We start from the raw sequence: 125,958 nt of genomic DNA, 5'->3' as shown, positions 1-125,958 counted from the left end.
CCTTCATGCAAGCAAGGAGCTCTTGGGCTCTGTTCCTTACCCTTCAGCTTCATGTGTGACAACAGGGCTCTGCACAGTGAAGGTGGGTGAGGACAAGAGGGGTTGCTGACAAGTGTTGGCTTAGCTTCCCTGGTGCTAAACATGGCAGACATCCAGAATGTGAGAAGAGAGGAGTGTAAGGAGGGAGCCTTAGGTATACTGCTAACTGGCTATGTTGGTATTTAGGCATTCTTCTCATCTTGGGTGTTTCTTTAGTCACGGGTATTTATATGTACACACATAGGTGTGTTCCTATAGATGTATACATTTTTTGTTGTAATAAATAAATATCTCCATCTCTGGTGTCTTCCTTCTACACTGAAAAGTTATTGCTCATTTTTCCTTCTTACCTTTAAGACTTCAGGCTGGGTGTGGTAACGATGCCTGAAGGTGGAGGAATACCAGCATGTGGGAAACTGAAGCAGGAAGATCATGAGTTAGAAACCAACTTTTGCTACATATTGTGAAAAAAAATCAAGAGGGAACTTATAGGCCCATAGCTCAGTGGCAGGGTGCTTGCACGGTATGCTTGTAGCTCTGGTTCAAGAAACTTAGAATCCAGAAACCAATGCCTGCCTGGCCTCCTACAGCCTTTTGTGCTGGGCTGTGCTGGGCTCCTCACTTCGTTAACAGTCCTTTCCCTGGGCCTGAAAGATGTCTCAGCAGGTAAAGACTCTTGTTTTTCAGGCCTGACAACCTGAGTTCAATCCCAGAGCCCACTCCACAGTTGTCCTCTGACCATGTGCTCGCACACGCACACACTATGGCATACAAGTTTCCTGCACACAAAATATTTTCCTCATCGCAGGGTCTTTGCCCCTAGTGGATTTAAAAGTGAATCTCACTTGGGGTGGCTTACTCTGCTGTCTGAAATGGCCTTCTGGGTAAGTACCAAAGTCTGAGGTAAGGCTCCAAGTGAGTCCCTGCCAGAGTCCAGTGCAGCCCGCTCCTCTCCCCACCCCTCCCCACCCCTCCACCTTCCTTTCCATTTACTGGATCACATAGCAGTTCAACGTGGTTATCTCTGTTCTCTGCATGAAGACATGGTTGGCTGAGTAAATTAATAGTGTAAACAAAGTTACAGGAGCTTGTGTTGAACTTGTTCCTGAAAATAAACATTTTAAGGGTATCTAGCACATGTGAATAGTGTGTAAATAATAAGGGTATCTAGCACATGTGAATAGTGTGTAAATAATGCTGTCAGCCTCAAAGGAGTTCTTGCTGTTTTGGGGAGCAGTCATCCTCTGCCTGCCTGGGTCCTCTCCTGCTCAGTTGTGTCCTTTATTGGGACAGTGAGGAACAGCAGGTGGATAAGTATCTCTTTGCTGCCACTGCAAGCCTGTATCCCAGAGCTTATTACCCAGTGAGATGGATAAGAGAGAATGGACCACCTCCGCCCAACCTGTCTGTATTGGACGGCAAGTGTTTGGGATCCAGCACACATTCTGGTTTTTATACAACACAGGACTGCTTCCTTCTTGAAGTGAACAGACATTTCTCTTTTGCAGGCATGGGGTTCCCGCCTCTCCAATTAGTCTTAATGAGTTTGCTCCCCTGTGTACCACGGCTCCCTCGAAGCCATCGCAAATGCACATCTGTATCCCCTGGGAGCTTGGCACAGTGCCTTCCCCTTCAGGAGGCCTTGCTGAGTGACGGCTAGATTCAGATGGAATAACTTCTCCATTTCCTGGGGTCTTCACATACATTACCTCTTCTGATCCTCACTACTGCCCTTTGAGTGCAGAGACAGTCAGCATGGGGCAAGGCAACCAGTAACCAGGGCCAGGAGGGCATGCTCTGTACAACAAGCTCCTTGCATGGGGCAGCCTGACAGTGGGAGAGGTCACTCCTGACAAGGATGTTCGGCAGCTAGCCATTCACTCGGCAAACATTTGTGGCTCTGTGGTACAAAGTGTGCCCTCGGGTGACCCATAAAATGTACAAAGACTTTGGGCTGATGGAACTAAACACGTGCAGTTCTGTCCTCAATCACAGGAGGTCAGGCTGAGAGCTTGCTGTGTGCTGTCCTGCATGCCATAGGCAGTTGGGACTGCAGGAGGGCAGCAAGCTGACATCCAGCTTCCATCTGACTTGCATGACTTATGAGACTCTGAAATTGGATTGTTCTTTCATAGACTCATCCACAAGACATGGTAATCAATGTCTCCCCGTCCACCATAGACCTGCCTCTCCCTGCATCATTCCCGCCCTGCTCCTGTGAATTTAGAAATTCTGTCACCCCATACCCCCGATAGCTAACCCCTTGCTCACACTGAAGCTCAGATCTGGACCTGCTGTGAGAGTGTACATTTCTTCCCAGTTTATAAAATCAGGATTGCGGCCAAGAGCTGAAAACCTTTGTGGTGGAAGAAGGGCTGGCTCCTATCCCTGTGAAGGAATAAACAGCAAAATCTACCTTCTGTGTTTCCCCTGCATGCAGCCTTCAGCTTGCTTCCTTCCCAGATTTCCAACCTGGGGAATCTTGGCAGCAAGTTTATGAGTTTTGTCTAGAGTTCCACCCACCTGTCTCCAGAGTCTCCCTGCTTTGGCCTCATGGCTCTGGGCTCCTGGGGGATCCTGGTTCCAGATAGACTCTTTAAGTTATGAGGACTGGTCTTCCATAGTTCTATTGTATTTGCTTGTGTGCTTGCTTGCTTGCTTGTCTGTCTGTGACAGGGTCTCTCTATGTAGTGCTGTCTGTCCTGAAACTCACTATGTAGACCGGGTGAGTCCGGAACTCATAGTGATCATCTGACCAAAGACATGTACTGCCATGCTGGTTTGCCATAGTTCTGTGAAGAGGGATCCAGAACAGCTGGGGATGAATGTTGTTGAGGGAGGAAGGGACCAGATTCACTCCCAGGATTCTGAGAACTGTGTTTTCTGATTATTTGTTTTTATCTCATGTGCTTTGGTGTTTTGAATGCATGTATATCTGTGTGAGGATGTCAAATCCCCTAGAACAGGAGTTACAGAAAGTGGTGAGCTGCCATGAAGGTGCTGGGAATTGAACTCAGGTCCTCTGGTAGAGCAGTATGTTTTCAACTAAGCCTCAGAGCTCTCCTCTGCTCAGTACAGCCCCATCCATTGGTCCATCCCATCTACTTGGAGGGCTGCTAGGCTGGAAATGGTGGTTATCAGCCCTTTTCTCCCATCAGGGCTACATCTGGTTCCTGCCTCTCACCTTCCCTGAGGTACGGGGGAGGGGGTGTGTGCAGGGAATGTAGGGAGAAGGCGAAAAGCAGATTGGGAAGGCAATTAAAAAGCAGATCTCCGGGTAAGAGACTAGGAGGTAAAGGACAAGCTGGAGTGGGTCTGGCTGTGGTCAGGAAAGGTGAGGGAGAAAGGACCTGAGCTTATTAACCCTGCCACAGCTGCCTGGCCCCCAGGACCCATGGAAGTAAACGTGCTGATAACTACAACAAGAGGAAGAGGCGGGGCCCAAGGAGGGAGAAAAGGATCCTGGAGTCCAGTCTAAGATCATTCTGTAGCTGATTGCTAGTCAGCAGAACCTGTCTGGGGCACAGGTGGGAGGATGAATGGTCCCTGGCCTGAGGCAGGTTCTCTCCAAGTGAAGACAGGGACAGCCCTTACCTGCAGAAGCTTCTATTGGTAAGAAGCTAGCCCTGTCCTGTGGCGTCTTGATCTGGATAGAACAGACCCTGAAGGGGATGACAGATTCTAGCATCAGGAAATCAGCTGAGGGGAAGACTCAGCTCATCTTCCCAGGACTCAGGCAGAGCTGCCCACAGCACCCAGACATGAAAGCTGTCAACACACCAAAAGTTTCTGGAATCAGATGAAGTTAAGAGCCTCAAGTCTAGGGGAGGCAAATGAGAACAGAGCCCACTGGGGTATTATGGAGTCAAGAAAGTGGGTTTGGGGGGCAACATCTACTTCAGTCTCCACACAATTTGAAAAAACCACGGGCCTGGGCTGTGGTTATAGACAATGCTTCTAACATGCATGATGCTTAGGTTTGAGCCCCAGCATCAAATAAATCAGGCATGGTGGTACAAACAAGGAATCCCGACACTCGAGGTGGAGGCAGGGGGATCAGAAGTTCAAGGTCATTCTTAATTACAAACATAGAAAGTCTAAGGACAACCTGACATATTTAAGACTCTGTCTTACAAAACAAAAGTAACAACAAAGAAATAACAAGAACTCAACTATGTCCCCTGTAGGACCTGAAGCCACCAACAGCTAGAGGTCTAGGAGAAAATGGCATTGACTCCCACTCTCTACTCAGCGTTGTATCTTCTTCCTAGTTACACTCCCATGTGCTCTTGGAAGGGTCACACATACTCCCAGTAGAGGCAGTAGGACTTGGCAGCCCTTACTCAACCAAGTTCCTGCCCCGCCTGGCCAGCCCATCCTAGAAACGCTGACATGAAAGTCACCTCCTACTCGGTAAGTAGGAGAAGTTACTGAAATGGACGCTGTCGTTTTTCAATGGCGCCTGCTGTGGCTGTCTCTCACTAACAATCCTCACAGTGTTCTTGGAAGATGAGCCTTCATTTCGCAGATATGGACATGGAGAATCAGAGATGGTGTCATCTAAAACCTCACAGCCCCCGAGGAACCAAAGTGTTGCTTTCTCCTCAAGAGGGCACTGCCACAGCTGAGGGAAGTCTAGAAGGAAAACAAAAATAAAAATAAAGCAGAATGTCCAGCAGAGGGATACAAAGATGGACCTTAGAAAAAACCACCAACCACTAGGAAAACCTGTTCTTTCCACCACGTTTCCATGGCCAGACCTGGGTAGTTGAGCACTGCCATCTAGTGGCCCTGAGCTTCAATTTCCCTCCTTCAGGCAACACCATGGGACGGGGTCAGCCAGTCCTGATCCCACCACCATACTGCACTTGCACTGGGCGGGGCAAGTGTGCAAGCAGAGCCAGCAGGTGACACTCAAATGGCGTAGTCACTTATGAGATTGTTGTCTGTGGAAACACCAGGAACTGTGTCTGTGAGCGGAGACCGGAAGTGGGATTGTCCCAGGAGGTGTTGACGCTCTGCCTGGTAGATTTTAATACAGGGAGGAGGCCATCTTATCCCCACTCTGGCTTGAAGCAGAGCTCAGCTTGGCTGCAGAGCTCTGTAGTGAGGTATCCAAGCATCTGTCTCCATGGTTGACAGCACCCTGCCGTGGAGTCTAAAAGTCTGCTGGAGTTCAGCCTGAGGCTTTGGTGTTGGAGAGTTCTGCTTGGAAAAGTTGAAAAGTAGGAAGCCAGAGCAAGAAGCATGAGCCAGGCTAGGAGGATGGAAATGGCAGGGGCAACTGGGAGGGCAGAGAGCCTGCCTGTTTTCCTACCAAGTGCCTGTCTGGGGCAGATACACATGGGTATGGTGAGGAATGGTCTGGGAACTTGGCTGGAGGCTTACAGTTGTTAGCTGTGTAACAATAAGGCTTAGTTAAATGAAATCAGAGAGTGGAAAGAGATACAGCTGTTAGAACAACGATGGAAGGGGTAAATGTTTATCGATTTAGAAAGATTTCACAGCATATTGTTGAAAGAAAAGCAAATTACAAAATAATTGGGGCAGTATGAGCTTGTTTTGAAAAAGAATGTATACATGTGTGTAGAAAAATCTGGCAGTGTTTATCTCCATGTGGCAAAGTTATGGCTAATTAAATATTTATATTGCTTATATGCATTTTCTGATTTCTCTACAGTGAGTGTTGTAATACAAACACTAATATTGAAAGTTTGCACATTCACTGCAACCAGAACTGTCTTCCTTTTGTCTCTACGCACAAAGACCCTTTGAGAGAGCATAGCAAGGATCTGAAAGCCCACTGAGGTTAGAATGGGACTTGGGCCTGCATCAGGACCCCAGGGAGGGGCCTGTAGGACAGAGACTGGAGAACTCCTGAGCTGGTACTGAAACAAACTCACATACACAGGAGGTGTGCTGGCTGTCCCTGGTTGTCAACTTGACTATATCTGGAATGAGCCACAATCCAGAATTGGAGTGCATACCTGTGAACCAGATCTTGAGACTGGAAGACACAGATTTCTCACCTGGATCTTGATGAATAGTGACCATGAAAAATTCTTAAGCCCAGGCAAGGTAATACATGCTTTTACTCCCAGGCAAGGTCGACCTCTGAGTTCAAGGTCAGCCTGGGACAAAGCAAGTCCTAGATCCAGGTGTGGTGGTACACACCTAAATCTGGAGGACACCTCCTGGAGGCCTGCATAGGCCATGGAAGAAGAAAGATTCGCTCTTCTCCACCAGCTTGCACTCACTCCCCTCATGTCTGTTAGAACCTACTTTCACAGAAGACCAGCTGAAACTAGTCTCGTGGGACTGAGCAACTACTGGATTCTTGGACTTCCCATTCACAGCTGCCCATTGCTGGGTTAGTTGGATTACAGTCTGTAAGTCATCACAATAAAGTCCCTCAATATAGAGAGACATTCCATGTGTTCTGTAACTCTAGAGAACCCTGACTCATACAGAAGGAGTTCTCCAGCTTTGTGAAAAGCCTCTCCTGCCTTCATCATAATCTTTTCCCTCAGACCCCACTCTGCTATGCCTGGAAAGATAGGGCGCTCCTACACTACGAGATGTGTCCTGAGTTAAAGGCTAATCTCTAGCAAGGCTCTTCCTTTAAAGTGCCCCGCTCTTTACCTTCCCAACTTATAGGAGTATCAAAAGTCACTGGGGGCAGAAAATGGTCACACAAGCCTTTAATCCCGAAGGGGCAGTTGGGTTTCTGTGACTTTCATACCTGCTTGATCCAGATAGTGAATTCTGGGGGGGACATGATGAAGATGTGCTGGAGCCTAAGGGGCTCTTCCCTTCCCTATGGTGGGACTCATGAGAGGAACCTCAGCAAGCAGCCCGTTGTAAGCTCAAACGGATACCATGTCTCTGGTATAGAGTATGGGATGTTGCTATGACAGGAACTCGGGGTCTTAATTGGCCTGCTGGGAGAGCAAGCAGCCAGGCCTTGTCTGTAGGCTGGAGACCTGGCAGTGCTGAGCTGGCCACCCCCCAGAACCTCCTCCTTGTGCCCACTGAATGACTCACCTTGGCATAGACTTAATGGTCAGGGGCAGGCACTCAGCCGCCTGCTTCCCGCTGTACTCCAGGCCCCCTTCAATGCTTTCCGAGAAGTCCATTGAGCTGGGAGCTTGTACTGCACCCCGGGCTGACAGTCTGGCATCCTGGGATAAAAGCAGCCCATGGGGCTACCTCACTGGCGGCAGAGAACAAGGCTCTATTCAGCAACTGCCCTGGAGTACACATCAGAAGCCCAAGCATGAGCAGAGGAGGGCAGGGGTGGGAGAAGAAGAGCTGTCTGTTTTCCAGAAGTCCAAGGGCACAGATGGCTAAGGCGACTGGAAGGAACCTGAGTGGAGGGACAGATGGGCCTGAAGTTGAAAACATCATCAGCCTCCTTCCCACCATTGGTAAGGGTGGAGTTTGGTTTTTCTGGACCTACATATCCCTCAGAGACCTAATGTATGGGAATTTAAAGGAGGTAAATCTCCCGAGAGAATGAGGGGCAGCCAGAAAGATAGGGTGTTATAGAAAAAAAGACTCCAGCATGCACAGTTAACTCATTCATAACCACTGCCAGGGGCTATCGGGGGCCAGGCTCTGGGAGGGGCGAAGAAAAACTGGACCAGAAAGAAATGGCCCACTGGGCTAGATAACAGACCAAAGAGAGGCTCAGGAATGAAGCCTGAAGTCTTACCCTATTAGGATCTGCATGCATTCCTTCTTATGTGTCCCCTAAACACACAGCCAGAGGCTCAAGTTGACTCTAGAGTCATAGAGAGGGCTCCAACCCCAGCCCTCCACTCCTGAATTCTAGGAATGAGAAGATAATGTTGGAAGGGTTCAGAGGACAGGGCCCTGTTGAGAATAGGGGTCATGGAAAACTGAAATTTAGGCTGACCCTGGGGGAAGGGAATGGGTTCTTAAGTTCCTAGCATCTCACAGGCCTACAGAGAAGTGCAGACTTGCGGCAGCCCTGGCTTACAGGCTCTAAGAACTGGAGGCAGCTTACCCAACCCAGCTGTGCATGCTGTCTCTTTCTTTGTCTCTCTGTCTCTGTGTGTGCGTGCATGTGTGTACACACACGTGTGTATTTATCACACAAATGCGGATGTGTGTGCATGTACATGTGTTGAGGCCAGAGGTCAACTTCAGGCACTGTTGCCTTGGCCTTCTGAGATGGCATTTCTGCCTGGGACCTGGAACTTGCTAATTAGTGAGACCCAGGAAACCAACTGATTTTCATTCCCCAGCCCTGCAGTCACCAGTATGCACTGTCAAACCAGGCCTTTTGTGCTCATTCTGTGGCTAGAACTTGGGTCTTCATGCTTGACAGGCAAGCAATTTATGGGCTAGGCTGTTTCCTCGGCCCTCTCTTGACCCATTTACCAGAAAAGGGGGTTTTCTTGATTAATGGTGAAGCCAGGCTGGCGTTCCCAGGAAAGCCTTGACTCTGGGTGCAGTGACCTCAGTGGGGTGAGAGGAGTTCTCCCCATAGCTGGGCTGGGTCCCAGCTCCACCCCCTCAGGCTATTCAATGGGGTACTGCCAGGAAGTCAGGGGCAGACCCAGCCAGCCTGTTCCTCCATAAAGGCCTGACATCCCAGGAGCCAGCAGAGGCAGGGCAGGATGGAGCGGAGACGCATCACCTCTGCACGCCGCTCCTATGCCTCCTCCGAGACAGTGGTCAGGGGCCTTGGTCCTACTAGACACCTGGGTACCGTCCCGCGCTTCTCCCTGTCCCGAATGACTCCTCCACTCCCTGCCAGGGTGGACTTCTCCCTGGCCGGGGCGCTCAATGCTGGCTTCAAGGAGACTCGGGCCAGCGAGCGCGCGGAGATGATGGAGCTCAATGACCGCTTTGCTAGCTACATCGAGAAAGTCCGCTTCCTGGAACAGCAAAACAAGGCGCTGGCGGCTGAGCTGAACCAGCTTCGAGCCAAGGAGCCCACCAAACTGGCTGACGTTTACCAGGCAGAGCTTCGGGAGCTGCGGCTGCGGCTGGACCAGCTTACTACCAACAGTGCCCGGCTGGAGGTGGAGAGGGACAATCTCACACAGGACCTCGGCACCCTGAGGCAGAAGTGAGAGGGGGGAATAGGAAAAAAAAATGGCTAGTGAGCAGAGAGACTGAACTGAGAGGGGTGTCTGGAAGGAAGGGTACTGCCATCCCCCAAGGGGAACTTCTTTGCTGCTGCATTTCATGTCTGAGGAAGGGAGAGCTGTCTTTGTTCCCTAATATGATCAGAATAGCCAGGAAGAGACTAAAAACTTCAGGGATTTGATTCCCAAAGGGAGCTGTGCACACTGGGTATCTGCATACTGAGGGAGGCTGTGGGGGGGGGGGTAACCAGAGCATGAGGCTGCAGGTGCTTTTTTTTTTCATTCACTTTGCACTGTGAATGGCCAGAGAGGTTTGTGTCCACAAAGAGGCTCTGGTCTCTGAAATATAGGAAATGCAAGAAAGAGAGGGCAGACCTGAGTGCCAGGCCCAGATGACTGTCTATGACCTGTTTTTGACCCTGCTTAAGCCATTTTGATCGGTGTCCTTGTAAAGTAGAGGTCATGATACAATCTGTCTAACAGGTTGTAACCAGGGATCAAACACTGGGGTGTGGTGCTTTGCTGGATGGTGGGCGTACACGTGTCCCTCTGGTGCAGAAGGGGCACTGGTGACAGTGAGCACATGGTGGTAGACCGCCTGTGGGAGCAAGAGCGGGTGCACCGACCCCATGAGGCATCTCAGTTAAGGTGGAAGCTCTTATCCATTCACTCTCTCAGACAAGCCCTCCATTGCTTACTCCTCCTGCGCCTCTACCAGTCCTGAGATTGGTTTGTGACAGTCCCTTCCCTCTGGAGGTTTTAGGACAGGGACCCAAGAGTCCTCAGGAAAACCTAAAGCCCATACTGTGTCCTCTATCCCAGGCTCCAAGATGAAACCAACCTGAGGCTGGAGGCAGAGAACAACCTGGCTGCGTATAGACAGGTAGAGAGATGAGCCGGACTGGGGGAGGGAGGCTGACGGCAGCCCACCAAACACAGCCCCCGAACTTAGTCCTCTGCAGCAGTTGGCTGCTTCCAAGATCCCCACAAGGAGGGGGGGGAGACAAAGCTGATAATTTTAGTGGGGAGGACTCTGGGGTCAAAGACACCCTCTCTCCACTCCAGGAGGCAGATGAAGCCACCCTGGCTCGTATGGATCTGGAGAGGAAGGTTGAGTCGCTGGAGGAGGAGATCCAGTTCTTGAGGAAGATCCATGAGGAAGTAAGACCAGGGAGGGGAAGGGAGGCCTTACAAGAAACTGCAAGGGATAGACAGACGGAGACGGAGATGCTCAGACAGGGAACCAAAAAAAAAAAAAAAAAAAAAAAAAAACCAATTGTCAGAAAGGAAAATAAATGTGAGAAAGAGTGAAGACAGAAAGACTTAGGGGGGTGTGTCCAGTATTTACTACCCCTGAAAAAATGTATTCAGACCTTCCGCCACCACGTTCTAAAAAGAACCAGGTCTTTAGTTTCTCCTTCACATCAGCTCTGTGAGCCTTGTCACTACCTCCTTCACAATGGTGAGGACATTGAAGCCCAGGGAAGTCGAAACGCACCCCAAAGTCATACAACTGAAAACCCCTCTGAGGGCCTGTCACAGTGGCACGAATTTCAGCCCGTGAGAGGTAGATGTGGACTGTTCAAAGTGTTTAAGATCAATTTCAGCAACACAGAAAAACTGAGACCAGCCTGGTCTACAGGAAAGCCTCATGTAGACTTGTGCGTGTGTCTCACACACACACACACACATACACATGCACGCACGCGCACACACACAGGCACATATATCTGTTCTCTGACCTCAGAGCCTGGCTGAAAGACATATTCATGCCTGGTTCCTGACTAGCCAGTCCTGGCAGGAAGATACCCTCAAGCTCTTATTACATGCTCATTAGACGTTTTAGTTTTACTTCTTGACAGGGCTTCACTGTGTAGCTTTGGCTGGCGTGGAACATGCGCTGTAGACCAGGCTGGCCTCAAAACCATAGAGGTCTGCCTGTTCTCACCCACTTGTTGGGATTAAAGTCATCTGCCACTAAGCCTGGCATATGCCCATGAGCCATTGCCATATCGGGTAGACAAGAGTATGAGTCTGGGAGAGCCTGAACTGTATGTAGCCTGAGCCTGAGACTTGGGCCTCTATACCCCTTCTTTTATCCTATTAGGAAGTTCGAGAGCTACAGGAGCAGCTGGCCCAACAGCAGGTCCACGTGGAGATGGATGTGGCCAAGCCAGACCTCACAGCGGCCCTGAGAGAGATTCGCACTCAATACGAGGCAGTGACCACCAGTAACATGCAAGAGACAGAGGAGTGGTATCGGTCCAAGGTACCTGTGGGTCAGCTGCCTCTTCCAGGAAGCCTTCCTGCGCCATACTGGAGAACAAGGGAAGGAAGCTAGGGAAGGATAACCTATCTAGGTGACCAGTCCTGTCCAGAGAGAGAAGACTCGCCTAGGACCACGCAGGCATTACAACTTCCCAAACTACTCTTTGTTACTGCTATTATTTTAATAGCAATAGTAGTTAATAGCCAAAAGGCTCACAACTTGCCCAGTGTCACGCAGCTCCTAAGTGATAAAGGGATAACGTTTCCTATCCTAGCCCATCTCATTAGAGAGCCTGCCTTTTTGATGCTGCTGCCAGTCTATGTCCTGCGTTACTGAACATCTACTGTGGGCCAAGTGCTTTGGTCCAGACAAAGCCAGAGTTTATACAGTATATATAGACTGTAGGAGGCAGGGAAGATGAGGGGATGGGACTTGCGCTAGACAGGCAGCCTAGATACTCAGGAGAAGAGGGAAGGGCATCTCGGGTGGAGAACAGGTTCTGTGAGGAGGTCTGAGACAGAAAAGCACAGAGACCAGAGATGTTGCTGGCCCAGGGCACCAAGCCCAGTGTGAGTTGCTGAACCTCACATGTAGGGACAGTCTGGACAAGATAAAGGCCTGAGAAGTCCTTGGGCTACAGTTGCTCCTCCGGAGGGAGCCCTGAGATCGACCGTTTTCCTGGTTTTCCAGAGATCGTGTATATTTCCCAGCCCAGGCAGCTTCCTGGTCTGTGCCTTCCGCCCTTGGGAGGCTCCAGGCCACCTTCCCTCAACCGAGGTCCTCTCTCGGTTTAGTTTGCAGACCTCACAGACGCTGCTTCCCGCAACGCAGAGCTGCTCCGCCAGGCCAAGCACGAGGCTAATGACTATCGCCGCCAACTGCAGGCCTTGACCTGCGACCTGGAGTCCTTACGCGGCACGGTGAGCACACACAGGGAGCACTGGTTGGGTGGGGCAGCTGCCACCTAAGAAGTTTCTGGAAGAGGACTTCTTAGAGGTGATGGAGCCTGGTGACATAGGCGAAGACAAAAAGGATCTGAAAAGTTGGTGGTAGAATGGGGGATCAGGGGTCGGCGCCTCGAAGCTTCTCTGAATCTCCCGGCCAAGCAATCAGTCCGTTTCATCCCGCAGAATGAGTCCCTGGAGAGGCAGATGCGCGAACAGGAGGAGCGCCATGCGCGGGAGTCGGCGAGCTACCAGGAGGCACTCACTCGGTTGGAGGAGGAGGGTCAAAGCCTCAAGGAGGAGATGGCCCGCCACCTGCAGGAGTACCAGGATCTACTCAACGTTAAACTAGCCTTGGACATTGAGATCGCCACCTACAGGAAATTGCTGGAAGGCGAAGAAAACCGGTGAGCTCACCCCAGCCCCAGAACTCCTCTTGTTCCTTTCAGTACTCCTGAGTTAGCCTTTGTATCCCTTCCCACCAGAGTGTTCAGCCTACGCACAAGAGGTTTTCAAGAAATGGCTGAAGAATAGATGGGTCCAACCACTGTTAATTCTCAGGACTGAGGACTTGAGTTATTCCTCAGACTAAGCAGCTCACCACAAGCTGGGGGCTGGAGAGAGATAGTTAGGGGTCTGAGTTTCAACATGCATCTTATGGTTTGCAATGGCTTGTAGTAGTACTCCAGTTCCAGGGGATTCAACACCCACATCTGCCATTGTGTGTGTGTGTGTGTGTGTGTGTGTGTGTGTGTGTGTGTGTGTGTATCAGTCATTATGGTGCATGCTGTAGTCCCAGTACTTGAGAGGAAGAGGCAGGCAAATGTCTATGAGTTGGAGGCTAACCTGGTGTATATATTGAATTTTAGGCCAGCCAATGCCTCATAGAAAGACTCTGTCTGAAAGAGCTGGCGGAAGAGGGGGGAGGGGGAGGAACAAGAGAGGAGAGAGGGAGAGAGAGGGAGAGAGAGAGACTATCTGACCTGGAAAAGGGCCTTGAGATTTTCATGACCAGTCCCAGTCCAGGGAAGTCCTAGGTCAGCCTTATCATCTTTATCCCTCTTCTTTCAGCATCACTATCCCTGTACAGACTTTCTCCAACCTCCAGATCCGAGGTCAGTATAGTGGGGGCCTTGTGGGAAAGGGTAATGAATCCCCTCCTCCTCCCCCAGGCCTGTGGACTGCTCTTGTGAACTGGGGTGGGGGGCAAAGAGATCCACGTTCTCCTTGAGAACCTTCATGACCCTCCACCAAGATCCTAGACAGAGCACAGAATTCTGGGGCTTGTAGCTGGTCCCTGTCTCTCTCTGCCCTGTGTCCCCACCCCCTAACTGTATCCCTGCAAAACCCAGCAAGGTCTCAAACAATGCCAGGTCTGCAAGCCCTGAACAAGCTCTGCCTTTCTGAGTGTTTTGTGTTCTTGTTCTTTTTTCCCCCCCTAACACTACAGGGGGCAAAAGTACCAAAGAAGGGGAAGGCCACAAAGTCACGAGACATCTCAAAAGGCTCACAATACAAGTTATACCAATACAGGCTGGCCAGATTGTAAATGGAGTCCTGCCAGCTCTCCGTTAGAGAGAGACGCGTGCATTTCAGTCATGCATGTTTTCCAGCTTGCCTTCTTCCTCTCAGACCTCCTCTAAGGAACTGTATCATGTCCTTTGTCCAGAAACTTCAGTGCCCACCCTAGGTCCTGGCTCTGTGTAACTAGGTTATACTGCTAGAGCTAGCCTGTGCTAAAGGTTAGGTTATTCTAACAGAGCTAGCCTGTGCTAAAGGTTAAGTTATACTAACAGAGCTAGCCTGTGCTAAAGGTTAAATTATACTAACAGAGCTAGCCTGTGCTAAAGGTTAAGTTATACTAACAGAGCTAGCCTGTGCTAAAGGTTAAGTTATACTAACAGAGCTAGCCTGTGCTAAAGGTTAAGTTATACTAACAGAGCTAGCCCATGTTAAAGACAGCATGTCCTTGGGAGCTCAAAGGAGATGCTCTGAACCTTTTGAGCAAATGCATCTGCCTCACTATATTTCTGTCACTAGGTGGTCCCCTTGGGTCTTGCAGTGCCTGTGGGCAGGCTCTGTGTTTGATTCATGTGTCCCCAGAGTTCTGTTGCTTCACTCAGTGCTGATTCAGCCCAGAGGGTTAGTTCCCTCTGGACAGCTGCTCTTGTAGTGAATAAAGCTTTGTGTTCCCTTGCTCTTCATTTTAAATATTAGCAAGTGCGACACGTTGTATTTTTCTCTCTAAGGGGGTTGGATCAAATTACATTTTACCGGTATGTGGCCCTTAAATGATTCTTAGATACAGGAGAAAATTCCATTTAGGAATATTGGCCATGCATATTGCAGAGTGTAATTGAGCATTAGAGAGCTAATCATGCTGACCAGGGAAAGGTAAGAGTGCCAAATGCTAGGCAGTCAAGGGTCACAAGAGTCCAGATAAGTGACAGAGGGAAATAGGAATGTGGAACAGTCCCATGTGTATTAATCACTAATCTGCACCACGTGGTATACCACACATTAGTGAGTTGACACCTCAACATGTCCCAGGGAAGTAGGAGAGGAAACCGAGGCTCCTGCCTTGGTACAGCCCTTGGTGGTCGGTCAGCCAGGTGCCAGAACTGAAGACAATGGCTACAGGACGGCAGCAGGATGTGCCCAGCACTGGGGGGCAGATGGGAGTCTCCAGCCTCTTCGGAAAAGCCATGCTTTTCGCTGCCCAGCCCTGTATTCATGATCCTGGGTGCATTATGGGGAAGTTGGGTGCAAGGCAGGATGTCTAGTATCCCAAGAGCCCACGGAGGCCTCCTCTCCTCGTACCTGCAGAAACCAGCCTGGACACCAAATCCCTGTCAGAAGGCCACGTCAAGAGGAACATTGTGGTAAAGACGGTGGAGATGCGGGATGGTGAGGTGAGGAAAGGTTCCAGTCGCCCTGGGGACTTTTTGAGGCTGTACTGGAGAAAGCCTAGTACTAGCTCACTGAAGGTCCTTATTAACAGCCAGGAGAGTTCTGGCAGAAGGGACGGACCTTGAATATAATTCTCCTTTCCCAACTCTTTCACGGGTGGTATGCTGAGGGTAACCTGTGTACCAGTTCTAAGTGGGACCCTTGTGGGAAGGGGAGAGGCTTTCATATTTTACTCAAAAGAACTTTACATAGAGCAAGTGGAAGAGGGGACAGACATAGAATGGTCATCTTTATTTGTTGGCATGCTAGCAGCAATGGTTACTCTTATGCCATAGTGCTCTACAAGTGGCCTTTTTTTTTCTTTCTTAATTTAATGTGTTTTGCTGCATATACATCTGCAGGCCAAAAGAGGGCATCAGATCCTCTCATAAATGGTTACAAGCCACCATGTGGTTGCTGGGAATTGAACTCAGGACCTCTGGAAGAGCAGCAGGTGCTCTAATCACTGAGCCATCTCACTACCCTTACAACTGGCATTTCATGCCCCAATTTGACCACAGCACGATGCAATCACAGTGATAATCCAGGGAAGACAGATCCAGGGCAGTCGGGGGCTTGGCTCAGGAGGCACAGCCTAGCAAACTGGATCTGGGATTACATGAGCCCCTAACTGCGCTGTGCACCTTCCCTGTCCCTGCAGGTCATTAAGGAGTCGAAGCAGGAGCACAAGGATGTGATGTGAGGTGTGCCCACCTGGCGGCCCTTGCCATACAGTGTGAGGGTCCAAAGCTCCTCCTCAGATAGTCCTGTTTGCCAGGCCCAAATCCCCACACCAGCGCCCCCCTTCCTTCTGTTTTTCTGCCTGTCTGCTGCCCAAGGCTCAGTCAGTGCTGAGCCTCATGGATGGCACATACCCTGCACCTCCAACTAACAGGATACTCACCCCAAAGGGCAGTCAGGAGGGGAAGGCCCCAGCAGGGTTGGAATTGGAAGGAAGAGGAAAGATGGGCAGGGAAACTTAACAAATCACTTTCTTCATCCCTGTTGTTATGGAAACTGTTGCCAGAGCTAGAGGTCTCTGGGAACTGGACTTTTGAGTTTCCACAGGCTGCTGGAGCAAGACAAAAATTCAGACAGAAAGGGAGTCCCTGAGGCACAGTATCTCTAGCCAGAGGCCTGTGTATCTGGAATAATCCTGATGATCTAGGAGTGGGTAGAGCAGACCTGCTACCTGGAATGGCCACTAAGACAGTCCTGAAGTGCCCTGAAGAGAGATGACCCAAGTGTGTCAACCCCACAGAGCAGTTCTGCAGGTTGACAGCCCACGGGCAAGTGGAAACTTGGATCTCAGCACTTGGCAGGCTCTATGGCATAAGTGGAGAGGGGAGGTGTATTGGAGGGTGTAGAGGAGGGCTCTCGGTCCCCCAAGTATGGATGCAGAGAGGTGGAGCCCAGGAAGCCTCCCTGCTCAGGCTGCAGGGGTACCAGTCTCGGAGGCACCAGTGGAGATCATTTGGATGTTGGAATTGGAAGTTGTAGGCAACCAACCAGTTACACTTGGCTCTGAGTCCTGGGAATCAAGGAAATGACCCGTTCTTTCCAAGACACTGAAATGGGAGAGGGACTTCTGTCCACTGGGCAGCAGCCGACCGAGTCTCTGTCATGACGGTCTATTCCTGGCTGCTCAGACCTCAGTCATTACCCTACGACTGCTGCGTCCCAACCCGGGAGAATCCACAACCATCTTTCCAAGGCTCTCCATTCCCACAATTACTGTTGTTCTCCAAGCCAAGGGCCTGGTCCCTTTCTTATGCATATACAGAATATCACCTAGATCATAGGCATCAGCCTTTGTGAGAGTTTGGGAAACTGACGTGTGTTGTGTTCAAGCAGCCTGGTGGCAAGTGCCTCCATATTAGAGCACCCTCTCTGAAGCTGATTGGTGGGCAGGTGGGAAAAATCGAGCTGAAAGTATCCGCTCAGTTGTCTTTTCCTCTCCTCTAAGGTTCCTCCCCCTTCCCAGGACATTGTCCCCCCCCCCCACTCCTTGCCACCTCTGCTCTGCTAACCTTCAGAGTAGTACTGTCACCTTTACTCACTGGGCAGAAATAAAGGCATGCGCCGTAGGCTTCCACAGAGTGGGTCTGATTTGTTCAGAAGGTGGGGTGAAGACAGACGAGGCCCAACTTGCTCATTGTCACAGAATGTCGCGAGAGCCTAAACCTCCATAGCAGCAGCTGCCTGTTAAACCCACCTCCCGAGGAGGCCAGGTGCCCGGGCCTTTGCTCCAATTCTTCTCATCCCCGGTCCCCCATCCCGGGTGTCATCATTCAACTGTGCCATACTTTCTTCATCTCTATCTCTGCCACTCTGCTAGTCTCAGAACAATTGGAAGCAGGGGACAACACAGGCTGGCTCCCTCCACTTTCCGTTCTTCTCCACCCCACCCTCATCCTGTTCAACCAGGACCCCGTGGTAGTCTTCAGAGTCAAAGCACCCCTAGTGTCAACAGCACTTACAGGTGATCAGTTCACTTCCTCCTGTGACCCGAGTGAGCTGAGAAGACTCCTGTACCTGGTCACTTCCCTCCTGACTCCATCCAATCTCTGGCCTGCCCCAGGCTCTTTCCACTTCCCAGGTTAGACCCAAGCTAACTGAAACTGGGAGGCAGGCTGTAATAGACTCGTTCATCACCCTGTCACTTGTTCCAGCCCCAAGGTGCCCACTAGAAGCCTCTGGTATCATTTAACAAACATATTGTAACATGACTGGTCATCACAGGTCAAGAAGGGTTTGGGGGGAGAAATTGGGACAACAGCGAGATTGGCAACAGCACCGACAGAGGTGAATGGCAACGAAGATAGCAGTGATGAACAGATAGCCCAACAGGGTGAATTCCACGGCTGTGCGTGTCTCGGGGTCCGAGAGTGAGGCAGGGTAGCGCCCTCGAGCTGTTACGCCCAACCGGAAGCCAGCGATCTTCAACCCTTGCAGCCAGCAGTAATAGATGCCGCGGTCACTCAGCTGGGCGAAGCGGATGTGGAGATGGTTGCCGTGGTCGATAAAAACTCTCATGGATCTGTTCACACCTTTTAGGTACTGGGTGCGGTAGAGGGGCTTACTGTCCTTATCCCAGGCCACCGCATGCTCTGGTCGGGCTCCGGGACAGGAGATGATGAGGCCGTGACCTAGTTTCTGCTCATGGAACTGAATGGGAACCTGAGGCACCCAGGGCCGGCCACCCAGTTTGGACACATAGCTGTAGATTGCCACCACACCCTCCCTGAACTTCTTCTTCTTGCAGGGTCGTTGGCAGCTCTGAATCTGCAACTCGGGCGTGTGATATTTAGCTTTTTTATACTGTTTCCATTGTACAGCTTGAGAGCCACAGGACACTACATTGGGCATAGTCTTAATGTATCGAGGTGAAAGGTCAGGGTTCTCCAGGTAGCAGAGTCCAAAGCGCCACTGTTCCCCACGCACCCCGCAGCGGTCACAGGGGGTCCACTCCCAGAAGGTAGTAAAGACGTGGAGGTTCCCATAGTACACATCTGGCAATGGCTCCTGGCCCATGTCCTTGAAACTGGCCACCATTCCTTTACTGCTCTGGATGTCCACATCATAGGCATAAAAATAGTCCCCAAGGCGACTGCCACAAAAATATAGGCCTGAGTCCTCTGGCTGGGCCCGGAAAACCACCAGGCTGAACATACGGATGCTGAAGCGTGCCAGCATACTGCTACCTTCCCTAATATGAGCAGCCTCTGTGAGCAACCGCCCATCGAAGTCTGTAAGCACTGTGGTGTGACTGCTCCCCAGGTACTTTTGGTAATACCAGACCACAGCAGAAATTTCCTCAGGTTTGCAGTGACAGGGAAGCTCAAAGCTCATGTCAGCCAGATAGGCAGCATTATCAAACATCAGAATAGCAGGGCAAGGGGTCCTTTGAAAAATGTTCTCCTTCTCCACAATTTCAAAGGCCTGGAGACTGCCCCAGGCCCACAGGAGCACTGTGGTGTGGGCCAACCTCATGCTTGTAGGAAGGAGAGTCTTGAGGGAGCCAGGGGAAAAATCGAGGCACCAAAGACCTATGGTGTTATAAAAATCATTGCTGAGAGGCCACTAGATAGAAAAAGAAAAAGAAAAAGAAAAAGAAAAAGAAAAAAAAAACAGGCAGGAAAAGAATAAACTGCAGAGAGAGCCAACGGTGAGGTAATTTATTCCCAGATGAAGTACAAGATGCTATGCTAATGCTCCAGGACCGATCTTGACAGAAAATCATTCTAGAACTTAACACTCTCAACGTTCTAGAACACTGGCACATACCCAAAAATGGGCCAAGGGAATCTAGAATGAGCTGAAAGCGTCCTCTGCCCTGCCTGCCTAAGAGAACATCCTTTCATCAATCGGAGAGATAATAGAAACCCACTCTTGTACACCTGGTCATCTGGGATGCTAGCCAGACCTGAGTCAAAGGCTTAGGGATTTCCCAGGCTCAATCTGTGGAAGAATTAGGTCCCTGAGGGGAAATTCTGCATCTCAAATGAAGGAGCATTTGCTCTTTGTTGATTAGCTGTTCATTCACTGGCTCTGGGTTATAAATATTCTGCTTAGGGGCTATGATCAGTGCTTATCTGTCACTAGGGGCTTGGCAGGCTTGAGGGGTAGGTAGCAAAACACTCAACTCTCAGCCAGTTGAGCCTTTGGCTGTCCTAGGGAGCCACACAGATCAAATTATGGGTTGGGGAAGTGGGAAAGCCCACTACTTGAAAAGGGAAGTGCTGTGGGTTTCTCACAACCGCTCTTTCAACAACTCTGCAGAAAATGCAAGGTAAACACCACAGAATTCCTTCCAAGGGGGCTGGAGAGATGGCTTAGCAGTTAAGAGCACTGGCTCCTCTTCCAGGGGACCTGGGTTTGATTTCAGTACCCACATGACAGCTCACAACCATTTGTAATTACACTTCCAAAGGCTCTAACACCCAGTTCTGACCTCCTCACATGGTGGACTTACATGAAGAAAAAAAAAAACACTCATACACATAAAATGCCTTCTGAGACCGCTGGGGAATGCTGAGGGCAGCCAGTCCTATCAATGGACCCCATACAGTCCTAGCAGCTCCTGTAGGAGCCCTTCTTCTCCCTGTAGCCCAGTAGAAGGCCCCTCCATGCTGAGGCCCTCCTGTGTTGGCCTGCTGGTGCCCATGGCCTGCAATTTCTGAAACAAGCGCTGGCAGCTCTCTTGCTCTGCGTGGCTCAGCAGGCTCAGGTTCAAGGCGAATCGCCCAGTGTTCGCTAGGCTATGCAGAATCCCTAGCACGGCCGCCCGGTCACTCAGCTTCACATGCTCAGCCAATGCCACCAGCAGCTCCCCGAGAAGTCCGAAGCCCACGTCCGTCTGGAAGAGGTGGCCCAGCTTGGGCCCCCCAAGCTGAAGCAGGGCTTGGTAGCGCTCTAGCCCGCTTCTTAAGTGTCGTCGCCAATCACGGTGAAATTCTGCAGAGTTGGTAGGCCAGAAGGGTGATTCCTCCTGCATTTCAAAGGGAAACAGGTTCAGAGCTCTTCCTGCCATTCTACAACTGTGATGGGGCAGGTAGGGGTGGGTTATGAGTTTTCATGTTAGCTTTGCAACTGTTCTCTGAGCTCAGGGAGGGCTGGTCTCTACGGCCTCATTGTCAGATGAGGGAGCTGGGGAAGGAGGGGGAAAGAGGGAGGGTGGGCCAAAGGAATCCAGGCTAGGATCTGAAGGTCTCCTTTGTACTGGGGTTTTCTCCTGAGAAAGGAAACATAGCTCTTGGCCTTCTAGAGTGAGTCAGAACTTGCTCTGAGAAAAGTAAAACAGTGTACCATAAATCTCTGGAAGAGAAAAAGAAACCAAGTAAGTGTCAAAGGTCTGACAGGCTGGGTCCCTCTCCAGTACTGCCCCATGGTCACTATACTGTCTACCACCTGACCTGGCAAGGAGCATAAAAGGACTATTGAGCATGTCTCAACTTAGTCCGACCATCTGATTGCTGTTCTGGGATTGGGGGTGTGTGTGTCTGTGTGTCTGTTTCTGTTGGCTTTCATGAGACATAAGGAAGAGGTATGTGCTGTAAGAATACAGGGTCATAGTTTTAACAGAGAAATCCTGCTGGGCTAAAGAGGCTGGTCCACACCTACCTGGGGCATTTCAGGGACCACATCTTGAGAAGTTTTATCCCGAGTAGTGTGACAGTTCCAGGGCACAAATCTCTTTCTTTCCATTTTGTCCTTTCGTTCCAGAGGTTTCAGGTGTGATGCAAGAACAATACCTCTGGGTCAAAGATAAGAGATTGAGGAATGAGCTTAGTGATTTTCTGTGCGTGGGGCAGCTATTTGACTGGACTTGTTGACAGGAAATAGGGCAACTACCACAACAGCAGCAGCCTAGTTAGCTCAGAGCCCTCCCGAACTTTAAGTGGGTTAGCTACTGTACTCAGCATTTTGTGTGCAGTAACTACTCATGTAATGATAGCAACTGTTCCTCTCTTTTGCAGACAGAATTGAGTCTCAGACAGGTAAAGGAGCTTGGGTAAGATCATCAGGTAGCAGAGGGTGGGGGCATGACAGAAGCCCAGAATGATCTGAATCTAGACGGCTTGCATTTAAAGTCTGTAGCCCACCATGACAGGAGGGCCTGAGAAAACTAGCTGCAAGCCAACCTGAACTCCTCATAGGAAGGCACTCTTTGCTCAACAGCCCGAAACTTGGCTGCGTTCTCCCTTTTGTACTTTTCGTCAGCAGCGAGGGCAGCCTGCAGCTCTTTCTCCAGAGCCTTGAAGTTGATGACATCGTTCTTCTCCATGGCTAAGACCTCGGAAGGCAAGAAGAATGCATGTCAGTGGAGGTTCAGTAATCAGGATAAAGATGATGCTCTGGAATTCTTTGCCAGAATGTGAAATGACCCAAGGCAGTCTGATACTTATCCTGGAGTGTTACAAATCTACGTTCCTTCTTTACAGGTGAAATGGAACTGTGTGGTGAAAATGTATTCAGTGCTTCTCATTAAAAACAGAACAGAAAGGTTTCCAGTTTGAAGTCTTGACTTTGTTCTCTGTTTCTAACAGTATTTTAGATACTAAGGGCTAGCTTAGCTGTAGGACTTTGCCTTGTGAATGCCTTAGATTTGATCGCCAACAAAACACAAAACCACAACACACACACCTCTATTAATTTGGGGAGGAGGCAATTTGGAGTTCAGATTTCTGATCATTCTCTCACATAGGATTTCTCTATATCAGGTTATTACCATAAAGGAACAGGGAGAGAGGGAGAGGGGGAGAGAGAGAGGGGGGAAGGGAGGGGAGGGGTGGGAGGAGAGAGAGAGGGATGCTTCTTTTATTATCTACTGTAGCTCAGGGACAAAATTTCACACTTCACTAAATGTTTTTAATAGAGAAAAAAATATCACCTAAACCAAAAGCAATGACGAAGCAGGAAGCTGAGAAGTGTCAGAAGGAGAAAAGCTCAGTGGCCTCCATCCCCAAATCCCTGACCAGGGGAGGGCTGCAGGCAAATGTGTGGTGTGTAGGTGTTATCTCCAGTCCTAGGACTCAGGCCCTGCCTATTGGTATGTGTCCGATGGGGCTGTTTTCACAGGAATCTGTGTGTGCCTGTCTGGGTTCTGACATTTACTTATCTCTTTCCGCGTCAGAATCCTGGTGAGCCGGAGCTAGGTACCATAATTCACTCATGATAATAAGCCCAAGGGCAGGAAATGAGCTGGTCCACAAGCAAATTCACAGCCACCCCCCCCCCCCATCCCAACGATGAGAAGTGGAAAGCCAAGAAGTGGTCTTGTGTTAGCCAGCCAATAATTGTACTCAAGTGTCTCAGATCCTATGCAGTATTTTGGGATGGAGAGATCTCGCTATGTAGCCTAGTTTGTTCTCTCCAAAACTTCTGGGCTCATGATCTTTCCTCTAGGCTCAGCCTAGGGAGCAATAGAGACTACAGACTCTCCCAACCCGGCCCACTTCCCTGGCAAGTTCTAAGCCTTCCCCAATTATAGAATGACTAGAGCAATCCCCTTTACTGTCCCTAAACTCTCACCCAGCAGCCCCAATCTTGTACCCCTTGTTTTCTTTTGAGAAAGCCCCTCGATCTGTTAGAACTCAGCGCAACGCCCAGCCATCAGCTACTGTTGCCTAGCAACGGCTCCACTAGCCCGCTCACGTGACCGGCCCGAAGGCCCTCCCTTTAGGCTGTCCCGGGGCGCCTGATCAGATCTGAGAATCCTCCGACCTTGTGTTTTTCTGGAGCAGTTCACGCTTCATTTTGAGTACCTAAAAGTTGGCTTTCACCGTTTCTGTCTCCGAGGTCAGAATTCCTCGAAGCTGTTCCTCAGGCAGAAGGCTGTCCTCCGAGGCGAGGCGGTCGGGCGACGTGCTCGGGGTCCTTCCTGGCGACCGGCGCCAGCGTTGTCGCGGCGTGCGGCGGAAGCGCGGGCTCAGGCGGCGGACTCGGGGCCCTCGGCTGGGTGCTCGGCGGGTGAGCTGGCCGGGAAGGGTACTCTCGGGGGTTGGGGAATGAAAGAAACATGAGCTTGGGCAGAGGCTATTTATCCCTTTCGCTTAACTAACGGGTAAATTAAATTCTGGCGAGGGAAAGGGAATGCAAGACACCAACCCCCTAACACACGCACACAGACGTTCCAGTCGGTACCCAGCGTGGTTAAGATTCTTTTCCTTAAAGGTGGCGCTGTAAAGACCCAGACCCCTGCCACTCCCCCATCCATAGGTCCCTGCTGCACCGCCAAACTGTTTCCATCTTCAAACTATTCTGCATCCAAGCTGGCTGTGATGGCTAGTGCTTAATTCTTCCGCGCTGGAGATACGGGTAGGAATATTGGTGAAGGTTCAAGGCTAAGCAGTGGGTCTGGTTCAAAAAAAAAAGTCAAACCAGAAAAGATTTCAGCATTCCTTTGAGAATCAGCGTTGTAGCGGGAAGATGCAGTTTTAGTATTTAGAGACTAGCTTTACTTAGCTAAGCATGTCGTTAGTTCACCCCATCCCACCCTCGGAAAACAGAATTAACAAAACATATTGAGGGCCTGTTTTGTCCCAGGCACTGTTGTCGTTTTGTTCCGATTTTATTATTAACGTTTGTCAGTAGCAGATGCTACTGACAAAACACATGCTCCCTAAGTACTACTCAGGCATAACCTTCATTTACTTAGGCTGAGGGTATAACTCTGTGGAGAAGTGTTTAGTAGAGTGTGAGGACCAGGATTTGATCTTAAGTACCCGACCACACACTAAGAGATTAGAGGGAGTTTTAGAGTGACAAATAGGTGACATTAAAGGAGAGGGGTGAGTTAAGTGAATTATGAAGTTAAAAATAGCCAGAGGACAATGGGACTGACAATAGTATTGAGGCAGAGATGAGCTTGGCTTGTTGGGTAAACATCTTTCTTTAAAAGTTTGTGCCATCACCTGATGGGGTTCTCAGGAGAATGCATTGCGCATAATTGTGGTAGCCTCTGAGAAATAAAAACCATAGGTCTATCAGAGTCTCCATAATGAGTTATGTTTAATTACTAGTGATTAGCACTCTGATTCTGCGTTTTATTTACAGCCATTCCTCAGCAGAACTAAACATTCCACTTGGTTACCGTTACTAATTGTCTGGGGTATTGGCCTGTGAACACATGCTCAAGGTCAGGTTTTATGTTGACCAACATTTGTTATTTGTTGTTTTTTGAGACAGGGTCTCTCATGCTCAGGATATACGTAGGATCATGGGTATAAGATCTCAGGCTAATCATACTTTGTGCATTTCTGTGTGTATGTTTGCGTTTCTGTGTAGTGAGTGAGGGTCAGGCATGCTGTGGCTTGCAAGTGGAGGTCAGAGGACAACCTTCAGGGTTTGGTCTTCATCTCTTGACCTGTTTTGAGCTCTAGGATCTCCTTTTTACTGCCAATACCAGGCTAATTGGCTCTTGAGTTTCAGAGAATCTCTGCCTCCCATTTCCTGTGGGCAGTCTAGGATCACAGACACACTACCATGTGTGGCTTTTTTGTGGGTTTCCAAGACTGAAGCCAGGTCATCAGGCCACACAGCTGGGTACTTAGTCAAGGTTTTAGGTCATGGTAATTCATTCTAGGGAGATAAACTAACTGCTTTGAGTTACATCTTCACTAGAGATGAGGCTAAGATATGATGAATCAAAGCCTTTAACCCCAGGGGCCTGTTGCTTCTCCCCGCTCTGGTTTTTGTTGCTCACAATCCATAGAGTTGTTGGTGAGAATAACAGTAGTTACCTAGCATTTGGACAGGTCCTGAAGAGAGAAGTGAGAGGCTGAAGGGCTAGGAAAACTTGAAGGGTGGGATCTAAACTGTTCCTTTGAACAGAATTTCAGTAATTGAATTGGGGGAAAATTCATTGGGATTGCAGACAATTATAAGCTAGTGTGTGGATCCTTTCAAAGAGCAGCCAGAACAATGAAATGAGTTCTTATCACAAAGGGAAAATGAGTAATTTTATAATGACAAGCATGTTTGCTGTCACCATGTTAGGGGTCAAAGTTAGAATCATCAGTGAGAATAAGTTGGCATGGTGTACCTCTTAGAGCAGGTGCAAATTCAATGCTTTGTAATCTAAAAAAGTGTCAAATTTCGAAAGTCAAGACTAGAAAACCATTCTTGATTAAAAGAATAAAGATGGGCTGGAGAGAAGCCTCAACAGTTAAGAGCACTGACTGCTCTTGTAGAGGTCCTGAGTTCAATTCCCAGCAACCACATGGTGGCTCACAACCATCTGTAATGGGATCCGTTGCCCTCTTCTGATATGTCTGAAGACAGTGACAGTGACAGTGTACCCACATACATGAAAGAAATAAATCTTTTTTAAAAACCCAGAAGAATAAAGATATTTCAGGGCAAGTGTAAGATCCTGGTTTGTGTCCTTGTTTGTGTAGTTTGACTGGAAGAGTTTTTCAGACTTTGTGAAGTCTATGTATTAGGTAGAATTACTGCTGGTACTGTTTTTATTTTGATGATTGTGTTGTGATATTTTGAGAATGTTAATTTTTTTTAAGTGAGATGCTGTAAAAATGCTTTAGCATTTAAGAGTATTTTCTAGGCAGCCCTGAAGACTTGGAGTCGGATCCTACCTAGCACTCCGTGACAATTCTCATGTTCCCAAAGAATGTCTTCCAGTGCTGTCTTTTGATACATGTACATAAGATTACACATAGACAGACGCATAAATAAATAAATTTAATTGATTAAATAAATGTAGAAAGGGGAGGTGGACCAGGCATTAGTTGTATACCCATTATGTCAGCTCTTGGTGGGGGACAGAGACACAGGAAGGCCAGGTTGGGTAATAGTGAGAACCTGTCTTTAAAAATAAAGCCAGGTGCAACTGGAAAGATGGTTCAGTGGTTATGACGACTGGCTGCTCCTTCAAAGGACTATCATCATCCACATGTTAACTTATAACTGTGAAGTTTCAGTTCTAGGGGTCTGGCTTCAGTGGGCAACATGTGCCTATGAGCATGGCACACAATTGCCTGGTACTTCTTCAATATTCTGGAGTTATAAAATATGTTATTTTTCAAATTGAAAATTTATATATTACAAACACATAAATGAGTAGGAAATTATAAGTATGATTGTGTTAAAATAACACTAGTGATAGCCTATGCTTCTTTTTGCCACTTAATTTTCTTAATAAAGGCTGGACAAAGGAAGGAAACCAATGTTTTAGAAAAAAAAGAAAAGTATTTTGAATTATTGTTAAAAGAATTAAGAGATAAATCAATGTCAATATTAAGATTTTAATGCCAGATATGCTTTTAAGTTCAATGCAAAAGTAGATTCACAATTACAAAACAAAATAAAATGGGTACATTCAAAGATCAAAAAAAAAAAAAGACACATGCAGGGAAAACATTCATACACAGAAAATAAAAATAAATCAGAAAATTAAAAAAAAAAAAAAAAAAAAAAAGCCAGGCATGGGCCTATGTTTGTAATCCCAGCACTTAGGAGGCTAAGGCAGGAGGATCAGGAGTTTAAGACCAACATAAACTACATAGAGTTTGAGGCCAGCTTGGGCAACAAAGAGGCCCTCCGACCCTAAAAAAAGGGTGTGAGCTGTAAGTAGATAGAATGACCAGGGCGGAGAAGTGGAGAAAGGTTGCACTCTGGGGAAACTATTCAGTAGATTGGTCAGACACTCAATCACCGGGTAACACCTGCCCACATGGTAGGAGAGGTAAGGGTAGGATTGTTACTTGCCAGACCCTAACTTCTCTCCTTGAATTTTAGCATCATGGATACTGACTTGTATGATGAATTTGGGAATTATATTGGACCAGAGCTTGATTCTGATGAAGATGATGATGAACTGGGAAGAGAGACGAAAGATCTCGATGAGGTAAAACAAACACTGTTTTCTTTATCCCTTGCTTTACAGTATTCTCACAATGACCTGCACTAATCTCTCATGTTCCCTGGGTGGTGAGGAGTGGATTTCAAGACAGGCACACAGACTGCCCTGGCTATCCTGGAACTCCGCAGAGACCAGCCTACCTCTGCCTCCCAAGTGCTGGGACAAATGGCATGTGCCACCACTGCCCAGCTACTGTTGAGTAGTTTAGATGACTTGTATTGGGATTTTATATTGGCTCCTAAAGTTTAAAAGTGGGTCTAAGGGGGTTTTGTTCATGAGTTGGGTTTAACCTGAGCTCCAGTAATAGTTCTGTAGTAGCTCTTTTAGTTCCCAGCCGTATCTTTTGACAAAAAGAAATGATCCCGTGTCATCACTGGGAGACAACTGTGTTGGTATGTCTGCACTCAGAACTCCTTCCTAAGCCCTGATTTTAAAAGAGGCATATGGGGGGGGTAAGGGGGAGGGCAGCGGGGGTTCCTGTCACTCTGGTTTAGGAATGGGAGATAATGTTCAGAATGGTTTGAGATGGTTTTTTCTTTTTTCTTTTTTTTCAGAGCTGAGGCCCGAACCCAGGGCCTTGAGCTTTCTAGTCAAACACTACCACTGAGCTAAATCTCCAACCCCGAACTGGTTTTTAGAAGGCACTCCATTATAAAATCAGAAGTGTATGTAATCCCAGCACTTAGAAACAGACTCCAGAAATAAGGAGTTCAAAGTCAGCCTTGGTTCCATAATGAGTTTGAGAAAAGTCTGAGCTAAATGAGATCCTGTCTCAAAAGAATAGCACCAAAAAATTAGTACAGATACTATTTTTTAAAAGGGAGGGGGTACTGTTATGTTTCTTGTCATTGCAAATACCTTGCAGGAGGAAGGATTTATAGCTGTTAATATGACGGATTACTGTTGCTCATAGTGGAGAAGACATAACCGCAGTTGGCTCTATGGCAGCTACTTAGTCTTATCTCAGGGTACCAGGAAGCACAGAGAGGACAGAAACCGGAGCCAGACTGTAAACTTCACGACTCCATCTTCCAGTGTTCCACAACAGCCCAGAATAGCATGACCAACTGGGGCCAGAAGCTCAAACATGAGCTAGTGAGAGACAGTTGCATTCAAATAGCAACAGGTATCCAGAGTGGCGTATCTTTTAGCATTATTCAGAACTTGATGAGTAAAACATACATTTAATGAAAGTGGGTCTTACTGAATGATTATAGTGAGATGAGAAGAGGAAGGGTGAAAACAGATACTTATATAAATGCATAAAACTGTCAAACAGTGAAAAATAGGCTCATCCCATTTCTTAGTGATGGATTAGTCTGGATTTGCAAGGGGTTTAAATTCGTGGGAATGGGAACAGAGTCTGGCTGCCATCAGTCTCCATAAAGGAAAATGTTGCTTAAGCTAGAAACAATAAGCACTAGGAAAAAGAAGGTAGGAGCTTCTTGTAGATGTGGTGAGAGGAAACTAGCTGGAATCTTCAGTGTGTGTGTGTGTGTGTGTGTTCAGGTCCAGATGGACTGCACCCTGCTGGGGTGTTGGGGGAATGTCGGTGAGCTGAGAGCCTCTGTGGTGATACAGCTTTAGTGCCAGGGTACTTCCCTGGTGTGCACAAGGTACACTGGATTTAGTCTTTAACACTACCAAGATGGAGGGTGGAAAGGAGAGGCTGTGGGACAAAAAACAATAATTTCTCTTAAAATGGAATTAGAGCTGGGCTGTGGTGGTAGCTCAAGCCTTTAATCCCAACACTTGGAGGCAGAGACAGGCAGATCTGAGTTCGAAGACAGCCAGGACTACACAGAAAACTGTCTTGAATTAATTAAAAAAATGTTTTTATGTACATTGATGTTTTCCTAAACAGAGGAAAATCATGTCTTGAAGGGGGAAAATGCTATTTGGAGCTCAAATGCATAGGAGTTTGTAAGAAGGGTTTTCATTCTGGAGGGAAGGAGTACAGGGAGAAGGGTCCACAGGTAACTAACAGGTAAACCATCTTTTCTCCAGATCACCAAAGTCTAGTACTTAGAGGACAGCTGTGGGTGCGAAGCAGAGGAGGTGGGGGTCAGAGTTGAAGGCCTTGAATAGAAAATGGCATAAGAGCCAGATGAGGTGATGCATGCCTTAAATTTCAGCGGAGACCAAGACTGGCAGTTTATGGCTAGCCTGGTCCACACAGTGAGGTCTAGGACAGCCAATGCTACACAGTCAAAACAAAATGCTGGAGTTCTTCTTTCAGTGAAAGGGGGTCAGAGGCCTGACAACCAACCAGGGCTTTGCAGTACTGCCAGTGTCCTTGTGAAGATGAGGACATGGACCACTGCTTGAATATGAAGGGAGAAGGGGAATGAGGATGCTGAGGAGCTAGAACAATGCTGTTAGCAGACAAAGGGAACGCTGAAGGATACTTGTTAGCTTTATTTCAGGCTCATTTGAACTATTGCATGGTGCTCAAGTGGAGATGGTTAGAGGCAGGAGTTATTACATAAAGCCCACGGTTACGTTCCTAATGCATTCAACTGTATGGGACAGGCGACTGGCTTGGTAGCTATTTTGGAGCTATTACCAGTAGGATATGTTTGGCTGCTGAAAGCGCTGATGTCATCTCGGGCTGCTTTAATAAAAGCAGAACATACAGATGGCAGGAGGTGGCCAGGCAGCCCACCACTGCAGGTATTTGCATTCTTTTCTGAAAAACAGGTTGACATTTTGGAATTTGTGTGAAAGAAAACAAACACCCACCACTGTAGTTACCCACCTTACTGCACACAATGCCTTCCGCTCTGTTCTTGTGGACAAATGGTTTTCTCTGTGAGTGCACGTCTAGCCTGGTCTACAGAGTGAGTTCTTAGAGAGCAAGGGCTACATGGAGAAACCCTGTCTCAGAAAAAAACAAACAGAAAAACCCCAAAAATTCTTTGCTCATAATGCTAGCTAGGTAGGTAGTTCAGTGCTACCCTGGGTGAGACCCAGTTCCAACAGAAGAAAGTGCACTTGTCTAGTGGGTAGGAGGGCCTGGGTTCCATTTCTGGTACCACCCCAGCCCTCTTCTGACCCCATCCCCCCTTCAGTTACCTCCCTATTTTCTTCCCTAAATGCATGTTTCAGAAAAGTTGTTGAAGCTGTTTATTTAAATCTCCGATTTGCTCTCTAGCCCACTCAAATCCTACTCCTTGGACACTGCTCTTGTCAAAGTCACTATGGCTCTGGCCTGTCAATCTCAGTCTCACTTGACCTGTCTGTAGCATCTGGAACTTATTCCCTCCTTTCCTCTCTTCCCTTGTTTTCCAGGGAGGCCCCTACCTTTACCCTTGTGACCCTAGCTTCTTCTCCCAGGCCTTCAAATGCCAGCAGACATAAAGTTCCATTTTACACACATACACACACTCACCACCACCCCCCCTACTCCCCCACACTGGTCATCATATTCAGTCTGTCAGGTGACTTCTTTGTCCAGAGCACTCTTGGGTTTTTGTCTTCAAAGACTGTTTTCTTGAGCTTCAGTTGTATGTGTCCTACATCTAGCTTGTCATTTCTCCTTAGTACCTCATGTAGGGTCTCAAATGTAGTGAATATGCTAGATTCTAAGTCTCTCCCCATATGGCTCTCACATCCTTCCTCATCCCTGTAAGTACAGTGCCTTGCTTTAGTTGCTTAGGCCAGAGGCCTCCTTTCTCTTTTTATGTATATTTTCGTTTATTAGAAAACACTTGATTCTACAAATATTTCTAGGTCAACCTCCTCACACCACCTTCACAGATGCATGGTGCAGTCACCATCTCTTTCCCAAATTACTACAGTAGGTGCCTAACCAACCTTCCTCTCAGTATGTTCTCAAGATAACATCAAAACCATTTGTCAACCTAAGTGAAAATTTAAAGATACGAGTTTGTTCCTAATTTCTACCTCTGGCTTCTGGTTTTTGTCCTTGGAGAAAGTGGGTTTTGTTTGTTTCTTTCTTAATTGGAAGTGCTGTGATGAGCTATTTGTTTTCTTTCATCTCATTTCACTGTGGCCAGTCTTAATGGGATAAAGAGTGGGGCAAGTTTGATGCAACAGAGCTGGCCATAGCCAAGGCTCCCAGAGTCCCTACAGGGGTGGGGACCCCCTCACTAGCACAGGATTTGAAGGAAGATGCAGCTCTCACACAGAAGAGGACAGCTGGTCATCAAGCAGGAAAAGGTACCCCTCTGTCCTCTCCTCTCTCTTGTCTTTAGATGGATGAGGATGAGGACGAGGATGATGTGGGAGAGCACGATGAGGACCACCCCGGGATGGAGGTGGTGCTGCATGAGGACAAGAAGTACTATCCCACAGCCGAGGAGGTGTATGGTCCAGAGGTGGAGACCATAGTCCAGGAGGAGGACACGCAGCCCCTCACAGGTACGGCTGAAGGAAACCTTGGCTAGCTGTCAGCGAGTCTTCAAAGTTCAGTGAATGAATTAGGCAGTTTTTAAAATTTTTTCAGTATTTCTGGATTAAGAGTCAATTATCTTTGTTTCAATATTCAGCAAAACCCTTAACTTGTGAGTGAGCAAAAGTTTGTATTTTGGGGCTATCACAGTGGTTCAGCAGCTAAGAGCTCTGGCTGCACTTGCAGAGGACCCTGGCTCAATTCTAAGCACACTCACACCAGCTCCAGAGGACCCAGTGCTCTTTTCTGACCTCTGAAGGTTCCAGGCATGCATGTGATATACAAACATAAACATGAAATAAGATAACTAAATAGTTGCATATATTTTAAAAAGAATTTGCTTTATCCACTTCTTGATGATTAAAGACTGCCATACTCTCTTTGATGTGTCTGATGTTTCCCATGTAAATTCCAGTCTGTCTGAGCAGTCCTTGTGGAGCCTGTTGTCCACCTCTTAATAGTGATTCAGAAAAGCAATAACCATTGTAAGATGTACAGAGAGTTAGGTTTTTGTGTCCGTTTGTTCCCCACATCCCACCAAGTAAGCTGAAGTCCCTTCACTGTCTCAGGCTGAAATAGCATTCCGGACTTTCTCAACTTGAGTTACGGATGCTGAGAATAAACTAAATTGCTGTTAGATATCATGCACTCTGAAGCCCAAGCCAGCGGAGCAGAGCTCTCTACCTTTTTATGCCTACCTTTTCTTCTCTCCTTCCAGAGCCCATTATAAAGCCGGTGAAAACCAAGAAATTCACTCTGATGGAGCAGACATTACCTGTCACGGTGTATGAGATGGAGTAAGTTATAAGATCCCTCAGTTCTTCTCTTAGAGGCAGGAAAATGTGGTTTGTGGTTGAAAGAGACAGAATTATGACAGCAATTCTTTATGATCTGTCAGTTTGGCTGCTGGGATGTTTAGGTTCAGTCTCTCCCAGCTCATCTGGATGTCAGTTGTCTCCCCTTCCTTCATCCTAGCACTACCTCTAACCCAGAGTAGTCCCTGAAGCCAGTCTCGAGACAGAGTGAGGTGTTCTAATTACCAGCGTGGGAACTCTGTGTTCTGTTGAGATCAGTCTTTAGAGCTGTGGTCAGCAGCTCAGAAACAGCTCCGGGAAGCATCTGCTGATAATCTTTTTATTCTTCCTATCTGTCTGATCCTGTTGCTCCCACCACCTAAGCACTAGGATTACTATGTGACCCACCATGCCAGAATTTATATAATTATGGGCATGACAAGTCTGACAAACTAAGTTTAATTCCTGAAACCCAGATGACAGAACCAACTCCCAAAAGTTGTCTTCCAGCCTCCCCATTCACTCTATGGCGCATCCCTGTACACTTTCATCCAGAGGGCACTGGTCTCGTGGCCTTGGTTTTTCAGGCTGTGTTGGCTCATGAGAACCCTGAGCCAGGGCTATGAGTATTCTGCAGTTGATCTGAAAGTTGTTACCGCATGGAAATAGCTGAGCCGCCTCTGTGCCACCCTCCTGGGAGGGCTTCTGTCATAGTTTCTTTTCTCTTTGCCTTTTTCCTTCCAGTTTCTTAGCAGATCTGATGGACAACTCTGAGCTCATCCGAAACGTGACTTTGTGTGGCCATCTCCACCACGGCAAGGTGAGAGGCTATTCTGCTTCTTGGGATGGGATTTCTCTCTGTACCTGCTTGTCTTCTGAGGCCTTATGAAATTCTAAGGCTGGGTAGGGGTGGGGGGCATGATGACAACGCTCCCTCTCCCTGCATGCTCTTATGGAACTGTTGTGACATTCCAGCCACTTACATGCTTGAGCTGTGTGTTTATATCTAGACAAAAAAAAAAAAAAAAAGGAAAAATTGAACCTTACTCTGGTTTTTATAACCTTTTATTTCCTGAGGGAAGACTTTCCAAGAAAGATTTCATCTTTCATTGAAAACTAATCTTGTGGCTTCTGTGTTAATCCTTTGCTGTCCCATAATTCTCTTGGTTTTTCTCTATCTTCCTTCATGCTGAATTACATGGTGCATTGGGAGCTTGGGGAGAAAGGCACAGATTTTCTGACACGATTGCAGGTCTTATCCATCTCTTCTTTTTCAGACGTGTTTCGTAGATTGTTTAATAGAACAGACGCATCCAGAAATCAGAAAGCGCTATGACCAAGATGTAAGTAGAAGTTGGGCCAAACTGTTGGGAATGAAGGGGATGCCTTGCTCCCTCCAGTCCCTCACCTGCACTCATCAACAGAGGTGTCTTCAGACTGTTTCTGTATGATTGGAATCTATTAATAGGTGTAAGCAGATCATTCCAGCTTTCTCAAGAGCATGGAGAATGTTAACCTGCAGTATTTTTAGGTGATCTGTTCTGCATTTGGGATCCCTCCTCAGGATATATCCTGACTTTCATAGTCTCCTCTTTTCTATTATTTTATTAACAGTCTGCTCTATAAATATCCACGGTCAGGCCTTGTTATTTTCATGGTAAATTTAACTGCCTGTGAACAAGGCCAACTGTGGCAGCAACTCTCAGTGCAATAAATGTTCAGACTCTGCCAGATTGACTGTTTGACGTGTGAGACTTGGAGGCTGGCACGTGTCTCCTTTTACCACTCCTGAGATCCAGTGCAGTGTGCACAGCCTAGCTCTCCAGACACGAGTGACTGTAGTGTCATGCAGGAACCCTTTCCATCTGGGAGGGCACTGCTCCCATTGACTGGAATTGCTGTAGGACACTCTGCTGTCTTCAGTCTAGTTTTCCTCCTGAGGGAAGTGCCTGGAGTTGGGAGGAGGTGAGTGAGGTGATTGATGGTCTGCATTTGGGAGAGAAGTCTGAATTCAGGTGCTAACATCACTAAATGTTTTTCAGCTGTGCTATACTGACATCCTCTTCACAGAACAAGAGGTAAGTGAGTATATCTTGGGAAATCAGACTGTGCCTACACAGACCCATCAACCATAGTGTTGTAGAGGCTAGGGAGGCCTTTACCAGAGCACTGCCATTTAACCTTGCCCTACTCTTCTTCTCTCCAGCTGCTCTCAGTCATCCCATAATGAGAACTGGGAAGGCAAGCTGAGCATGGGTTCTAAGCCTCCCAGTCCTTGAATAGATTTAACAAATACCAAGAGGTGATGTTCATATTTGTAAAATTCCACATGATCTTTATGGTATCCCACAAACCCTAGGATGTGTCTGTGGGACCATCTGCTTCCAGGGGGGCTTCTGCTAAGGGCCATGGTCCAGTGTGCCGCTTGCTTGCCTCTTTTAGCCTAGATCTGTCCCCTCCTTTACAATCTGTCCCTTTTCCCCCCAAAGAACTATGTGGATACACAGAGTTAACTAAAGGAATTTAGGGCAGTGTTCCACAGGATAAGCCACCCTAATAGTGTTGTTAGTATTTTTGACAGAGTGTGGCAGAATTTTGTTTGGGTTTTGCTTTTTTTTTCTGATTGTTCTGTACTGCCTCAGACTCGGCATCGTTTGCTGCAGCCTCGCCAGTGCCGCTGTTAGAGGCCTCACTGTGGAGTTTCGGAGGGATTTTCCCTTTTCCTTTTTCTTTCTTTCTTTTGTCTTTTTTAGGGGGTGGATAAGATAGGGTCTCTCTGTGTAGACCTGTCTTGGAATTGCTATATAAATCAGGCTGGCCTTGAACTCACAGAGATCCTTCTGCCTCTGCTTCCTGAGTGTTGGGATTAAAGGTGTGCACGCAGTGTGAGTGCCCAACGTTTCCCCCTTTTTAAAATAATATTTCTTTCCTTTATAAACAGAACCAAAAGCCCTAAACCCAGATTATTATTTTTTTATTTTTATGATGCTTACCTGCTTTGTTTCTAATGAAGGATGTGAGAACCTGAGGCCTGTGAGCTTACGTCATTTTTCTGCTCTTCTCGTTTTCCTTTTTTTAAACTGATGGCCCTGCAGTACTGTTTAAGGCTTATCATCTTGCTGATGTACCAGGTAGAACAGACCTGTAATCTCAGCTACTCAGAAGGCCCCATCAGACGTTCAAAGCCAGCTTTGTGTAGTGGCTGTTATACCTTTAATCCCAAGACTGGGAGGCAGGGGCAGGTGGATGGATCTTTTGAGTTTGAGGCCAGCCAGAAAGGAAGGAGGTTGTTCAACGTCTACCAGAGTTACAGAATGAGAATGAGGTCAGCCTGAACAACGTAGTGAGACTTTGTCTCAAAATAAAACCTTAGAAATGAGGGTATTGATCACCTAGCATGTATAAGACCCATTTTCAATCCCTAATATTCTTTTCCCCATCCTCCAAAAAATTAGTTTTGGGGCCAGAGATGTAATTCTGTGGTAGAATGCTTGCTTAGTATGTACAGGCTCTGAGTTTATTCTCTAGCACTGTTTTTTTTTTTTTTTTTTTTTAAAAAGGTATGTGTGCTCACAGGTCTCTAATCCCAACACACTCAAAGACAGGTGGATCTCTGTGACTTTGAGAGCAGCCTGGTCTACAAAGTCAGTGCCAGGACTACACAGAGAAATCCTGTCTTAACAGAAAACAAGCCAAACAAACAAAAATGTATGTGTGTGTGTGGGTGGGGTTGGGATTGTGGGTGTATGCATGTGTGTATGTTTTTTAATCTACAAAATAATGTCAGAGGTCTAGATAAAAACAGTTCTACCCACTACAAGGAGAGTCATTGGCATAATCAGCTAGCAACTGATAAACCCCAAGAGCTAAGTGATTCTTTTGGCTCAGGGATAAGTCTTGAACATCTGTCTATGGATTTCAGAGAGGTGTCGGCATCAAGAGCACTCCTGTGACTGTGGTGCTGCCGGACACCAAAGGGAAGTCCTACCTCTTCAACATCATGGACACACCAGGTGGGCCCCTCGACCTTTACTGTCACAGCCTCTTCCAGTTTCTGTTTGTGCTTGGTTACCCAGAGCAATACAGCGTGTTCTTGGTCAAGGATTTCCTTTTCTTTGACACAACAGCACAGTCTCCTGGCCTTTGATTTCACTTCCATCTTTACTTTGCCATTGGAGTTTACATTTTAGGGACTTTTCTGTATTTCCTAATTTCAGTTTAAGTCAGGCCCCGTGCCTAGCCATGACCCCAGGAGAGGTGGACAGAGCTTGCCAGGGTGGGTGCCTTGGGCTCTGCTGCCAGGTGTTTCTTGTGGGGAAAGGGCTGACTTGACAAGTAATTGTTTGATTTAATGTCTGGGCAATTTGGGATCTGGCAGACTTGCCTTCAGTACACCATCAGGTACCCCCTGCCTAATGCTCAGAAGCCCCCCACCACCCCTTCCTCCAGTTGTGCCTTGCCTGGGACCTGTTTTCTTGGAGCAGCTCGCATGCTTCCTATGCCTTCCTTTGCCATTTCTTCTGCCTCCAGATTGTTGTAGCTCCTGGACTATTGGTTGCCCATCAGACTAAGTTGTTGTGTCAGCTGTTTTACCTTCTCTATGTAGAGACTTTCTGTATAATACCTTAATCCCAGGATGGGACTCAAATGGGAGAATTTATATACTCTGAGGTGCTGTGGTCAAGAAGAGGGATGTTGGGGTTCCTCGGGTCACCCTAGAAGCTAACTGCCTCATTCCACCAAGTGATGGCTGGATATTTGCTTTTCAGGTCATGTGAATTTTTCTGATGAGGTCACAGCTGGCTTGCGCATCTCAGATGGAGTGGTTCTTTTCATTGATGCTGCTGAGGGGGTAAGTTAGTCTGTGCTCTTAGAAGCCAGTCCCCTGTTAACATGCCCCTACTAATTCCTCTGAGAGGTTAGAGATTGTACTTGAAAGTCTTTATATTTCTAAACTGAAAGATTGGATATGCCAATAACCTCATTCATACTGTTACTAATGAGGCACCAGCAGAGGGAGCCAGAGGCGCCTTATTAAAAGTCTAACATTGTACAAGGAACTCGCTCTTGTCTATTTACAATTTATCTTTGTACTAGAAAAATGCTCTCTATTCTCTTTTGTCTGTTCCTGTGAGTTGTAGAAAAGTATTTACAAATTGTTTTCTTTGTTTATTTTATTTATTTATTTAATGAGATGAGCTCTGGGAACATGGGTCAGCTCTTCAGACACTTGCTGCCAAACCTGGTTACTTGGGTTCAGTCTCCAGAACTTACATATGGTAGAAGCAGAGAACCAGCTTCCATAAGTCCTCTGACCTCTGTACCACTCCATTACATGAGCATAAGTACATACGTAAAGATAAATAAATGTAATTTTAAAAGAAAAGAAGAACAAGGCAGTGGTGGTGCATGCCTTTAACCCCAGCACTTGGGAGGCAGAGGCAGATGGATCTCTGCATTTGAGGTCATCCTGATGTATAAATCGAGTTCCAGGAACCCTGTCTAAAGAAACCAAAAAGGGGGGGGAGGGTAAAAGGAAATCTCACTGTGTAGCTCAGGTTGGCCTAGAACTTACTGTCTATCCCAGACTGGCCTTCAACTCAGAGATCTACATGTCTCTGCCTCCTGCGTGCTGGGGTTAAAGATGTGTGCCTCTCTGTCCAGCATGTCCTCCTCGTGTCTTGATGATCTGATTGACCCATCTTTGGCTCTCAGAGGTTCTTTGTAGGTAGCTCTTTCATCCTTTTGATCTACCTCTGGTTTTAGTACTTGCTTATTTTTTTCCACACCTTTCCTGCTCTGGTCTTAACAACAGCCATTTCTTCAATGAGTTTTGGCTTCCAGAATAGGGAAGACCACTATTAAGAAACAGATCTGGGGGTGCTCATTGCTTCTGTGATACTTCACCTCCAGTCCCATTCACTGAGCACAGCCAGCTAATACACATTACACACTTGTCACTTTTCTGTGCACGGGTGTAGAAAGCATCAAGCGTTCAAACTAAATGTAGTTTTGTGTGCCTGTAATCACTGCACTTGGGAAGAAAGAAGATTATTACAAATCTGAGGCAAGCTGAGGCTACAAACCAAGGTCTTATCTAAGTAAATAAATAAATAAGAAGAATGACAACAAGCAATAAATGGCTTGTTCAGCCAGGCATGGGGCGGATACCTGTCATCTTAACTGCTCTGGAGGCCAAGGCAGGAAGACAGCAGATTTGAGACTAGCTTGTGCAACTTAGTAATACCCTGTTTCAGAATAGAATAAAAAAGGCCTGGGGATGTAGCTCAGAGGTAGCATGCCTCAAATGTACAAGGCTCTGGGTTTAATCCTTATGATCACAGCAAAAAGAAAAAAAAAGATTGTACATCATTCATCCTAATCCTTCTAAATCCAATAAGTTTTTCCTAGCCTTCTGAGTCCCCAGTCATCCTTATATTGCTTCTCTGTCCTGCTGGGTAGGTACCCTCTTAACAGTTCTGTATCTGCTGTGGGGATGATCCTCCAGCTGACACTTCATCCCCAGACCCTTTCTCCTGTACTGCAAGTGTTAAGGGTGTTCTCTCTGGCTCTGCTATCTGTACCATCTCTAGACCCTTATGTTTCTCAGGTGATGCTGAACACAGAGCGGCTGATCAAGCATGCCGTGCAGGAAAGGTTAGCAGTCACCGTTTGCATCAACAAAATCGACCGGCTGATCTTGGAGCTGAAGCTGCCTCCAACAGATGCTTATTACAAGCTGCGACACATTGTGGATGAGGTCAATGGGTTAATAAGGTATAAGACCCTCAGAGACCCTGAGGATTCCCTGTCTTTAGGAGAGTCTGGCTTTTATAAATCTTAATTTTACCCTTGAAGACTTCTGAGAGTAACTCTTTGGTGTATGTTGATTAGTTTGTCAGACAGTTCAGACAGTACATATCAGGTCTACAGGATTGACTCCAAGCCTTGCCTTATAGGCTCAGTGTTTTAACCAGTCCTGCAGTTTAGCATATCTCTGATTTTGTTGTCAATAGGATCTAACCAAGTCTCACCTTTACCACACACCAGCCATGCTGGTCAGGTTATTTAAAGCTCTTTATTTGTTTGTTGATTTTGTGTCTGAATGGATTGTATTTATGTGTACCATGTACATGCCTGATGCCTACAGAAGGCATAAGGACTCTAAAGGTACAGAGAGTTGAGAGCGTCCATTTAAGTGCTGGGAACTGAACCTAGTTTAGTGCAAGAGAAATAATGCTGCTCTGCATTCTGAGACACCTCTTCAGCCCCAAAAGCTCATTAGTTGTTTATTGTATGTGTTTTGCGGGTGCACTGATGCCTACAAAACCTCAGAGATTAAAGTGGAAAGTAATAGAAGATGGCACTAAATTCCAGCCTCATCTCCGTGACTGTGTGCACCCACACACAAAATACACACAAAACAGTAGTTTAATTTAAATGCATAAGCTGGTTATAATAGTCCACACCTACAATCCTGCCACTCAGGAGGCTGTACCAAAATTGCTATGAGTTTGAGGTTAACGTGAGCTGCAGAATGAGACACTGTCTGTCAGAAAACACAAAGGCTGACAGACTGGTTCAACAGATTAAGGGATCCTCAGAACCTAGGTAAAGATGCAGAGAGGGAACACACTGCAAGAGTTGTTTCCTGACCATTCTCATGGTGGTATGTGTGCACACACTATACATCCACACAGTCAATAAATTAAATGAGTCAGTGAATTTTTTAAAAACAAAGTAAATGAAGAAGAATTGCCTATTAGGATGTTAAAAGAAACTAAGTAGCTACTTAGTATCGCTCACTTGGCCATACACCTGACTTCTGGGTGATGTTGGCTGCAGCTGTCTTTACTGTTAACACTGGCTGGGTAAATGAAAAAACTTTATTGTGTTTTCTACATGTATCTGCTTCATAAGAAGATGAAAGATTGAGGCTCATATTGACAAGTGTAGGCCGTGTTAGTGGTCTTGCTGTGGAATGCTGGCACTTGATGGTACCTAGAAAGTCTGGCACAGGCATCCTGTTCTTTGAGCTCCTGAGCACCTGCCTCAGCCTCCCAAATGCTGTGATTACAGGACTACACCTCTTCCACTCCTGGCTTTCTAAATGGCTTTCAAATTTAAGGCCTGGGGTGTGTATCTTGGTCATACAGCACTTGCTTACTGTGTGCAGGACCTGGTTCTGCATTCTACAAAATAGGGAGGTGAAAGTTTCAGCATGAGGCCACATTGTGGTCTTTAATCTCAGCACTCAGAGGCAGAGGCAGGTGGATCTCTTCAAAGCCAGCCTGGTCTACAGAGTAAGTTCCAAGATAGCTGGGGCTACACAGAGAAACCCTGTTTCAAAAAGCTGAAAGAAAGAAAAGGGGGGTAGGGAGTGTCAGCACAAATCGTGAAATGAGGCCGAACAGAATCCAGAGAGTGACAGCGGAGAGAGCAGCGCTGCTCTGTTCTTTTCTTTGGGGTTGCTTTTATGTCCTACCCACACACTCAACTCTAGACAGAGCCTCTTATAGCCCAGGCTAACCTGGAACTTCCTACATAGCCAATGATGAGCTTGAACTGATTTTCCTGTCTCTCTGAGTGCTGGGATAACAGGCTAAGCTGACACGTACTTGGTGCTGGGGATCAGACCCAAGGCTGGTTTCTAGTAGGTCTGGTACATGCTAGACAGACAAGCCTTGCCCATCTCTTTATATCCCTTTGTCTTGGAATTCACACATCTCCCTAATGTATCCCTCTGATCACATTAGATTAATTTGTGTTCCAAGGTTTCTATCCTCCAGGTTTCCCCTTGACTGTCCTGTGTGGTTAGCTTTTTCAAAACTGCAGAACATCCCAGCTCTGGGAAATGAGCTTGCTACTGGGGGTGAGGGAACAATTCTATCATGTCACTTTCTTGACCAGACTTTTGGCAAATCTAAGAATCTTATGCCAGTACCTCCTGAGGCTGAAGGATGAAGACTGTGACAGGGAGTTGCTGCCCTTCCTCTTGGCAGCATGTCAGTGATGGGCTACTGCGCAGCCTGGCACTGGCTCACAGCAGTCTCTGTTTCAGCATGTATTCCACTGATGAGAACCTGATCCTTTCCCCGCTCCTGGGCAACGTCTGCTTCTCCAGTTCTCAGTACAGCATCTGCTTCACACTGGGCTCCTTTGCCAAGATCTATGCTGACACCTTTGGTAAGCTCTGCCTACTGCCGTCTCGCCTGCTTCCCTAGTCATGTGTCTCCCCCCCCCCAAGCCTGCCCCCCCCCCCCCCCCCCGTCACCTCTTATTGTTGTATTTGAGGCTTCTTTTGAAAAGCCTCAGAATCTTTATTCAGGCCAAATTGTTCTGGACAGTTTTGTTTTGTTTTTAAAGATTTATTTATGTGTGCACACTGCAGCTGTTTACAGACAGACCAGAAGAGGGCATCAGATCCCATTACAGATGGTTGTGAGCCACCATGTGGTTGCTGGGAATTGAACTCAGGACCTCTAGAAGAGGAGTCAGTGCTCTTAGCCATCTCTGAACCATCTCTCCAGCCCCAGTTTTTTTGTTTCTTTGTTTTTTGTTTGTGTGTGTGTGTGTGTGTGTGTGTGTATAAAGATGAAAAAGTTTTATGTTTGGTGTGCATGCTTGTGTGTGTTCATGCTTGTGTACACTAGCCATAAGTATGTAGGTGACCTCATTGGCTAGAACAAGACATGAGATTCCTTGGAATTGGAAACAAGTGGGTGTGAGTCATCTTATGTGGGTGCTGGCAACTCAATCCAGGTCCTTTTCAAGAACAGTGATTTTTGTGTACCTGAGCCATCTTTATAACCCTTCCAAATAAAAATGGAAAGTTTGAGTGGTTAGGAAGAAGCCTGGTCTTAAGGTGCAAGCTTTTGATTCCAGCCCTCAGAAGGAGAGGCAGGCAGATACCTGTGAGTGAGTTTGAGGCCATCTGGGGCTTCGTACACCTCCTAGAGAAACCATCTATAGACGAGGAGTTACATGTGTCCACAAAGCCTTTTCAGTTCATTTCCTGGATGGATGGAGCTTTGACAGGATGGAATGTCTTGTCGTCTTCCCAAACGTCTCTAGGCACTTATAACTGTGATGGGCCTCATTGAGGACTCCTTGGATTGTAGTACAAGCCTTGCTGGCAGGCACTGGTGAATGAGTTCATGGATTCCTAGAGCCTTGACACGGTATCCCTGGGAGCAGTTTCCTGCTCAGCGTGCTCTCTGGCTTCCATCTCTGACTCACTGATTAGCTCTCATTCCCAAAGGAGCTGTGCAGAGTCTCCTGTGTGTCAGTGAGATTCTATAGAGGAGTCTTGTTACCCTGATTTTGGAGCTGAGGAGACGCCCCCAATAGACAGTAGCGCGCAACCTCAGCCCTGTCACCTGCCTGTTGTGGGTGCTGGTTGGTCTTGGTGCTTTCTTATCTTGTACTGTTCAGGTTAGTTTGTTTGCTTCTTAATTTTTTTTTCCTTTTCTTTCTTTTTTTAAAGATGTATTTATTTATTATATATAAGTACACTATAGTTGTTTTCTGACACACCAAGAGGGCATCAAGTGATTGTTAGGTTCTTAATTTTTTAAAAGATGGCTTCAGTATTTTCTCTTGGGTGACTCTTGGAGGTTGGGGCTCTACTCTGGCACCTCAGTGATGGCCTGTATGGGTTGCAGAAGGGATGGGCATCACTACAGTGGGTACAGATGAACAGGTACTGCTCCATCAGTAGCACAAGCCATGGCCATGCTCCTGTTCAGAGCTAGGCCCCAGGCTCCAGGATCCTTGCATTTGAGATATGCCTGAGTTCTCCTTCTGCCTCTGCTTAAGGCCAGTCATGTCCTCCCTTGTGCCTAATCAAAAGGAAATGTCTAGACCCTGGGAAGGTGCTAGAATTCTTCAGCTTTAAATCACTTGCAGCACCTAAGACAGAATTTTGAACTACACTTTCCCAGGCAGATTGTAATTGTGGTTTCTTGTATAGGTGACATTAATTACCAGGAATTTGCTAAAAGACTCTGGGGTGACATCTACTTCAATCCTAAGACGTAAGTAGCATGTGGGGCATTATTCTTGTGGACTGGTGATGTTTTGCCAGTAATGATACTTGAATTTCTGAGGCTAAAACCTACTTTTGTCTTAGGTGTGAACCACCATACCTCTGTAACTCTGAATTCTTGGCATCTTGGGTTGTAGTGGAGGGAGAGGCTGTTTTCCCAGGTCTTCCAGGTCAGGTCAGGCATGTGGGACAGCCACACAAGAGTGCTCTCGGGAATCCTTTTAGAAACTGTGATCACTTGGAGCTCTCCCTTCTTTGCTGTACTTAGACTCAGAATCTAAGCAATGCACCCTTGGGATAAGCCACATTCTCCCTCCTTGGTCACTCATACTTCTTTTTCCTTTTAGGAGAAAGTTTACAAAAAAGGCTCCAAGCAGCAGCTCCCAGAGGAGCTTCGTGGAGTTCATCTTGGAGCCCCTCTATAAGATCCTGGCTCAGGTGAGTGTGGACCACCTGCTTCAAACTTGCTCAGTCATTGTTTCTTTGTTTTTATTTAGTGTTTGTTGTGGATGGCTGTTTGTGTGGGTGTGTGTATGTGTGCTCGTGCACACATGTGTAGGCCAGAGGGTGATGTCTGGTGTCTTCCTCTCTAGCGCTCCACCTAGGTTTTTTTTGAGACAGGGTCATTCACTAAGTCTGGAGCTCACCACTTGATCGTAGAGGCCAGTGAGCCTCTATGGTCCCTCTCTTCACCACTTAGTGCTGGGATAGGACATGTCTACAAGCATGCCCCAGCTCAGGGCCTCATGCCTGCACAAGATGCAACAAGCCACCTTCCCACCCCCATCATCAATTGTTTATTAAAAACCTTGTGACCCAGGTGTCACATACCTTTAATCCCAGTACCAGGGAGGCAGAGGCAAGCAGATCTGAGTTCAAGGGCAGCTCAATCTATATAGGAAGTTCTAAGACAGCCAGGGCTAATGTTAGATAGACTATTTTAATCAACTTGGATTTTTGTTTCTTTTTATTTTTATATATTTGTTTTGTTTTGTTGCTTTTGTTTCATAATATTGGGGATTTTTTTCAGGGATTTGTACACTTTAGGCTAATGTTTACCAATGCAATATATCAACTGCTCTTTTAAAAACAAAAAACCCTAAATATGTCTAAATACAATTTTTAATGTCATGAGTAGAAAGAACATTGCAGAAATGAAATAAATGGTAAGTGTATCCTTATGAACTAGTTAAGAATGAAAATCACTTTTTCCCTGGAAAGTTTCTGCTGTTGGTACTTTTGTGTGGAATAATGAATGAGTTTGAATTCTTTGAATGCTGGCCATAAGAGTGGATATAGATATACTCTATGAAATAGAAAAAAATGAAATCTTAAATTGTGGATCCTCCAAAAACTGCAAAGCTAATAGTCAGGCTGGAGAGGTGGCTCAGCAGTTAAGAGCACTGACTGCTCTTCCAGAGGTCCTGAGTTCAATTCTCAACAACCACATGGTGACACACAACCATCTGTAATGCGATCTGATGCCCTCTCCTGGTGTGTCTGAAGACAGCTACAGTGTATTCACATAAATAAAATAAATAAAAATTTAAAAAAGAAAAAAGACAGCCAGGGCTTCACAGAGAAACCCTGTCTCAAAAATTGCAAAAACTTTTTTTGTAGGGCTACTTAACATAGTGGTTAAGTGCACTTGTTGATCTTGTAGGGAACCTACATTATAATCTGTCTGGGACAGTGTAGTTCAAAATTCTGTGAACACCTTTTGGGCAGCTCTCAAGCACCTTTAATTCCAGTTGCTGGGTATATGGTGCCCTCTGCTCGTCTCCTTGGGCATCTGCACGCATATGGTACACATACCAAACATACTCAATGCATTTGTACGTACACATAAAATTAAGTTAAAATTTTAAAAAAGTTTTGGAGGCTGAATATATAGCTCAGTGCGATAAAGTACTTGTCTGTCATACACAAAGCCCTGGGTTCAATTCTTAGTACTGTAACCCCAGTACTTAGGGATTAGAGACCTGAGGATCAGACTTTCATTGAATATCCTTTACTACCTAGTAAGTTAGAGGCTAGCCATGACTACTTGAGACCTTGCCCCTAAACAACAAAGGAGCTGGAACATTGGTTCAGCAGTTAAGATACTTCCTGCTCTTACAGAGGACCTGAGTTCAGTCAAGTGCCACATCATGAGGTTCACAGCTGCTCATCCTTTAGTTCCAGAGGGTCTGATGCTCTCTTCTGGTCTCTGTAGGCACCTTCGTGCATGTGGTGTGCACATAAATTCTCAAAGTCACACACAATTATGCATGAATAGATTCCTGTAATGTTTAACCAAGTGTGATAGCGCATTCCTGTAATTCTAGCACTTAGGAAAAAACGGTGGCAGACAGATGAAGAGATCAAGGCCAGCATTGGCACATGAAACTCTCCAAAATCAATAAAGTAAGGTTGTTTGTTTGTTTTAGAGACAGGATAGATAAACACACACACACATATATACATACATATCTGCATGGCTGGCTTGAAACTCACAAAAATTCATCTGTCTCTGCTTCCTGAGTGCTAGAATTAAAGGTGTGTGTCATTATATCCAGATAAAAAAGATGTTTATTATACTATTATCTATAACTACATAGAAAGAAAAGTCTAGAAATAAGTTAAATGTTTATATCATTGAAAACCTGATTAAGGTATTTACAATGTATCTCATAAAATGAAGGTTTTTTTTTTAAAGATTTATTTATTTTATGCATATGAATATATGAGTACACTGTAGCTGTCTTCAGACACATCAGAAGAGGGCATCAGATCCCATTACAGATGGTTGTGAGCCACCATGTGGTTGCTGGGAATTGAACTCAGGACCTCTGGAAGAGCAGTTAGTGCTCTAACCACTGAGCCATCTCTCCAGCCCCCAAAATGAAGTATTTTGCAGTCACTAAAAGACTGCCTATTGCTGGGTGCTGTGGTGCTCACCTGTAGTCAGCCCTAAACCACTAGGGAGGCTATAACCAAAGGAAGATCCAACTTATACAACAGTGAGAAGACCCCATCTCAAACAACAATAGTTGGTTTTGTTGTGTCTGTTGGTTTGTTAGAAGGGCTGTAACAGCTCCCCAGTGAACATTTCAGTTTTGCACATGTGATGTGTGTGAGGTTGAAAGGGTAGTAAGGATGGAGTTGCTTGATTGTGAAGCCTATAGTCTCTGGTGTCAGGATGCTGGATCGAGAAGAGCAGAAGGTAAAGGCTAGCCTGGGCTACAGAGTTAGTTCAGAGATAGCCTGAGCAACTTAGTTGTTCAACCTGTCTCAAAACAAACAAAAAACAAGACTAGAAGTAAGTTAAATGTTTATATCATGGTTGAGTGAATCATGGTGTAACTCTCTGAAGCATTTGCCTCATGTGTGGGAATCCCTAGAGTCGGTCCTCAGTGCCAAATAAGAAAGAAGGTGGAGGAGGGGGTTAGTGAGGATGTGGTTAAGCTTTTGTGATGCTCCAAGTAGAGTGTAACATTGTGTTTAAATGAATTTGTGCTAAAGTGTAGAACTGTGAAGGGGAAAGTATCCTACTGGAATCTTCATGCAGCTCTTTTATAGAATTTGCAGGCTGATCAGTTGGTGCTGTGTCCAGTGGATACACACATAGAGATAATCACATGCACGCGATGTGTGTGGCCATTCCATCCCACAAAAGAAGAGAACGTAGCAGTAGAACAAAATAATAACTAGAATTTATCAGTGATAGAGAACACTTAGTATCTCACGTCATACTGGAATGGACTAATAAAAGAAATTTACAGAACATGCCACTGTAGAGAGAGACCTTAAGTCTGCAGATGGTGATTTAGCTTAGCCCTGTACTGACAGGTGGCCTTTTTTGGTTTCTTCCAGTATAATGAATGAGCCTCTAAATCTGGGCAGTCTTCAAGTAGCATGGCTCAGACGCCAGGGGGCAGCACTGTGCCACACCTGTTTGATTTACGCCTCCAAATCAGACTGTTGTTGCCCAGAGTCCTCCCTGTAGAAGACTCCTTGTAAGATTTGTCTTTGGCCCCCTGGCTCTGTGTGAAATACTTCTCTAAGGCTGTATTACATAACTGAGCCAGTGACTTGTATGTGCACAGGTGGTGGGTGATGTGGACACCAGTCTACCCAGGACCCTGGACGAACTTGGCATCCACCTCACCAAAGAAGAGCTAAAGCTGAACATCCGTCCCCTGCTTAGACTGGTGTGCAAGAAGTTCTTTGGCGAGTTCACAGGTAATAACATAGCTCAAGACCCTTGATCTTGCTCTCCTCTGCTGGCAGAGGGGTTCATGGCTGCAGTACTGCGACTTGCAGGTAGACCAGGAGTTCATAAGACGCTCTGGGGCATGTGATGCCTCATCTTAAAAAAACAACAACTATGTTCTCTTGTGTGTCCTCCCACGGGGTTGTCTTGGAAGCTCTCTTCCCTGCAGGGTCAGCAGAGTCATGATAGTATTTAAACCAACAACAGGGTTTTCCCAACTCTTTTCTTGCGTTGGGAAAAAGGAATTAGGTTTCCCCTGCAGGTAAAGCAGATGGTGGCAGGCCTTGGGCTCTGGTACATTTACCAGGGTCATTCAGGAAGGTTGTTTCCTAGGGATATGTACTAGTCGGAAAGATGCAGGTGAGAACTCAGGAGATGTTTGGTTTTCTTCATCGCTGTGACAATACCTAACAGAAACACTTTATTTCGGTTTGTGCTTTGAGGAGGTACAGTTCATCGTGGAGAAGAAGACATGGTGAGATTCATGATGGTTCGCAGTGGGCAGCTGGCTCCTGATATCGTCACAAACCAGTAAACAGCCTGAGCTAGAAATAGAGCCAGGCTGTAACACAAAACCTGTTTCTCAGTCACCTACTTCCTACTGCTATGCCCACCTCATTAAGGTTCTGCAGTCTCCTCAAACTGTACCACCACCTAGGGAGCAAGTGTTCAGGAACCCGTAGGGACATGTCAGATTTGATCAGCCCCCCCATCCTGCTGAGCCCTGTTCCTATCTCAGTTATGTAGAAGCCCATAAGACTAGAACTTATTTTTATTGATTTGAAGACAGGGTCTCACTATCCAGCCTTGACTGGCCTGGAACTCAACTATATAAACCAGGCTGTGCTGGAACTCGCAGATCTAGCCAGCTCTGCCTCATGAGTACTGAGATTAAAGGTAGGTACCACCCACCTGGCAAAACCTGAGTTTTTATTCTGGCCTATAGTTTTCGAGAGGTAACCCAAGCCAGCTTCCTATTTCTTCTGTGACTGATTCTCATCTGTAAATAAGAACAAGTGGCCAGAAAATAGTGGCTTGTGCCTTTGATCTCAGCGTTTGATAACTGATGTAGGTTTGTCATTAGTTTGAGGCCAACATGGGATATGTAGCACTGAATTATAGAGCAGGGTGCTGTCTTAAAAATAACTGTGAAACTGACAGTGGTGTTGCACACCTTCAATTCCAGCACTTGGGTGGCAAAGGCAGGTGGATCTCTGAGTTCAAGGCCAGCCTGGTCTACAAAATGGGTTCTAGAACAGCCAGGGTTATATAGTAAGACTCTGTCTCAAAAGGTAAGTAGTGGAGGAACAAGGAAAGATTCCTCTTAGCAATAATTGATTCTAAGTGTGGAAACTTGGTATTTGAACCTTTAAAACTCATAACTCTAGATGGGCCATCAGTCTGAAGATACTAGACTCTAGTCAAAGCATGTGCTTGGTAGGACTGTGGCTTATTTGTACACCTCTGAGTTTGATCCCCAGACTGAAGAAGAGAAAAGGTTTACCAATCCCAGTGTCCTAATGAGCAATCTCTCTTTCAAGGCATGTTAATGGGTTAGGGAAGCAGACTAACTTACTGAATAGAAACATGCAGTGATTCTCAGGGCAGGCTGGTCAGTTGAGGACTGTCCTGAGTAAATCTAAGTACAGATGGGAAAGTTATCTGGCACAGTGCAGAACTTGGCAAATACTTGTGTTCAGTAAAAGCATAGATCTCTTTAGCCATAGAATGTTGTAGAGTCTGTCTTATTTAGGGTTTTACTGCTGTGAGCAGACACCATGACCAAGGCAAATCTTATAAATGACAACATTTAGTTGGGGCTGGCTTACAGGTTCAGAGGTTCAGTCCATTATTATCAAGGTGAGAGCATGGCAGTATCTAGGCAGGCATGGTGCAGGAGAAGCTGAGAGTTCTACATCTGCATCTGAAGGCTGCTAGAACTGACTTCCAGATAGCTAGGATGAGGGTCTTAAAGCCCACACCCGCAGTGACACACCTACAACAAGGCCACACCTCCCAACAGTGCCATTCCCTGGGCCAAGAATACAAGCCATCGCAGAATCTTTAAATTTTTTTTTGAGCTAGATTGTAAAGAATTGTATCTCACTGAGACCTGCTTCTTTTTTTTTTTTTTTTTTTTTTTTTTTTTTTTTTTTTTTTTAAGATTTTTTTGTTTTGTTTTGTTTTCTTTATTTCTTGGACTTCATACAGTCTGTGAGTTGTTTCTGGGGCAGTGCGAGCCTCTGGGGTTAGCATCCCACTATCAGTGACTGCATATTATGTCTGTTCTTTTGTGACTGGGTTATCTGACTCAGAATGATATTCTCTAGATGCAGCCATTTTCTTAAGAATTTGGTCAAGTCATTGTTTCTGGGAGACCTGCTTCTTAAACTTTCCTGACATTAACTTTCAGTCTAATTCCAAAAGTGTGTGTTTTCTCCGCATAGGAAATAGATTTCCCTAGAAGTGTTATTTCCGGGTCAAGTCCATGCATTCCTGCTAAGAACGTGTATAGTAGTGTAGTAACGGCTTCCTCCTCTTCCTCCACAGGCTTTGTGGACATGTGTGTTCAGCACATTCCATCTCCAAAGGTGGGTGCCAAACCCAAGATCGAGCATACCTACACTGGTGGCGTGGACTCTGACCTTGGCGAGGCCATGAGTGACTGTGACCCAGATGTAAGTGACCACACCCCCAGTGCTGCCTCTGCATCTGCATGGACATGCTGAGTCCGTGTTGCAAATGTATTGCTTTTTTGCTGTCCTTGCTTGTTCCCCCTGTGAGCAAAGTCAGTCCTGCAGCCAAAGGTCGTAGCCAGAAGTAGTGGGGAGATTGAGTCCATTCCTCGTGCTCTCTGAGTCTGTTACATGAGGGTGATGCTGAAGGAGTGGCTGTGATGAAAATGAGACAAGGTTAAGGAAGGAGTAGGGCATTAGTTTGTGTGCAAGGTCTAGTAAGTAATATATGTCACTGATGGGATATATACTTAGCATGCTTGAGCTCAGGATTCAGTTCCCAGGTACCAGAAAGAAAAGATACACAGATATCCCAGCTGTTGCTTAGGCAGTCTAACTTTCCTTCTGAAGCACTGAGTTCCATGTTCATGGGGAATTTAGAGCAAGGAGTCTTGTCAATGCTAGTCCGTGATCCTAAACCTTCTCTCCCCAAGGAAAAAAAGAGGTTTTGGTTGGTTATATGTGTGTCTATATGTTACATATATTTATTGAATATCTGTGTGTGTATGTCTATATGTATGTCTCTATATAGATGTCATGGCAGGCATATGGAAGCCAAAGACACCCTTGTTTTTTCCTTCCATAGTATGAGTCCTAGGGATCAAACTCAGATTGTCAGGCTTGGCCGAAAGCCTCTTGACCTGCTGAGGCTGGACCCCTCATATTTTATGGCATAGGTGTCTATTCTGACTTAAGCTGGTGTTATGTTCTTAGGAATACTCCTGCTTCAGACCCGCTTAAGCCAGCCTGTTCCACCATGTCTGCCTTAGTTGTCTCACCTTTATTTTTGATGTTTCTGAATCTCTTGTTGTTCCTTCATAGAGGGAGGGCAGTGCACCTGTTGTTCCTTCATAGAGGGGGGGCAGTGCAGCTGTTGTTCCTTCATAGAGGGGGGGCAGTGCACCTGTTGTTCCTTCATAGAGGGGGGGCAGTGCAGCTGTTGTTCCTTCATAGAGGGGGGGCAGTGCACCTGTTGTTCCTTCATAGAGGGGGGGCAGTGCAGCTGTTGTTCCTTCATAGAGGGGGGGCAGTGCAGCTGTTGTTCCTTCATAGAGGGGGGGGCAGTGCAGCTGTTGTTCCTTCATAGGGGGGGGCAGTGCACCTGTTGTTCCTTCATAGAGGGGGGGCAGTGCACCTGTTGTTCCTTCATAGAGGGTGGGGGGAAGGGTAATGCATGATTTAGAATTTTTCAGCAGTCACATCTTCCTTAGTCAGGGGAGGTGATATTACCTTCATGGTATATGTGGTTAAAGCTGTTTTCTGTCCCCTCTGCCAGGGTCCCCTGATGTGCCACACTACTAAGATGTACAGCACAGATGATGGAGTTCAGTTTCATGCCTTTGGCCGGGTACTTAGTGGCACCATCCATGCTGGGCAGCCTGTGAAGGTGCTGGGGGAGAACTACACTCTGGAAGACGAGGAAGATTCCCAGATATGCACTGTGGGCCGCCTTTGGATCTCCGTTGCCAGGTACTATACTGCTGACCAGAACCTACAAGATCACATGTAGTCTTTATCCTGGGAGTGTCTCAGGGTGTTAGAAGGGGTCCTAGGAAACACAGCTATCTGGATGGTACAATGCAGAGTCAAAGGACCCCTCCTGGCAGATCTGTTGGCAACTAATTCTTAAGGTTTCCGGGGCCGAAAGGCATCTCAGTTGGAATGTCACTTTTGAGCCTTGGATACCTGGAGTGAAGCCTTTTTAGGAAGATTTTACTTTTGCTTTTTTTTTCTTCTTCTTTTTAAAATATTTGAGTATTTTGCATGCACATATGTTTGTGTACCACATGCATACTTGGTGCCCGAGGAGACTACAAGAGGACTTTGGATCCTCTGGAACAGGAATTACAGTTGTGAACCTCCTTGTGGGTAATGGGAATCAAACTCAGGTCCTCTGTAAGAGTGGTCAGTGCTCTTAACTTCTGGGCCATTGTTTCTCCTCTTTGCCGTCTTTTGAGCTCTTCTGTGCCCTTCACTTGTTGCTTCAGGTTTCTTCCCTAAAGCAGCAATTTCCAGACCTCCACTGCCTGCTCCTTGACTAAGGTTATGCTGAGCCCCTGGTGCATCCCAGTCCGCTGAATCAGACTTGGGCCTCTGGGCTGTTTTTTATCTCTGGTAATGACCAGGGCCAGAGCTGTCCCGTCACACAGTGTAGCTGCTGTGCCTCAGTGACGCCATTTCCTCCTCCTCCAAAGCCACCCTTTGCTCTAGAAGGCTGGAGGAGTTGAAGAGCTCAGAGATTAAAGTATCTGTGTTGTAGTTTCCCCTTGCATTAGAGAAATCTTAGGCAACAGATATTTTTTATTTTTATTTTTCGTTTTGTGATACAGGGTCTCTCTACATAGCCTTGGCTATCCTGCAACTCACTCAGTAGACCAGGTTGGCCCCTACTGCATGGGTGTTCACAGGCTTTTTATCAGGAGTCTCTACATGTAGTTGGGTTTTCCTGTTCTTCATACACTGCACACTTTCATTACATTGCCCTTTGTGTGCTTATGTGATTGCTGGTCACATCTCTCTCCTGCTCCAGTGGCTCTGTGTAATTCATCTCTGCTCCTGGCTCTGTGCCCCTCATGTAGCAGATGTTTGGTACATTGTTATAGAGTGAATCTCTGACTCACTTCTATGCTTATTTATTGGATGTTACTCTAGGTACCACATTGAGGTGAATCGTGTTCCTGCTGGCAACTGGGTTCTGATTGAAGGCGTTGATCAACCAATCGTGAAGACAGCAACCATAACTGAACCCCGAGGCAATGAGGAGGTAATTTTTGAAGGTGGCATACTGAGTTAGAAAGGTACAAGGAACCATAGGCATGTGAACAAACAAGCTTTGAAATTCAAAGGGTTCTAATTCAGAGCCACTGCCGCGTCTTGGCTCAGCCCTAGTATGTGCCCTCACCCTGGTGAGGTCTCCTCAGAGTTAGGAATGCTGCTTTTTCTTCCCCAGTGCTTTGCCAAAATGCCTGCAGCAAATGGTCCTTTAAGCTGGACTCCATTATACCATGGTTCTTGATTGGGGAATCAAGATTTCAGTTTTTCCCTTAGGCCCATGCCTTCTTGCCTACCCCTTATGTTTTCTCTCACTCCTGTTCTTTGGATCTCAGGCTCAGATTTTCCGGCCTTTGAAATTTAATACCACATCTGTTATCAAGATTGCTGTGGAGCCAGTCAACCCCTCAGAGCTACCCAAAATGCTTGATGGCCTTCGAAAGGTCAACAAGAGTTATCCATCTCTCACCACCAAGGTACGTTCAAGACCTGCAGTAGCTGCCAAGCCCTACACTCCCCAGCTAACTGCTCTGTGCTGTCATTCTGTGGCATTCAAGAGGCGTTCCTGATCTATTGTTTCTCACAGCCTGGTTCATGAACAGTCCTCGCCTGTTACCGTTTGAGGGCAGGCAGAACCGAAGTGTTCACCTTAGTTTCCTCAGATGACTTTACATAGTCATATATTCTTCAATAGGCATTCAGTTTGAATTGGTTTTCCAGAGAAAGGAGACACCTGTGAACCCAGAATTTGGGAGGTCGAATCAGCAGGATCCAAAGCTCAGAATCGACCTCAGCTGCATGGGAAGTCAGAGACCATTGTGGGTTAAAAATGGGGGCTGGAGAGATGGCTCAGCAGTTAAAAGCACTGAGTGTTCTTCTAGAGGACCCTGGTTCAGTTCCCAGCACCCAGGGGGCTGCTCGTCACTGTCTTTAATTCCAGTTCCAGGGGATCTGAACTGACCTCTCTGGCCCCACAGGTGCTAGGCATGCATGTGGTATACAGACATAAATGTAGGCAAAATACCCATACACATAAAATAACAGAAAAGAAAACAAACGGGGCTGGAGAGATGGCTCAGCGGTTAAGAGCACTGACTGCTCTTCCAGAGGTCCTGATTTCAAATCCCAGCAACCACATGGTGGCTCACAACCCTCTATATATAGAGATCTGATGCCCTCTTCTGGTGTGTCTGAAGACAGCTACAGTGTACTCATATACATAAAATAAATAAATCTTTTAAAAAAGAAATAGAATTTGAAAGAGGAATACATAAGAGTTCTGGTTAAAGAGATTTGGGCCTGGAGTTTGGCCTCCACTGCTCTTTAGATTAGTGGAAAAAAGAAAACAAAGGAGACTGAGCATTATAGACTCTTGAGCCTGCCAAACGACTTCTGAGTAGCCGGAAGGGAGAGTTAAAGGGCTAGCTTGTGTGTGTGGACATAGGATAGGTTTGGCCAAGGTAGGAATCAAGTCAGTGATGCTGTGCTAAATGATCCTGTTGTCTTGGGGACCTACTGGCTAGAGCAGTATTGTCCTGAGTTCTTTTATTGGGGACAGGCTATTATTGTGTAGTATTGGTTGGTCTAGAATTAGCTCTGTAAATCAAATTGACCTCAAACTCAGGGTCAATCTCCTACCTCTGCCACCTGAATTCTGAGTTACAAGCTGTCTTAGGTGGGCTTTCTTTTGCTGTAACAAAATATCATCAAAAACCAAGTTGGGGGTGTAAGGGTTTATTCAGCTTACACCTCCATATTGCTATTTATCACCAAAGGAAAACAGGACAGGAGCTCAAACAGGACAGGAACTTGGAGGCAAGAGCAGATGCAGAGGCCATGAGTGGTGCTGTTTACTGGCTTTCTCCTCATGCTCAGCCTTCCTTACAGAAAGCAGGACCACCAGCCCAGGGTTGGCACCACCCTCAATGGGCTGGGCCCTCCAGAGCTGATCACTAATTGAGGTCCTCATAGCTGGATCTCAGGGAGGCATTTCCTTAACTGAGGATCCTTTCTCTCTGGTGACTCTTATCTGCTTTCAAGTTGGCACACAAAACCAGCTAGTACACAGGCATACCATCACACTAAGCTTTTGAGGGTTGGGAGTACTAAGAGTGGGATGTAGAGCGTTAGAGGACTGAACCTGAGGTCTCAGTCATGCAGGGGAAATGCTTAAGCACCAAACCAACTCTGACCCTCGCTGGCTGAGATAGTTACTGCTTCTGAGACTAAGCTGTGGAACCTTCATCTCTGGAGTTTTGTTTACATCTGCTGTGACCAGGACACAGCAATGAGCGCTGACGGCTGGCTGCTGGGTTTCAGGTGGAAGAGTCTGGTGAGCATGTGATCCTGGGCACTGGGGAGCTCTACCTGGACTGCGTGATGCACGACCTTCGGAAGATGTACTCAGAGATCGACATCAAGGTGCCCCTTCCCTCAGCCTGGCTGCCAGCTCCAGGGGGATGTCCTGAGCAGGCAAACCCTTAGCCCCTGGGCAGCCACTAGAGACCCTTCTGTGGAAAGTGCTTTCAGTTGATCTTCATCAGGAAAGGTTTTAGAGACAGGTTTGCCCATCTCACTGAGTTGTTTTCAGTGTCATTTAAAGTCAAGGCTCCCAAGCCACAGTTACTCTTGTCCCTTCATTAGGAAAAGAACTATTCTACCTCTGGTGAGTGGCTCAGTCTGGGTGGTATCACAGAGATGGAGCTGGTTCTTAGGCTTATCACCAAGTCTTGACCTAGCACCTTGAACGGTGCATGGCATGCCACTCTCCACGGCCTGCGTTACACTGCAGCTGCCCTCTTAGACTCCTGTACTTCTGTGGCTGGGGCTTGAGAATGGAGCAGATGCAGTTTCTGCAGCACTGTTCCTGTCACACCCAAGGGCTTATCAGTGAGTGGCCGGTGTTGGAAGCCTTTTTGGATGACCATAATTACATCCCTAGTTTTAGAGCCTAGTTTGTGCCCTCACTTAATTCCTGACTGCTCCCAGACTCCTTGGTGGTGGTATGGACAGTTCTTTGGCCTACTGTTGCAGAGCTGCATAGGGAAGACATAGATGCTTCAGAATTCCCTCAGAACTTTGTCCTTCCAACAAAACTGATTTTTACCTCAATTTTTTTTCTTTTAATTGCCTAGGTTGCTGACCCAGTTGTGACGTTTTGTGAGACAGTGGTAGAAACGTCTTCCCTCAAATGTTTTGCTGAAACACCCAATAAGAAGTAAGCAGGAGGTGGGGGCTACAGAGAATAGTGGGGAACACATACAGTGGATATGTGTTGGGGAAATGCCACAAAGAAACCCATTTTTACGCCTTTTTAGTGTCTGTAACAGTCTATACTGAAGCTCGGTCTGGTCTGGAACTCAACTTTTGTGTCTACCTCAAAAGGGGGAAAGGGGTTCAGTGTGTGTGGAAAGGAAGACACCCAACATCAGCCTGCACACACATGCACATACATGTGGATGCACTCGAACATACATGCACTCAAAGGAAGAAGTTGGGTGTGACAGCACACACCTATAATCCCATTACTTGAGAGGTAGAGGCAGGAGGATCAGAAGTCCTAAGCTAGGCCCAGCCACATAACAAGTTTGAGGGTCTGAGGGATTCTTAAAAAAAGTCAGACATGGTGGTACACACACCCTCAATCCTATCACTTAGAGGCATTCAGATGGATTTCTATGTCAAGAGACAGAGACAGACAGTATGTGTGTGTGTGTGTGTGTGTGTGTATGTGTGTGTGTGTGTGTTTTGTTTTTGAGCCAAGATCTGTCTGTATACCCCAAGATGATCTCGAGCTCACTACATAGAAACAGATCTTTCTGCCTGCTAAGCACTGGGATTCCAAGCATAAGCTACTATGCCAGTTTCAATGTTAGGTGTTTTTTTGTTTTGTTTTTAATGGGTGCCGAAAATGGAAACCCAGCTCCTCATACATGTTCACACATGCTATACTGGCAGGCTACACTCTGCAGCCCTAGCCATACTTTGTAAGAAAAGCAGACAGACTGGAGAGATGGCTCAGTGGTTAAAGGCACTTGTTGCTCTTATAAAGGGACCAACATTCTATGGTAGCTTGCACTTCTAATCCATGGTATCTAATGTTCTTGTCTGGCTTCTTTGGGGACTCCACACATGTGGTACACTTGTACAAATGCAAGCGAAATAACTCATACATATTTTACAAAACAAAACATAAGACAAGTCTCTGTTGTTGACCCTGTTCATCCTGTGACCTTCTCACTGTTCCTGTCTTTTCTGACCAGAAACAAGATCACTATGATTGCTGAGCCTCTTGAGAAGGGCCTCGCTGAGGACATAGAGAATGAAGTGGTCCAGATCACCTGGAACAGGTTGGAACAGGGCTCACACCATGGCTTCCTTGCCTGGTCTTCTGATACCCTCCCTCTTTCTCTGTTGTCTTGGCTATGGTATGGGTAGAGTGGGTTACTGTCTTACAGAAAGGCAGAATCTATGGCCCCAGGAGCCTCCTTTTTCTTCCAGAAAGAAGCTGGGAGAGTTCTTCCAAACAAAGTATGACTGGGATCTGCTGGCTGCCCGTTCCATCTGGGCCTTTGGTCCTGATGCTACAGGCCCCAACATCTTAGTGGATGATACGTTGCCCTCAGAGGTAAGCTGATAGGATGCCCGAGGCAAAGTGTTATCCCTAGATGAAGAAACTGCAGTGCCCTCTTCCCTGTTGAAATATGGCTTCTCACAGCCATACTTTTCCCTCCAGTATCCTGCTAAGAACCTACTGTTTCTGCACAGGTAGACAAGGCTCTTCTTGGCTCAGTGAAGGACAGCATTGTTCAAGGTTTCCAGTGGGGGACCAGGGAAGGACCTCTTTGCGATGAATGTGAGTCCACCTTCAACGCTCCCCCCGCCCCCTGACCCTGCACCTAGGTGAAGACACAGGGATCAGCTTCCTGCCTTTCAGACCCAGCAGGAAAGAAGTACACTGGGCTATCCTGAGTCTTAGGCCAGTGTGCCCCCCCTGCTCCTTTCCCATCTCAGTGCCATCTCTTGGTACAAACCGAAATGAAGTCATCTCTAGGTTGACCATGCTCTTAATTCCTAGGTAGAGCCCATCTTTGGGCATGTTGAAGACAGATGACACGAGGGTGATCAGGTTAGAGTGGTTTATTGATGCAGATTAGTCTCTGCAGTCTTTGTGTCCAGAAGAAAGTTGCTCAGAACCAGCACGTAAGCTTGTAAGAATGTTCCACGTGTCACAGTGTGGCCTGAATCAAATGCTAAGTAATGTTTAACTGCTCACCTGTTTGCTACTGGCCTTGCTGATCTGAGTGTGAGATATTTGTATCTCACCTTTAATGGCTGCAATATGGCCTCAGTGTAGCAAGCTGCCCTACTGCTCTACCAGGCCCCTGTCACTAGCCCCAGCTCCTCCATCTCCTTTTCAGTGATTCGGAATGTCAAGTTTAAGATCTTGGATGCTGTGGTTGCCCAGGAACCCCTTCACCGAGGTGGAGGTCAGATCATCCCCACAGCCAGGAGGGTAGTGTACTCTGCCTTCCTCATGGTAAGTGGAGTTGTAGGTACTGTCCTGGTTCCCTGAGCAGACAATTATATGGAGGATGAGGCAGAGGTCACAGAAGAATCCAAAGGATCTTTATGTTCTTGCTCTTCAGCCATCCCCAAGCTGAGCCCTTTCTTGCTCTGTTGCAGGCCACTCCTCGTCTGATGGAGCCTTACTACTTTGTAGAGGTCCAGGCTCCTGCAGATTGTGTGTCTGCTGTTTACACAGTTCTGGCCAGGCGCAGGTGGGCAATCTGTTGTTGGGGAGGGTACTGGGAGCAAGAAGCCCCCAGGTACTAGAGAGGGGAGTGAGGAGGTAGCCTCAGCCATTGCTCTTCCCACCTTTCCACTCCAGAAACCCGCTGACCTCATTCCCACAGGAAGTAGAGAGCTGAGGCATCCCTAGCCTTACTACAGAGAGTGGCTGCAGTTTCATCTTGCTGCCACTTCCACCCCACCCCCAGTTACTAGCGGAAATGAGGCAGTGATGGCGTTGTCATTGGATCCCATCTCTTCAGTGTCCCTACACTTGCCTCCTCCCACAGGTGGTTGTTCCTGTGGCTTCTGCTAAGAGCCCCAACCAAGCCCATTCCTTCTGTAGAGCATGTATGAAGTCTTACTTGATGGTGGCTGGGCTAGGATACACAAAGTAGGTCAGAAGACAGATTGCCTTTGGGCCTATACAACTGGGGCCTTGGCTTTTGTCTTTCTCAGGGGTCATGTGACTCAGGATGCACCCATACCAGGCTCCCCTCTCTATACCATCAAAGCCTTCATCCCAGCCATCGACTCCTTCGGCTTTGAGACTGATCTCCGCACTCATACTCAGGGACAGGCCTTTTCCCTGTCTGTCTTCCACCATTGGCAGGTGAGGAAATGTGTTCTACAATCTTGGAGAAAGTTTCTGCTTCTGGCTCTGAGTCCTCCAGGAAGCTGCCTCATCTACCTGAAACCTCTTTGCTTTCCAGATTGTTCCTGGTGATCCTCTGGATAAGAGCATTGTTATCCGCCCATTGGAGCCACAGCCAGCTCCTCACCTGGCTCGAGAGTTCATGATCAAAACCCGCCGTAGGAAGGTATGTATTCTTTTAACCATTGCCATCTCTCAGCCCCCAAGATTCCACAGGAGCTGTGTGTCTTCTTCCTCTTGGAGGGTATAGTCTCTGCATCTCAGATTAGCAGACCTAGAGCCCAAAGGGAACAGAGGAGCTGCAGCAGTGCCCTAAAGGCACAGGTTCTGGGGCTTACCCTGCCATCTGCCTCTGTCCCACAGGGCCTGAGTGAAGATGTGAGCATTAGCAAGTTCTTTGATGATCCTATGTTGCTGGAGCTCGCCAAGCAGGATGTCGTGCTCAATTACCCCATGTGAGTGCAGGGGGCTTGCAGCTCTAGACTCATGCCGGGACCTGTGTGATCGGGCCTTCATGCTCTGAGCATCTGGGAACTGCTACAGGGCCATCTGAACCACCCAGAAACTCCATCCCAGTGAGGATGGGGCATCTGGCCTCCTGGTTCCTTCTGTGGCCTCTGCCTGGCCCCATTCCCAAGGAACAGAGAGGAGCTTGGGCCCAGGGAAGAAGAACAAGAACAAGATGAAAATGTTTAACCCTAAGGGGCCTGTCTTCAGGATTTACATGGAATTTTATTTTTTACAAGTTCAACCTTAGCCACAGTTTGTAAATGAACAGAACATTCTGACCTCTGCCTTGGTTTGCTGCTTTCGTTCACCCCCACCTCACACCACCCTCTGCCTGTCTAATCCAAGCACTTATATTCGGGTATGTGATTTCCCATGAGGCCTTACTGCCTTTGCTCCCAGCTGCAGCTGCCTTCCTAACTGGGTCCCTAGGGAAGCAGCCCGTGATGGAAGGAATGCCTGTGTCTGATTCAGTGTTCCCATGAGTCTCAAGGCCCTTTCCCTGCCCCTGCCTTCCCCTTCCCATTTCAGGCTGCTTCTGGCTGAAGTGGTATAGGAGTTTTAGGACCCTGGGAACTGAGGTCTGTTCTCCTAGGAGACAGACCGTTGTACCCAGAGTCGTGCCCCCCCCCCTCGGGTTGGGGCCAGAGACTGGGCTCTCACTCCAGCCACCAGTTTCCCGCTCTGCTCATGAGTAAGGCACGTCACTTTCCTCAGCAGAGCTTTATTAGGCACATACAGAGACAGTGGGGGACTCAGCCATCCTCCACCTTAGGAGTCCTACTTCTCAGGATCTTCTGATGCCCTCTTGATGTAATCTCTGTACATTGTATACATGGCACCTGCATGAAGAAGGAAAAGCACCCCTTGGCATCTGATTCCTCAAGGGGTCCCAGAGTCTCTACTCCTGCATTTCTCTTGAGGCCCAGTTTCCCTGCTCTTCTTTCTGCTCCAGGTCCCCACAGTTGCTTCAAACATCCAGGCGCACAGCCAGCCTGGGGAGCAACTCCCACAGTTCATGAGCTCTTTGATGTCTACTCTGCACAAAATGGCCTGCTGAGTGGTATAGCCAGAGGTAGTAGTTGTGTGTAGGGAAACTGAGGCCCAGTGAAAGGGAATAGTCCACAGTCACAGCTCTCAAGGAACTGCTGCTTCTTCCATGTTCTCATCTCTGGGGAAAATTTATGAAGCAGGTTGTCTTCCTACTGTCCCATGGCCCAGCAACAGTGATCAATGGGGAATTCTGAAAAAGACCTCAGCTAGGGGCTCTTAAAGGAAGTGATGTGAATACTTGCTAGTGTGTGAAACAGGGACTTGAGCCATGAACCAGTTAACTAAGGACACTCTACTTTGTCCCTCTTCTCCCTCTGACCCCACCATGCTGCTTACCAAGCATGATGGCACCCACAGCACATGCCTGTGCTGCCACTCTGGTGTGAATCAGGTGGATGGACAACTTAGTGGAACCCCGTGCCTTGAGCCGGTAGATCCTGTATGCTGCTATCACCAGGCAGCCTGCTACACCTGTAGGCAGGGAATAGGATCACTGGGCCTGTGTCCAAGTCCAAGGTCCCTTGGCTCCCCTTTGGGCAAGGCAGGTTGGGCACCAGGTGCTAAGAACATTCTTTGATGCAGCTGTATTGGTATGTTGAGTTTCCTCTCAATGTCATTTTTAAAGTGCCTCTGACCCTCATGATGCCCCTTCCCCCATATACTTGTAGTTCATTGTCATAACTACACTGTTACCTGAGCTTCACCCAGTCCTGGCTTCCACCTTTTTATATAAGTTTTTATATAAGTTTTCATATTCTAGAGCTGGGAAGGAAAGCTGAGGCAATCCTAGATTGCAATAAAGATCCCCTATCCTGAGGCTACTGTTAGCACCCTCTTGCCCAATGCCACCATCAACCATCTAGACTCTCATTACATTATAGGTCTGTTCCTTGCGTAGTAGGTGGACCACTTGAGTTCTCCAACCATTGCCTCATTCTTTAAAAGGACCAAGAGACATGAAATCCCAGAGAGGAGGCATCCTCCCTGACCCTGTTCTTCCCCCTACTCACCTATAGGCACCAATGGAGACTCCCTGGTCTTCCTTAGGAACTTCTTGGATAGGTTGTTCTCACCCTCAGGTGGCACCCACCAGCCCTTGTTAGCAGACATGATCCTGGATCCAGATGTTAACAGCTGCGTGCCTAGGCTTTTTAGCCCAGCTCTAGAAGAAGGTAGCCCACAATGAGGACTCTGATTCTTAGTCTTCAGGGGAGAAGATGATTACCTGCCACGTCCTGACCATACCCAGCCAGCACAACCTTCACTTGAAAAGATGTCCCTCTCGTTTGGGCTGCTCGTGGCTACTTTCTTTGTGTCCTTAATATCTGCCTGTTCTCTAGTTCATCATCTAGTCTGCTTGCTTCCTGCTCCCTATTTGCATCCCAATGGGTGTGATCCTCTGGCCAAGAAAAACAGCTGGAAAAACCCAGAGTAGATTGGAACAGTTTTTGAGTCTTCGGGCCCTCTTGGTAATGGATCTGTTGATAGTTGCTCCTAAGGGAACTACAGAGCAAGATCTGGCTCTAGGGATCCAGAGCTGTCCCAGATAGCAAAACTGGTTCACAATACCACTAGAGTAGACGTAAATGGTGAGGCATTGCCATATTTTGCACCTAAGACTAAAAGGAACAAATTCTGGTCCTCCAAACTGCTTTGCCAACCTACTACCTCCTTCCTGATCTCCTTGTGAACCCCTAAAATGTCTGTTCTGATCAAAGCTAGAGTCTCGGTCCTCAGAGGAGGGGTTCAACTAGTAGGATATCCTTAGTACAATCCCAAGACAAAGATTGCCCAAGCCACCTCTTCCCGCTAGCCCAAGTCTTCAAAATGTCCATGCTTACCCTACTCCGTAGATGGCTTGAAAGTGGAGAATGAACAGCCAGACTAAGGCTCAGCATCTGCTGCTTTGAATCAGTAAAAAGCCAATGCCAGAGTTGTCACTATGGGGTCAGGGAAGCAGTGTCTTTGAAGTTATGACAGCAGGAAGGAGAGAGAACAGCATCAGTCTTACGCGCACGCGCATGCACACACACAGCTCCAGAGGTAGCAAAGTGAGGTTAGACCCAATAGAGGAGAGACCTTAACTGCTGTAAGCCCATCTGTGGACATGTGTTAATGCTGCTGTGGAAGACTAGAGAAGCAAAGATGGACAGGGCTCCTGTGTCCTCCCCCAAGTTAAACTTTGAAAAACTCTTAAGATACTTAAGTTGTAGGACTTTCTTTCTGGTCTTAGCCTTAGTCTCCTTTGGAGCTATACCTGGAACCTTAGCTGGTTAGGAGGCTGAGGTTGAGAGGGTTGCAAATTTAAAGATAGCCTGAGCTAGAGTGAGTTCAGGACTAGCCTGGACAACTTAAGAGACTGTCTCAGAGAAATAGGTGTGTAGATACACACCTTAATGCCGGCTCTCAGGAGGCATGAGCAGGTGGAGGCCTATGAGTTCTAGGCCAGCCAGGGCAAAATAGACTCTCATAAAAGAGACAGACAAACCCAGATGGTGATGGTGCATGCTTTTAATCCCAACATTCAAGAGGCAGTAGATCTCTGAGTTCAAGGTCAGCCTGATCTACAGAGAGTTTCAGGACCGTGAAGGCTATACAGAGAAAGTCTTGTCTTTAAAAAAAAAAAGTTTAAAAAAGTTGAGGGCTTAGGACATAGCTCAGTGGTAACATACTTAGCAAGTGGGCAGCCCTAGGTTTAGCCCCAGTTGGAAGGGGCTCAGGGAATCAAAGAATCTTTGTTGTTGTCTAAGACTGAGTCTCAATGTATAACCTTGGCTGGCTCGGAACTTGTTATGTAGACCAGGTTGGCCTTCACCTCGCAGTGATCTTGCCTCTGTCTCCCAAATGCTGCACTACCACACTACCCAGCCATGATCAGGGACTTTTCTCGGAGGTTTGAAACAACTGGAACGCTGCTTGTTCTGGCTTCCTGACAATGACCTGACTTGACACAATCTGCCTAGACCAGGTATTTATGTCTCAGGCCTGTCACAGAAGGGACTGTGCTTTGGAGATGCCAAATTATTTGTCCAAAGATGCACAGCTAATAATAAGTAGTGTTGTCATGATCAGTCCCATGTCTGGCTGCCTCCAGGACACTAGCCGATCAGAAACCCTTTATTGAGACTGAAGCATAGGATCGATGGTCCGTCCTGGCATCCCTGACTAGAAGCAGCAGCTGTTGCTAAGCCCGTGGGGACAGGTCTCCCTCCCTCCCAGGCCTTATTCCCTTCCATACATCACTTAGCCTCAGTGTGCATGCATATAAGCATGTGCTCCCCAGAGGGGCCTTTTTTTGGCACTGGAAATATGTCCAGCAGCTGATGTCCCTCTTTTCTCTCCCTGACACTCAATGTTCTATGAACAGGCTCAAGGTCACACCAAATCCCCAGGGCCTGCAGCATATCCCCAGTGTCCATGAGAACTCTCCTCTCAGATGTTCACACATACACTCCTGTGCTGCCTGTCCAGATCCCCAGCCTGGCCCGAGTTCTCATGAGATTACAGGGTGTATGCTCCTCTCATCCAGGAAGGGACATGGATCATGATCGAATTCAAATCTTAAGCAAAATAAAATAAAGCAGGGACAGAGAGCTGAAGACATGGCTCAGCAGTTAAAATAACTTGCTCTTGCAGAAAATCTGGGTTGGGGGTCCCAGCTCCCTATAACTCCAGTTCTAGAGGACCCTATATAGCTGCCTGGCCTCCACAGATACAAGGTACATATGTGGTCCACATACATGCGAGACCTTTCCCATACACACCCCTAAAAATAAATTATTCAGCTGGAGAGCCATCAAGATTGTGTACCGCTCCTACAGAAGACCCGAGTTTGGTTCCCAGCACCTATGTCCGGCAACTGTAGACTGCCTGAAACTCCAACTCTGGAAGACCCCATGCCACTGGCACATGCCTACTCATGTACGTGTGTGCACACACAACTAAAACAAAATATTTTTTGAGATAGTCCTACAATGGCACACTGCTGAAACCTCAAAAACTATTGTGGGAATATATGATGTATGTGTGTGGGCATATAAATGCCACGGCACATGTTGTGATGGTCAGAGAATTGGTTCTTTCCAACTCTTATGTGAGTTCTGGGATCAAACTGTCAGGCCTGGTGGCAAGCAGTTTTACTCAGTGTCGTGTCTTGAAAGGAGTGTTTGGTTTTTGAGACAAGGTCTTCCTACATAGCCCTGACTCACCAGGACTTTATCATGGACATCAGGTCGACCTTGAGCCCAGAGATCTGTGTCCTCTGCGTTCTGGGATAAAACGTGTACTACAAAGCCAGCCAATGAAGGCTGTTTAGTTTACAGTTCAGCTCCACTAGTACCTGGGAAACTTGACGTCAGCCTCTGTCCTCCGCACACACCAGCGTGAAGCTCCATGTGTGCATCCACACACATTCTAACACAGATACATGCACACTCAGAAGTGCTGCTCCCTTTGAGTGTTGAACTGTTGAAACAATAGACTCCAAAGAAGTGAGATTTCTCAGGAATCCTGTGGTGAAGGGAGGTGGGGGAGGGGGAAAGTTCCAGCCAGAGAAGGAACTCTGCTGCCTGCAAGGAAGAAATTTTATCCAGTTCCAACACCATATGACCACCTCGCAAGACAGTGTTGAGATAAGGACTGGTGAATGTCACGCCAGCACTTGACCAGGACTGCTTAAAACTGATGCAGAATTCCTACCCTCATTTCAGTGCACAAAGAGGGCTGTAGGGGTCACTGGACCCTATATGTTTCCGTCTCTCAGGGTGACCACACTCAGTGAGTTTCCTCTCTCAGTTTTTCTTAACTTTTTGTTGTTGGATTCTTTGTAAATGTCACATCATGCACCTGATCCCACTCATCCTGCTGCCCCTTCATATCTGCCCGACACCCTAGCAACCTCTCCCCAAAAAGAAAACAAAAATAAATAAAACAAAAACAAACACCTAGCTGTGGGAGCCGCAAGGTGCCCCAGCCTGTGCGGCAGTCTACCCTTTTGTCCACACATCTTTACTTGCAAGTGCTCATAGCAATGAGTCAATGGTCTGCTTCAAGGTCTCTGGCTTCTGCTACACTGTAAATGCTGGATCCTCCCCGCTCTCCTCTTGGATATCGGACATTTGCCCTGTGCCGTGGAGATTGATCCTGAAGCTTCGGATCTGCTGGGCCAGCGCCTTTATACACTCCAGCAGTTCATAGATGGAGTAGGTGCTGGTTGGAGTGAGACAACTCAAAGCCCTGGATCTGGGTCAGATTGGTAGCTGAAAGGCTCAGCCCACCAGCTCTCCTGCACCCATGCCACCAAGACTGGCACTGCCCTAGCTAACTCATCCCCGTACCAACATTGGCTAGGGGCAGGGATAGCTAGCTCCCCACCCCTCCTTATGCCCTCAGGTGGGTTCACCCAGGCCCTCACCACCAGGGCCAGGCGAGGTGCTTTCCCCTTCTGTTCTCTAGCCTGGAACTTGCTGTTAGACCAGGCTGGTTTAAAATGTACAGATCAGCTTGCCCCTGTCTCTCCACTGTTGGGATTAAAGGCAGGTGTCACCAAGTCTAACCATATTTCATTTGTTTAATAGACACGTCAGAATAATGGTCTGAGCCTAGCTTGTTGGGGCTTCAGGAGACCAGACTGTCACCTTAAATAATCTGGGTCGAAGATTGTTATTCCCATTTCACAGATGAAAAATTTAGGCTCTGAGCTGAGTGTGATGATGGGACACACCTTTAATCCCAGCATTTTGGAGGTAGAGGCAGGCAGATATTTTGAGTTGAAGGCCGACCTAATCTACAGAGTGAGTTCCTGGACAGCCAGGGCTGCACAGAGAAACTGTCTCAGAAAAAAACAAAAGCAAAAAATGAAAGAAGGAAAAAGAAAAACTGAGGCTCCATTAAATGACTTCTGCCAAGTTATTTTACACAATAGAATAAACCAAGCAAACTTCTAACCAGCCCTCAAATCAAATTTTAACTGCTTAGGACTAATTTAGACGAATATTCTCCAGAAGATGTTTTGAGATCGAACAAATAAAGTTGCTTTCTTCTCTTCAAAAGCAAGTGAGGAGGGCTTTGGGAACGACTGTTAAACAGTGCTTGTCTAGACTTCAAGGCACAGAGTTTAGTCCCCAGCACTAAAAAGGGAGTTGGATAGAGAAACCCTGAGGACATACAGCAAAACTTGAAGCAACAAGTTTCCATAGCATCCTGTTTTAGTAAACAGATAAGATAAAAATTATGACAGCATCATTTTTGTTAATATGCCAAGTGTTTAATAATTATTTCCATGTAAGCACTTCTATGTTAGTAATTTGCTTACTGAACCTTCTCTTTCTTCCAAATCAGGTCACACTAATAAACTCTGGCTTTGAGGGGCCTAAATTAAATATACAGATAGATAAACAGTGTGCAGCTCAGTGCTGGATACAGACTCAGTCTGCCCATACACCACACCAATCACTCTAAATATTTTGCTATACCACTTGATCTCTGAACCTCTGCCCTCCTCCTGTAGAAACAGCCCCCATCCATAGGCTAAACTCTCCAGGGCACTGTCTGCTCCTCTTCCTCCCTAATAAACAAGGAAATGGGTTGCAGACTAAAAAGTCCCAGAAGACAGCAGATAGAAGACTGGGCCTTGGCTGTGAGAACCCAGGTCAGCATACTCTTTTTCCTCTTGTCCCACGCAGATTGTTGGGCTGCCTCCCCCTAACAGGAAGCTTTGTGGACATTGTCCCCATTGTGGGGTTGAAGTGGAACGAGTTGCGGGGAGGGGACTAGGTCTTGAAGCGCTCTGCACACAATCTAAGGCACAGTTGTGCTATATATAGCCGAGAGAGTTGATCGGCCACACTGGCCAAGGGAGCAACACTCAGCTTCTTCCTGGAGCCATGGAGAGCTGTGAGTGAGGGAAGATGAGAGTAAACTAGACTAGGAGCGGGCTGGAACGGGGAAAAGCAGAGTAGAAGGACTGAGGGAGCATCCTGGGAGAAAAAAACCATTTAGGTCATTGAGAAAAGACTCAGAGTGTGGGCACACCAGCACTTTGGGAGGCAGAGGCAGGAAGATCTCTGGGAGTTCAGGGCCAGCCTGGTCTAACAAGTTGTAGGTCAGCCCAGGGCAGCAGAGTGAGACCCTACTTTAATAGAGAAAGAAAGAAAAAAAAGGAAGGGAGGGAGGAAGGAAGAGAAGAGCTAGAGAGAGGGCTCAGAGGTTAAGAGCACTGACTGCTCTTCCAGAGGCCCTGAGTTCAATTCCCAGCAACCACGTGGTGGCTCACTACCATCTGTAATTGTGAGTATGAAGGTTCAGGTTATCCCTGGACCTGGGAAGCTGTAATACACTATTTCCTGTTAGAAAGAAGACGGGGTTCTAAGGACCTTGCAGCGTCTGTCCAAGGACATTCCCAAGAACAAGCATGGAGCCAGGAAACTGCCTTTGATATGTTCCAGAGGAGGCTGTTCACATATTTCAAACTGATTTTAAGGAGACAGGGGGAGTGCTGGCCATACACCCTTAGTCCCAACTCAGGAGTTGAGACAGAGGATCATTTAAGCTCATGAGTTCAAAATGAGTGTGGTTAACATAGTGAGATTTGGGTATGAATAGTGGTGACTGGGAGATTGAATCTGGCTGGAGTAATGCCACTGCTACAGAATCCTGTTTGTAGGGAAGGGGTGGGAATATCCTTGTGGAGATGGAGTGGGGAGGAGGTATGGAATGGGGAAGTCAGAGGGTGGATAGGGGCAGGGGATAAAATCTGGAGTTAAAAAAAAGATTGAATAAAAATTAAAAAAATATATATATATAGAGAGAGAGAGAGAGAAGAGAGAGAGAGTGAAAGGGAAGGAGGGAGAGAAAGAGAGTCCTGTTTGTGAAGGACTTCTGGCCTGTAGAAATACTGGCAGAGACTCCTGTCTCAGACAGGAAATGGGTGTACCAGAAATTAAAATCCTTGTGTTGTGTGCCTTTTTGTGTTGTTTTGGTTTTTTGAGAGAGGATTTTTCTGTGTAGCCTTGGCTGTCCTAGTATTCAGTCTGTAAAGCAGGCAGGCCTCAAACTCACAGAGATCCCCCTCCCGAGTGCTGGGATTAAAGGCATGTACTACTATTGCCCGGCGTCCTGAGTGCTTTTGAATTCCCATATCACCCAGCTCCCTCTAAAATACTCTGTATGCATTATGATACCTAAAATCTTCAAAAACCTTGAAAAGGTAGGCACCTTATATATTTTATTAAATCCTTCATACTCCTCTAGCAGGTATAAAACACAACTGTTTTTTTTTTTAAAACAAACAATAAATGGGGAGATTGCCCAGTGGTTAGGAACCTGTAACTTTTAATTTTTTTTCAAACACCTATTTTTAAGGATGGTTCCTAAACACTTTAACTTCTCTTGTAACCCACAACCCAACAGAGGTAGTGGAAAAGAAAGGATGCAGGGGAGTGGACATGTTTAGAAAGGTTCTTTGGAGCAACTTCCATCTGTGTCATCTGGAAATCGACAGTTCGGTTCACAGGTCAGCAATGGCAGCTCGATCCACTCACAAACACCTCACGGATGCCCAGCAGTGCAGTTCAGTAGAGTCGGGACAGCAAACACCAATCAGCAGCGGAGGCTCTACCTAGCAGAGACAGCCGGGGTTCAGCCTCAACTTGAGTCAACAGGAGGAACTCCAGAAGTTCTCAGCTGTGCCTCTCTCATGGAAGCAAAGATCATCGAAGACTCGAGACCCAAAAGCAATGCACAGCTCCCTCTATAAGCAAGCCTAGCCCAGCCGCCATCTCTGTCGAGTTCTACTCTCTCCAAACATCATGTGTCCCCCATGGGTCCCCCTCAGCATGTGCGTCTGTCTCAGCTGATCACTCTGTCTCCAGAAGCAGCAAGAAACTGCAGCACCCCACCAAGAGGTGTTTTGGTGTGTTTCTCTCTGTGGAGTCCTGACAAAGGAAGCTCAACTAGAAAATGTAAGGTGAACCAATACATGTGTTTTGTTAGCGAAGAATCCTTCATCACATGTCTTTTCATGTGCTTGCTTTAGCAGAACATCCTTCCACGTGTCTGCCCCAGCAAAACCCCATGTTTCCACTTCAGAGCACTGGCTGCTCTTCCTGAAGGCCTGGATCCAGTTACTAGCATCCACTCAATGGCTCACAAGTATTGCAACTCCAGTTCCAGGGATCGGAGGCCCTCTTAAGTCCTCCTCAGGCAATACATGCATGTGGTTTGCAGGCACACATCCAAGCAAAGCACATACATTTAAAATACAAACAAATCTTTTTACTCTTAAAAGTTAAAACAAAAAACAGGAATAGAGGTAGGGAGATGCCTCATCAGCTAACATTTCCTGCTATGCAGGCCCCAAGAATGGAGTCAGGATCCCTAAAATCTTACAGCACAAGTCTGTAGTCTCAACATGTATGTGAGACAGAACAACCCTGGAAACTCAAGAACCAGGTAGCCTGGTGTCCACAGCACAGCTGCAAGTAAAGAGAGCCTACATCAAAGCATCAAAGATAGATACCTGAGGCCCACACAGACACACAAGCACACTTGTGCAACACACACACACACACATACTTTCTCTCTCTCACACACACTCTCTCTCTCTTACACACACACACACACACACTCACACACACTCTCACATACACACACACTCCTCTCTCTCTCTCTCTCTCTCTCTCTTTCTCACACACACACACACACACACACACACACACACACACACACACAGGAACACAAGCAGCTGGGGCTGTAGGGTGTTGTGCTTAATGCCTAAGGCATAGATTCCTGGGTTCTTCAATCCCCAGGAAAAGGAGGAAAAGACAGGCTCTTAAAGTGACAGATACCTATAATTCCAGAGATCAGGAGGTGGACAATCAGAAATTCAAAGTCATCCTTGCCTACAAGGTAAGAGTAGGCTACATAAGAACCTATTTTTTTTTTTTAAAGATTTATGTATTTTATGTATGTGAGCACACTGTTGCTGTCTGCAGACACCAGCAGAGGGCATCAGATCCCATTACAGATGGTTGTGAACCACCATGTGGTTGCTGGGAATTGAACTCAGGACCTCTGGAAGAACAACCAGTACTCTCAATCACTGTGCAAACTCTCTAGCCCAATAACTTTTTTTTTAATGAAAAATATTTACAAAAATATTATTAGATGCTGGAAAGATGTCTTGACAGTTAAGAGCAAATTTTTAAATTATCATGTGTATGGTGTTTTGTCTGTATTGTGTCTGTGCACTGAGTATCCGTGTGTTGCCATGGACGCCCTGGGAGAGCATTGGAACTGCTAGGACTGGAGTTACAGACTTGTGAGCTACCAAGTGGTCCTGGGAACCAATCTAGGATAACTTGAAGAGCAGACAGAGCTCTTAACTCCTGAACTGTCTCTCCATCTCTGAAAGCCAAAGACGGGGGGCCTGGAAACAAGGGTGCGAACACCTTATCGCGGGGGACTAGTGAACCCAGGCTTCCAGGATCTAGGTACTTTACCCAAAGTCTGGGCAGGCCTGGGCCAGAGCCTTGGATTCTGGGTCTGTCTGCCCTGTGACACCAGGACAAGTGATTCAAGTCCTACCAGGTTTAGCCTCTGGATATATTGCAGGTAGCTCTCACTTTCCCAAGGAAACTGATCTTTATTTAAAAGTCCAATGTCAATACACAAGCAACGACAAACAGGGGCCTTGGGACACAGCTGGTGAGAGTCAGCTTACTCTTCCTGCTATACCGAAGGACTTGTGTTACCTACAAGTTTCCCACAACAGAGACTCAGCTAATATCCTTGTAGGCAAAGGCAGGAAGGGATGGTACAGTATATCCTGTAGGGTGACTGAAACTGCCCGGATTAGCAGAGAGGGAGGGAAGTTTGTACTATTAATACCCACCTCCCAGGGAAAGGAGGAATCCTGAGAGGTCACCTCCCCACCCAGGCTGGGCCAGGCAGGACTCAGCTGGCAACAGTGAGCCCTCTTCCCATACTCCTCTCCGGGCTTCTGTGCCACGCCATCCCCTCCCTTCCCCCAGGAGACAGGAGTTTACCAGCCAAGTGGAGACCCTGGAAAATATGTAATGGAAATAGTGACACAATGCAGCCTTCAAGCTGACCCTACTGTTCCCAAACCGCAGAGCCCCAGGGTGACTCTCGAGTTCTCAAACTGCGTTTTGATCTTTTCCTGCCCGAGCCCCATGTGAATAAAAGGCAGTGTGGTTCTCACAGCACAGGGTCCCAGCCACTCCCTGCCAGAGGCTGGAAACCGGACCCCAATCCCTGTTTGAAATGTGGTATTTGGCTGTTGTTGCTGCTCTGTTTTCCTTGCTTGCTTTCCCCCTCTTCCACAGGCTGCCCTTTTTTGTCCTGGGAATGTAAGTTTTTATCCGGGTGTGCAGCACTTGCTTCCCAGCACCTGCTATGCACTGGTCTGGCCTCCCCAAGCTAGGACTTGGTGTTCCCGTCTCCTCGGTCTTAATTTTCATTCATTGATTCTTTTTTTTAATTATTAAAAAATTTATTTATTTATTATATATAAGTGCACTGTAGCTGTTAGGTATCCGATCTCATTACAGATGGTTGTAAGCCACCATGTGGTTGCTGGGATTTGAACTCAGGACCTCTGGAAGAATAGTCAGTGCTTAACCACTAAGCCATCTCTCCAGCCCTCTTTCTTTCTTTTTATTTGAGGCAGGTCCCTTTACATAGCCAGTCTGTCCTGGAACTCACTCTGTAGATCAGGCCGGTCTCCAGCTGAGAGATCTACCTGCCTCTGACTCAGAAGTGTAGATTATGAAAAGTGTGCCCCACAAGGTCTGGTTGGCTCATCTTTTATTTTGTTTGTTTCTTTCATCTTGAGAATAGGTCTCTCTATCAGGACTTGGCTGTCCTAGACTCACCTTGTAGATCAGGCTGGCCTTGAGCTCACAGAGATCCACCTGCCTCTGCCTCCTAAGTGCTGGGATTAAAAGCATGTGCCACCATGCCTGGCTTTTACCCCTTTCTTTTTAACAAGTAGTTTAATATTCTTAAAACTACTGAGAGTGTCCAGGTTTATTTTTTTAAGATTTATTTTATGAATGTGAATACACTGTCGCTGTCTTCAGACACACCAGAAGAGGGCATCAGATCTCATTACAGATGGTTGTGAGCCACCATGTGGTTGCTGGGAATTGAACTCAGGACCTCTGGAAGAACAATCAGTGCTCTTAACCACTGAGCCATCTCTCCAGCCACTCCAAGATTTATTTTTTAAAATGATTTACGTGTATGGGTGTTTTGTCTGCATGTATGAATGTGTACCTCATTCATGCCTGATGTCAAGGAGACCAGAGAAGGCATTGGATTCCTTAGCACTGTAGTTACAGTGTAGACAGTTGTGGGTGTTAGGACCAGAGCCCAGGTCCTCTGTAAGGGTAGTGAGTGTTCTTATCTGCTTATCCACTTCTCCAAACCTTGTGTGTGTGGTGGTGGTGGGGGGAGATGCCTGGCACAAGAGCTTCCAGCCTAGTTTTTCCATCTGTAATGGGACTAAACATGCTACCAGCCAGCTAGATGGTCGAGGAGTGAAGAAGTCTAAACTAGAAGACAGGAACTGTAGCCTGCTTTATAGAACTACATACAGTAAAACCATCCACCTTCCTTGCCTCTCATTTTTTTCTTTCTTTAAACAGGTGCTCTGAGCTGGGCATAGTACGCTTGAAATTCTAGCAGGAGAATTACAATTTCGAGACTACCCTGAGCTTCATCGTGAGACTCTTTATCAAAAACCAAGGGATGGGCTCGGGATGTAGATGAGTTAGAATGTATGCCTACAATGCACAAAGCCTTGTGTCTGATGCCCTGCCATAAACTGTAATCTCAGAACTGTGGAGATGGAGGCAGGAGGAACAGAATTCAAGGTTATCATCTGTGGCTACATTGTGAGATCAAGGCTAATCTTCACTATGTGAAACCCTATTTAAACAAACAAAGCAACAAGACAAAAATGTAAGAGGGGGCCAGGAAGATGTTTCAGCTGGAAAAGGTACTTGCCATGAGGTCTGGTAATCTGAGTTGGATCCCAGAAACTGCTTGGAGGAAGGAGACAGTCAATTCTCAAACAGTGTCCTCTGACTTTCACATTCATATGTACTGTGATAAACAATAAATAAATAGATAAATAAATGTAGTAATTTAGAAAGAATAAAGAACAACACTAGAACACTAGGGGGCTAGAGACCAGTGCTCTAGCAGTTAAGAGCACTGACTGCTCTTCTAGAGATCCTGAGTACAATTTCCAGCAACCACATGGTGGCTCACAACCATCTGTAATGGGATCTGATGCCCTCTTCTGGTGTGTATGAGGACAGCTACAGTGTCCTTATATATAATTTAAAAAATCGTACAAAAAAGAACAACAACACTAAACCCATAGACTTGGGGTGCTGCTTATATGTAGGTATCTTGGTTCAGTACTAACACACACAGAGACACACAGTCACATAGACATACAGACGCACATTGACACACACAAATACACCCATAGAAACAGACAGAGATGGGCGCACACACATATACACAGATATGCACATACACAGACACTGACACACACAGGTGCACACACACACACACACACACACACACATTGTAACTTGTCTTAGTGTGCTTTAAATTGCTGTGATAAACACTATGACCAAAAGCAACTTGGGGAGGACAGGGTTTATTCTGTCTTATGGTTTATAGTCTGTAATGAAGGGAAGTAGACCAGGCTGTCCTAGAACTCAACCATCCACCTGCCTCTGCCTCCTGAATGTTGGGGTCACAGGTGTGTGCCACCACTACCTGGCTTCCTTCATATCAATCTTATGGAGGCATTTATCTCAGTTAAGGTTCCCTCTCCACAAGTGAAAATAAATTATCCGGCATATATATAAAGAGAGGCAATATTTGATAATAGGATAAGAGTTTAAAAGGAATCGTTCCCAGTCTCCATAAGAAACAGAGATAAAGGATGACTTTACTGGCAGGTTTATTCATCAGTTTATAGGAGGATGATCCTAGCATGTATTTGATTCTACATGTATATAATTATACATCTTTAATTATGTAAAATGTATAATTAGATGCAATCATCCTTTTAGAATAGGCTGTAAGATTTATTAGTTAGGCTGACAAGGGCTGCACAGTGGAGGATCTGTATTGTGCAGCACCGACCACTCGTATTACATTCAACCAGGATGAGCCGCCAATAAGACAGCATATCTCTACATTCATCTGTAACTGCGCATGGTGGCACCTACCTTTAATCCCAGCACGCAGGAGGCAGAGGGAAGCAGCTGCCTCCAAGTTTCAAGGCTAGCCTAGTCTACATATGAAGTTACAGGACAGCCAGAGACACAAACAGAGAGATTGTCTCAAAAGAAAGAAGGAAGGAAGGAAGGAAGGAAGGAAGGAAGGAAGGAAGGAAGGAAGGATGGATGGATGGATGGATAGATAGATAGATAGATAGATAGATAGATAGATAGATAGATAAAGGCAAAAATCATCTGCATTAAACACGTTGAAGCCAAGCTGGCCACGATGATTTGTGCCTAAAATCATGGCACACAGGGAGTAGAGAAAAGATCCGGAAAGTTCATGGCTAGCCTGGGATATAGTGTAAATCTCTGTCCTCAAACCACGAAAACTTTGGTGAAAGGCCACTTCAATTTATCTTTCCTTCTGCACCCAAATGCATGGCGTTTAGCACATGATGGAGGTCAGGGCACAACCCGAGGAGTCGGTCCTCCTGTGGGTGAAGCGCAGACCACCAAGCTTGGTACCAGTCTGCCTGCCTATTTTGTGACATGCAACTCAAACCCAGGGCCTTGCACATTAAGCAAATGCTCTACCACTGACACATTTCTCTCAATTTTATTTGCAGTTCTGTGCTTCTGTAAACACTTTGACACAGTGTTTTTGGTGAACACCTGTAGACGTGTCTGTAGAATTCCCATGGAATTTCCAAAGTGTACGTGTGGACATCAGATCTTCTGGAACGGGGGTTCCAGATAGCTGTGAGCCATTTGGTGCTGAGATTGGAACCCAATTCCTCTGGAACAGCATCCACTGATTTTAACCACTGAGCCATCTCTCCAGTCCACAGTAAAGTAGCATCCTATCAAAATTATACAGAGCTGGGAAGAAGAGTGTCAGTAAAGTGCTTGCAGGGAAAGCAAGAAAACCTGTTTGGATTTTCAGCACCTTCATAAAAAGTGGGATGTGACTCTGTGTGTGCATTTGTGTGTGTGTGTGTGTGTGTGTGTGTGTTTTGAGATAAGATCTCTTTATGTAGTCTTCAGTGTCCTGAAGTTCCCTCTGTAGAGCAGGCTGGTCTCAAACTCACAGAGATCCACCTGTCTCTGCCCACTGGATGCTGGGATGAAAGGCTTGTGCCACCACATCTGACTGGCAGTGTGTGCTTGTCATCTCAGTGCCCGGGAGGTAGAAAGAAGATCCCTGGCTGTGATGGCTTGAATATGCTTGGCCTAGGGGGTGGCACTATTAGAAGGTGTGGCCTTGTTGGAGGAAGTATGTCACTGTGGGCGTGGGCTTTAAGACCCTCTTCCTAGCTGCCTAGAAGGCAGTCTTTTCCTGCTTGCCTCTGGAACAAGATGTAGAACTCCTACACCATGCCTGCCTGGAAGCTGCCATGCTCCTGCCTTGATGATAATGGACTGAACCTTTGAATCTGTAAACCAGCCCCAATTAAATGTTGCCCTTATAAAAGTTGCCTTGGTCATGGTGTCTGTTCACAACAGTAAAACCCTAAGACACTGGCTCTTGGTGGCTGGCCTGTCTAGTTGAATAAACAAGCTCCAAGTTAAGTGAGAGATCCAGTCTCAAAAAGTAAAGTGGAGAGCAGTTAAGACATATGACATTGACCTTTGGCTTCTAACACATGTACAAACAACACACACAAACACACACACACACACACACACACACACACAAATATATAGTTCAGGGTCTGGGGTATAGAGTTGCCTAGCATGCAGAGGTCCCTGAGTTTGATTCTCAGCACCAAGAAAGAAAGGAAGAAAGAAAGAAAGGAAAGAAAGAACCAAAACATCCTTTTGCCTGTTTTCAAACTATATATAAACGGAAACTTTGTATGAGGTTATATGATTCAGTTTAGTTTATTCTCATTGATGCACATTGTACCAATGTATGATTATAGAAGCATTTTTCTGTTCTGTGCTGATGGGTATTTTGAGGTTTTTTTTTTTTTTTTTGGTTGTTACACTCTTCCACAAATATTTAGTGGATATGTGCTCTCCAAAGCGATTCATATCGTGTGCATAGGCTGTGTCTTTAAGATGTGAGTCAACATGTTAAATGATGTCCTCTGTGTTTAATATCTTTTTTTCCCCTAGAAGGGAGGGGGGGTGAATTAAACCCAAGGTCATATGCATCCTGGGTAAAAACTCTAGCATTGAGCTATCCCCCAGCCCCAACCTGTCTCAAAACAAACAAACAAAAATAAAGGTTCAAAGCACAGCACAGGTATGGTGATGTATGCCTTAGATCCCAAGAGACCAAGGCAGGAGCATCAGGAATTCAAGGCTAGCTCTCAGCCATTTGTTGAGTTTAAGACCAGCCAGTTAGTTCTATATGGGACCTTGTTTCATAAACAAAACAAACAACATAACAAAAATGAAAATTAAGGCTCAAAGTGAGCACACTTTTTGGTTTTTAGAGAGAAGCCAGAAAACAGGATCTAAAAATTTGGGCATTTTTCATTATTTTTGGAAACATCATAGTAGTCAAACAAAATTTCAGAGGGTGAGGGGTGCTGGCAGACAATGGCCCAGCCCTTTTAGTTCCCAACCTGTGATCTAGCCCTTAGCACCTGGCCTCAGGAGAAATTTGATCCACAAGTCGCCTCTCTGGCTTAATTTCTTCCCTGGCCAGGAGAAAACTTTTAAAAAGTCTATTTGTAATCCTAGAGTACAGGAATGGCCCGCCCCTCCCACCTCTTTGGTGAAAAGCTGCCTTTCATCACCCAGTCTCGATCTATTTAAAGTATTTAGGGGAATTTTCCGTTTCTTTCTTTTTTTTTTTTTTTTTAAGGTTCATTTTTTAAAATTATTTTTAACTATGTGTCTCTGGGTCTGTGTGTAAGTATGTGCTCATCGATATAGGTGCCTCAAAGGAGTTGGATCCTCCAGAGGCTGGGGTTACAGGTGGTTGTGAACCACCCAACGTGGATGTTGAAGATTCTCTGCAAGAGCAGTAAAAACTCTTAACCACTGAGCCTTCTCTCCAGCTAGTTTTCCTTTTCTTAACTGGTAGTTTCAACCCGGGGGAATTCCTGTCCAAGCACACGTCAAAAGTCTTAATTGGGATCCTGCTGGGAAGCAAGGAGTTAAGAGGAAATGGCCTATTAGGGTCTTACTAATCCGAGAAATCCAGGACCTCAAAACTCTGTAGAACGTCTGTAAAAATCCTGATTCCACCAGGCGGGGATGGTTGGCCGAGGAGCCCCGGAGGTTCTTCGAGTAACTGCAGAGCAGAGCCTAGAACGGCCATGGCCATGAGCATCCCGAGATCCAGTGGACCAAGGCCCTGACCTAGCGCACCAGATAACGGGGCTCTTCGGTCCGACCCGGGAAACTCAGGTGAGGCGTGTCTCCATCACGCCGATAGTGGCCAGCGGCTCCGGGAATCACGCCACAGGAAATGAGCCCGCGGCGCTCGAAGTCAGCCGCCCACCCGGGCTCCCCGCGCAGGGGTGCTCCCGCCACCGCGTACGGGACCGCCCGGGAACGCGCGCGGCCGGCCACGGAAAGTTGGCGCCGGCGCGGGGCCGCGCGCTCAGGGCGCCCCCTCCCACTCGAGGCGCACGTGCAGCCGCGCCCCCGCTCCCAGGCCGAGACGGGACGCCCCCACCCCCACCGCGCCACGCAGTGCGCAGGCGCCTCCCCGCGGGTCCCGGCGGCGGGAGCGGGAGAGAGGGAGGCGGCGGGCGCGGCCGGAGCGGCTTCAGCCTCGGCTTGAGGGCTGAGGTGAAGAAGGCGGTGGCTGCGGCGGTGGCGGCGAGGCGGCGAAGGTGATGGCGACGCGGGGCCCATGAGGCGGCGGCCGGCGGGACGGGCCGAGGCCCGGCGGAGGAGGCGGCTTCGGGGGCGCCCACCGCCGGGTGAGCGGCGGCTTGAGGGGCCCCGGGCCGGGCGCGGCCGGGCGAACTCTGAGGCGCCTCGAAAGCGGCGGCGGCGGGCCGGGCTCCCCAGGGGCCGCAGGGCGGGAAGGAGCGTCCGCCGAGCCCCGAGGGGCGTCGCCACCCGCGTCCCGCCGCGGCCGCCGGCGCGCCCGCCCTCTTTGTCCCCCGGGCGCGCGGTTCCCAAATTGGGAGGGAAACGGCTCGGGCGGGCCGGGAGCGGGCGGCGGCGCTCCCGCAACTCCTCGGGGCGGTTGGGGGGCCGGGCTGCGGCTGGGCGGGCTCGTCTTTGTCTGACGGCCGCGGCCGCTCCTCGGCGGCGTGCTGCGGGGTCCGGCGGGTCCTCTGTCCCCCTCGGAGGGTTTTTTTCTTTCCTACGGGAGGTTTGGTTCGAGCGCTGAGGAGCGGGAGAGGGGCTGGAGGGAGGACCCGGCCCGTCGTTTCTTGCTGGACGCCTTTTCTTTACTTGAGATGACTTTATCGTCACTTCGTAAAACTTTGGAGCTCTGCTGTGGGTTTTTTTTTTTTTTTTTTTTTTTTTTTTTAATTGTTCTTCGTTGACTCTCCAGATTGAAAATAGAGAGGAAGCGCTTATGCTGTGATTGGGGCTGGCTGCTGCGTTTGGAGTTTGGAGTTGAAAAGATTTACGTGACTTGTGTTTAGAATTTGGGGTCCTCACCCCCCTCGCTTTGCGGATTATTTGGGATTGCTTTTCTTTTGCGAAGTGGGTGAGTTTGGTTTTTTTTTTTTTTTTTTTTTTTTGTCATTTGAAGATATTTTTGGTCCTGGGGACTGGCAGCGCTACAGAGTTCATTGTGCTCGTGATTTATTTTGTTCTCGTCCACACTGGGTGCAGTCGAGGAACTCAAGGTAGACCAAATTCTGGATAAGTTGTCCTGTATGTGTCTTAAGTCTAAACGTTATTATTGTTTTTGTTGTGCGCCTTTACAAGTGGGTATATGTGAAAGCGCTGCATAAAGCCATGTAAACTAAAGATGTTAGTTCTCTGTAAAGCAGAAATCAGTTTGTCTGTAGTACATGGGTATCTGTGAGAGGAGGATTAATAATGTAATTTTGGGATCAAATCCTTTCCCCTGTAAACAGTCTGTAGGTATTTTTCAGAGCAAGAATGCAAAACAGAGACAAAAGGGCTCCACAAATTTGATTGCTTAGTTCCCAACTAAATGAATTGTTTTTGTTAAAATTGCAGGTTTTGTTTGGGGCCAGCAGGGATTTATTTGCAGTTACTTTGAGTTTCTTAAGGGCTGTGTAATGGCAGAATGAGAGGAATTAAAACGGATTCTTCTGGGTAAAGGGTAAAAGGCTTTGTTACACCAGAGCTTCGGGTGCAGTGTACTGAAGGCAAAGGGCATTTTGGAGAGAAGTTCTGCACATGTGTTCTGATTTGTTCCGCTCTCAAAACATTGGTTTCGTTCTATTAGTTCTGTCCATTTGGAGAACCCATACTGTAAAGAATGGATGAGGAGGTATTGAATACTGGCTTCCATACAGCAGTAAATTCTTGTTTCACAAAGTCTGGAGTTGGCTGTCAGCACACCTTGGCAAAGGGTTAGCTTACAGACCCATGGAATGTATTTACCCAAAGGGTTTCCTACAACAGTGAGATGATGTCATTAAAGATTACATTTTACTGACCCTTATTGTCTATTACTACATCTGTACAGCACACTGGTCTATAAAACACGTTAGGATACTGAACTTCCTAACCTTTTAAAACTGAATAAAAGTCACAGACTTTTGACATCATCAGATGTTGCTAATAAAAAATTACATTTTACTTTTTAATGTTATTCTTTGAAGCAGGGTGGTGTGGGTGGATCTGGAACTTGATATGCCGACTAGGGTGGCTTTGAACTCCCTACTGCTTGACTCTCCAGAATGATAGGTTATAGGCAGTTCATTTAACAAACATTTTTGTGGTTTTGGAGACTATATCAAGGCTAAGTATGTGCTGTGTCACTGAGCTGTACCCCAGCAACCTTTTTTTCCATTAAGTACTTGCATGGGACAGAGCTAGGCATTGAAGAGACAAAAGGCGAGTACCAGCCTCTTTTCCTTCTCAGTGTTTTTAATGTGGGGAAAAAAAAAAAAAAAAAAAAAAAAAAAAAAAAAAAAGCTTAGCAATCTGGAAATTACCTAAAATCTTTGGGAAAAAAAAGCATGCACAAACTTTTAGAATAAATTTGTTTTCCCCCTATACTTCTGTGGCTTGTTTTATCTGTTTTTGTGGGATCTAACTTGTAACTCAATTAATTATAACCTCATGATGACTTATAGCATACCTTTTGAGGATGTTTGGAGTTGTGTGGAGTTAGATGCTATTTTTAGGGAATTCCTTTGGACTCATTCTTGGACCTGGGATTCCTAATTGCCCATCTAGAGTAGGTAGTTATGAGGACTTAGATTCCACCCTCTCCTCTAGAGTTCTGATTCTGCTCCAGCTCCTTGGGATGTTATCCCTCTCTGATGTTGGCCATGTCTTTACCTGAGGGTCTTGGTCTTACCCTCTCCTTAGTCTAAACATAGCTCTTCTCTGTCTTTGTTACCAGATGTATTCTGAGTTCTTGTTTTTGAGACAGGGTCTGATTGTAGCCCAGGTTGGCTCCAAACCCGTGGTGGTCTGCCTCTTTCTTCCCATGTGCTCATAGAATTAGAATTGCTACTAGAATTCTGTTTGGTGTGTGCCACAGTGCCCCGTTGGTGTACTGTGCTGGAGATGCAGCCCACATCGAGCATGCTAGAGGAGCACTCTAAACTAGGCTGCACCTCCAGCTTGTCTTCATAGTTGTCTTCTTTCCTTCTGCTCTGTACTAGAGATGGACAAACACTGCCGCAGAGCCTCACCCCAGCCCTGCTCACATGTTTTCTCTCATTCGTGTGTCTGTGACGTACTTGTCTTTTTCCTACTTCCCAAAATTTAAAGCTCAGCCAGAGTCTTTGCATGTATTACATCTGTTTCCTTTACTCCAGAAGTAACTCTGTCTTATACTCCTGTCAGGAAACCTTTTAGGACTGGACAGATGGTTCAGTGGTTAAGAACTTGCAGAGGACATGGGTTCAATTCCCAGTACTGACACGGCAGTTTACAGCCACCAGTAACTTTAACTCCAGGGTATCTTAATGCTGTCTTTTGACCTTGCAAGCACCAAGCACAAGTGGTGTGCAGATATACATATGAGTAAAATACTTATAAGAGAAAATGGAAAGGAACCTATTTCCTCCTAGTTTAGCCTAGGGACTAAGTACAGTACTCTCCTAGGAAATTTTGCTTACTTGTATAATGTTTATGCCACCATTAGATTATACAGTGTGTTCTGTAATATTTAGAGTAATATCTTGTTTTTGCTATCTCAGTACCCTTGGCACCTAGCTTATAATTACTTCATTTATGTATTCAGCAAGTTGATGCCCACTAATTTTTTCTTTGTAATTGTTTGGTATAGTAAAATACTTCAGATAACACTTAAATGCATCTACCTGGAAGTCTTGCTATTATTACCTGTTGTATATTTTTCTTGTTTTCTTTTGTTTGTTTTTTCCAAGATAAAGTCTCCCCTATACAGCCCAAGTTGACCTCAGAACTTGTCTTGCATACCTTAACCTCAAGTGCTAAGGATTATGGGTGTTTATGCCTTGTTTATATACTGTCTTTTGTATGTTAGGGGTCTTCTATATGAATATAGTGCTGTTTGTTGTGGTTTGTCAGTTAAAATATTTCTTTTAAATTGGACATGTGGCCCTTGTCTTTAATTCTGGCACTTTGGAATGTAGAGGCAAGTGTATCTTTATGAGTTCAAAGATACCCAGGGTCTACATAGTGAGACCTTTTCTCAACAAAACAAAACAAGACTAAAGAAATGGCTCAGGGGTTGAGAACACTGGTTGATGATAATGGACTAATCCTCAGAAACTGTAAGCAAGCCCCAATTAAATGCTTTCTTTTATAAGAGTTGTCATAGAGGGGGCTGGAGAGACAGCTCAGTGGTTAAGAGTACTGACTGCTCTTCCAGAGGTCCTGAGTTCAAATCCCAGCAACTCTATGGTGGCTCACAACCATCTGTAATGGGATCTGATGCCCTCTTCTGGTGTGTCTGAAGACAGCTACCATGTACTCATATATGTAAGATAAATAAATCTTTTTTAAGAAAAGAGTTGCCATGGAGATGGTTGGTGGTGGCTCATGCCTTTAATCCCAGCATTCAGGAGGCAGAGGCAGGCAGATCCCTGTGAGTTTGAGGCCAAACTGATCTGCAAATGGAGTCCAGGACAGCCAGGGCTCTTACACAGAGAAACCCTGCCTAGAAAATGAGAGTGAGAGGAAGTTGCTGTAGTCATGGTGTCTCTTCACAACAATAGAAATAGAACATTAAGACAGGAATGGTAGAGATATCTCAGTTTAGGAAAAATGAGTTTTGTGTGTCTAAAGCCTTTGCATCCTATTATAGTTAAACCTAGAATATAAAAGTGACTGTTTATGAAAAATTACGTATGTATGATTTATGGTTTGCATCTTAGGTGTCCCCCTGAACATGAGTTGAAGACTTTGGTATGCAGCTGTTGGGAAGTTACGCACACTTTAGGTGATTGTATGCCTTTGGAGGGTGTACTTTGACTCTGGTCCCTTCCTGTTCCTGTGCTTCCTAGTGCTGTGTGAGCAGTCCTGTCCTTCCACACACTCTCCCTGTGTGTCCAGAGTAATGGCATCACGTGATGCTGGACTGAAGCTGATACCAGAAGCAAGACCTTCCCATCCTCATTTTCTTTGTTTATCTTTGTCATTGAAAGCTAATAATGCACATAGATTACAAAGCCTTTTCTCTCTCTTCATTTTGGGTATCTAGAGGCAGGGTTTCATGTAGCCCATACTGGTATGAAACTTAGCATGTAGCTGAGCATATCCCCGAATTCCTGATCTTCCTGCCTCGAGTTCCAAGTGTGTACCATATCCTGTTGAAATCAATAGCTTTGTTATTTGAACCACAACAGAACTCTCAACAGTTAGGAGCTTTGTTTCTAGTCACTTTTTATATTTTCATGGGGAAGCTTCCCTTACATTCTCTCTCTCTCTCTCTCTCTCTCTCTCTCTCTCTCTCTCTCTCTGTGTGTGTGTGTGTGTGTGTGTGTGTGTGTGTGTGTGTGTGTGTGTGTCTGGAGGTTTGAAATTGCAGTACATGAGCATAATTTCTGAAGACTAGGAAAAGGAGATCTGTACACAGAGTAGTGTTCTTAAATTCTAATAGCTGATCATAAAGCTGTAAAGTCACATTTGGGTTTCTTTAAAAGCGTGTCTAGGACTGTATAGTAATACTACAGCATAGGTCCATTGAGTTTAAACTGAATCTCATGGCATGTTGATACCTCAACAAAAGAACCCTTGATATGAAGGAAAGAGATGAGAAGATGAGAATTGTATAATGTTCATGTTGCAAATAAACATTTAATGGAACTTGTAATTGAAACTGACTTTTTTAAAAAAAACTATATATGTGCAGAGGGGTTAAGCCCTGAACCTCCTGTGTAATAAATAAGCAAGTGCTCTACTCTCCTCATGTAAATCTTTAACCTCTGGTGGCTGTTTTAATCAGTTTTTCAAATAAAAGCAAATTCCTTCCAAATACTCAATATTGGATGAAAATCAGCAAAGAATAATGGCAGCAACTGTGGATTTTCAGGGACTATTGGGCTGAATATGGTAGCAGACCTGTAATGTCAGCACAGGAGGCAGAACCCAGATGAGGAGTTCAGTTCTTGGCTGTATAGGGAGTTTGAGGACAGCCTGGACTACATGAAATGCTGTCTACAAAAACCCAGCAATTTAAAACAAAGCACATATTAGGTGTGATAATTTACCTTTTTTTAATTAGAAAATTAAATTGTGTATTTGTGTATGTGTATGTATATAGACAAGTTTGTAGCATGATGCACAGATGAAGGCCATAGGACAACTTTTGGGAGTTAGTTCTCTCTAAACCCTATTGTGGTAGGGTCTTTCTTGGTGTTCTGTGCAGTATAGCCTGGGTTCACTGCCTTTGAGCTTCCTGACTCTTCTCTTTCCACCTCCCATCTCCATGTAGGCATGCTGGAATTATGGATACATGCCATCATGGGTCCCTCAGGACTGAAGTTAGTTGTCAAGCTTGTGTTACTCGCTGAGCTAGCTTCCTAGTAGTGTTTTATGCTTCCTCTCCATGTTGGTCACATACATGAGTCTGTTTAATTTGTGAAAATCATGAAGGAGTGTGCTTATATTTGTGTGTCTTTTCCCTCCCTGTTGCTGGAATTAAACATAAGGCCTTGTGCATATTAGGCAAGTGCTTTACCACTGAGCTATACCTCAGCTCCATTTCTTCATCTTACCATGTTTTATTAAGTAAGGTTACCAAAAATCAAAATTGCATATGAAAATTCAGACTGAAGAGTTCTTTTGAAAAGCCTGATAGGCTGTCTGAGCTGGAGCTGTGATCCTCATCCTCTTTGGGTGGTGTTCTGTTCTCCAGCTGTTACAGGCCTCACCTGCTTAGTTACTTGTATTATCTAATTTGTATCTAAAGAGCTAAAATGTTTAAAAAAAAAAAAAAGAACTTTCTTGAGAAAGAATTAAAATCTTACATGTCACTCTTGTTCTTTTAATATTTATTTTCTTTTTAGCTTTATATGTTTTGTTTAATTGTTTAATCTATACATGTTTGAACACACAAAACATTTTAAAATGGTATTTGTATGATTATAGCAACTTTCTAAGCTTAAAACTTTAAAATTATATGTACTTATGTTAACAAATATTTTTTATTACTTCATCTTTCTTGTCTTGATCACTCAGCCAACTTGTTTTGGCACAAATTACCACATGAATGCTAGAGCTCAGTTTTATATACAATGCACAGAATGGTGCCATGGTAATGATGCCATCCACGGTGGGCTTCCAAACTCAAATTATAGTTTTCTATTTTGCCTTTTTTTGTAGGAAAGATATTAAACCGTGATGATCCAAAAGATCAGAAGCAGAGAGCTCATAGTCAATATAAGCTCCACTTCCTATCCTAACAGCCAGAAAAGGGACCAATCTAAGCTTACCCTAGGGAATCATCGGGGAAAGGGCACCTGTTTAATGTCACCAAAATACCTGTTAGTAGTGCCATCCACAGCAAGTTAATTCAAGGAATGACAATCAAATGTTTTTCTAAGCCCCAGAGACTACATAGCCTGCTTGCACTAACAACTTAACCAAATCTGTTAAGGCGCCAAATCTGGACCATTAGCAGCCAGTGGCCTCAGTATTTATTTTTTATCTTTTATGTATGAGCTGAAGCTTCAGCTCACCAATGTAAAGCTCACAAAAGGAGCTGGTGAGATGGCTCCTGTAAAGAGCACTGGTGGCTCTTCCAGAGGACATAAGTTCATCCCAGTACCCACATGCTAGCTTACAACCATCTGTAACTCTAGTTCCGGGGGATCTGATGTTTTTTTCTGACCTCTGCAGGCACCAAGCACACATGTGGCACACAGACAAAAATGCAGGCAAAACACTCCTACATTTAAAAAAAATTAAGTAAAACTACCAAAGAATGTTTCTAGTGTATCTGCAAGTATACATAGCCATCACTATGGTTAATTTAAGAATACTTTTGTTCCTCTAAGAAGAATGTTACTATCTTAAAGTAGTCATTGCCCACCTCACAGACTTAGACAACCACTAATAAACTTTCAGTCTAATTATAGATGTTTGAATTTGTCTAGATAATTTTGAATTTTATCTAGATAATTGTGGATACTTGAATATTGTATTCTGTGCCATATAAAAAGATTAAGACAGGCATGATAGCACATTTATAATCTCAGAATGTGGACAGCTGTGGTAGGATTGTAACTTCCAGGCTATGACATGCCTAGCAGGGTTCTGTCTCAAATAATATTTCTGGGGTTGGTGGTATTTTATTTTATACTTCCTAGGAACCACCCCATCACTCAGGAAAGTCATGGCAAGAATGAAGGAAAGGAACCTACAGGCAGGAACTGAAGCAGAAGCCATGGGGGAGCTCTGCTTACTAGCTTACAAATAATGTATTTAAAATATTTTCACTTGATTTTATGTGTATGTGTGCCTGAGTGTATGTTTACACGTACTGCATGTGTTTGGGTGTCCTCAGAGGTCACAAGATGGTATTAGATCCCTTGGAAATTGAGTTACAGGTGGTTGTGGTATGGGTGCTGGGAACTGAACCATCATCCTCTGCAAGATTAAACACTTAACTGCTGAGCCATCTCTGTAGCCCCTCAAAGAATAATTACATATTTTTAAAAAGTTGTAGATGTAGCTGTAATCTTAGCATTTAGGAAGTAGAGGCAGGAGGGTCAAGGCTAGCTAGGGCTACAAAGAGATGTAGTGAGACCCTTTCTCAGTCTATCCTCAGCCCTATCCCCTCAAAGTCGTTGTCTATTATCTCATTATAGAGGTTTATAACAAGTTATAGCAAATATTCTGTATTAATTTAGGAATAATTACAGATGTAGTATTACTGGTCGAAAGATTGTCTTTTAGAGTTTTTTTCTTGGGGAAGAGTAGCTTTTTGAGAGACTGTAGACCAAGTCAGTGACTATCCTGCCACTGTGCCCATCGGTATTTCAGTTCGTGGTAAAGATTGCTCTGATTTCTTCTAGAGGTATACTAGATGACAGTTGCCATTGCTGTATGATGTGAGAACTTCTACAAGCCTTAGTCAGTATTGGAAATGTTTATTTTTCCAAGACTGATCATTGTTTAGAATTCTTGATTTGATCTAAGCTTAGGCTGTTTTAGACATGGGTACCAGTACTGTCCTTTTTGAATGCAGACAGCCCCACTTAAGAGGCATTGTGGATGAATGTGCTATCCCACACTTTTCCAGCTGGTTCCTCAGTGTTCTTGAATTCAAGCAGAATGGCTCTTTGCCAGTGTAAATTGGCACTTCAGCCCACAATGGTGTGTTTTATTTCCTTGTTGGTTTACAGAGCCAACATTTCAGATGCCTCTCTTTTCAGAAGGTTTTATAATTTGATTCATGATAAATTATATTTTGTGTTTCTAAAATGTTGTTTATAGCCAGAAACACTTTTGAAAACAACTTGTTTTCATGTTTATGCTACATAGATTACTGTTTGCCAATTAGCTGCCATAATTCTTATTATTTTTTTTTTTTAGAAATTGTCACCAGCTAGTTATTAGGCATCTATTATCACTGATGTGCAATTAACTTCCACTTAAAACGTTCCAGTTAAACAAAACTTCATTGTAAACTCTGTAATTGATTCCTTGTCTACACAATAAAGCATAGTCATTCAGGAATGTGAGTCACTGGCTCGATTCTTAGGGGATTGCTCAGCTCTTATTATGGGATGTCCAGATCGTTGTTCCATACCTTGGGATCATGGCAAGCCCTTCTTGAATATTTTACATTTAGTCTTTTCTGGAATGACTGCTTGGGAAATATCTTTATGAAAATTTTACATCTTATTATTGTTAATGTCACCACTGTTACATCGCTTCCTTCCTTACCCTGGAGTGCTGAATTTTATGTAATTTTTCAGTTTTATGAATTTTATTCTGGCAAAGATAGTATTAAGCAGTGGGAACCTTAGGAATCAATTAGTTTGGTATTCTCCAGTTATGTCACAAGTTGAAAATATGGAGAGAGGGACTGGAGAGATAGCTTGGAAGTGAAGAGCATTTTCTGCTCTTGCAGAGAACCTCAGCTCAGTTCCCAGCCACCTGTAATGCCCCAGGGTCATTTGAGACTCCTTTGGCCTAAGTGTACAAGGAAGACCTGATTCCTGAAGCCCATGCCTCACATTCTGAAATCACAGCCTTGGCTCCTAGTCCATTCTGCTCAGTTTCACAAAGTTTGGGGTTAAGAGTCAATCACTTAGTTCATCTTAGATTTTGTTTTTATTTAGAAATTAGGATTTTAAGGTATTGACTGCCAGTGCCAGGCTAAGGGTATGGCACCTAGTTGGTCGAGCTTTCACATAGTAGCCACCAAGCCCTTGGGTTCTGTACCCAGTGACACATAAAACTCTTGGCTGACAAGTTATCATTAATTCCAGTACTCAGGAGGTAGAGATGGGGGAATACCTTACCTATACATTGAGTCTCAAGTCTAGCCTGGAATACATTTGACCCTGTCTAAAAAAGAGGAAGAATCAAAGACACATATGATCAGGAAGAGAAAAAAAAAAAGAACTTGATAGAACAAAAGAAATTAATAAGAGTTTGAGAATTTCTTAAAGTATTTTTATTGTTTTTTGTTTTTTTAAACAGTCTCATCATGTCTCTTTTGGACTTTGAGCTCAGAGAGCTACCTGTGTTTGCTTCCTCAGCTGGGATTAAAGGTGCACACCACATTCATCCCAGGGAAGGTGCTTATATAAATGAAATTGTGTGGTGTACCCACCTTCAGCCTACTTTTCATGATCTAGTGTTCTACCGTTTAAGTTCCTCCTGCATCCGCCTGTCTGGGCTGTCTCGTTGACTCTGTGAGCCTACTCTGCTTTGTGTGTTTCTTCTTGCTCTAGAAACCCTCTAGTTAGCTTAGATAATTAGAGGTCTTATTGTTGTTTTCCTCTCAGGCATCTCTGTCATGTATTGTCTATTTAAGGAGTGAATAACTACTGTTTTACAAATTTCTCCCACTAGTGTTAATGAAGATATACAGACATACATAGGCTCATATCCTATGCTTGCCTTGAACTAATGATGTCCTGCTTCAGCAGCCTGAGTGCTAGGATTATAAACTTTGCTGCCATAGCTAATCTGTCTGACTTTTTAAAAAAATTTATGCTATCTATAGTTCTCAGTGTGTGTGTCTGTCTGTTTTTCTGAGAGAGAGGGACAGAGAGAGAGAGAGAGAGAGAGAGAGAGAGAGAGAGAGAGAGAGAGAGAGAGAGAGTGTGTGTATCTGGGTGTGTTGTATGTGTGAGTGCTAGAGCTGAAGCTGGGATTATCTGATATGGGTACTGGGAATTGGACTCTGGACCTCTATAAGAGCAGGGTATGCTGTTAACTGCTGAACCATCTTATAAGCCCCCATCTGGCTTTTACTTTATTTTAAAATTAATTCTAAATTTACTTAATTTATGTGTATAGGTGCTTTGCTTACATGCATGTCTGTGTATCACATACATGTCTTATGCCTTCAGAGGCCAGAAGAATGCATCAGATCTCCTAGGACCAGAGCAACAGGTGGTTATGGCCACTGCGTGTCTGTTAGGAATTGAACTAGATTCTCTGGAAGAGCAGCCAGTATGAAGAGTAAAAAGAAACTCATTCCACAGCCCCCTTGAACTGTTTTTAGTAAACTATTTTTTTTATTATGACGGTAGGAAGTGGAAGCTAATCAAGTTCTAGGCTAGCCAAGGCCAACACAGAGATGCTGAAAATCCAAGAAACTGAATATATAGATAAATAAATAGAGGAGGCTAATCACATTTCTTTTGTCTTTTTGTCCTCAAAAGAATTTGAGAGCCAAATGACTTTAGGTACAGGATTTAAAGAGCCATTGCCAAAATGAAACATCTTGGGGGGACCAAACAAATAGATTTCTGAAAAACGGTGAACAAAGATGAGAAACTGAAACTTGAAAATAAAATACTTCTAGCCTGACACTAGATTCTGTACAACATTCTGTTTTCTGCTTAAGCCAGCCACAAGTCTCAATGCCTCGTGAGGGTGATATCTCTCTCCCTCTCCCTTCCCCCTCCTTCTCTCTTTCTCTCTCCCTTTCTCTCTCTCCCCCTACCCCTCTCTCCCTCTCTTTTTCCTCCCTTCTCCCTCTCCTTTTTTGCTTTTGTTGTTTTATTTTTTTAAGACAGTGAGGCAGGGTCTCCCTGTGTGGCCCTGGCTGTCCTTGCACTCACAGTGATCTGCCAGCCTCTGCCTCTTGAATTCTGGGATTAAAGTCCTATGCTACCACTGCCAGGCTTACTTACTCTCTTTTTGAGACAAACCGATGAAATGGGAATCAAGAAAAGTATAAAAGATTGTAACAAAGGGTATGAAGCAGGTACTAGAGAAATACATCTATTTATTTGTTGATTAGTATAGTTAGCACTTAAAATGTATTTTTCCTTGGTCTGAGATGCTGAGGTAAGGATCGTGGGTTTGTCTTTTAGGGGCACCCAGTCAAGTTGAGGTGACAAGATACAAAGTTGAGGCACTCATAATAATCATGGTAATATGTTTGGTTTGCCTTGAGTCCAGACACAGCTCTCAGGACTTGGTATGAACAGTCTGTACATCTCCCCTTTAATAGTTGTCTCAGCCTTGCAATTCCCAAACTGTTTCTAATTTCTAATTTCTCAATGTCTGGACATTACCCTAGTTAGCAATTCTGTCCCTGTTGCTTGCAAGGAGCCCCGGGAATTTTTATTTCTTTTTTTAAGCTTTAGGTTGATTTATTCTACATTTAAGATCTTAAACTCTGAAACTGTTCTTAGCAAGTGGGGTTTTGTTTGTTTGTTTTGTTTTTGTTCTTTTAAGGGAGGCCAGGGTCTTTTTTAATATTTATTTATTTATTTTATTGCATGTGTGTTAGTGTTGTGCCTGTATGTACATCTGTGCATCGCTTGCATGCCTGGTGCCCAAGAAAGTAGAAGTTGTCAAACCCTGCAACTGTAGTTACAGATGGTTGTGAACTGCCATGTGGGTAGTGGGGACAGAACCTGAGTCCTCTGTAAGAACAGCAAGTGTTCTTAACCACTGAACCATCTTTTCAGCCCTGAGAGTTTATCTTTAATAAATCTGATCCCAAGGACTGGGTTGAAGTCTTTTCTATATGAAACCCTTTTGTGGTCCCTTTGTGGGTATTCGAGTGAATCTGGGAGTCCAACCAGGCCCTTTAGCATGCTAAATGAACACTACTACTGAGCTATACCTCAGCTGTACGTATAAGGACATCGCTAGTAAGTGCCAAACTGCAGGGCAAGACTGCTGGCTTCACATTCTGTTTTAAGGCACTCAGTCATTAGATGGTCTTGGACAACTTGTACACATTGTCCAACTCTCACTCTCATGTTTGTGGAGACCCAGTAATAGACCACCTGAGATTATCTAGACAAAGTGCTTTATACTTAATTTTGAAAAATCCCATGAACTCTGTTTAACAGAAAAGTGCACCAAGATTTTGCTTGGTTCTAATAGTATATAACAGAAAAATGTTATGAATTTTGGGTCTAATGTAACTCACTGGTAGATTGCTAGTAGTATAAGACAAGGTAAATTTATATCTTAAGTTATCTGGAAAACAGACTAAAAATAGTGTATTTGGTTTCTGGTCCAATAATTGTTATATAAGCAAACTTTTTTTTCCCTCAGTATGTATGTGGGTATGTGAATTGTTTTGACTTACAGGCCACCATGAACTATAGTAGTATTCCTTTTTAAAAAATTAGTGGTGGTTCTGCTAGCCCTTTGGAAGACCATGGAAGTTCTTTAGAAAGATTGCCCAACACCCATTTTATGAGTTGTTAGAATTAATAAGCACATTATTTCTGTAGAAAGAAACAGTAAAATGTTGAAACAGGCTGCTTTTTAAAATCAGGTTTATATTGCTGGCCAGTGGTGTGGTGCATGCTTTTAATCCCAGCACTCATGAAGCAGAGGCAAATGGATCTCTGATTTTGAGGCTAGCCTGGTCTGCAGGAGGACAGCCAGGGCTACACAGAGAAACCTGGTTTTGAAAAACCCAAACCAAACCAAACCAAACCAAACCCAAAGGTAAGATAGTCTGGGTGGCCGCATCTTGAATCCCTGCACTCTGGAAACAGAAGCAGGGAGATCTCTGAATTGGAGGAGAGCCAGGGCCACAACAAAGAAACCTTGTTTCCAAAACCAAAGGAAATTGGTTCATTTAGCATAGAGTTTGGGGCTTGAAGGACATGGTACTAGTTTCTGGTTGGTTCTGGTGGTAGATAGCACAGCAACAGCAGGAGATTGTGGCAGGAGGTCATCATGCCAGTCAGACAGATTGGACTGTTAACTCCCTCTCCCCAGAATTGAGTGCAAAAGACTACCATTCCCTTCTAAGGCCAGCATCCCAATGGCCTATAGAGCTTCCACTTGGCCATTCTAAGACTCCAACATGTGAAGTTTAGGAGGAGACACATTCAAACCATATTTATTCAAACACATATTCTTTTTTCAAAGATTTATTTATTTAATTCACATGTGTGAGTACACGGTCACTGCCTTCAGACACACCAGAAGAGGGCATCGGATCTCATTACAGATGGTTGTGAGCCACCATGTGGTTCCTGGGAATTGAACTCAGGACCTCTGGAAGAACAATCAGTGCTCTTAACCACAGAGCCACCTCTCCAACCCTGATAATGTTATTTTTTTTATTGTAGAAAGCTATTCATTTTTTAAAATAAAAAAATGTTTATTCTATATGTATGAGTGGTTTGCCTGCGTGTATACATGTGTATCGTATGTGTGCCTGGTGTCCCCAGAAGTCAAAAGAATGCCTTGAATCCCCTGGAATTGGAGCTAGTTGTGAGCCACTGTGTGGGTGCTGGAAACCAAACCTGGATCCTGTGTAAAAGCAGTCAGTGCTCTTAACCACTGAGCTTTCTCTCCAGCCCCTAGATTTATTTATTTTATTTATAAGAGTGTTCTGCTATATATATGTGAACCATGTGCATACTTGGTGCCTGAGAAGGTCAGAAGAAGACATTGGATCCACCAGAACTGGAGGTACAGGTGGTTGTGTATAACTATGTGGGTTCTGGGAGCTGAAGCTGGGTCTTTTACAAGAGTAGCAATTATTTCTACCCACTGAGCCATTTCTCCTTCCCAGTTAATGCCATCTTACTTACACTTGGGGGTTCACATGATAAAGACTGGAAGAAATAATGGAAAGCCAAAGCATTTTAAGGGGTTTTGGTTGTGGAGTGTGTGTATGTGTGTGTGTTGGCTTTTTTAAGGTTTTATTTTATGTGTATGGATGCTGTGTATGTATGTGTATGCATGTATGTGTTCCTAAATTCCTGTTAAATTACCATGGAATATTCAGGGGTTGTTTTTGTTTTTGAGATAGGGTCTGTATTACACAAACTAGCTGGCCTAAAACTCGGAGATCTGCCTGCCTCTGTCTCCTGAGTGCTGGGATTAAAGGTTATGCACTACCAGGTCTAGCCTCAGGAATTGTTTTAAATGTATTTGTTAAATAAAATGATAGTGGTGAACAAAGTTGTCTTATGGATGACATTTGTCCTTAGCTTTCCAGAGTTTAATAATGGACACTGATTTCTGCTTCATTGGTTTGTTTGTTGTCTCCAGACAAGAGTCTCGCTGTGTAGCTGGCCAGCCTGGGACTCTCTGGAGACCAATCTGGCCTCAAATCCACTTTTTACATTTTGAGTCACAGTCCAGGTGTTTTCTTTCTTGACTTAGTGAGGCACTGGATCTGTAAATCACAGCCTGTGGAGGTGGTGTCCCAGTGACTGAGCCAGCTGTTGACTGTTTGAGCTGAACAGCTTGCTCCTACTGGGCTGCTCAAATCCTAATGAGAAGCATTGGCTGTGAGAGAGGCAGGCTGCTTTTGTTTTCTGCTGGAGTCTTCAAAGTTCATTGGTGGCTCTGTTTGTTTTTTTGTTTTGAGTCCGGACCTCATTTTTAAGCCTGGATGGCCTGGAACTCATCTGCCTGCCTGTACCTCCCTCTTCCAAATGCTGGTTTAGAGCTGCACTTCACCATGCACAGCGGCTCTGGATTCTATTAATGGTGCATTCCCTGCTATGGTTTCTTTTATTTTTAAGTTTATTTATTTTGCCTGGATGTATATGTATATACACGTGTACTGTGTGCTTATCTGGTGCCTGCAGAGGCCAAAAAGTAGGCATCAGATCCCCTGGAACTAGAGTTAACGGAGAGTTGTGAGCCTCTAAGTGGTTGCTGGGAACTGATCCCAGGTCCTCCAAAAGAGCAGACAGTACTCTTAATTGCTAAGACATCTGTCCGGCCCCTATCAGGTTTTCATGGAGCCTGATGATTTAAAATGTTGAGGTCACTGTTAATTTCTCTTGTCACTTGTTATGGGAGGAGAAGAGTGGTGTATTTGCAGTCAAGCCTGTTTCCAACTCATTCTGAGTGACTCCTGAGGCACACAGAAAACTTTGTTTCTTCCTGAACTTGACATGCTAGTGACTCATTGTTTTCTGTGGGAGGAAGTTTATGACCAGATCTTTTCTTTTTCTCTTCCAGAGAGAATTTGGGAAAGTAACAAACAAAGTACAGAATCTGAAAAAAGGTTTTGGGTAACAGAAGTTCTGGTTAACAGGTAAGTGTTAGAACTTGGTGGTGGTGATTTACCATATGTGTGTTTTGTGTCAGATGTTTGAATAGGATTAATCTGTGACCTGGATTCTAGGCATAGGTCTAACTTTATTCTTTAAAATGCTGTTTTTAAAGGTAGGTATGGTGGCAAACACTTATAATTCCAACATTTCAAGGCTAAGGTAGGAAGATCTTGAGTTCAAAGGTCAGCCTAGGCAACAGTTGATCCACTGTCTGAGAAACAAACAAACAAACAAACAAACAAAAAAAAGGATCAAGGCATTTCTTGCACCTTTAATCCCAAGTTCCAGGACAGAGACATGTGCATAGCAAGGACTTCTCTCCAAAAACAAACAAAAGGCTGTTTTTTAGTGAGTTTGCCTACTGGTCGGATTTGTTGCTTTCTTAGATCAGTTTAGCAAATGTCAGTACAGGGTTTCCCTGTGTAGGGAAAAGTATTTGTTGTAAGAAAATCGATTGTGGACTTTAAAGCAAAACCAGGGTCGTTCTGCTGTGTGGCCTAGCAGGAGGCACCCCTTGGTTCTTTTCTCTTTAGTGCTCATCATTGGTTGTTTGCAGCCACACTATTCATTAATTAACTTTTGGGGAAAAATGGGAGAGGGGCTCACTTATGTATTGTTGGCTGTCCTGGAACAAACTTTGTAGACCAGGCTGGCATTGAACTCAGATTAGATTCCCTTGTCTGTTTTTTCAAGTGTTGGGATTGAAGGCACATGTCACCACACTTGGCTTCCTTAATTACTTTAACACTTTATTACCTGCTTTAAAACTTAAACTTTCTAGTAAACTGCCTCTTCATAATGGAGTCCAGCCCAAAGACCCCTTTTATAATGGTAAGGTCTATGACTGGACCAGAAAGTTACCCCAGTGTCTGGATGTCCCAGAGCACACTAATGTATGTAAAAACACAGCGTGCTGCATCTGAAAAATAATGTCAGTGAAGTAGAGAACAAACAAAACCTTGTATGTGCAGACATGGAATAGGGTGCTGTCTCACCCAAAGCTGTTGCTATGAGGTGCAGTGAGATTCTAATATCTGTACTACTGTTGAATCTTGAAGTGGGACAAATCTCAGGTTACGGTGTCCCTAGAGATACTATGAATTTACATTGTTAGGGTTGGATTATTTGTTGGGACTGGGCACCAAAAATAGAAAACTATTTTTAGCTTTTGTTGATTTCCCCTGCTTGGTACTTTCCACCTACCAGGACAAACCAATTCCACCATCATGAGTTGGAGCTTCCTGACTCGCCTGCTCGAGGAGATCCACAACCATTCAACATTTGTAGGGAAGATCTGGCTCACTGTGCTGATTGTCTTTCGAATTGTACTAACTGCTGTAGGAGGAGAGTCCATCTACTATGATGAGCAAAGCAAATTTGTATGCAACACAGAGCAGCCGGGCTGTGAGAATGTCTGCTATGATGCCTTTGCTCCGCTCTCCCACGTGCGCTTCTGGGTATTCCAGATCATCCTGGTTGCAACTCCCTCTGTGATGTACCTGGGATATGCTATTCATAAGATTGCCAAAATGGAGCATGGTGAGGCAGACAGGAAGGCAGCTCGGAGCAAACCCTATGCCATGCGTTGGAAACAGCACCGGGCTCTGGAAGAAACAGAGGAGGACCATGAAGAGGATCCTATGATGTATCCAGAGATGGAGTTAGAAAGTGAAAAAGAAAATAAAGAGCAGAGCCAACCAAAACCTAAGCATGATGGCCGCCGCCGAATCCGTGAGGATGGGCTCATGAAAATCTATGTGTTGCAGCTGTTAGCCAGGACTGTGTTTGAGGTGGGCTTTCTAATAGGGCAGTATTTTCTGTATGGCTTCCAAGTACACCCATTTTATGTGTGCAGCAGACTTCCTTGCCCTCATAAGATAGACTGCTTTATTTCTAGACCCACTGAAAAGACCATCTTCCTTTTGATAATGTATGGTGTCACGGGCCTCTGCCTATTGCTTAACATTTGGGAGATGCTTCATTTAGGGTTTGGGACCATTCGAGACTCACTAAACAGTAAAAGGAGGGAACTTGATGATCCGGGTGCTTATAATTATCCTTTCACTTGGAATACACCATCTGCTCCCCCTGGCTATAACATTGCTGTCAAACCAGATCAAATCCAGTACACTGAGTTGTCCAATGCTAAGATTGCCTACAAGCAAAACAAAGCCAATATCGCCCAGGAACAGCAGTACAGCAGCCACGAGGAGCACCTCCCGGCTGATCTGGAGACTCTGCAGCGGGAGATCAGAATGGCTCAGGAACGCTTGGATCTAGCAATCCAGGCATACCATCACCAAAACAACCCCCATGGTCCTCGGGAAAAGAAGGCCAAAGTGGGATCCAAATCTGGGTCCAACAAAAGCAGTATTAGTAGCAAATCAGGGGATGGGAAGACCTCCGTCTGGATTTAATCTTGGTTGGGCTTAAAACTTGGGTTTTCATAGTTTATGGTAAGCAGCAACTTGCTGAATAATGACTTCCATTGAGTAAACATTTGACTCTGGTTATCTTCAGGGATGCTGCTGGCTCATGATCCAAACTCAGGGGACTCTGAAGGTGGAGCTGGGATGAGTCGGGAGAGGGAAACACAGTGTTCCCAGGCACATGTTCTCAGCAATAATGCAGTTGCAGAACTTTACATTTGTGTCTTCCAGATCCAGAGAACAGATATATTTAAATCATTATTGTTGAACAGTTTCTGTATGTACAGTATTATGGTACATTTTTTTAGTATGATAACTTTTTTGTATTTGTACATTGGACTGCTATAGTTACACTTTTTTATATTAAAGGAAAAAACCCTTGTAAATAATGTCTGTTAAAGGGTAGTGTTATTACTTTGTTTAGCAAATATCTTGTGATTGGAGTTCTAGTAGATGGTACACTTAATAAAAGTGCCTCTCGTGTTTCAGGAAAGATTTAAGATATATAGAGAAATTAAGGGAGAAACACCAATCCCCAAGTGTTTGGGAGAAGATCCCTGTTAGAAAGAGGTTGAGATCTTTCTTATATTTGAGAGATCTTGGAATCTCCTTCCTGTGACCAGAGTTGTTGTTCTTGGAAAATGTTTCCAAAGGAAGTCAGTGATTTACTGCAGATTTCCTCTAATCACCCGGCATGGCTGCTGTGTGCTTTGATGGTGTGTTCTGACTTAAAAGACTGATACACAAGGATGCCCCTGGTCAGATAGCAGTGTGTCCCACTGATGGTCTTGACAGTGCTACGGTCTAAGCTGCTTCTTCCAGGAAGCAAAGCCATGCCGACACCTGGAGAATGAACTACAGGAAGTTAAGTTGTAAAGCTGTTCACTTGCCCTAAAATCTCTGTCCAGAAACCTGACTCTGATTTCTGAAAACACTGGGCATGAATATTTTCTATATTTGTTAACATTGGGAATACAAACAAAAATTTTCAGATTAGAAGCTACTTGTAATGAAAATGGCAAAAGAGCTGAATCCAGATATGTTGTTTTAATAGTTTTCTGTAAAATGTGTATGAGTCACCCATGTCTGCCAGTGTGGGTTGCTCTCTGAATGGCCAGTCTTTGAGATGAGTTCAGTATTTATTCCCTATTAGCATTTGTATTTGTTAATGGCAAGGATTAATGTTCATAAACTAATAATTGGCAGTGTTTTCTTTCTATCTTTAATCTTACGTCACGTTGGGAAGCTTTATCTTCCCTTAAGTTTGGAAGTGCTAAGTCTCTTTCTGCACACCACTTGGTGCCCTGAGCAGATTGTAGGTATGGCCCCAGGCATTTCATGTGGGTGTCTTGCCTTTCTAATAGAAAGCACCTCTCATTTTGAAATTCTGAAAGTATTATTTTTTTCTTAAATCTGAAGTAGTACCAGGCAGTAGTGCTGCACACCTTTAATCCCACACCGGGGAGGCAGAGGCAGGCAGGTCTCTGAGTTTGAGGCCAATCTGGACAACGGATTAAGTTCCAGGACAGCCAGGGCTACATAAAGAGACCCTGTCTTAAACACAAACAATCTGAAATGCCCGTGCTCTGTTACTTACAACCTTGGATGGACCCAGTGTATATCCATTTGCCTTTGTTGTGACCCATCTTTTCCCTAAACCCACCTTACCATCTAGGCTTTTATTTATTTACACTTGCTTTTTAAAAGATCTTTAAACTTCAGCCTAGAGAAGATCCTCATCATCCCTAACCTTTTTAGCAGGTAAAGTTAAAGGGAAGTTTTCAAAAAATAGTATATTTTTATATATCACGAGTAGTTGATAGACAGTCCTTCAAAACCAGTTCACTAATAGGGAAATGCACATAATTCTAATAAGACGGTTTTAACCACCTAAGTCTAGCTAAGATAACCCCCAGTTCCTGCACTGCTAGCTCATCCAGCAGACTTCTTAAGTGAAGGACGGAAAATACACATACACTCTCAGCCATCTACCAGAACCTAGAGGAGAACAGAGTGGCCTGCCAGCGGAATGGTTGGGAATTGGGGTGAAGAGGGAAGGACTGAAGCAGAAATGCCAGAAAAAAACAGGCAAAGGCATTTGATGCCAGGAGCATGCATTGGTTTCTAACAGTGCCCCTGGTGCTGCTTCTTGACCCAGAATGATGAGAACGTTATTTATTTATTTTTTGTCTAGCTAATTCTTCAGCTTCTCAAAGTCTATAGAAAATTATTCTAGGTCACCTCCGTATGTTCATACACTGTAAAGTTTATTTTTACCCTCTTGCTAAAGATTCAGTCATAACAAGGATTTTCTAACTCCTGATGCCTCCTTAGCATATCTCTTCCAGATTTTGAACAAAGATATTTGCAAAATGCAACATTTACTCTTTATGACATTCTGTGGACCTACATTAAGAAAAATGATCCTGGGGCTGGAAAGAAGGGTCAGCAGTTAGGAGCACTGGCTGCTCTTCCAGAAGATGAGTTCAAATCCCAATACTACGTGGCAGCTAACAACTGGTTGTAACTTCAGTTTGAGGGGAATCTTCTGACCTCTGCAGACAATACACATGTGGTGCACAGGCATGCATGCAGACAAAATACTTGTACACATAAAAAATAGTAAACCTTTAAAAATAAATGGTTTAAAAATGAAGTCAATGCTCAAAAAGAATAAAATACTGCTGTCAATGAATGGTTTACCCTGTTCAGATCCTACATAGAATCTGTAAATATGTCTTTATCAAATGGCAATTGAATGCTCAGTCCTTTAAGAGCCAACATCAGTAGACATCCTTATGAGCTTGTTTTTCCTAACTGCTGCAGCAGCGAGTTACACCTGGTTTCTGCCAAATCCTTGTAGTTAGAAGAGATATAAAAGAGCAGGCTTTGTTGGGCAGTGGTGGAGCACACCTTTAATCCCAGCACTCAGGAGTCAAGTGGCAGGTGGATCTCTGAGTTTGAGTCCAGCCTAGTCTACAGACTGAATTCCAGGACAGCCAGGACTACACAGAGAAACTGTCTTGAAAAACAAAACAAAAACCCAACTATTGGGACTTAAGTTTCAGCTCAGAGGTAGAATGTTTTTGCCTGGCATGCATGAGGCCCTGGATCAGTCCCCAGGTTTGGAGAGCAGAACCCCAAACCAAAATAACCATCATCATTTGGGTGTGTCTGATTCTGAACCTTCAAAAGCATGGTCAAACTAACTGTGGTACTAAGGTGCTTAGGTTCTTCTTGTCATGAGTGTCTACAAACGGTTTGGAAGACTCAGTCGTTCATACCAAAAATGTATTTCAGTATGGCAGACGTCTGATTTACATGTCCAATTTTTATGTGTGTATGCTTTGCTTCTGTCTTTTGAGAGATGGTGTACTTCTAAAAATAGCATATATGAATGCATGTATATTTTAAGCCAGCCAGCTTGTAGTAAAAGGCAAGTATGTTATCTCCTTTAATACCCTTTTGTAAATCAGAGGTCTTTTTCTAGTTATGAAAGATATATTTTTTTAAACACAACATTTTGGTTTGGATTTATGAGGCAAGCTTTCACATAGCCAAAGTAGCCTCAGACTCACTATGTTGTAGTCAAGGATGACTTTGAACTCCTCATTCGGAGTGCTATGATTGTAAATGTGTATGAATTCTCCCCTCCTGCTGGTCATTTTGATTGAAAGGGTTCAGAATTAGGGTAACTTCATCTCTGTACAATCACGTAATCTCTTAAAAGTCTTACGACCTCAAAATAAAACCTCTGTACCTGTACAGTAGCTTGGCAAGAGTTCCCACTCAATCTACATGTGACATATGGTGGTCATTCACAGACACCACCCAGTGTCAGAACCATTAGGCTGAGGTTCATGTTTACCACCCTACCCAGCCACACATGGAGGCTTGAAAAGGTTTTATGTGCTGTCATAATGACAATGTTTAGTGGGTTTGATCCATGGACCTGCTTTGTTAGAGGGCACCCACCACTGTAAATCCAGGTGTTTAAATGGCTTTCTAGGTTAAATTTTGCTTTTTAAGGTTGGCTTGTTGGGTGTTGGCTAATAATATATTCTCCCAAAATTGAAACAATTTAAAAGATTGTTTTCTCTAGTAAAATCCCTACCCCAGGCACTAAGTGCTATTGCAGGTAGCATATTGGTTCCAGGAAATGTAGCTAGGACTTTACCTTTTCAAGATAACTAAAATGTAGCCAGGCGGTGATGGCTGCACACAGAGACCAGCACTTGGGAGGCAGGGGCATATGGACCTCTTGAGTTCATGGCTAGTTTGCTCTACAGAACAAGTTCCAGGACAGCAAGGGCTATATACAAAGAAAACTAAGAAAAAATTATTTGAATGTGGCATAATGTTTGTATGTTGCATGAACAGCAAAGGAATTACCTGTGTCAGTGTCACAGAGTTACCAGTTTGTTCTGTGTAGTATGTCAACTTCCTATGTTGGAGACAAGCCCTGTACCTGAGGGGCTCGGTCTCTGGGGCAGTTTTGTCAGTTCCAAATATAACAGGAGATCCCTCTGATCCACTCATGCTTTCTCAGAGTGCAAGCCTATTGGCAACTAGGATGTCAGGAGATACCACTTGGCTGTTTCCTCCACGCTTTGTAGAAAATTGCACCCAAAAAGCCTAATGGCTAACACAGAAAATGATGTCAAAACAAACCAAAAAACTCTCTTGCATTCTCCAAGTGTAAGAATACATGGGTGAAGAAATTTTGTACTACACTGTTGGACTCAATGCTCTTTTTCAGGGAAGAGCCAGAGGTTCTGTGCAAACTGGGAGGAAGAGGTTGCTTTGTGAAATGGTGGCCATGCCCTGAGCTCAGGAGCTGGGATAGACCCCTATTGATTCATAGACACCTTTGTAAGAGGAGGAAGGGAAGAATCAGGGAGGGGAGCATTAATCACCAATAATACTCTTGGTTCCCAGAGAGCAGACACAGGAGAGTTGACTGGTCACACACAGGGCCCGACCTCAGCAGCACAGACTGTAAACTAGTCAGCCAACCATATTTGGTAATAAGCTTGTGAGCCATTTAAAGCCACTGGGGCGGTTAAGCCTTAACTCTGCTTTGAAAGCAAATCTTCAGTAGATTTGCTGTCAGGTAATGAGTGGCTTCACAGTGATCCTGAGTATTTTAAGGCTGTTTTGAGGATTTAAACAGTTTATATATGATGTCACACTTTGTATATACATGGGATATGTTCATAAGCATGTACATGAGCCTATATGTAGAAGTCACTGTCAAGTGTCTTTTTCAATTACTTCTCTGTTACTTTTTGTGACATGATCTGACTAGGCAGGAGGCCAGTGAGTCCCAGGATCTGCCTGCCTGTCCCTCTGCACTGAGGCTAGATATGCAGTCACACCTAGCCTTTTGTGGGTGTTAGGGAATCTACACAAGGTCTCATGCTCACCCAGCAAGCTCTTTACCCACTGAGCTGTCTCCCTTGTCCCCACCCAATGCAATACTTCTCATGTTTTCTACTGTTAGCTATCTGAGGTGGAAGCAGTTACAGAAATGCAGGACAGAAGTGGGAGCTGAGGCAAGTTGAGGACAGAATCCAGGCAGGCCTGTGGGTTAGATGCCCAGTGGCTCATCTAGTGTCTGCTCTTTCCCAAGATAGGGTTTGAGAGGCAGCCTGAGTCAGGGTTCCTACTGTCTGTCTCTCTCTGTCTCTCTGTCTCTCCCTATCCTTTTGTTTTTTTGAAACAGGGTTTCTCTTTGTATTCCTGTCCATCCTGGAACTTGATCTGTAGACCTTGAACTCAGAGATTTGCCTGCTTCTGAGTACTGGGATTAAAGGTAAGGTGGGGCTTTCTTAAGGGTTCAGGGTCAGCTTTCTCAGACCTGTGTCTGATATTTTGTTTCCCATACCCAACTCCCCAACAAAAATGGAGCCATTAGATCACCTGTTAAACACACAGTTCTTAGACCCATTTCAGGCCCATATGATCATTTGTTCTTTGGATGGTTGATTGGTTGTTTTTTTCAAGACAGGGTTTCTTTGTGTAACAAACCGGTCCTGGACTCACATTGACTCCAAACTCAAAGAGACTGACTGCCTCTGCCTCCAAGTGTTGGGATTAAAAACATGTGCCACCACACCTGGCCTGGTAGGCTTTAAAGTAAGTAGTTTGGTTTTAGTACTAAGGCTGGAACAGAAGGTTGGAGTCGATCAAGGAGTGCATTTTGCCCCCAGGTTCGCCCTTAGACCAACCCTCCCCACTTCCCCTGCCGCACATATACCTTGTGTGTGCTTCCAAGAAAGATTAAACCCAGGGCCTCAAACAAAAGTTTTCCACCATTAACTTTCACTCCCTTCCCTGTGTATTTAACTTTGAGACACATTCTCACTTAGTTGCTTACAATGCCTGGCCTCAAACTTGAAATCATCCTGCCTCGGCCTACTTCATAGCAGGGACTGTAGGTATGTGCTACTACTGTGCTTAGTCCAAAACTTTGATCAGGTATAATTTAAGGCAGCAAATATATATGTCTCTAGCAGATTATTATATTATGACTTAAGAGCTAGAAATCTTAAGAGAAAATACTTTGAAATGTGGGCCATAGTAAAAGGGGGAGAGGTGGTTTAAAATCTTTGTTGCAGAGGTTTAGACTTCCCATAGTGAATATACCTGAAGGGGCAGACTTTGTCCAGGGCTCTGACTTGTCTGGATTAAAGCACATAAACCCAGAATGACTTTGTAAGCCAGTACACTGGAGGAAGAGTGCCATCTCCAATTAGTTGCTTAGGCCTAAATTTTCAGAGCATGAAGTGCCAACTTCCTGGTTTGTGACCACGATTAGATCCATGGGAAAAATCATCCCTTGGTTGTTTCGGGGGGGGGGGGGGGGGACTCGGTGTCATTACCTAGGAATTTCTCCAACCTGGACTGACACTGAGAAGTGAGACATAGGAAGCAACTTGGCTGGAAAGCAAGGTGGGAAGATGCCGGGAAGCACTCATTACCAGTTGATTGCCTCTGCTCCTCAGTCCTGAGGAAATGGGACAGCATTTCCTTGCCCTGCCCTTGACACGCTATGCCAACTTTAAACTAGATTAAGGAACTGTGAAAGAAAACGCTAGGAAGCTCGTGTCTGGAGGAAAAACGGACTGGATTCCCTCGTTGAACCTCAGGCAAACAAGTGTCTTTATCTGCTCTGCTGTCCCTGGGGGCCCAGAGAGGCTGGCAGCCCTGAACCCGAGGCAAGGCAGAACCAAGCAACTGTTCATAACGACTCAGTGCATGGCCAGTGACCTGAATGCGACCTGACCATGGGGGAAACCATACAGAGCTGGACAGCTTTTAAAATATTTTATTTTTAGCATGCGTAGTCTTGTGAAAGTGAGATGTTATCTTTGTGCCAGGGACATTAAAAGCCACTGACAGGGAACAGATCAGGCCTGGCCCATCTTTCTGAAGGCATGTTGCAGCAGGCAGTGACCACCTAAGATCCTGTACCCAGGTGCTGTCTAGAGCAGGGACAGGTCTTCGCCTCTACAGAGAGGTCAGTATCAGGACTGAGGTGCCTAATGTCACGTCACCTGAGAAGGCCCGGACAGAATAAGTGCAGGCTGTTCAGACTGCACATTGCTGTTAGGAAGTGAAAGTAAGCAAGACTCCAGAAATAGACCTCGATTTATGTCGTCTGGACCAGTCAGAACTTTTGGACCACCTTTGGTTCCAGTGGCTGCTTAGGGGCGGGGTATTGTGTTTGATTTGTTTGTTTTTAGTTTGTATATGTTATAGTATGCACATGTATGCATGTTCAGAAACATGCACATCTGTGTATGCATGTGTACTTGCATGTAGACACAAAGGTCAGAAGGGGATGCCTGGTGTCTTTCTTAATCACATACCTTCTTCTATATTGAGGTAGGCTTTCTAATTTGAACCCAGAGCTCATCAATTCAAGCTAACTAGTTTCAGAGACCCTGTGCGTCTCCAGAGCACTGGGATTGTAGTTGGGTGGCCATGGGTGTCTCTTAGTATTTCCCTGGATGCTGGGGATCCTAACGCTGGTCCTCACACCTGCATGGCAAGCACTCTGTCCACCGAAGCATCTCTCCAGCCTGCCTTTTCTGTTTATTGAATTTATTTGATTTTTTTAAGGGGTGGGTGTGTGCTGTGAATGTCTGTAGGTGTGCATATATATCACATCACATATGAAGGTCAGGCTTGGTTCTTCCTTACACTTTTAAGGACCAGGGAACAACACGGTTCACGATGGGGCAGCGGGGACAAGTGCCTTCACTGCTGCATCATACCTCAGGCCTGTCTTTTAAATTTACTTTGTATGTTTGTTTTCAAAGCAGGGTTTCTCTCTGTATCCTCGGCTGTCCTGGAATTTGTTCTGTAGACCAGGGCTGGGCTCTGACTCAGAGACCTACCCTCCTCTGCCTCCTGAGTGCTGTGATTAAAGGCGTGCACCATCACTGCCTGCTCTTTTTTTATTTATTTTAAAAATTTTAAAGATATATGTGTGTGACTGTTTTGTTCACATGTCTGTATATGCATGTACCACTTGAATGTATGTATAGGCATGTACCTCTTGCATGCCTGGTGCCCACGGAGGTCTGAAGATGTCATAGGATCCCCTGGACTAGAGTTTTTGATAATATAAACCTCATGTAGATGCTGGGGACTGAACCCAGTTCCTCTATAAGAGCAACAAGTACTGTTAACCTTCGGACAATCTCTTTAGCCCCTGTTTTGTTGAGTCTGAATATTGCTCTGTAGTCCAGGCTTGCCTTGAGCTTTTGCCTCAGCTTCCCATGTGCTGGGATAACCGTGTTCCCTTTATGGCTATATCGGGGACTTACATAGCTAGGACGGGCACGGTACTGGATATGGACTTCCATTTACTGCCTTTAAGCAGCAAGTGGCCAGCTGAAGCTTAGTCTTCTGAGTAATCAGTAGTCCTGGGAAATAGCCAGACATCAATGTGGAGCACTCGGCATGGATAAGCGAAAGGTGTTGGGGGCAGGTCTGCCAGTGTTCATGCCATAGTTGAATCAGGTGCTATAAGAGAATTGGCCTAGAATCCACATGTGGATATGTACAGATGCCCCTTGATTAGCGTTGCCATGTAAGATGCAAGTTACCTGGTTACATTTGAATTTCAACTCACCAGTGAATAATTTAAAAAATATTCCTCAGCATTTCCCCTCAATCAGTAAAGATTGTTACTGATAATAAAATGTAACTGTAACCTGCATTTTCATTTGTGAAATTGTTTGCAATTTATTTATAATACTAAAAATTCTCCCAGATAGCCAGAATGGTGGTATGCACCTTTAGTCCCAATACTAGGGAGGCAGAGACAGGCAGATCTATGATTTTGAGACCAGCCTGGTCTACAGAATGAGTTTCAGGACAACTGGGGCTGCACACAGAAACCCTGTCTTAGAAGACCAAAAGTAAATACAGTCTGCAGATTGTTGTTAATATTTGCTGACTTACAAAATGTGTGTGCATTCATCTCTATATGGAAGTTTGTCCATGTGAATGCAGTTACTATTGGAAGAAGCCAGGCGAGGTTGTTTTATACCCTTGAGCTAGAGATATAAGCAAACGTGAGCCACCAGACATGGCCAGTAGGAAGAGCAGTGTGTGCCCTTAACAGCAGTTTTCCCAGCTGCTCTTGGTGGTGATGTTGGTATAGGTATGCCTGCGTGTGCGGGGGGGGGGGGGGCGGCGGGGGGCGGGGAGACTTAAGATACCTCTATACTGTAGCGCTGGTTGTCCTGGAACTCCCTGTGTCGAACAGGCTGTCCTTCAGTTTGCAGTAATCTCCCGCCTCCGCTTCTCAGTTTCTGGGATTACAGGCATGTACCACTAAGTCTGCACATTTCAATTTGACTGACACAAGTCCTGAAGGTAGTGACCCAGAAGGTAGGGAAGGATTGATTTTAATAATCACAGACTGGCTCAACGTGTAATCTATCTGGTGGGTCTAAAACTGCTTTACGCTGTTGACAGGAAAGCATGTGGCTCTTTCCTGTCCATCAATTCTCCTTTGGAATAGAAAGCATTTTTAGTTCTGTAGTTTTATCAGTAATAATTTCATACTGTGTCAGTTCAAATGCAAACCAGCAGCTCATTAAAAAAAAAAAAAACAAAAAACCAAAAACCTGAGTGTGGTGGTGTGCACCTTTAACCCCAGCACTCAGGAGGTAAAGGCAGACAGATCTCTGTGAGCTTGAGTCCAGCCTGGGCTACCGGACAGTCAGGGCTACATAGACCCTGTCTCAAAAACCAACTAGATAAATGGATAAATAGATGTTTGATTCAGCAGTCCCACGTCTTCAGAGCATATGTCTGCACACCCATATGGAGCATTCCTTCCCAAAACTGAGATGTGCCAACAACACAGGTATCATGGAGGAATGGCTGTATTCAGAATAAACCGTGGGCTCTGGAGAGATGGCTCAGCTGTTAAGAGTGTTCTTCCGTTCTCCCATGGGCTGCAGTTGTGTTCCCAGCGCCCTTACCGGGCTTCTCACAACCAGCCACCTGTAACTCTATCTTCAGAGCATCTGATACATGCCTGTACATGAACATACACTCGAGCACATAAATAACTCTAAAAACCTGTAGGGACTGTGGAACTGGTGAGATCGCTCATTTGGGAAAGTGCTTGCCTCACAAACACAAGGGCCCAGCTTCCCATCCCAAGTACCCCGGGTAAGAAAAGATGGCACTATCCAGCTCTGGGACAGAGACACCAGTCAGCCAGCCTTGCCTGTGTATCTCATGAAACCCAGGCACTGAGGAACCTTGTCTCAAACACAAACCAAAGAGATGGCTCTGAGGAACCCACATCTGTGCTTGAGCTCTGGCCTCCACACACATATACCTACATGAGCACGTCGCCCCTCATACATAAACTGTGTATGTATACAGTGGAGTTTATGCAGCTCTAAAAGAGGAAATCCCCTGGTGCTGCACATAGAGAGTAGAGGACCTGCTGCTAAGTGAACTAAGCTGCTCACAGAAAGACAAGTGCTGTATGAATCCACTTAGACATTTAAAATAGTCAGAACCATGGAAACGAGATAGAATGGTGGTTGCCAAGAGGCTAGGAGCAGAAACAGATTTGATGGCTAGAAAATTTCAGTTTTGCATGAAAATTGAGTTCAGTTATATATATAGTGTGCATGTGTGTGTGTGTGTGTCTGTGTGTCTGTGTGTTTACTATGTATGAAGCTCTAGGCTTGACCTCAGTGCCAAAATAACAAAACTAAAAAGAAGGTAAATTTTTGGGCTGGTGAGATGGCCCAGCAAGTAAAGTTGTCTGCCACCAAGCCTAATGACCAACTCCTGCAAGCTGTCCACTGCCACGTGTATACCGTGGAACATTCATGTGTGCGCGTGCACATGAACGTACACACATACAATGTAATTTTTTAAAGTAAGGATTTTTGCTATATTTTTCATAACTATAATAAAGGTTTTTGTGGAACTTATTTTTAAATTTTGTTTCATTTTGTTTTTTAGATGGCTTGCTCTGTAGTCTTAGCAGGCCTGAAACTCCATGGCGATGAAGTTAGCCTGGAATTTGGCATTTCCTCCTGCCTCTGCCTCCTGAGTACCGGATTATCACATGGGGGAAATCCCCTTGTTCACATGCTCAGAAGACTGTCCCGGCGAGGAGTGCTAGTGGGTAAAAGTTATGTGCTGGCAGGATTTGGTTACAGCAAAGCCAGTGATACAGAAGATGGAGGGAGGGGCTGAGTGGACCCTTTAGTCTTCTCCAGACTCCACAGCCCGGCCCAATAAGACTGTAGTCAGCACCTCCTTTCAACAGCTCATTCCTAGAACTTTTTTCTTTAACTTCTTAAAAAGAAATGCATACTGTATGTGTATGATGTAGGTGTCCACAGTGCATGCATAGGTGTGTCGTGTGCAACGGCACATGTTCTCAAATTCTGACCATCATGTTCCTGAGGCAAGTGCTTTACCTACTGAGCCTTTTCTCCATCCTGTGACTTTTTATTCTTTTTCCCGTGCATCCAAAGATGCTGGGCAGGTGCTTCGTTTGGGAAGTAAGCACCACGAAACTTGGACATTTATTAAACAGGAGGGGAGCCAATGTATAAAAACCCTTCAAGGGAATTGTCGGCGGCTTCGGTGCTGGGGCAGCAGGCTCTGTCCACTGCAGTGCTGTTTCCACTCTGGCCATGGCAGCGTCCCCTCACGCCTGTGCCTGTCCTGTCAGGTGACTGTGAGGCAGAGCTAGAGCTGTCCAAGAGACTGCCTTGGTAGTTCCATAGGGTCCACAGACAGGAGCATTACATAAAAGTGCCCTTTGGGTGTTGCTGACAGCATAACAGGTGTGTCCAAGGGGGTTGTGACTTCTATGTGTCTTATTATTTATGGGGCAGTGGTAGAAAGGGTCTCCTGATATGCTATGTGGGGCGGGCCAGCAGCCCAGAGTGACTTAGCGCAGGGGCTCCCTGGCCTCCTGGACGCCTGTGACTCTGGGAACATTGAGGTTCAGTTGATGAATCCAGAAGGGTAGGGAGGAGAGCTGGCTAATAGGGAGGGTGGGACAGGGAGTAGATGCTCAGCTTTCTTTACAGCATTCACTGTAACAGTGAAATAAATACTCCCACAGTGCTCGAGACTTGCTATTACACCCCAGAAATCACCGGAGTTCCAGACTAAAGCCTACTTACAGTACTGTGAGCCACTCTGAGTCCACATTCCAATGTATGTCTCCCCTTGATTCTAGCCCTGCCTCCCAAGACTGCCCAGCCTGCTTTAACCGTGGTTGGCTGGGAACCAAGATCTGGGGGGCTGTTGCTGGCAGCTAATGAAGAGAAGGTGCTACAGGAATATGGAGCCCAGACCCCTGCAACCAGAGAGTCAGGTAACAATAGGAGTCAGCTCAATAGGTAGGAGTCAGACAAACTGAAGGCCAGGCTATAGATGATATAGCCACTGATGAGAACCTTCAAAGAGCTGAAATGCCCAAGCTTACAGCCTGCAAGGAAAGATGACCCAGGATGAGCTGGAGGAGGGAGGGAAGAGCCCCAGGTGCAAGAGGGGTTGCGGTGGCCTGGCTGGAAATGTAGAGCGGGCTGGTGCCACAAGCCGGGTGGTGAGATCAGGAGTAGGTTTGGGGTTGATGCCCCCAGGTTTGTACCCAGGCTTGGAGGAGCCCTAAGGAACTGCCTATGGGAACCTGGGTTTCACGCCAGGCTGGGCTTTGAGGACACTGGTCCAGGGTGGATTTGGTGGAACATTTGAGCCTTTTATTGATTTATTTTAACTTTTTTGGTTTTTCAAGGCAAGGGTTTCTCTGGCTCTGGCTGTTCTAGAACTTGCTATGTAGATCAGGCTGGCCTCAACCTAGCTTTTTTTTTTTTGAAACAGACTGGTTTCCAACTTTACTATGTTCAAGTTCACTTGAACTCCTGAACCTCCTGCTTCACTTCCCAAATGGCCGGAAGTACACGGATGTGCTACTTTGCCCAGCATGGTGGGCTTTTATAAAGGACAAAAAGGTTCATGGCAAGAATTAGAAGTGATTTGTGGTGCCTTAAGATCAAAAAAGGGACTGGGGCTCAAAGAGTTATCTTCCCTTGCTATTGGTCAGTGTCTGAGTGGGAGGGGGCTTTGAGGTGTGGTCCAGGGCACTTGCCCAGTGAATCCTCAGCATCATAATAATTAATAAAAGGCAAATGTGGGATTTTTCAGGCCGAGAAGAGGAGGGATGTTTTCTGGATGGGAGAAAGTAGCACAGAATACTGAAAATGGTACCAAAACGCAGAGCAAGATGCATTACCCGCAGTGTGCCCAACAGAGAAGGGAGCTGCTTCAGTGGTGACACCAGTTCATCCTGACCCCTGACTGAGGATACAGTTCCTCCCAAGTAGCAGACCTGCCTTCCAACACTCAGCTCTGTCCCTTGGTCCCACCCCTCCAGGAGTGACTCCACCAACTTCCTACAATGTGTGCTCAGCAGTGTCTGAAGTGATGGGTACATCTTATTTTCAGGGTCTGTCTGGATCAGGCTGAGTGGGAAAAGCAGCCGGGGTCAACTGAAGGAAAGGGAGATAGTGAGTTTATTTTAAACCCAAGTGGGCACTGGAGCTGCAAACAAACAGGCAACTCTCAGGGAGAATTGAGTTTGGCAGCCTCTCAGGCACTTGTCTGGAAGTCTGGAGGCTGCCCAGCAGACAGGCCCTGCTGGAGGGATTGGATGTGGTGAGAGGGGCAGAGCGGCACCCTGGAGCCCAGTTCACATGCTGGCCGGTGATGTCCAGAGGGCTAGGACCTGAAAGCCAGAGGCCTCCCGAGATAACACAGACCCAGACTATGAGGACTATCTGGGTCCCCACCCCAAGAGGTGCCACTTTGTCTGCAGCCAGATGGAACATGTACATAATTCTGTGCAGGAGTGGAGAGCAGCCAGGATCTGTTAGATCTGTGTGAGCTGGTGGAAGGCCATCCCCTGGGTTCTGCACGGAAGACATCAATCCCAGACCATCACCTCATCGAAGGAGGGGTTTGAGGGGAATGGACTAATGCACCTCCTGATGGCATGGGCCACAAGGGCCTGATTCGGTGTGTCACTGGAGATGGCCTTTGGGTAAGGACAAGACGGCCGTAGCTCAGACCCCCGTGCTGTCAAGTGCTCCCTCATAATTTACTTTGAACACTGGAATGCCTAAGGAGTGCTGGCTTATTGGAACTTCCTGAGATTGGCTAGAGGTCATCAGGAGTCCAAGCTCAGCTAGGCCACTGTCTTCTGCTGACCCGGATAGGCTAGCCCATCCCATTGCAATCCAGGGACAGGGGCTCTTCTTTGAGTTGGTTTCACGATGTGTCTCAGTCTATCCTTGAATTTGTTATCTTCCCACCTTAGCTCTTCTCTTGCCTTTTAGCAACAGTGGTACACAGAGGTTCCTTTGACCTCTGGCTGACTCAGGCCTTTCATGTTGTGTCTCTTCTGTTCTTGCTGATTCCAAGATTTCTGGGTTTCTATATTGCTCCTTTATGGCGTCATTTAAAGCCACATACAGACCATTGGCTATTTGACATATGGTTAGTCCAAACTGAGACATGCTTCAAATGTAGAAGACAGCTCTGATTTAAAGGCTGTGGTCAACTTTACACAATCTGAGAGGATTAAGAAATTGGTGCCTTGGGGCTAGAGAGATGCTCAGCAGTTAAGAGCACGAACTGCTCTTCCAAAGGTCCTGAGTTCAATTCCCAGCAACCACCTGGTGACTTACAACCATCTGTAATGGGATCTGGTGTGTCTAAAGACAGCTACAGTATACTTATATACATTAAATAAATAAGTCTTAAAAAAAAAAGAAATTGATTCCTTTATTCCCAGCACTCAGGAGGCAGAGGTAGGTAGATATTTAAGTTCTGGGTTAGTCTGGTCTACAGAGCAAGCTCCGGGGAGCAGCTAGGACTGCACATCCAGGGCTACATAGAGAAACCTTGCCTTGAAAAACCAGAGAAGGGAGGGGAGGGTATGGGAGGGGAGGATGCCTTCATAAGATTGGGCTGTGGGTAAACCTATAGGGCATTTTCTTAATTTGTGATTGATGGTGGTGGGTCCATCCCATTGTAGGTCCACTGTGGGTCCACTGTTGGTAGGGCCATCCCTGGGCTGGTGGTCCTGGGTTCTATAAGACAGTAGACTGAGCATGTCATGAGTAGCCAGCCATTAAGCATCACCCCTCCACAGCCTGTACATCAGCTCCTGCCTCCAGGTTCCTGTCCTGACTTCCTTCAGTGATGAACAGTGTTGTGGAACTGTAAGCCAAATAAACCCTTTCCTCCTCAACTTGCTTTTTGGTCATGGTTTCTTATCACAGCACTAGAAGCCCTAACTAGGACAAAGGATTTCTGGGTTTAAAAAGAAAAAGGCTCAAGAAAAAGGAATGTGACATCTTGGCTCCTAGATGTGGCTTTGGGAGAGCACCTGCCTACACTCCCTGGGTTGTTTTATGTCGAGATGATTCTGTATTGAAATGAGGATAATTTGGGTAGACTGCATTGAATGAAATAGTCAATCTTTCCCCACTTCTTTTAAAATAGGCTGTTAGGAAGTTTTAAAATATGTATCATGTCTGTGTGGCCCAAATCGTATCCATCTGGACAGACAGGCACAGTCTCGATATAGATACCGGGACAAACTATAATGAATGTATAGTTCCTTCAGCTCAGTGGTGGGTTGAGTGTCTGTGAGGCGCAGAGGGGCTGCCTGACCCCAGCCTGGATTCTTCTTGGCCATCTGCAACAGGTGAGAAAGCAGTGGGGACACTGTTAGCCAGAGATGTACCCAAGAGGCACAGCTGAATGCCTTGCCCAGAAACCCTGACTGCGGAGCACCTAGTAGTACAGAGATGAAGACACGGCGTGGGAGGTGATCCAAACACAGGCATTAAAATCCTTCTTAATCTGGATTTTATTCAGTTCTTTGAGACGGGGTTTTACTACGTAGCTCTGACTGACCTGGAACTTACTGTGTAAACCAGGTGGTGAGCCTGCTTGTCTTCCAGAATGGAGTGCCTGTGCCCTCTGCCTGCCCTGGCCATCTGTCTGCTGGGCTGCCAGGCTCCTCACTACTTTTGGGGCCAGCTTTGGGGACATCAAAAAGCTGGGGACCGAGAAGGGGTTAAACAGGGAGATGGATGATCTGAGAGACAGGAGCCATGGAGAAAGTTAAAAATAGGATGATCTAGCCCAGAGCAAGGAAGCGGGGCGAGCCTCCCCTGTTGGGGGTGGACTGATGGGTTTGAGGATGATTTGTGCACTGAATGGAAAGGAGTTGCCACGGGCCTCCAGAGATAAGTCGCTGAGATAGTCTTTCTCCTGGGAGTCCGAGATGGCTAGAGAGTGGAGGATGGGCAGATCGGGAGTCTAGGTTGGATGTGACCCCTGCACCCTGTTTCTGCTTATGAACCCAGATAGCTACAATCCTGGACCAGTTGCCAGTACCTGTATCCCCACACCTGGTGTGTTTCTGCCGTTTTTTTCCTCTCCTTTTTCCCCTTCCCCGAGTCCTTCCCTCCAGTCTCCTCTCAGCAGATTGGCACCTCCCGTGGCTCTCCATGCCAGTATCCCCAACTAACAGCCTCTGGAGTAGGAATACAGCAGGAGGTTCCAGGTTTAGACTTGGCCTTTTGGCCAGTGATGGGTCCATTTCAGCCCACTGTCACCTTGTCAGGCTCGATGGAACAAGGGTAAGTGTCAAAGTCCCAAGGCTTCTCTGGCTTCACCTAGTAACGAAGGCATTTTAAGTCCTAGTGTCTGAGTTCCATGACCCACTCCTATGTTCCCTCTAATTTTGCTTGTTGGAAACCAAGGAGGGGCAGTGTCATTGTAGGGATTCCGAGGAAGGGAGAATCTAGCCTCCACCCACTGCCCGTTTCCTCACTTACTGAGGGAAACCACACCCCTTCCTTCTGCTTCCCCAACTGTCCTAGGTGCACTTGTCATGCCCTCTGCAGCCAAGCTGTCACAACTCCAGAGTCTGGGCAGAGAAGGCTGACTGACTCAGAGCCACCACTTACACAGGAGAGACATGGGTTGGTGTGAGCTCTATGGGAGCCCAGAATGTGGTCTTTAATCTTTAATGTGGGCCCCGGGCCCTGCCTCCCCACCCAAGCCCAGATGACATATTTACAGGATGCGGAGGGACCCAGGTCCAGGCCAGGTGAATACAGCCCCCTCCTCTTTCCCAGGTGCTGCCAGGCCAGGCACTGCTAGGGTAGGGCAGGAGGATACAGGAAGTTGGGGACCCCCCGGGTGGGACTGGTCACAGGAAATGTTGTGTTCTTCACCAAGGACACATGTGGTCATGCCCTTGTATGCAGAGGCCTTCACAGTGGTGCAGAGGTGTGGATTCACATGTCTGCACCCAGGTGCAGTGCCACCTGTGTGCACACGTGCCACCTGATGGAGGTCTCAAGGTATCCCAGCAACAATGCAAAATCCAGCCTTTCTCCTGTCCTCAGCTAGTGGGGCTGGTGGCCTGAGTCTGCCCTGTTGTCACTTGGACAGTGGCAGCTGGGGCACAGTGCTGAGGACCTCACTGTGGCCAGCACCATCTGGCCATCCCCAAAGCTGCCAATGGGTCGTGGGCTCCAAGGTGCTGCTGGGTTGGTCTAGATAAATGAAGCTACTTACTCCATTAGCTTTCCTTGAAGACTCTTCAGAAATAGAAGGAACACAAACGGGCAACTCTCTGGCCCTGGGGTATCCAGAACCATTACTTAGCCTGAGTGGGGTGTCCCCAAGAAGGGGCTTCCTTTCATTGTGGCTTTCATCCATAAGGGAACCTGCTCATCTTGCCCTGCCAGCTGGCTTTTAGGGCGTGGAGCCAGAGCTTGTCTATCTCACGTAGGGTTTGAAGGCAGGCCCTGCTGGACTGCGTGGAAGGGCTGAGCAGCTGTGTCAGCCCTGGTCCAGCTCTCAGGCTGGGCAGCAGCAAAGACCAGAGGAGGGCAGACAGGAACATCTGTAAACTTACTACTCAGCCCTAGACTACAGGTGATGAATAAAAGTTTTGATGGGGGTGGGTGTGGGTTGAAGATTTGAGGATTTTCCTAGTAGCCTATATCCATGAGGCCCTCCCTTTCCAATCTCTTCGTACAAATCACAGGCACTGACCCTGGGGCACAGGGCCACCCCTGGTTCTCCCTGCTAAGATAGCCTGCTCTGGAACAGCCAGGCCACATCAGGGGGCACCTGAACCCTGAGACAGCCCCAGAATCACCCTTCTAGAAAGGGGAAAGGTGCCGTTTTATTTTAGGGACTATATTTTTCTATACCCCCAAATGCATCCTGGCAGGGACAGAATGATCAGTTTGGAATCGAAGACAGTCTGGGACAGAGAGTCCCATGAGCTAGGCAGTGGGCACGGGACAGGCAGCTTTGGTTTGAATCAGCACTCTGACTTCTACTAAGCTGGGCGGAGGTAGGGCAAGCAGGGATGCCCTGCCCCCGCCCGTTCCCTGACAGGATTCCAGTTTGGGCCTCCCAGAGAGGGATGTGGGAGGTCTCAAGGCCTCAGGCCCTGGAGGCCCTCACATAAGTGTCAAAACATCCCTACAACTGCCCCTGGCCCTAGCAACCCAAAGGTTACATTCATCAGTTAAGATTAAGTTAAAAAAAAAAAAAAAAGATAAAAGTGTAGATCAGTCCCTTCCCATGAGGTCCAGGAGAGCTACCACCCTGGCTCCAGCTGCCTGGTTTTGAAGAGGGGCCACCCAGCTGCCCCCACCAGGCACCAGTCCAGGCCCCAACATGAGCTGTGGCAGTCTGTGATGACGGAGGCTACATTCACAAGGGGAGACATGTGCAAAGGCCAAAGCCGCAGGAGGTGGGATGGGGAACTGGTCAGGAGTGCCCTCCTCCAGGCCCCTCTACCCAGGTGGTCTGAAAGGCGAGGCCATTGTCCCAACCCCCAACCCCTGTGCAGCCAGGAGCTGAAGGGTTTGGACCTGGAAGACATTTGCATGATGCCTCCCTCAGTGGCAGGGCGGAGGCAGCCTCGTGGTTCAGGGCGGAGATGGTGAGTGTCAGGCTCGGAGGGAGCAGGGTGGCACTTAGGCCCCTCCGGACCTGGAATGGAGAGAGGGCATCAGGAGAGGACATGAGACTGGGCTCTGAGGGTGAGCCCTCCAGCTGCCACCCACCAACCCAGAGGTCCTGGAGGCGTCAAGTCACAGGCTGGCCAGGTGGGGGTTCTGGCAGAGGTCAGACAGCGGTGGCATGGTAGACAAAACAGATGTGCAGGACGCAGGGGGAGGCCTCCTCCTAGACGGAGGGGTTGCAGGGCACAGTTCCAGCGCCCACCCAGCCATGGGACCCGGCGGCAGAAAGGACAGATGAAGGGGGACCAGGACCGAACAGGCGGGTGGGCAGGAGGAAGGGCCTGAGCAGACAGAGGACTCGCTTCCCGGGCTGCCTTCAGGGCTGCGGGGAATCGGATCGGTCCCAGCTCCCGGTCAACAGAATGCAAAGGGACGGATGAAATGGAGACAGGGACAGCGGGAGGGATGACGTGGCCGGCATCACACTGCCCCCTGCTGGGTCGGGTCATACCTTCCACGACGGATGTTTCTTCAGGAGCCAAGGAGAGGACAGGCAAGAGAGAAGGAAAAGGGATTGTGTGAACCTCCTGTTCTCCCCCTCCCGCCCCCTCCCAAAATGGCCTTCCATTCCAGGGAGACCTGCCCCATAGATGGACCATGGAGGTCTATCCCAGCTTGGTAGAGGGTTCCAATCCTAGCTCCACCACTAAGTCCCCTTGTGACCTTGGGCCTCAAGGCTCTTCACGTGCCCAGTGTGGGGCCTAGACCAGACCCTAATTACAATGTCCTGGAGCTCCTGGGCTGAATGTGAATAAGGACTGGGGGACACCTCAGACAAGCCCTAGCCACCTCTCCCCTGGCAGTGCTGGGATGCTCTGAGTCTTCAAGGCAGCTGAGCCAAGGTTGTTCCCATACAGTCTGGTGTTTGGATATGAGCAGGTAGTTTCTTAATATGTTCAACAAGACCCTGTGGGCTGGCTCGGAGTGATGCGTGAGCCCAGGGTGGGCTAACCTGTCAGGGAGGCCATTAGGCTCCAACAGTCTGGGGCGCCGAACCCCTAAACACCTGGAGGGGATCTAGGGAGCATGTGTCTCTTACTTAAATCCCCAGCCCGTGCCGCCCAGGACGATGGCTGCGACCAGGACAGCCCCGGCGATGGAGCCAATGATGATGTTGGTACCGCTGGGACCTGGGGAGGAGGGCAGGGCTTGGTTGGCAGGGACAAGCATGGAAAACGGGCAATACAGATGGTGCTGGTCAGCTTCAGCCTCACCTTTGTATCTCTCAGTCTCCCCAGTGGGAGGGGATGTAGGCAGTGGGTTGTGAATACTGCAGTCCTTGCCTGTCCAGTCCGGCTGACAGATACACTTCCCTTCGTTGCTGCAAACCTACAGGTAGGTAAGGCCAGCATGGGTCAACAAGGCCATGTCCCTATGCAAGCCTCCTTCAGCCGGCTCCCCTGGCCTCCAGACACCCACCCCATGATGGGAGCAGATCCGTCGCTCTCCGCTGCCAGGGCAGGTGCTGAAGTTGAAGGCAGAGGCCGGCAGGCAGCGGTGATCTAGGCACAGCATGTTGGGTCCACAGGCAGTGCCGTCCTCCACATAGCTCAGGTCTGAGCCATCCGCTAGCTGCACGTGGCCTCCCCTGGAGAGACGGCATAGCTAGCCTCAATCCCCGTCCTCTCGTCCCCGTCACAGTTGTCACTTCACCCTCCCCAGCCATGTTCCCAGACAACACCTGCAGTCCAACTCCTTGCCCTGGTGGTAGAAGGTGACACTGCTGATGTCACCCCCCAGGTCCCCTAGCCGAGGAGCTCCAGAGATGTTGACACAGAGGAGGAAACCACAGAGCACATCCCTGTTGGGACACATGAGGCCAATGAATCCAAATGTCTCTGTAGACCCAAGTACTGAGCCTGTTCCTTCCCCTCTGCCCCCCCCCCCAGGCTCTTCCTAGAGCTTTTTACCTTTGTAGGTCCCCTGTCCCTGGAGCTGGGGCGCTACTCACTGTTTATTGCACTGGACCCAACCAGATCCCTTGCGCCCACAATTTCCACGCTCTGTCCCCTCTACATTCAGCTTCTCATAGCAGAAACGATCCGCAGCCACTAGAGGGGTGGGGGGAGATGAAGCATCACCCCACAGGCCCTGGACCCCTCTAGGACCTTAGACTTGCACCTCCAAAACTCAGACCCAGCCTTTGGGCTTGATGCCCAAGGTCCGCAGAAGCCACATGTTGGTTGCAGGGCATGTTCAACCAGAAACTATCGCAGCCTAACTCTGAGGTTTGGGTTTCCCCGAGTTTGTTCCCTATACTCAGCTGGACTCACCATGGCCCCATAGGGCTTGGCACTGCCGGTCCCGGGTTTTACAGCGGCCTCCATAGCATCGACCCTGTGACCCATAGGAGACAAAGCATGAAGACACCGGGGGACAATAGTGGAGACACAACTGCACTGAATTCGGACGGGAGACCCCAGCCCCATCCCTCACCCCACCTGCTCATGATCACAGTAGTAACCATCCAGCTTGTGAAGGTTAGGGGGACACTGTAGAGAGAGAGAGAGAGGCTGGCTGAGCAGGGTAGCCCAAATCTGAGCTGAGGCACCAGGGAAGAATGCAGGGTACCAAACGTTTCCCAAAGGCCTCATGTTATATGGCTCTTCCACATGAAGGACAGGGGCCTGTCTGGCTCTGTGGATTTGACTGGTAAGTCTCCTGGGCTTTTCGAGGCTTCCGCAGTTTCTTGCATCCAATACCCTGGAAGCCTAAGATCTAGTTAACGGATGTTACGATCCACCTGATCCCTAGAATACACTAGACATTGGTGCCAGGCGGTGGGAGTACCAGCCTCGCGAGAAATGCTTATTTAATGATTGAAGGAACGGAGCTAGGAGGCTCGGAGGACCCCTTTCTCAGAAGGGGGAAAAAACCCACAAAAAACCGAGGCTGGTTAGCGGCAGCGGGTGGCCAGCTGCTAAGCAGAGAGGAGACAGAGCAGTCAACTCTTCAGAGCCAAACTTGTAAGGGAGGAGGCTGTCATGCTTTGAGCTCGCACGGGACAGCTGGTTTGGCAGACCTGGCTCGAGTCGCCGGTGCAGGTCTCTGCGATGTCACACTCATTCACCGCTTCTCGGCAGGAGACACCTCGTGGCTCATACTAGGAAAAGCATGCACGTGTTTCTGGGAGGATAAATATCTTGCCGTTGCCCTTCAGGGTTACTGTCCTGGAACGTGGGTTCCAAGGCCTGTTTCTCATTTTCTGTCCCTCTCCACCCTTAACAGTAAGGGTGACTCCCCCAATCCTTCCTCCCGGGGCCCAGCTCTAACTCATCCTCCATTGGAGCTTTCTTCGGGACAAGGCCCGCCCACACAGACTCAGCTCCTCCTCATCCCCGCCTCTTGTCGAGGGCATCCAATCGTTTCTTTGTCGCTCCCCGCCCCGCCTCCGGTCCATCGCCGCGCGCTGGCTTGGTCCTCACCTTGCAGCGGCGACAACAGAGCCCATCGCTGCACATGGCGTCATGCGTCAGGGTGCATTTCTTGCAGCAGTTGCCCCCCGCTCGGCTGCACTCCTGAGGGTCGCGGGGAGAAGTGGAGAGCCGGGCTAGCCCCTTCCCACTCTGTACTCTCCCTTCCTGGAGCCCACTCGCGGGTCCCCGGCCCACACGGGAGCCCACCCGGACCGCTCACCTGTACCGACCCGCAGTCGCACTCCTCCCCCGCCTCCACGAAGCCGTTCCCGCACTCGGGAGGGTCCAGGAGCTGGAGGGAGAGGGGATGTCCGGAGCCTGGCTGGGACCCTGCCCACCCCCGTTTCCGGGTTCTCCGCGCCGGTACCTTGAGGGGCTTGTTGAACAGGCAGCTCCCACCTCCCTCCTGCAGAAACTGGTTGTATTCGTCGATGCTGCAGCGCGAGAACTTGCGGGGCAAATAGAACCTGGACGGGCGTGAGGGGGACTGTGTTGCTGGGAGCAGCCCTCCCTCGGGAAACTTGGTTACTACTATAAGGAGACCGAGGAAATGCCCCGTGATTGCACGACAGTCAATCCCAGACTCCCGTCTAGGAATGGGTGGAGGACGTCGCTTGCGTTCGCTCCGCTGAACCTCGGGACAAAGAGCCCAGAGTTGGAACGCCTGAGAGGGACAGTGCCTCGCACGAGGCTCGAGCGCCTCCCAGTGGCCATGGAGCGCGCTGCAGTCTGACAGTTTTTGGTATCCTAGCATCCCTGAGCTATTTACAGATAACCTTTATTCTTGGTTATCCTGAGTGGTCCGGTGGGCTGGGCCTCTTGAAGCCACCCACACAGACTTCTAGTGCTCCCTGAAGGCCTCTTCTTACCCCCAAGCCCTTCTCAAAGTCTGTCTCCAAGAACTCACCCTGTGTCCTCCATGATGCAGCCCAGCCAGATGTCTGGACACTTGCAGTCCCCTAAAAGGAGATTTAAGAACGCATGGGATAGGATGGAGGAGCTCCCCCTCCCCCACTGGCCCCGTCTTCATTTCTTGAGATGCTGTGCGGGTCTGGGGGGGGGGGTTGTGGGTTTCAGGGTTGGTACCTGCTGAGCTCCGGTGTTTATTCCACATCATGCCCAAGTTCTGCCCTAGCGTCTGGGCCAGGGTCACAGCCATCGCGCCCATGTTACCATACTAGGGATGGAGAAGATGGAACACAGTATGTCTACAGGCTCCCAGTAGCCACTGTGTCTTAGCTCTGTCTTAGTTGCGACCCTGTATGCTCACCTCGTTCACACCCCCACCCCTGGACATCGAACAGATGCCTCCTACGTAGGCTGCCCCGCTGCTGGTGCTCTGGAAGGTTCTACCCCTAGAAGGGAGTGAGTGGTCAGAGATGATGTCGAAGGAGCGGTGGATTCCAGGCCTTCATATCAGCCTGGTGGCCTCAGACCACCCCTTCCCCTATTTGGGTTCATTCACCCATAAGCCAAACCAAGCTTTTCGGGGCTTTTAATTGGGTTTGTCCATCACTAGGGTACTACTTCATCACCGAGGAAGGGGTGATGGGGAGCTTGGCAAAGAAAGGCGAAGAGCACATCCCCTGTACAGCCCAAGGTGCAGAGGATACCCAGCTGGTGCGTGTGGCTGGAAGCAGGAGGCAGGTGCAAGGTGAGCTCCACCTGCAGGCCCCGAAAGGAGCACCTGGCGCGGGCGGGCGGTAAGAACTAGAAGCCACAGCAAATGTTGGCTGGGTCCAGTGTAGGGACTCACGAGAAGAGGTGGGTGGCATCACTGGGCTCAGGCAGACCCTCCCGCCGGTAGACCATAAGCCGGGCCAGGGTCTCCAGTAGGTCATCCTGCACCTGGATCTTGTCCCCATCTGCCCATGTTTCCATGGCAACCAGCACAATTCTTGTGTTGAGCTGTTCCTTGTATATCTAGGCCCAGAGAGAAGGGGGGAGGGGCTGGAGGGAGGATGCAATGTATATTTTCAAAGAAGTGGGAGGTCAGTGACTGACAATGACCCCTGGATGGCTGGGGGGAGGGGAAGGGGAGAAGGGAGCAGGGGTGCTGCTCACCACATCTGCCAGGTTCACAACCGATTTTGCAAAGTTGCTGGTGAGGACCACTGACTGCCGCATCTGCTCAAACTGCAGAGAGAGGTGGGGTGAGAAGGGCTCACCTGGGCCCCTCCTCCCAGGGTCCCCCTTAGCCCGGGAACTTACCAGCTGGTGGTCGTTGATCACAATCAACTCTACATACTTGGTCTCGCTGTGCACTGTGGGGTGGCCCCTGCGGACCTGGGGGTGGGGTGGGTGGGCACTTGGAATCAGTCCCCTCCATGTCTGGACTCATGGGCAAACCATGGGCAGACTTGTGGGGAGGGGGCATTCTGGTCTCCAGTCAGGGATGGTGCCAGCCCCAACTGGCAGAAAATGCCATCCCTCCCAGCCTGGAAATGAGAGCAGAGGACATGCAGTATCTGAGGGCCCCAGAATGGGGACCTGTGTAGGCACTTGTATTAGGGGGGAATGAGGGGGCCCCTGGCCTCCTCGCTGTGAGCTCTCCTTTGCCCAGCCATAGATGGGGATGACCTGTCTTGGACCATTCTCTAAGGTCTTGCAGCCCGAGGCTGTGCGGGCCCCGTACCTGCCTTTTCCTTCTTAGCTTGGGCCAGCTGAGAGGAGCAGACTGGGCAGGGCCGGCAAACAGGCAACCTGTGGAGAGCAGTAGGTGAGAGGGGCCTAGCTGTCCAGCCCCACCCCCTCCCCCTCTCTTACCTGGTTCCCTGCATCCAAAGGGGGCTGGGAGGAGAGGGGTCCGATAAATGAGGTGGGGAAGGGGTCCCTGCAATGAGGGAATTTAGTTCTTGGGGAGCCAACCAGATCTGCTCTGAGCCTAGACTGGGGGCAGCTCCCACCCTTCCCCCACCCCACCCCGGGGTGACCCAGAACTGGCCAGAGCTCCCATGTCGGATCTGATCTCCCAGATGCTCAGATTCCAGGGTCAAGACCTGGGGGCGCCCTGAGAGACAGGGGCAAAGTACACTGGAGCCCAGTGAGAGGTCACTTGGGGGACAGAGGGGACATTGGAGATGGGGGGCACAGAAGGCAGGAACCAGAGCTGGGGTCATCCAGGGCAGTGAGGCTGAGGTTACTGGAGGGGAGGAGGAGGCACCACAGCTGTTGGGGGCAGTCACAGCATGGTCGTCAGAAGGCATGCAGGAAGGCCCTGAAGGCCTTGTTTACCTGTGGAGGTCCCCAAGGTCCCGCCATCTCCTTAGGCTCTACGATGTAAGTCAGGTTGCCATCAGAGAAGACCCCACTGTAGAGAGAGGTATGGTTCTCCACCATCTTGGACCAGGCATAGGCCTCCACTGCTGCCTAGTGCCACCCCCCCCCCATACTCACTGCAGCCCCTGGCAGGTAGACAGCGCAGCAAAGGAGTGTGGGTTGCCCCGCAGTTTCCCGTGGTAGTAGCAGTGGTCTCCAGCCCTCTGTGGAGCAGAAAGGCTGTGAATAGGACACCCTGCCCCCACCCCCACAGAGGCAAGGGGCACAGGACGGGGCTGGGGGGGGGGGACTTCAGTCTCAGGAACACCGGGGCTCTAACCTGGTGGAGATCTTAATGCCTTCTGTCACCCGTGAGCAAGCTCTTAACACTTTCTGGGCCAGCTCCATCTACCCCATAAAATGAGGACACTAGGCCACAGCAGCAGCTCCTGGCTATTTGTTGGGGCTGATAAAAGATCCCTGACTCCTTGGAAACCAACAGCTGTCTTGTGCATGGGATCTGCCATACCCCAGGCCCTGTTCTGAGCCTGCCACCTACAGTGTGTCATTTAACCAGAACCTGCTGTAGATGCGCCCCCCTCCCCCATGCACAAGCTCACAGGCCCATGTGGTCTGCAGCTGAACCACTGTACTTGGGTTCTCCTGACCTGCTCCTGGTCAGAGGGGACCGGCAGCACCCGTTTCTCCCAACCCTGCTTCCTGCAGAATTACTTGTGCTCCAGTTACAGAACAGGCTTGGGGGGTGGGGGGGAGCAAGCTATTTATAGACACTCATTCATCTTTGTTCAGGCTCCAGGGCCTCCAGGACTGGGACCCTAGTGTGGCAGGCATCTGGGACTCTCTGAGCAAGAGGAGGCATTATGGTCTGAAGGTGCTGCTCCGGGGTGGGGGTGGAGGGTGGAGCTCCCACCTAGGATGTATGAAACCCTTCGTGTGGTCGTC

General features: G+C 46.7%; 7 protein-coding genes across 13 annotated transcripts in view; 3 read left to right on the top strand and 4 right to left on the bottom strand.

Moving 5' to 3' along the window:
* Nucleotides 1–8,684: 8,684 nt before the first annotated feature.
* GFAP (glial fibrillary acidic protein) lies at nt 8,685–16,393 on the top strand (the record flags this gene model as incomplete). Of its 2 annotated transcripts, XM_080923844.1 has the most annotated exons (10): nt 8,685–9,139; nt 9,981–10,041; nt 10,224–10,319; nt 11,266–11,427; nt 12,222–12,347; nt 12,558–12,778; nt 13,443–13,486; nt 13,822–13,941; nt 15,198–15,283; nt 15,982–16,393. In XM_080923844.1, the coding sequence occupies 10 exons, from the start codon at nt 8,685–8,687 to the stop codon at nt 16,021–16,023; spliced, it is 1,413 nt and encodes a 470-aa protein (XP_080779970.1). In that variant the 3' UTR covers nt 16,024–16,393. The 2 variants fall into 2 exon arrangements, with proteins under 2 accessions (XP_080779970.1, XP_080779971.1); XM_080923845.1 differs by lacking the exon at nt 13,822–13,941.
* A 1,663-nt stretch (nt 16,394–18,056) lies between these two features.
* On the bottom strand, nt 18,057–19,313 carry FAM187A (family with sequence similarity 187 member A; the record flags this gene model as incomplete). Its single annotated transcript, XM_080922457.1, has 1 exon — nt 18,057–19,313. The coding sequence occupies one exon, from the start codon at nt 19,311–19,313 to the stop codon at nt 18,057–18,059; it is 1,257 nt and encodes a 418-aa protein (XP_080778583.1).
* Nucleotides 19,314–20,373: 1,060 nt separating this feature from the next.
* DNAAF19 (dynein axonemal assembly factor 19) lies at nt 20,374–22,107 on the bottom strand (the record flags this gene model as incomplete). Of its 2 annotated transcripts, XM_080922933.1 has the most annotated exons (3): nt 20,374–20,811; nt 21,444–21,576; nt 21,965–22,107. In XM_080922933.1, the coding sequence occupies 3 exons, from the start codon at nt 22,105–22,107 to the stop codon at nt 20,374–20,376; spliced, it is 714 nt and encodes a 237-aa protein (XP_080779059.1). The 2 variants fall into 2 exon arrangements, with proteins under 2 accessions (XP_080779059.1, XP_080779060.1); XM_080922934.1 differs by lacking the exon at nt 21,965–22,107 and having other exon boundaries at nt 20,374–20,860; nt 21,444–21,466.
* Nucleotides 22,108–23,725: 1,618 nt separating this feature from the next.
* Nucleotides 23,726–60,952, top strand: EFTUD2 (elongation factor Tu GTP binding domain containing 2). Its single transcript, XM_080922756.1, has 28 exons — nt 23,726–23,792; nt 27,579–27,687; nt 31,920–32,085; nt 32,835–32,913; nt 33,655–33,730; nt 34,188–34,253; nt 34,953–34,988; nt 36,833–36,923; nt 37,680–37,762; nt 39,521–39,687; nt 41,972–42,096; nt 43,883–43,946; nt 44,305–44,395; nt 48,046–48,181; nt 50,763–50,890; nt 52,224–52,417; nt 53,600–53,711; nt 54,055–54,195; nt 56,039–56,140; nt 56,854–56,936; nt 57,982–58,068; nt 58,220–58,346; nt 58,487–58,574; nt 59,140–59,258; nt 59,405–59,499; nt 59,969–60,122; nt 60,223–60,330; nt 60,528–60,952. The coding sequence occupies exons 2-28, from the start codon at nt 27,583–27,585 to the stop codon at nt 60,621–60,623; spliced, it is 2,919 nt and encodes a 972-aa protein (XP_080778882.1). The 5' UTR covers nt 23,726–23,792; nt 27,579–27,582; the 3' UTR covers nt 60,624–60,952.
* Nucleotides 60,953–61,382: 430 nt separating this feature from the next.
* Nucleotides 61,383–63,078, bottom strand: HIGD1B (HIG1 hypoxia inducible domain family member 1B). Its single transcript, XM_080922925.1, has 3 exons — nt 62,735–63,078; nt 62,061–62,195; nt 61,383–61,513 (listed from the first exon to the last, which is right to left on the bottom strand). Exons 1-3 carry the CDS (start codon nt 62,832–62,834, stop codon nt 61,452–61,454), a joined length of 297 nt encoding a protein of 98 aa, XP_080779051.1. The 5' UTR covers nt 62,835–63,078; the 3' UTR covers nt 61,383–61,451.
* A 16,575-nt stretch (nt 63,079–79,653) lies between these two features.
* Nucleotides 79,654–99,107, top strand: GJC1 (gap junction protein gamma 1). Of its 4 annotated transcripts, none has more exons than XM_080923103.1 (3): nt 79,654–79,791; nt 96,155–96,230; nt 97,456–99,107. In XM_080923103.1, the coding sequence occupies exon 3, from the start codon at nt 97,476–97,478 to the stop codon at nt 98,664–98,666; it is 1,191 nt and encodes a 396-aa protein (XP_080779229.1). In that variant the 5' UTR covers nt 79,654–79,791; nt 96,155–96,230; nt 97,456–97,475; the 3' UTR covers nt 98,667–99,107. The 4 variants fall into 4 exon arrangements, with proteins under 4 accessions (XP_080779229.1, XP_080779230.1, XP_080779227.1 ...); XM_080923104.1 differs by lacking the exon at nt 79,654–79,791 and adding an exon at nt 79,845–79,881; XM_080923101.1 differs by lacking the exon at nt 79,654–79,791 and adding an exon at nt 80,516–80,627.
* A 19,634-nt stretch (nt 99,108–118,741) lies between these two features.
* The window catches only part of ADAM11 (ADAM metallopeptidase domain 11), a gene marked incomplete at both ends in the record, with an annotated part of 15,702 nt that continues 8,485 nt past the window's right edge, over nt 118,742–125,958 (bottom strand). Inside the window, 22 exons of one of the 2 annotated variants that reach the window (XM_080922299.1) lie at nt 118,742–118,790; nt 119,361–119,451; nt 119,536–119,650; nt 119,741–119,909; nt 120,003–120,122; nt 120,273–120,372; nt 120,595–120,658; nt 120,763–120,813; nt 121,344–121,424; nt 121,747–121,839; nt 121,958–122,029; nt 122,105–122,204; nt 122,645–122,696; nt 122,824–122,914; nt 123,008–123,092; nt 123,494–123,660; nt 123,802–123,873; nt 123,949–124,023; nt 124,373–124,440; nt 124,504–124,570; nt 124,972–125,047; nt 125,134–125,219. In XM_080922299.1, the coding sequence (XP_080778425.1) occupies nt 118,742–118,790; nt 119,361–119,451; nt 119,536–119,650; nt 119,741–119,909; nt 120,003–120,122; nt 120,273–120,372; nt 120,595–120,658; nt 120,763–120,813; nt 121,344–121,424; nt 121,747–121,839; nt 121,958–122,029; nt 122,105–122,204; nt 122,645–122,696; nt 122,824–122,914; nt 123,008–123,092; nt 123,494–123,660; nt 123,802–123,873; nt 123,949–124,023; nt 124,373–124,440; nt 124,504–124,570; nt 124,972–125,047; nt 125,134–125,219 (1,944 nt within the window). Of the gene's footprint in view, nt 118,791–119,356; nt 119,452–119,535; nt 119,651–119,740; nt 119,910–120,002; nt 120,123–120,272; nt 120,373–120,594; nt 120,659–120,762; nt 120,814–121,343; nt 121,425–121,746; nt 121,840–121,957; nt 122,030–122,104; nt 122,205–122,644; nt 122,697–122,823; nt 122,915–123,007; nt 123,093–123,493; nt 123,661–123,801; nt 123,874–123,948; nt 124,024–124,372; nt 124,441–124,503; nt 124,571–124,971; nt 125,048–125,133; nt 125,220–125,958 lie in introns of those variants that run through there. The other variant, XM_080922300.1, reaches the window with a different exon arrangement.

The sequence above is a fragment of the Micromys minutus genome (genome assembly GCF_963924665.1).
Source record: "Micromys minutus genome assembly, chromosome: 10".
NCBI lineage: Eukaryota > Metazoa > Chordata > Mammalia > Rodentia > Muridae > Micromys > Micromys minutus.
This window is presented reverse-complemented; position numbering and strand designations above follow the sequence as displayed.

Bases quoted from the DNA above. Each gene is read 5' to 3' on its own strand.
- HIGD1B (XM_080922925.1), bottom strand. From the start codon at position 62,834: ATGTCTGCTAACAAGGGCTGGTGGGTGCCACCTGAGGGTGAGAACAAC. The intron at 62,196-62,734 runs GTGAGTAGGGGG...CCCTGCCTACAG, and splicing joins GTCTCCATTGGTGCCTATAG to GTGTAGCAGGCTGCCTGGTG. The intron at 61,514-62,060 runs GTAAGCAGCATG...TTCTTCATGCAG, and splicing joins TGTGGGTGCCATCATGCTTG to GTGCCATGTATACAATGTAC.
- EFTUD2 (XM_080922756.1), top strand. From the start codon at position 27,583: ATGGATACTGACTTGTATGATGAATTTGGGAATTATATTGGACCAGAG. The intron at 33,731-34,187 runs GTGAGAGGCTAT...CTTCTTTTTCAG, and splicing joins GCCATCTCCACCACGGCAAG to ACGTGTTTCGTAGATTGTTT. The intron at 36,924-37,679 runs GTGGGCCCCTCG...TTTGCTTTTCAG, and splicing joins CAACATCATGGACACACCAG to GTCATGTGAATTTTTCTGAT.
- GJC1 (XM_080923103.1), top strand. From the start codon at position 97,476: ATGAGTTGGAGCTTCCTGACTCGCCTGCTCGAGGAGATCCACAACCAT.